This window comes from Cibotium barometz, chromosome 23, assembly GCF_041138505.1.
Source record: "Cibotium barometz isolate CiBa-2024 chromosome 23, ASM4113850v1, whole genome shotgun sequence".
Classification (NCBI taxonomy): Eukaryota; Viridiplantae; Streptophyta; class Polypodiopsida; order Cyatheales; family Cibotiaceae; genus Cibotium; species Cibotium barometz.
In genome coordinates, this window is record NC_141068.1 from 49,201,003 (window position 1) to 49,345,181 (window position 144,179).

The 144,179-nt window shown below is 41.9% G+C and overlaps 1 protein-coding gene across 1 annotated transcript; it reads right to left on the minus strand.

Annotated features, from left to right (window-relative positions):
* Positions 1-66,136: 66,136 nt before the first annotated feature.
* On the minus strand, positions 66,137-104,461 carry LOC147626043 (uncharacterized). Its single transcript, XM_086817607.1, has 2 exons — positions 103,773-104,461; positions 66,137-66,715 (listed from the first exon to the last, which is right to left on the minus strand). The coding sequence occupies exons 1-2, from the start codon at positions 104,380-104,382 to the stop codon at positions 66,525-66,527; spliced, it is 801 nt and encodes a 266-aa protein (XP_086673733.1). The 5' UTR covers positions 104,383-104,461; the 3' UTR covers positions 66,137-66,524.
* Between the last annotated feature and the right edge of the window lie 39,718 nt (positions 104,462-144,179).

Consider the following 144,179-nt stretch of genomic DNA (forward strand, 5'->3'; position numbering starts at 1 on the left):
GGTCCTCCAAAAGCTCACTTGTATCTGCTACGAAAAGCTTTGTGCTCTACTCCAATGGCACTGAAATAGGCTTACAGCCTATCATACCATACTTGGACAACATGTCCAAGCCATACTACCTCTGCAATAGCAAAATGCCATGAGATGATCTCACCACCTCTATGCCCAAGAAATACCGCAGCTCACCCAAATCCTTCATCTCAAACTTCTACTTCAAAAGAATCCTGACATCATATATATCTGCATCACTATCACCAGTGATAATCAAGTCATCCATATAGATAAGTAATAGCATGATCTCTCTATCTGTCTCTTTCACAGATAGTGAAAAATCCGCATTGGATATCTAAAATCCAATGGTAACAAGATACTTCCCGAGCTTGTTTGACCTACTTCAAGCCATAAAAGGCTTTGCATAACCTGCACACAAAATATGGATGTGTATCACTCTCATAACCTGGTGGCTACATCATGTACACTTTACTTCTTTGATAAAAGACTGATAAAGAGAGAGCACACACACTAGAGAGCAAACCTTAATCCATTTAGTGTAACTCTAACCAAAGAGGGAAGCCATATCCACTCTCACACAATGCATAATAGAAGAAAACTACACACCACACACTAAATGTGTTGTGTTCACACACCAAATAACCCTATCTAATGTCCACACATTGTGGCCAGCTAGACGCAGCCATTTATTGTCACACACATGCTACTATCTACCATGCTAGCACATATCATGCCTAGCTTGCTGTCATCGAGCTTGTAATCTCAACAGCCCCTCTCAAGCTCATGATGTATAGCCATAGATGAAGAAGATGAGCTTGGGCTATCAACACTGCCCCTCAAGCTCATCATATCCATCTCTCGTAATCTAAGCCTGTCTCGAAAAGTACTCAAACTTGTCATTCCCAAGTGACTTAGTGAATATGTCAGCCACTTGCTCATCTGTCTTCACATAAGACAAATCAATCTGTCCATCCCACACTTTCTCCATGATGAAATGATAATGGACCTCTATGTGTTTGGTCCTCACATGATAGATAGGGTTACTAGCCAGCTGTATAGCCAGCTGTATACTACTCATGTTGTCTCACAGTGTATGACAACTCCATCATCACAATGCTAACCCAAATCACCAAGTAGCTTTTCAGCCACATCACCTCACATACAACCATAGACGTACCTCTATACTCTGCCTCTGTACTAGACAAGGCAACTGTGGGTTGATTCTTGCTACTCCAACTCACTGCAACACTCCCAATGCTAAACACATACCCACTAGTAGATCTCGTGTCATATGAACTTCTTGCCCAATCTGCATCTATGTAACCATGCACATTCAACTCTTTCCCTGACTCATAAAATAGACCATAAGGGGAAGTGGTCTTCACATATCTCACAATCCTCCTGACAACATCCAAATGAGGCTTCCTGGGACTCTACATAAATTGACTCACTAGTCCCATAGCATAACATGGTGACATCTTCCAATTCATCACCCAAACCAGCCATATTCTGCTCCAAAGGTGTCATCATAGGCTTACAACCTGTCATTCCATAATTTGCTAGCATGTCTAAGGCATACTACCTTTGCACCAGCCATATACCATGAGATGTCATGATCACCGCAATACCAAGAAAGAATCTGAGTTCACCCAAAGCCTTCATATCAAACTATGTGCTTAAAGATGTCTTCACATCCTCAATGTCTTTCCCATGATCACCTGTCTTACAATCAAGTCATCCACATAAATGACTATCATAGCCAATCCATTATGTGTCTTCTTCACATAAAGTGAAGAATCTGAGTTTCCCACATGAAAACCAATTCTCACAACATTAGGACCTCAATGGAAGGCTTCTTGGGCCCTTTTATTTGGCAGTTTAAGGAGTCAAACCTTTTCTCTTAAGAAGAAACATTTTCTAATTAGAAGCTTCAAAACGGCTACTTTATTCGAATTTGAATTTTGGGGGAAAAATGAAATTTAAAATCTAGCGGACAAAACCATATCATGTAACATATCTATGGAAAGCTCTTGATGCGTAGATCATGGATCTATAATCTCTGCTCAAATCGGAGCTTGTATGTAGAAGTTATGGAGGTCCGAAAATTGTAAAATTGCCTCCCTCCCTTTTTGGGGGAAAAAGTGCACCCTTTGACCACTCTTACACCTCTCTTACAAACCCAACATTTCAGTCCACATGGCAACCCCCCATTTGGCTATTCCTTAATCACCTTGATTAGGCTTGGGCAAATTAAAGGGCCCAAGAAGACCCCATTCACTTCCTAATGGATACTTACTTATTTTGTCACTCCAAGCTCTTGGTGCCTGCTTTAAACCATGCAATGCTTTCTTCAATCTGCATACACGTGTGGGATACTCATGGTGTACATACGCCTCTAGTTGTTCCATAAATACTTCCTCTTGTAGCTCTTGGTGCCTGATTTAAACCATATAATGCTTTCTTCAATCTGCATACACGTGTGGGATACTCATGGTGTACATACCCCTCTAAATGTTCCATAAATACTTCCTCTTGTAGCTCACCATTGAGATAGGCATTCTTCACATCCATTTAAAATAGATTCCATCCACGAGAAGCCGCCATAGATATCATAGACCTAATTGTAGCCATCTTAGCCACCACTGGGCTAAATGTTTCATCATAATCCAAACCATGTGTCTGTGCATATCCTTTTACAACTAACCTTGCTTTATGCCTCTCTATTGAACCATCTAATTTACACTTCACTTTGTAAACCCATTTACAACCAATCACATTCTTGCCATCTGGCAAATCTACCAAATCCCACATGTCATTATGCACCAAGGCATCCATCTCCTCATCCATGGCTCTATCCCATGTCTCCTTGCCAATAGCCTTTTCAAAATATGAAGGCTCTACATGCTTTACCACCCACTGATGTCATATATGCATAATGCATAGCATAACCCCTCTTGTATGTCAACCTCTGTACTGGGTATCTCACTCTCTGTGATCTCCTCATTGGTTGTGGCTCGAGCTTCATGTGCTCTAGCATGTGGTGGCACATACGCTCTGTGATCTCCTCACTGGTTGTGGCTCACTACGAGCTTCATGTGCTCTAGCATGTGGTGGCACATACCTCTCATTTCTAACACACCTGGAGTTCTTATTTTTGGAATCCCCAATTCTTCATCAAGGCTTTCTGAGCTTGATGAGTCATAACCTGTAGTACCAATGCCAATACCTTCTACTTTCTTCTTTCCTTTGTCCACAAACAGCACTACTCTCAGTGCTCACATCATGTCTCAATCTTCATGACCATGGACTCACATTATCACTGGATGACTCAAGTGGTCCACTCATACTCGTAGATTCTTGCATAGGAAGATTCACATCCTCATTTGCATCTATGTCATCAACTATGACATGCTCACTTTCTTTGTACCAAGTTCCCATCTCATCAAAGATCACATCTCTGCTAATGACAACCTATTTTGTCACTGGATTATAGCATTTGTATGCTTTTCTCTCTTGCACATACCCAATGAAAACACATTTTTTAGCCTTTGGATCCAATTTCCTTCTTCTCTTATCTAGTGCATAAACATATGCAACACATCCAAAGACTTTCAAGTGACCAATATCCGGCCTAAATCCTAGGTATCATCCTCAAAATAGGTTTACTCTCATGTATAGCTGCGGTAGGAGTCCTGTTCAACAAGTACACAGCAGTAGCACATGCTTCTGCCCAAAAATAATTTGGCATAGACTTCTAATTAAGCATAGCTCTTGCAATCTCACAAATGATCCTATTTTTCCTCTCAGCAACACCATTCTGTTGAGGTGTGTACTTGCATGTAATTTGTCTTCTTATCCCATGCTCTCTCAAGAAGGCATCAAATGCATGTGATGTGTACTCACCACCACCATCTGTCCTCAAACACTTGATCCATTGACCATACTATTTTCCCACCAATTCTTTGAAGTCAATGAAATTCCCAAGTGTTTCACTCTTCTCTTTCAAGAATTAAATCCAAGTCATCCTGCTATAATCATCAATAAATGTGACATAATACCTGCAACCATTGATAGTTGGAGTTTGTGCTAGACCCCATATGTCATTGTGAATGATCAACCTTGCTTGCTTCCCAAATCTACATGCTTCACATATATGATTACTACCATCATATTTGAACCTGGGCAAACCACCAACTATACCTTTTGCTTGCATAGATTTCAACTTTTGAATATTCACATGCCCAACTCTCTTATACCAAATATCAATGTATAGCACAACCCCTTGACTTTTTGAAAACATAGCAGACTTTAACTCTGGAATTCCTACACTCAATTTGAACAAGCTACCTTCTTTCTCCCCCTTTGCAATTAACTTGCAAACCATTTTTGAAGTTCTCAACAAAATAGCCATGTTGATTGAACCTAACTTGCATTCTTTGATCCACCATTTGACCAACCGATGCAAGACTCTTTGTAATTGTTGGCACATACAACACATCTGACATGGTTTTTACTCTGCCATCATGCATACGGAATGGCACACTACAAACATGTGTAATAGGATGTTGAGTATCATCCCCATTAGCAACATAGCCCTGATGTGTAGGCGTCATCCTGTCAAACCACTCACCATGGCATGTCCTATGGTTTGACACTCCAGAATCCATATACCAAATATCATCACTCTCCCTTTGTGATGTCATAGTACCTATTACATGTTTCATGGCAAACAAGTGCTCCTCATATTCTCCATTACTTAGACGATGCATAATTGCCATGTTCTGCACTCTTCCACCAACGGAAGTCATTATTTTTTATAAGCAGTCTCTAGCCATATGTCCCATTTTACCACAATAGTGACACTCAATGCTACTAGCATTTTGTTGCGGTGTTTACCATCTCGATACAGATCTTCCTATAGCATGAGGGTGAAAACCACGACCACCTCTAGCACCGAATGATGGCTGAAAATTATGTTGAGACTGTGGTGATCAATCTTGCCAACCATGGCCACCTGCACGTCCTCTAAGGCTGAATCTCCCTTGCCTCTAGCACCACAATGAGTGAAAAATGCTTGATCCCTTGAATTTTCATTGTGCTAGATGAAGCACCTATTCCAAGTTTCATCTCATCCATAATAAGCAATGAAATCAGCTCATCAAAATCTGGCGGGTCTCCACCTCTAACCCTGATAGAGGTTTCAAATGCCTTGTACTCTTTACCTAAGCCATTCAATGTAATGGCTACCAAGTCATCATCATCCATAGGAGCACCAATAGATGCTAGTGCATTAGCACATTCTTTGATCTCTTGCACATAATCATTTACACTTCTATTGCTTTGAGTCACACCATGAATCTTCTACTTCAATTGCATCTTCTTTGGTGCTGTAGTCGTATTATACAACTTTACCAAAGTATCCCATGCATCCTTACGATTTTGTGTGTCTTGTATATGGCATAACATGGTGTTTGTAACACATATTGAGAAGTAATGCAACACTTTGAAGGCTCTCTCTATCCAATTTTGATGTGTTGTAAGCTGGGCAAGTGTTACATTCATTTGGGGAACCCTTGGCTCTGCCTCATCGCCTACCACCAAGTTCCATAGGCCTTTGCCTTAGAGAAAATTTGTCATATGACACTTCCAAATGCGAAAGTTGTGCCTGTCAAGCTTCTCACCAACAATTTTATCAGGACTGTCACTCATTTTGTTTACCATGATGTTCATTGAGGATTTCCAATAATCAACTCAGACATTCACATACACACATAAACCTTGGTACCAATGCTATCCAAAAACTGCAAATACTGAAAACAATCTAGCGCTACTCACAAATTCTAAAAAATGTGTCCAAAACAATCCTCCACTTTGCAGAAACCTTTAATTTGCTCGTATTATGCATACAAGATCACCCACATAGCATTTGAGCTCAACTATGTACAAACAATCCACTTTGCCTCATTGTGATGGGTTTTTTGAGCCTTCCAATCTTCTAAAACACTAGGAAATGATCAAATCAAGTGTGGATGATATACATTAACATCCATACATCCTCCATGTAGCATATAAACATCATCCGACCTCAAAAAGTGCCAAATACATGCAAAAAATAGCTCTCTGTTTTGGTCGAAAACCTGTAAACTATTAAATATCGGCACTAATCCACTTCCAATTCACTTGATATGCATCTGAATCTTAGGCCTAGGCATTCATTGGCTTTGTATCAATGTGCTCTAACTCCATATGTGAGGAATTAGTCCAATTTTGAAAGAGGAGAGAGTAATTGCTAATTTAGTGAAGCTTTGTTCATCACTAATCTCAGTTAACAGCTTTGCTAAACCTATTTAATCCAGCTTGTTTTGCATCATTGCACCCAAATTAGTGCTTGTGGGTTCTATCAAAATATACATACATATTTAGGATCCAATTGCTAAGCTCATTATGCAGGATGTGCATCCATTTGGGCTTGCTTCGATTTTTCTCCTCCACAGTGGATTTTGCGCTGATTTTTGGCCCCTTTGTTGATGGTTTAATTAGTCCACAATGGCATGGTTAAGTGTGGCAAGCATGTGGGATGAGATATGTGACCTTGCGCTATACCCTAATCACACAAATGTGCATAGGTTGACCCTCCAATGGCTCCGATTTCTTGCATACATCCTCTATTCTTGTGTAGCTCAAAAACCAAAATTTGACCTCTTTAATATCACATAGATTTGCTCCAAAATCAAGCAAGGGATTGCATATGCATTTCTATTCCATTCATCAATGCTAGATACATGTTCCCTTCAACTAATACATGCATTTACCTCTTCCAATCAAGCTCGCAAGCTTTCCATTAAAGCTTGCAAAAAACTAGAATTTTCACTTGCTTTGGGCAACTCAAATCCTGCTTTGCTTGTGTCAAATCACTTGCAATCCACTCAAGGGTGTTTTGCTTTTTGCTTACCCGTGTGGTGGTCCTTAGCTTTCAGATCTATTGAGTAGGGGTGTGCTCCCAACTTCTCTTTTCTCCAATCTCCAAGCTCCAATGGATAGCTCCAAAACAGATTTTTTTCCTCTTCTTTACTCACTCACAAAACCCTAATGGAGAGCACCGGCTATGATACCATGATAAAAGACTAATAAAGAGAGAGCACACACACTAGAGAGCAAACCCTAATCCATTAGTGTAACTCTAACCAAAGAGGGAAGCCATATCCACTCTCACACAATGCATAATAGAAGAGAACTACACACCACACACTAAATGTGTTGTGTTCACACACCAAATAACCCTGTCTAATGTTCACACATTGTGGCCAGCTCGATGCGACCATTTATTGTCACACATGCTGCTATCTACCATGCCAGCACATATCGTGCCTAGCTCTAGTAGCTGTCATCGAGCTTGTAATCTCAACACACCCTCTCAATCTCATGATGTACAACCATAGATGAAGAAGACGAGCTTGGGCTATCAACATTCTTCTTGTAAATCACCATGCAAGCAAGCATTCTTTACATCCATTTGATGTAAGGACCAACCCTTCGCTGCAGCCATAGCAATGATAGCTCTCATGGTTGCCACTCTTGCAACCGGGCTGAATGTCTCCTCATAGTCTATGCCATAAGTTTGCGCATAGCCCTTGGCAACTAATCTTGTCTTGTACCTACTCACTGAACCATCAGCATTATGCTTGACTTTATACACCCACTTACATCCACCAATTGCCTTATTTTACTTAGGCAAAGGCACTAACTCCCATGTTGCATTTGCATCTAATGCTGCCATCTCTTCATCCATGACATCTTCCCATTTCTTATTTCCAATTGCCTGCTCAAAGTAAGTGGGCTCAACCTCTTGTATTGCTTTTACCATGTAAGCATAATGATGGGCTATATATCCATCATATCTCAACCTGTCAACAAGGTATCTAACCCTCGTAGGCCTGCGTAAACTTGGATCGCTGCTAGATGTCCTTAAAACAGCCCTGGTTCTCCTTACACCAAGGGTAACCATAGACAGAATGCCAGGCTCCTCATTAAGACTCTGCTCAGAGCCATTAGAGTCTGTAAGATTCCTCCCCAGCCTCTCAGGATATCCAGTATCTTCCCCTATAGTCAAATCCCTCTTCAGAAATATAAAAGATCTTGTTTCTATCAGTTTTGGCCTAGAGAGAGAAAATCTTCTAGAAAGTGGTAATTAAGTTTTTAAATATTTTTAGATGGAAAAATATATCTTCTTATTAAAATAAGTTCCCCTGAAATAGAAGTTCAAAAGATTTCCAGAAGGTGCATTAGAAATTAAGTATAATATGTTCAAGAGGCATTATCCTGAGGGGGAAGATTTTTTCAAAATTTTAAATTAAGGTTCCTATAAACCAATAAGATTCATCCAAATGTAGGGAGGAGATAAATGAAGAAATAAAAGGAAAATCCCCCAAAAATGAGTAAATACTCACATAAGATGAAGAGTTGACTAAGGACAAGGTTAATAGTTAAAAAAGAGAGATATTTAGAAGTATAATGATGCATTTTTGACACCTCAATATGGGGGAATTCAGGAGGTGCCTATTTCACATGCTTGAATGAGTTTTAAACTCCCAAATAATGAGATATTTTTATCTCTCCTCTCTCCTGTTTCAACTAGATCCAAAAAGTGAGCAAAACTGACCTAAAAATGGTCAAAAATTGACCAAACTGATCCGGAAAATTCTAAAATCAGTTTGCTTGGTTAGAAGCTCACTTTTTCCTATAAATAGAAGCCTTCCCCTTTGTTAAAACTCAATAGTGTTTTTGCACTGTTACCCTGCCTCTCCCAAGTGCCAAAAACAATGAATTTTACTCATAATTCATTAGTTTTTGACCTCCCTCTTCTAAAAGATTGGTGGCCACTCTTGTTTTCAAACAAGAGTAGAACCCTCAAACCATCAAGCCAAAGGAAAGCTCTCAAATTATCTATGTAAGTTGGAGACTCTTCTCTTTTCTATTTCCTTTATGGTTTTTTATGATTTTTGTCTTCTCTAAAATCAAATGATGTTATGCCTCATTGAAAAAAGGCATTCCCCTCTCTTCTTTAGTAAATCCAACCACTCTTTATCCTAGATGATTGATTATTATATAAAATCAAGTTTTTCATAATGTTTCTCTTAAATAAGTAGAAAATGTTTACACTAGAATGATTTAAATACTCTTGGTGAATTTCTAATTAATTTTAGTAAGTTAAAAATTAAAAAATGGTCAGCCATACAAAGGAGGTTATGGCAAAAGTTTTTAAAAATTTATGAAATAAATTTCATCTTTTATTAATCAAAAAGAGTAATCCCCATCATTAGAGTATTCTAAAAGTGTCATTTTCATTCATACATAGAAAGATGCATATTGATTAAATTTTATAAAAGAATGATTTTCAATAGAATTAAATTCTATGAAAGATCTTATTGATAAATTTTTTTAATGAAAGTGTTACTTTCTTCATTATGGATTTTTATGCATACAATAATGCATAAAAGTATAATTATTATTACAAAAAGAGTTACTTTCATCATATTGATTTTTATGCATAAAAGTATGCATAAAAGAATATTTTTTATTATAAAAGTGTTACTTTTATAATTATTGATTTCTATGCATAAAAGAATATTTTTTATTATAAAAGTATTACTTTTATCATAAATTATTTTTATGTATAAATGGATGCATAAAAGAAATTCTTTTATATTAAAAGAGTGATTTTCATCATAAATGATTTGTATGTATAAACATATGCATAAAAGATAAATGTTTTTATTTTTAATTCAAAAGAGTTATTGTTATCAATATTGATTTTATGCATAGAAAGATGCATAAAAGATTTATTTTTATTTCGAAAGTATTATTTTCATTGAAATTAAATTTATGCATAGTTAGATGCATAAAAGATTTATTTTTATTTTAAAAGTGTTATTCTCATTAAAATGGAATTTATGCATAGTAAAATGCATAAAAGGTTTATTTTTAATTTGAAAGTGTTATTTTCCTTAAAATTGAACTTATGCCTAAATACATGTATAAAAGGATTTTTATAAAAGTGTTATTCCTACTAAAGTTATTTTTATGTCTAATTAGATGCGTAAAGAATCTTTATATCAAAAATTTAGAATTCTCCTACATTCTATAAATAGATGTGATAAGATGTGATAGGAATCAGATAGATGTAAATGGATGTGGATGTATGGATGTGGTTATATGGATGTGAATGTATGAATGAGGATGTGAAAATGAATGTATGAATGTGAATGTGGATATGGATGTATGAATGTGGAATGTGGATATGGATATATGAATGTGGAATGTGGATATGGATGTATGGGATGTGAATGTGAATGTGGAAATGGATGTATGCATGTGGATGTGGATGTGGAAATGGATGTATGGATGTGGGTGTGGATATGGATGTATGAATGTGGATGTGGATGTATGGATGTGTATGTATGAATGCGAATGTGGAATTGGATGTATGATGTGGATGTACGAATGTGGATGTGTATGTAGAATAATGAATGCAAATGTGTATGTGAAATGATGTGCCGTCGATATGAGTGAATGGATGAGATTTGATGACATGTGAATGTGGATGTGTATGTAGAATAATGAATGTGAATGTGTATGTGAAGTGATGTGTCGTCGATATGAGTGAATGGATGAGATGTGATGACATGTGAATATATGATATGTGATGTGAATGAATCTGTGGTGATGAGATGGAAAATGATGTGATTAGATGAGAATGAGTACACATATGAATGGAATGTGGAATAAGTAGTGTGAACTGATGAGGGATAATGTGAAAAGACGAGAGTTCAATATAGAAACTGTATTTGTGACCTGTTTGTAAATGACTGTTTTATGTCAAGAAAGCATTTTAACCGTCTTGTGAGATTAAGGTCGTGGAGACCTTCAAAGCGAATTGACTAATGAGAGGATCAACCAAAAAGCCAAAAATGTCAAAAATTTATGAAGTAGCAGTATAAGATCAGAATTGTGTGATGAAATTCATACAAATTGTTAATTGAACTGAAATTCATAAATTAGTAATTGGGTCTTCAGATGGAAGTACCACAATTTTATGAAATCACTGACTTGCTTGAGGCCTAGACATGATGGTCTTTACCTTATAATTCCAAGGACCATGACTACCATATATACCGAGGGTATAACTGCAGCTCTTTACTGACAGTATATATGAGTAAATCTAAGACTTGAAATTATAAGCATTAATGCTATCCAGATGATGAATTCAAATGTGGTTGATATGATTTTTAAATTTTGGTTGTGAACTGATGAATTGATTTGGATTTTGATTGAAAAATGATGATTCCTGAAATTTGGTTGAAATGTAATAAGCCAAGCAAAACCACAATGAGGATGAATGGGACGAGTCCCTATGATAATGTTCGTAGCTAGAATGGCGTTAATGACTTCAACAAATCACTATGAGATTAGTGGATTGTGCTGCTAAATCACTACTGTTAACTTTTGATCAGTGGATCAAGTTATAAATTAAAAATCTGAAAAATTAAAATCCCCATGGAGGATTGTTTAGATAGAAAAATTCGGTCTGATAGACCATTCTTGTGTTAAAGATATGAATGAGATAATTTTAAATGAATTGTTAACTAATAATACGTTCTATATAAGTATCTTTATCCCTTGACTCTGTGGGGAGGCAAGAACCCCGAAATCAGTTGAATCAAAAATCGGATTGAATCTTAAATAAAGAGACTTAACAAAAATTTTCGTATTGATAGGAACATGGATCGAGGTCGTCGTGGTAGAACTGTTAACCCCCAACTCGATGAGGAAGATCTCGACCTGGATGTTCGTAAAACTCTTCATAGTTCGCAGCCTGGACCTTTCAAGGGTAAAGGGAAAAACTTGGGCGAGGCTGTGGAGAAGTGGATCGAATCAATGGAAGAATACTTCGATGTCACTGGGTACAATGAGAAGAGCAAAATGGCTCTTGCAAGGCTGAAGATAGTGGAGACAGCTAGAGTGGCGTGGAGAAACCACTGCGAGACAAACCGTCTCGACCGAAATACCCAAACCTGGACCGATCTCAAGGCTTACCTCAGAAAGAGGTTTTGTCCCCAAGGCTTTCTTGAAATTAAGATGAATGAGTTCTTGGAACTAAAGTAGGAAAACCGGACAATTGAAGAGTACCGTCAGGCTTTTGCCCTTCTCCTTAAATATTCCCCAATTGGATGAAGACCAGAATGGCAAAGGATTTTGCCAAAGCCTTTGATGTCAAAGTCCCGCCAAAGCCAGCACCATCACCTTTCAAAAGGTTTTTATTCCCAGAAGGTGATTCTAGCCTTCCTCCGCCTAAGAGATATCAGGGTCAAACCCAAGATATGGGAAGTTCCAGAATGGAAGAAATGTCCTTTTCCCGAAACTCAATTCCCTGGATTTCAACTTCAAAAGTTCCACCCTTGAACAAGAGAGTGAAATGCTATAACTGTCAAGGATTTGGACATCGCAGCATGGATTGCCCAACTCCTTTTGGATCACGGTTTTCAGTGCAGGGAAATCAGGGATCAAGATTCCAGACTCCATCCCCTTCCTTCGAGAGTAATCACGGTTCTATCCACCAAAATCAAGGAAATCCCAGAGGTAGACCCTCTATCCAACCTGCAGCTTCAATCCAAAGTAATGCAAGACCTCCACCTCAGAATAGGGGAAGCCAAAGAGAGTTGTTCCCAAATCGACGCAAGGCAGCAACGCTGAAAGTGATTGAAGAAGAAAAAAAAGATGAAAGAGATCATACTCCACCTGCGAGATGAGGACATCTCGCATTTTTTAAGTGGGGTAGAATGTTAGATTCCTCCCCAGCCTCTCAGGATGTCCAGTATCTTCCCCTGTAGTCAAATCCCTCTTCAAAAATATAAAAGACCTTGTTTCTATCAGTTTTGGCCTAGAGAGAGAAAATCTTCTAGAAAGTGGTAATTCAGTTTTTAAATATTTTTGGATGGAAAAATATCTCTTCTTATTAAAATAAGTTCCCCTGAAACAGAAGTTCAAAAAGATTTCCAGAAGGTGCATTAGAAATTAAGTATAATCTGTTCAAGAGGCATTATCCTGAGGGTCAAGATTTTTTCAAAATTTTAAATTAAGGTTCCTATGGACCAATAAGATTCATCCAAATGTAGGGAGAAGATAAATGAAGAAATAAAAGGAAAATCCCCAAAAATGAGTAAATACTCACATAAGATGAAGAGTTGACTAAGGACAAGGTTAATAGTTAAAAAAGAGAGATATTTAGAAGTAATGATGCATTTTTGACACCTCAACATGCTTGAATGAGTTTTAAACTCCCAAATAATGAGATATTTTTATCTCTCCTCTCTCCTGTTTCAACTAGATCCAAAAAGTGAGCAAAACTGACCTAAAAATGATCAAAAATTGACCAAACTGATCCGGAAAATTCTAGAATCATTTTGCTTGGTTAGAAGCTCACTTTTTCCTATAAATAGAAGCCTTCCCCTTTGTTGAAACTCAATAGTGTTTTTGCACTGTTACCCTACCTCTCCCAAGTGCCAAAAACAATGAATTTTACTCATAATTCATTAGTTTTTGACCTTCTCTCTTCTAAAAGATTGGTGGCCACTCTTGTTTTCAAACAAGAGTAGAACCCTCAAACCATCAAGCCAAAGGAAAGCTCTCAATTTATCTATGTACGTTGGACACTCCTCTTTTCTATTTCTTTATGGTTTTTTATGATTTTTGTCTTCTCTAAAATCAAATGATGTTATGCCTCATTGAAAAAAGGCATTCCCCTCTCTTCTTTAGTAAATCCAACCATTCTTTATCCTAGATGATTGATTATTGTATAAAATCAAGTTTTTCATAATGTTTCTCTTAAATAAGTAGAAAATGTTTACACTAGAATGATTTAAATACTCTTGGTGAATTTCTAATTAATTTTAGTAAGTTAAAAATTGAAAAATGGTCAGCCATACAAAGGAGGTTATGGCAAAATTTTTTAAAAATTTATGAAATAAATTTTATCTTTTATTAATCAAAAAGAGTAATCCCCATCATTAGAGTATTCTAAAAGTGTCATTTTCATTCATGCATAGAAAGATGCATATTGATTAATTTTTATAAAAGAATGATTTTCAAAAGAATTAAATTCTATGAAAGATACTTATTGATAAATTTTCTTAATGAAAGTGTTGCTTTCTTCATTATGGATTTTTATGCATACAATAATGCATAAAAGTATAATTATTATTACAAAAAGAGTTACTTTCATCATATTGATTTTTATGCATAAACGTATGCATAAAAGAATATTTTTTATTATAAAAGTGTTACTTTTATCATTATTGATTTCTATGCATAAAAGTATGCAGAAAAGAATATGTTTTATTATATTAGTGTTACTTTTTTCATAAATGATTTTTATGCATAAATGGATGCATAAAAGAAATTCTTTTATATTAAAAGAGTGATTTTCATCATAAATGATTTGTATGCATAAACATATGCATAAAAGATATATTTTTTATATTAAAAGTGTGATTTTCTTCATAAATGATTTGTATGCATAAAACATATGCACAAAAGATATATTTTTTATATTAAAAGTGTGATTTTTATCATAAATAATTTTTATGCATAAATGGATGTATAAAAGAAATTCTTTTATATTAAAAGAGTGATTTTCATCATAAATGATTTGTATGCATAAACATATGCATAAAGGATTTTTTTTATATTAAAAGTGTGATTTTCATCATAAATGGATTTTATGCATAAATTCGATGCATAATAAGAGAAATTCTTTTATTCTAAAAGTGTAGTTCCTACTAAATTGGATTTATGCATGGATTGATGCATAAAGAAATCTATTTTTTATTTCAAAAGAGTTATTTTCATCAATTTTGATTTTATGCATAAATAGATGCATAAAGATTTTTATTTTTACTTCAAAAGAGTTATTTTCATCAATTTTGATTTTATGCATAAATAGATACATAAAGAATTTTATTTTTATTTCAAAAGAGTTATTTTCATCAATTTTTATTTTATGCATAAATAGATGCATAAAGAATTTAATTTTTAATTCAAAAGACTTATTTTCATCAATTTTGATTTTATGCATAGAAAGATGCATAAAGAATTTTATTTTTAATTCAAAAGAGTTATTTTCATCAATTTTGATTTTTGCATACAAAGATGCATAAAGAATTTTATTTTTAATTCAAAAGAGTTATTTTCATCAATTTTGATTTTTTGCATAGAAAGATGCATAAAGAATTTTATTTTTAATTCAAAAGAGTTATTCTTATCAATATTGATTTTATGCATAGAAAGATGCATAAAAGATTTATTTTTATTTCGAAAGTATTATTTTCATTGAAATTAAATTTATGCATAGTTAGATGCATAAAAGATTTATTTTTATTTTAAAATTGTTATTCTCCTTAAAATGGAATTTATGCATAGTAAAATGCATAAAAGGTTTATTTTTAATTTCAAAGTGTTATTTTTCTTAAAATTGAACTTATGCCTAAATAGATGTATAAAAGGATTTTTATAAAAGTGTTATTCCTACTAAAGTTGTCTTTATGCCTAATTAGATGCGTAAAGAATCTTTATATCAAGAAATTAGAATTCTCCTACATTCTATAAATAGATGTGATAAGATATGATAGGAATCAGATAGATGTAAATGGATGTGGATGTATGGATGTGGTTGTATGGATGTATGTATGTGGATATGGATGTATGAATGAGGATGTGAAAATGAATGTATGAATGTGAATGTGGATGTGGATGTATGAATGTGGAATGTGGATATGGATATATGAATGTGGAATGTGGATATGGATGTATGGGATGTGAATGTGAATGTGGATGTATGGATGTGGGCATGGATGTGGATGTATAGATGTAGATATGGAATGTGGATATGGATGTATGAATGTGGATGTGGAAATGGATGTATGCATGTGGATGTGGATGTGGAAATGGATGTGGGTGTGGGTGTGGGTGTGGATATGGATGTATGAATGTGGCTGTGCATGTATGGACGTGATAATAGATGTGTATGTATGAATGCACATGTGGAATTGGATGTATGATGTGGATGTACGAATATGGATGTGTATGTAGAATAATGAATGCGAATGTGTATGTGAAATGATGTGTCGTCGATATGAGTGAATGGATGAGATTTGATGACATGTGAATGTGGATGTGTATGTAGAATAACGAATGCGAATGTGTATGTGAAATGATGTGTCGTCGATATGAGTGAATGGATGAGATGTGATGACATGTGAATATATGATATGTGATGTGAATGAATCTGTGGTGATGAGATGGAAAATGATGTGATTGGATGAGAATGAGTACACATATGAATGGAATGTGGAATAAGTAGTGTGGACTGATGAGGGATAATGTGGAAAGACGAGAGTTCAATATAGAAACTGTATTTGTGACCTGTTTGTAAATGACTGTTTTATGTCAAGAATGCTGGGGAAGCATTTTGACCGTCTTGTGATTAAGGTTGTGGAGACCTAACTGATAAAGTTGCAACAACTGCTGAACGGAGAGTCAATGGAGAACATCGCGTAGCAAGGTCGGCTGAGGCCTTGACCAGCCTCAGTTCGATTTAAATGGTGAGCTTCCGCCGGTACGGTGGATGAGGGACCAAGGAAGCGGCCTATGAGTGAAGCACTAGGTGACCTGCGAAGGATCCTAGAGGGTGCTGACCATACGGTGCTCGGGCTCTGGGTCGCCGAAGATACCCACACGTGTGTCGTGGAAGATATTGGAACAAGGAGTAAGAGTTGCTTTCCAAAACCGGGCATGGATCTGGTTAATTGGCCTTGCTGGTCCTCAACGGATGAGTCCATGGCTCTTTTATATGGATCTGTTGGTTGATCTTGCTGATCTTCAATGGAGATTCCATCTTGATTTTTATAAGTGATTATATTGCCGGGTACTATGAGCTAGAAACTATTGAAAAGGCCCCTGAGTGAACAAGTGGTGAGCGTTCTGGTTGCCAATGATGCCATAAGTACACCGATGAAGGAATGAATGGAAATAGGGATTCAACCAGAGATTTTGAGGATAGTGATCAGTGACACAATGGTTTCATTAAAGGATTGTTTTAAAGATAGCTGATGCTGAGAAAAAGGCAATTTCATATTGGGTGTGTAAGTGGTGTGACTAGTTTTATGTTTGCATGAATATCGGGTTAGGGGGCCTAGGAACTCTTTTCCCTGGTACCCAGGACAAAACCTAACCATATTCCTAATTGGATCCCATCACTACAGCTGTTCGGCGGTTGGCTAACCCATGGGACTGTAGGCTAGACTAATGGATCCGTAATTCGAGACTCAATTTCTGTTTAATTCGATAGATGAAGTAAATCCCGGATAAAAATTGTTCTATGGAAAATGAATCAACAGCTGTGCCTCTCGATGAGGAAAAAAGCGTTGGTCTCTATGATCCAAGTGCAATCGATCCCTTGATCTGACTATGGAACTTAGGAGTTCGGTCAGATCAGTTCAGTTAGTTAAGGCTTTTGACTACGTTAGGAAAAAGTTATCCTGGTGAAATCGCCCGTGTTTTCCCGGCAAAGGAAGTTTTTTTCGGGTTCGGTTTTAGAAAAACCGATGGATTAGTCTCTTGTCCGGATATCCGTTTGGGCGAGGCCCCGAGTGTGGGACCCTGCCCCGCGCAAGAAGTGCTACTTCCGCTGCTGCTAGCACCCCAGAATTTGTTGCGCAGTGGGGTCAGGGATCTTACAGTTGGTATCAGAGAATTGACTAATGAGGATCAACCAAAAAGCCAAAAATGTCAAAAATTTATGAAGTAGCAGTATAAGATCAGAATTGTGTGATAAAATTCATACAAATTGTTAATTGAACTAAAATTCAAAACCACAATGAGGATGAATGGGACGAGTCCTTGTGATAATGTTCGTAGCTAGAATGATGTTAATGACTTCAGCAAATCACTATGAGATTAGTGGATTGTGCTGCCAGATCACTACTGTCAACTTTTGATCAGTGGATCAAGTTATAAATTAAAAATCTGAAAAATTGAAATCCCCATGGAGGATTGTTTAGATAGAAAAATTCAGTCTGATGGACCATTATTGTGTTAAAGATATGAATGAGATATTCTGAATGAATTCTGAATGAATTGTTAACTGATAATGCATTCTATATGAGTATCTTTGTCCCTTGATTCTGTGGGGAGCCTACCTATTTAGAGAACCCCATAATCAGTTAAATAAAAAATTGGATTGAATCATAAATAAAGAGACTTAACAAGAATTTTCGTATTGAGAGGAACATGGATCGAGGTTGTCGTGGTAGAAATGTTAACCCCCAACTCGATGAAGAAGAGCTCGACTTGGATGTTCGTAAAACTCTTCATAGTTCACAGCCTGGTCCCTTCAAGGGTGAAGGGGAACAGTTAGGTGAAGTTGTAGAAAAGTGGATTGAGGCCATGGAGGAATATTTTGATGTAACTGGCTACAATGAGAGAAGCAAGATGGCTCTCGCCAAGTTAAAGATTGTGGAAACGGCCAAGGTTGCGTGGAGGAACCACTGCAAGACAAACCATCTCGACCGAAATACCCAAACCTAGACCTATCTCAAGGCTTACCTCAGAAAGAGGTTTTGTCCCCCAAGCTTTCTTGAAATTAAGATGAATGAGTTCTTGGAACTAAAGTAGGAAAACCGGATAATTGAAGAGTACCATTAGGCTTTTGCCCTTCTCCTTAAATATTCCCCTCAATTGGATGAAGAGCAGCTGAAGGCCAGGTTCATTCGGGGAATGAACGAGCCATTGGATACTTTAGTCAAGAATGCAAAACCTATCTCAATGGCCGAAGCAGTAAGAATGGCAAAGGATTTCGCCAAAGCCCTTTATGTCAAAGTCCCGCCAAAGCTAGCACCATCACCTTTCAAAAGGTTTTTATTCCCAGAAGGTGATTCCAACCTTCCTCCACCTAAGAGATATCAGGGTCAAACCCAAGATATGGGAAGTTCGAGAATGGAAGAAATGTCCTTTTCCCGAAACTCAATTCCCTAGATTTCAACTTCAGAAGTTCCACCCTTGAACAAGAGAGTGAAATGCTATAACTATTAACAAGGATTTGAACATCGCAGCATGGATTGCCCAACTCCTTTTGGATCAAGGTTTTCAGTGCAGGAAAATCAGGGATCAAGATTCCAGACTCCAGCCCCTTCCTTCAAGAGTAATCACGGTTCTATTCGCCAAAATCAAGGAAATCCCATAGGTAGAGCCTCTATCCAACCTGCAGTTTCAATCAAAAGTAATGCAAGACCTCCACCTCAGAATAGGGGAAGTCAAAGAGAGTTGTTCCCAAATCGGCCGTCCAATTCCAAGGCAGCAACGCTGGAAGTGATTGAAGAAGAAGAAGATGATGAAAGAGATCATACTCCACCTGCGAGATGAGGACATCTCGCGTTTTTTAAGTGGGGTAGAATGTAAGATTCCTCCCTAGCCTCTCAGGATGTCCAGTATCTTCCCCTGTAGTCAAATCCCTCTTCAAAAATATAAAAGATCTTGTTTCTATCAATTTTGACCTAGAGAGAGAAAATCTTCTACAAAGTGGTAATTCAATTTTTAAATATATTTGGATGGAAAAATATCTCTTCTTATTCAAATAAGTTCCCCTGAAGAAGAAGAAGTTCAAAAAGATTTCCAGAAGGTGCATTAGAAATTAAGTATAATTTGTTCAAGAGGCATTATCCTGAGGGTCAAGATTTTTTCAAAATTTTAATTTAAGGTTCCTATGGACCAATAAGATTCATCGAAATGTAGGGAGGATATAAATGAAGAAATAAAAGGAAAATCCCCCAAAAATGAGTAAATACTCACATAAGATAAAGAGTTGACTAAGGACAAGGTTAATAGTTAAAAAAGAGAGATATTTAGAAGTAATGATGCATTTTTGACACCTCAATATGGGAAAATTCCCCTCATGAAGGAGGAACCTATTTCACATGCTTGAATGAGTTTTAAACTCCCAAATAATGAGATATTTTTATCTCTCCTCTCTCCTGTTTCAACTAGATCCAAGTGAGCAAAACTGACCTAAAAATGGTCAAAAATTGACCAAACTGATCCAAAAAATTCTAGAATCAGTTTGCTTGGTTAGAAACTCAATTTTTCCTATAAATAGAAGCCTTCCCCTTTGTTGAAACTCAATAGTGTTTTTGCATTGTTACCCTGCCTCTCCCAAGTGCCAAAAACAATGAATTTTACTCATAATTCATTAGTTTTTGACCTTCCCTCTTCTAAAAGATTGGTGGCCACTCTTGTTTTCAAACAAGAGTAGAACCCTCAAACCATCAAGCCAAAGGAAAGCTCTCAAATTATCTATGTAAGTTGGAGACTCTTCTCTTTTCTATTTCTTTTATGGTTTTTTATGATTTTTATCTTCTCTAAAATCATATGATGTTATGCCTCATTGAAAAAAGGCATTCCCCTCTCTTCTTTAGTAAATCCAACCATTCTTTATCCTAAATGATTGATTATTGTATAAAATCAAGTTTTTCATAATGTTTCTCTTAAATAAGTAGAAAATGTTTACACTAGAATGATTTAAATACTCTTGGTGAATTTCTAATTAATTTTAGTAAGTTAAAAATTAAAAAATGGTCAGCCATACAAAGGAGGTTATGGCAAAATTTTTTCAAAATTTATGAAATAAATTTCATCTTTTATTAATCAAAAAGAGTAATCCCCATCATTAGAGTATTCTAAAAGTGTCATTTTCATTCATACATAGAAAGATGCATATTGATTAATTTTTATAAAAGAATGATTTTCAATAGAATTAAATTCTATGAAAGATACTTATTGATAATTTTTTTTAATGAAAGTGTTACTTTCTTCATTATGGATTTTTATGCATAAAAGTATAATTATTATTACAAAAAGAGTTACTTTCATCATATTGATTTTTATGCATAAAAGTATGCATAAGAGAATATTTTTTATTATAAAAGTGTTACTTTTATCATTATTGATTTCTATGCATAAAAGAATATTTTTTTATTATAAAAGTGTTACTTTTATCATAAATGATTTTTATGCATAAACATATGCATAACAGATATTTTTCTTTTTTATATTAAAAGTGTGATTTTCATCATAAATGATTTATATGCATAAACATATGCATAAAAGATATATTTTTTATATTAAAAGTGTGATTTTCATCATAAATGATTTGTATGTATAAACATATGCATAAAAAATATATTTTTTATATTAAAAGTGTGATTTTCATCATAAATGATTTGTATGCATAAAAGATATATTTTTTATATCAAAAGTGTGATTCATCATAAATGATTTTTTTGCATAAATGGATGCATAGAAGAAATTCTTTTATATTAAAAGAGTGATTTTCATCATAAATGATTTGTATGCATAAACATATGCATAAAAGATATATTTTTTATATTAAAAAAGTATGATTTTCTTCATAAATGATTTGTATGCATAAAAGATATGCATAAAAGATATATTTTTTATATTAAAAGTGTGATTTTTATCATAAATGATTTTTATGCATAAATGGATGCATAAAAGAAATTCTTTATATTAAAAGAGTGATTTTCATCATAAATGATTTGTATGCATAAACATATGCATAACGGATATTTTTTTATATTAAAAGTGTGATTTTCATCATAAATAGATTTTATGCATAAATTAGATGCATAAGAGAAATTCTTTTATTCTAAAAGTGTAGTTCCTACTAAATTAGATTTATGCATGGATTGATGCATAAAGAAATATATTTTTTATTTCAAAGAGTTAATTTCATCAGTTTTGATTTTATGCATAAATAGATGCATAAAGAATTTTATTTTTATTTCAAAAGAGTTATTTTTATCAATTTTGATTTTATGCATAAATAGATGCATAAAGAGTTTTATTTTTAATTCAAAAGAGTTATTTTCATCAATTTTGATTTTATGCATAGAAAGATGCATAAAGAATTTTATTTTTAATTCAAAAGAGTTATTTTCATCAATTTTGATTTTTGCATAGAAAGATGCATAAAGAATTTTATTTTTAATTCAAAAGAGTTATTTTCATCAATTTTGATTTTTTGCATAGAAAGATGAATAAAGAATTTTATTTTTAATTCAAAAGAGTTATTCTTATCAATATTGATTTTATGCATAGAAAGATGCATAAAAGATTTATTTTTATTTCAAAAGTATTATTTTCATTGAAATTAAATTTATGCATAGTTAGATGCATAAAAGATTTATTTTTATTTTAAAAGTGTTATTCTCATTAAAATAGAATTTATGCATAGTAAAATGCATAAAAGGTTTATTTTTAATTCGAAAGTGTTATTTTTCTTAAAATTGAACTTATGCCTAAATAGATGTATAAAAGGATTTTTATAAAAGTGTTATTCCTACTAAAGTTATCTTTATGCCTAATTAGATGCGTAAAGAATCTTTATATCAAAAAATTAGAATTCTCCTACATTCTATAAATAGATGTGATAAGATGTGATAGGAATCATATAGATGTAAATGGATGTGGATGTATGGATGTGGTTGTATGGATGTATGTATGTGGATGTGGATGTATGAATGAGGATGTGAAAATAAATGTATAAATGTGAATGTGGATGTGGATGTATGAATGTGGAATGTGGATATGGATATATGAATGTGGAATGTGGATATGGATATATGAATGTGGAATGTGGATATGGATGTATGGGATGTGAATGTGAATGTGAATGTGGATGTATGGATGTGGGCATGGATGTGGATGTATAGATGTAGATATGGAATGTGGATGTGGATGTATGAATGTGGATGTGAAAATGGATGTATGGATGTGGAAATGGATGTATGCATGTGGATGTGGATGTGGAAATGGATGTATGGATGTGGGTGTGGATATGGATGTATGAATGTGGATGTGGATGTATGGATGTGGATATGGATGTGTATGTATGAATGCGGATGTGGAATTGGATGTATGATGTGGATGTACGAATGTGGATGTGTATGTAGAATAATGAATGCGAATGTGTATGTGAAATGATGTGTCATCGATATGAGTGAATGGATGAGATTTGATGACATGTGAATGTGGATGTGTATGTAGAATAATGAATGCGAATGTGTATGTGAAATGATGTGTCGTCGATATGAGTGAATGGATGAGATGTGATGACATGTGAATATATGATATGTGATGTGAATGAATCTGTGGTGATGAGATGGAAAATGATGTGATTGGATGAGAATGTGTACACATATGAATGGAATGTGGAATAAGTAGTGTGGACTAATGAGGGATAATGTGGAAAGACGAGAGTTCAATATAGAAACTGTATTTGTGACCTATTTGTAAATGACTGTTTTATGTCAAGAATGCTGGGGAAGCATTTTGACCGTCTTGTGATTAAGGTCGTGGAGACCTAACTGATAAAGTTGCAACTGCTGAACAGAGAGTCAATCGAGGACGTCTCGCGTAGCAAGGTCGGCCGAGGTCTTGACGAGCCTCGGTTCGATTTAAATGGTGAGCCTCCGGTAGTACGGTGGATGAGAGACTAAGGAAGCGGCCTATATGTGAAGCGCTAGGTGACCTGCGAAGGATCCTAAAGGGTGTTGACCATAGGGTGCTCGGGCTCTGGGTCGCCGAAGATACCCACACGTGCATCGTGGAAGATATTGGAACAAGGAGTAAGAGTTGTTTTCTAAAATCGGGCATAGATCTGGTTGATTGACCTTGCTGGTCCTCAACGGATGAGTCCATGGCTCTTTTATATGGATCTGTTGGTTGATCTTGCTGATCTTCAACAGAGATTCCATCTTGATTTTTATAAGTGATTATATTACTGGGTACTATGAGCTAGAAACTATTGAAAAGGCCCCTAAGTGAACAAGTGGTGAGCGTTCTGGTTGCCAATGATGCCATAAGTATACCGATGAAGGAATGAATGGAAGTAAGGATTCAACCAGAGATTTTGAGGATAGTGATCAGTGACACAATGGTTTCATTAAAAGATTGTTTTAAAGATAGCTGATGCTGAGAAAAAGGCAATTTCATATTGGGTGTGTAAGTGGTGTGACTAGTTTTATGTTTGCATGAATATCCGGCTATGGGGCCTGGTTACTCTGATCCCTGCCTGGTACCCAAGACAAAACCTAACCAAATTCCTAATTGGATCCCATCACTATGGTGGTTGGGTGGTTGGCTAACCCATGGGACTGGATGGGGTTAGGCTGGACTGATGGATCCGTAAATCGAGACTCAATTTCTGTTTAGTTTGATAGATGATATAAATCTCGGATAAAAATTGTTCTATGGAAAATGAATCAACGGCTGTGCCTCTCGATGAGGAAAAAAGCGTTGGTCTCTATGATCCAAGTGCAATCTATCCCTTGATCTAACTATGGAACTTACGAGTTCCGTCAGATCAGTTCAGTTAGTTAAGGCTTTTGACTGCGTTAGGGAAAAGTTATCCTGGTGGAATCGCCCGTGTTTTTCGGGCAAAGGAAGTTTTTTTCGGGTTCGGTTTTGGAGAAACCAATGGATTAGTCTCTTGTCTGGATATCCGTGGTGGGCAAGGCCCCGGGTGTGGGACCCTGCCTCGCGCAAGAAGTGCTACTTCCACTGCTAGCACCCCAGAATTCGTTGCGTAGTGGGGTCAAGGATCTTACAGAGTCACCATCCACATATGAGTGACTTGCTGATAGATCAGGCACAAAAGGTTGATCTACCTTTTCCTTCCCTTTCCGTGATACATGTGTACCTACATCATTCCTCAATCTACCTGACCATGGGCTAACATTGGATCCACTGCTCGAGGACTCCCCAGGTCCACTTAGCACCTCTACATATGGTGCAACATCAGCACTTCTTACATCTGCATCTTATGTTACCATCACTCTGGTGCATACCAGCTACTCATCTCATCGAAGACATCTCTGCTTACTCGCATCACGACGAGTGGTAGGGTTATAGCATCTATAACCTTTTTTTTCCACAGCATAACCAACGCAGATGCATTTCTTTGCCTTTGGATCCAACTTTGTTCTCACTTCATCAGGAAAAAAAAACATATGCAATACACCCAAACACTTTCAAGAGTGAGACTCATCCAATCTTATGCATGTAAACTTATGTTCAGGAGTCATACCATGAAAAGCTGCAGTGGGTGTCCTGTTCATAATGTACATAGCAATTGATACTGCTTCTACCCAAAAGTAATGTGGCATATTCTTTTTAGCCATCAAGGCACGTGCCACTTCTGCAATGTGCCTGTTTTTCCTTTCTGCAACACCATTTTGTTATGGAGTGTACCTGCACGTAAACTGCCTCTTGATTCCCTGCTTTCTCAAGAAATCGTTGAACTCATTGGAGAAATATTCTCCCCCACCATCTGATCTTAGGCATTTTATTTGCATGCCTTTTTCCTTCTCGACCAAGGCTTTAAATCTCTAGAAAGTGAGCAAACACCTCACTTTTCTCCTTCATGAAATAAACCCACACTTTCCTAGTGTGATCATTAATGAATGTAACATAGTACGTGCAACCTGCAATTGTTGCAGTCTTGGTTGGTCCACATGCATCTGAATGTATGACATCCAATGGCCTTGCACTGACATGCTTTTCATGTGGGAAAGCGTGTTTGGCTTGCTTACCAAGTTGGCATGCTTCACATACCTTATGCATACCATCAATCTTAAACTTTGGCAAACCTGCAACAATATTTTGGGCCTGCATAGACTTCAGTTCCCTGTACATTCACATGACCAATGCGCTTGTGCCATATGTCAATATCTACAATGACACCTATTCCATGCGTAAACATGGCTGCCTTTATCTCAGGCATGTTCACATCCAAAGTAAACATCTTGCTATTTCTGTTACCCTTTGCAACCAAGCGACACTTATTTTTGAAGTCTTCCACAAAACATCCTTGAGGATTAAACCTCACTTGCAGACCCCGCTCAACCATCTATCCAACAGAAACCAAGTTCTTTGTAATATTCAAAACATGAAGTACATCAGCCAAGTACTTCATTTTACCATCCTACATAGACAATGACACTTTACCAACATGCGCAATGGGGGATGCGGACTATCATCACCTGTTTCTACATAACCTGGTTTTTCCATTTTCATGCATATCTCTAAACCACTCAGCATGACTGGTCATGTGGTTTGAGGCACCAGAATCCACATACCATATATCTTGAGATCCTAACACATCCCTTGTTATGGAACTAAGCATATGCTATATCACAAACAGCTGCTCACTTCTGTCATCACCTCCATGTTTGCTAGATGATGCATAGTTTCCTTGCTAAAACTTCCCACTTTTAATGTCATTCTGCTTTTTGTAGCAGTCCTTTGCCATGTGTCCTGGTTTGCCATAGTAATAGCACTCTATGCTATTTTCATTTTGATTTCTTTGCCAACCACCTTGGCCTCTTTGGCTCCCCCTTCCTCTAGACTGGCCTCTTCCACCTGTGCTGTTGTGAATCATTGGACTGTTGTTTTTTCGGCCACCACCTTGGCCTCGACCATGGCCTCTACCTCTTCCTCTACTTGAATTAGAGTAGAAGGCCTATTCCAATGTGTTCTTGCTTTGTGAAGAAGAATCCTCACCTAAAGCCTTTTCTTCTATGATCAACATAGATATCAAGTCCCAAAAGTTGGGAATATTCTCCCTAACTACAATGGAGGTCTTGAATGGCTTGTACTCTTTGCCAAGCCCATTCAGACAAACACTCACCAAATCATCATCCTCTACTGATACATTGATAGACCCAAGGGATTCAACAATGCCCTTGATCTTTAAGTCATATACATTGATGGACATGCTTTTCTTTTCCACAGTATGCAACTCTTGCTTTAACTGCAACTTCCTTGCCTTTGTGTTAGTCTGGAACAGCTGAACCAGATTCTGCCATGCAAGTGTTGGAGTGTTTACATCCTGTATGTGTCCTATCATAGTGTCTTGACACTAATTGAGAGCCAGTACATGACTTTTCTTGCACCCTGATTCCAATCCTTAAATGCCTTTATATATGCAGCAGAAGTGGCATTCTCCTTAGATAACTCTGGAGGCTCCTCATTGTCTCCTACATAATCCCAAAATCCTTTACCTATTAGAAAATTGATCATTCTGAACTTCCACGCATGGAAGTTATTCTTATCCAACTTCTCACTAACAATCTAATTAATTCAGTCAGACATGTTTTCCTGCAACAATCAAATAACCTGCAAATAGACAACTTCTGTATGCAACCTATAATACAACAGTATCTCTTGCAGCAATGGTACTTCAGTAGCAGCACCACAGCTTGTCACCAAATGTGACCAAAGTACATGTACATACACCCAATATCAACAATACATGTGCAACTCCTGTCTACACTTCCAAAATTCACTGCTGTACTATAACAACCAGATTTTGAGCAGAAACAGTTCTCTACCAGAACTTCCAAAAAACTGCTGAAAATACCCTGCAGTGATAGAAAATGAGGCTCGTAATAACGTGCCCGAAACGCGAATCCAACAAAAAAAATGAAGTCCGATAGGATAATATACTAGCTCCTCTCCCACACGAAGACAGCTCCTCAATCAGAGATGTGTAGCTCCCAGAGCTACTGAGGGGGTGTTATACCTAAACCAAGAAGGGGAAAGAGACGATGGTGCTCTTACCCGTGTAGTACCGCTTCCTTCCTTGCTTGTTCTTGCCTCTTGTTTGTCTCCTTAGCTCTCACACAAACCCCACTCTAATACCATAAAGAGAATGTGGGGGAGAGGGAGAGCTTCAAACCCTAGCAAGCAAACACACACACACACACAAGAGAGAGAGAGATGGATAGCTGAATTTTCTTCTATCTTCTTCTTCTCTACTCAACCAACATAAAATAAGGATAAGAGTACACACTTTATGGGTTAATACTCAACTACTACAACATACAAGGGTCGGTCCATAAGAGAAACTGTATTTAAATGACTGTTTTATGTCAAGAATGCTGGAGAAGCATTTTGATTGTCTTGTGAATGAGGTCGTGGAGACCTAATCTGAGAAAGTTGCAACAGCTGACGGAGAGTCAATGGAGGACGTCTCGTGTAGCAAGGTCGGCCGTGGTCTTGACCAGCCTCGGTTTGATTAAAATGGTGAGCTTCCGGTACGGTGGATGAGGGACCAAGGAAGCGGCCTATGAGTGAAGCGCTAGGTCACCTGCAAAGGATCCTAGAGGGTGCTAACCATATGGTTCTTCGGCTCTGGGTCGCCGACGATGATACCCATACGTGCATCGTGGAAGATATTGGAACAAGGAGTAAGAGTTGTTTTCTGAATTCGGGCATGGATCTGATTGATTGACATTGCTGGTCCTTAATGGATGAGTCCATGGCTCTTTTATATCAATCCATTGGTTGATCTTGCTGATCTTCAATGGAGATTCTATTTTTGATATGAGAATATATTGTCGGTTACTACTATGAGCTAGGAACTATCGAAAAGGCCCTTGACAGGTGGTGAGCGTTCTGGCCAATGATGCCATAGGTACACCGATGAAGGAATGATTGGAATTAAGGATTCAACTGGAGATTTTGAGGATTATGATCAGTGACACAATGGTTTCATTAAAAGATTATTTTTAAAGATAGGTGATTCTGTGAAAAAGGTAATTTCATATCGGGTATGTAAGTGGTACACTAGTTTTAAGTTTGTATGAATATCCGACTAGGGGGCCTGGGAACTCTTTTCCTTGGTACCCCGGGACAAAACCTAACCAAATTCTTAATTGGATCCCATCACTACAGTGGTTGGTGGGCGGTTGGCTAACCCACGGGACTGGATGGGGTTAGGCTGGACTGATGGATCCCTAAATTGAGACTCAATTCTGTTATGGTACGATAGATGAAGTAAATCCTAGACAAAAACTATTCTATGGAAAAGAATCAATGGCTGTGCCTCTCAATGAGGAAAAAAGCGTTGGTCTCTATGATCCAAGTGTAATCTTTTCCCTGATCTGACTATGGGACTTACGCGTTTGGTCAGATCAGTTTAGTTAGTTAAGGCTTTTGACTACGTTAGAGAAAACTTATCCTGGAGGAATCGCATGTGCTTTCCGGGCAAGGGAAGTTTTTTCGGGTTTGATTTTGGAAGAACCAATGGATTAGTCTCTTGTCGGGATATCCGTGGGCGAGGCCCCGAGTGTGGGACCATGCCCCGCGCAAGAAGTGCTACTTCCGCTTCTGCTAGCACTCCTAAATTCGTTACGCGGTGGGGACAAGAATCTCACATTATCTGATCAGAGTTTGCTACGCCTCCTATGATGGTAGAGGCCATATTCTAGACTATATGCTTGCTAGAAAGATTCAGAGAGATGCCACAAGACAGATTGTCATACAGAGCTTTTGAGGCATCTAAACAGCTGGCTGAGGCAGGAGACAGAGGATCATGGTATGCACAGGTCACACATTGGTTCTCAGAGCATGGCCTAGACGTGGATCATCTACCACCATTCCAGTATGACAAGGATGCACCACATATCCTTCTCTCTCATAGTGAGAGGAACAGAGTATTGAGACAGGACCTATGGTAGCTCTATACACGAGAGACATGGATATCGCCTACACAGCCTCTTCCACCGAAGATGCTATACTATAGAGATCACTTCATGAGTATCACTAATGATGGATTTATAAAGAGGCCTAGATACATGGAGGGATTTTTACCACACGGCTCCCAAGTAGCTATTGGTCAGCTTAGAGTCTCATCACATCAATTGGAGATCGAGACTGGCAGAGCAACATGGATCCCCCGCGAGAGGAGAGGGTATGCAGATTGTGCAGAGAGGAGGTGGAGAGTGAGGAGCATTATGTATGCAGATGCAGAGCATATATAGCCATCAGAGAGAGATATCCCATTTTATTTAGAGAGCCACATTCCCTACACCAAATCTTTGAGGCAGCAGACCAGCGCATACTGGGGAGATTCATTCTAGACATACAGTGTCACAGAGAGACATCGTTACAGGCTCAGACAGCTCTAGAGGGGTGACGACAGACACAGATCACTACACTTTTTCAGAGATCCATCCCACTCCCAGCCCCTACACAGCAGGTAATTACTCTCCAAAGAGCAGAGACACTCAAATCCCACAGGAGACAGAGGACACCTGGCTTTCGGGCACCACGCCTATACGAGAGAGAGATGACAGAGATAGAGCTCAATTTCACAGAGAGGGTGCGGAGCGACTAGCTCGCGTCAGAGCACAGACGTAGGCATGTTCTTCAGGGAGCTGTGGACACCCCCTTCATTGATGTATACCATTTTATACCCCCAATATGGTACAGGATGGAGCTAGCTAGGTTGCATATCATGATTGTATACTCCATGCATATAGCTTTGCATTCTCCTAGTAGTAGAGCTCCATCCCCTCCCCCACTCATTGTACTTATTGCACACCCAGATTCAGCATTTTAGTTTAGTACTTTTTCATTTTGTTGGGATGACAGAGGATACCCCACATAGGTACACTGATTTGTCTCATAGGTCGAGTTCAGTCTTTTGGAAGACGTTAATAAAATCTTTCTTTCTCTCTCTCTCTCTTTAAATCTCTGAATTAGTTGTGCGGCCTCTCTCTCCTACCCGATGGTTTTTCCTAAGGGTTGTGATAGTTTGCATAATCTGTGCAGCTATGGAATGCACTTTACTGAGACAGATAGGTCTTGTTGAGGAAGATATAGAGGAAGACTCAGATGAGAAGACTGAGGAAGAGGAAAAAGAAGAGCACGAGAATTTAGAAGAAGAAGAGCATGATCCTACTGAAGAGGAACCATATGGCTACCAGTTTTCAGATGAGGATGCATATGATGAGGAGAATGAGGATGCAGATAATGAGGAGGATGAGGATGCAGATGAAGAGGAGGATGAGGATGTAGATGAAGAAGCAGCCAAAGGAAGGAAGGAGTCCAAGAAGTCTAAGAAGTAGGCTAGAAGAAAATTAGATTAGAAGAAAAATAAAACCAAAATTATACTCTTGCCTATGGCTGGCTATAATGTAAAAGTCCTATTGGGACTCTTGGCTATGCCTGGCTATAATGTAACAGTCCTGTTGGGACTCTTGGCTATCAGTCAATTAGTGCAAGACGACTTTTTTCATTAGCAAACTGTATCCAAATTTGTCTTGATGCAAACTGTCTTGATGCAAATTTGTCTTGATGCAAACTGTCTTGTATGAAAATTTGTCTTGTGACTCTACAACCATTTTTGAAATCCTCAACGAATCAACCATGCTCGTTGAAATGGACCTGTAAACCTTGTTCCACCATTTGACCAACTGAGGCCAAACTTTTTGTAATAGAAGGCACATACAAGACATCTGCCATAGACTTTGTTTCACCATTGTGTATAACCAATGGTACACTTCCAACATGTGTGATAGCATGTTGGGTATCATCTCCTGTCTCCACATAGCCTTTCACATCCATAGGCTTCATATGTTCAAACCATTCGCCATGACAAGTCATATGGTTTGATGCTTCAGAGTCCATATACCAAGTGTCATCACTTTCACCATTTGTCATCATAGATCCCACGACATGTTTCATGGCAAACAAGTGATTTGCGCTGCCATCATTACTGCTTGATGCATAATTTCCACCATGTTGTGCATAATGTCCACCATGTTGTGCTCTACCCCCTCTCAAATCATTTTGTTTGCAGAAAAAATCATGTGCCGCCATATGACCAAATGTTCCACAGTAATGGCATTCCACATTTTGCATAGATGTTTATTGGCCTTGCCAACGTCGTCTACCACGAGGATTACCTCTGCCTCTCTGAGGTGTATATCCACAACCACCTCTAGCACCATATGTAGGCTGAAAATTCTATTGTGATGACCTATCCTGCCATCCACGACCATTACCACGATGAGGTGATACAAATCTCCCCCTGTCTCTAAATCCCCTTTGTGAATAGAAAGCCTGATTCCTGCCATTATCATCATGGCTAGTAGATGCATCATGAAAAGAGTCACTGAGTTTGATTTCCTCAACAAGCAAGAGTGAAACCAACTCATCAAAATCTGGTAATTCTGTACGTCGAACAGAAATAGATGTATCAAAAGACTTGTACTCCTTTTGCCAAGACCACGCAAGGTAATGTCTACCAAATCATCATCAGGCATGGGGGCATTGATAGTTGCCAATGCATATGTATACTTCTTTATCTCTTGAACATAATCATGGATACTCCTTCCTTTCTACTTCACATATTGAATTTGATGTCTCAACAAAACTGAGACTTACGAGCACTAGTATCTATATCAAACAGCTTTACCAATGTATCCCATGCACATCCTTGGGATTCTCAGCATCATGTATATGTATGAGTATAGCATCCGAGATGCATGTAGACAAGTAATGCAAAACTTTGTATGCTCTCTCTGACCATTGCTTATGAGCTACAACGTGTTGTTGTGTAGGTTGTCAGGGTAGTTCCGGCTCTGGCTCCGCACCTGTAACAAGGTTCCAAAACCCTTTTCCTTTCATAAATCTTTTAATCGTGTACTTCCATGCCTGGAAGTTCTTTCTATCCAACTTCTCACACCCACAATCTGTACTGGGTTGTCTAACATATTTGCTCAATGCAACTGCATCTTTTGCACACGTCCAATTCTGTAAACGAGCCTTCCTCAGCTCAACCACACTCTAATAAGTGTTCCAGATACTCCAAAGTACTTCCCTCTTGATGTAGAAAATCAAACTGATTGCATTCAAATTGAACTGGCATACACAGTCCAAAGTACCCTATTTTTGCACGCTTTCCAAGGCTTCAAATTACAATTTAGTGGTTCAATCAAGTGTGGATAACTTGCATTGACACCTAAACAAGCTCAATGTTGCATATCAACACCATCCAAGGTGCGTACATACCAAATTTATCAAATCCCCTTCTCTGTTTTGAGAAAAACCAGTAAAACTAGAAAAGACTAGTCATAAAAGTGCTCTAATTCCTTTGATTCTTGTCCAAATTGAGAGACCAGGAATTCATTAGCTTAGCATTGATGTCGACTAACTCCATTTAAAAGGAATTAGTCCAATTGTTTAAGTTGAGAGAGTAATTCCCTCTATTTCACTAATCACAGTAGATAGCATATTTAATGAGCTCATAATCAGCTCCATAATGCATAATTGCTTCAACCAATCATATAGCAACCTCCTCAAGTGTGTGTACCACACAATTGCTAAGGAGATTTTGGAATTAATCACCCACAAGACTTGAATTTTGAAAAGATGCAGGGGAGAAGAGAGCTTGAGCTCTTGCAAACACACACACACTCACAAAACCCTAATAGAGAACACACAAGGTGAGAGGCTGAAAATCTTCTTCTTCTTCACTCAACACTCAACATGCCATATACAAAGATAAGAGTACTCACCATATGAAAGGTACTCAACCAAATACATACTAGGGTTCTCTATATAGTGTGAACCCAACTAAATGAGCTGGCGCTATAACTATGCCAGTCTAGAATGGTTGTCACACAGCTTGTCATCCCACTGGCCGCATATCACCCATGATCTCACCAACCATGCTAGTGGTGTAAGTGTGGGGCCTATCCCCCAGGCGGGTCATCAGTGTCCACCGCCTCACTAGATGAGCTCGATATCTCAACACTCCCCCTCGAGCTCAACTCCATCTCATGTACACCAAGGGAAGCCCTGAATCTACGGAGCTTCTCTGTACACCAAGGGAAGCCCTGAATCTACGGAGCTTCTCTGTACCCAATGCTTTGGTGAAGATGTCAAATAAATAATCCTGCATGCTAACATAACAAAGCTCAACGTCTCCTGCCAAGACCTTCTCTCTGATGAAATGGTAGTGGACCTCTATATGCTTTGTGCGGGCATGAAAAACTGGGTTCCTGGCCAATTGTATACTACTTATGTTGTCACAGAAAATGACAACTTGTCTATCCAGTGATAGACCCAAATCTGCAAGTAGCTTTCTCAACCAAGCTACCTCACATGCTGCCATAGCAGCACCTCTGTACTCGGCCTCTGTAAGTACTAGATAGAGCAACCGTAGGCTGCTTCTTGCTGCTCCACATCACAGCAGCACTCCCCAAAGAAAACATGAAGCTACTAGTAGATCTTCTATCTGAGATACTACCAGCCCAATCAGCATCTGTGTATCCATGTACACATATCTCTGTCCCAATTTCATAAAATAGTCCACAATGCAAAGTAGACCTCACATACCTCAGTATGCGTCTCAATGCATCCAAATACGGCTTGCGAAACCTACATAAACTGGCTCACCAACCCAACAGCATAGCTCAAATCTGGTCTAGTGATCGTCATGTAGATCAAGCTTCCTACTATTATGCGCCTATACATAGTAGGATCCTCCAAAATCTCTCCTGAATCTGCACTCAACTTGCCATTCTAATCCAATGGCACTGAGATAGGCTTACAGCTTGTCATACCATACTTGGACAACATGTCCAAGCCATATTGTCTCTGCAGTAATCCAATACCATGTGGTGACCTAATCACCTCAATGCCCAAGAAATATCTGAGCTCCCCCAAATCCTTCATCTCAAACTTCTGTCTGAGCAAGATCTTTACATCAAAGATCTCTACATTATGGTCCCCCGTAATGATCAAGTCATCTACATAGATGACAACAAGAATAACCTCTCTATCACTGTTGTCATCTATATAGATGACAACAAAGCACAACCCCTCTATCACTGTGTCTCACATACAGCGAGAAATCTGCCTTGGCTACATGAAAGCCAATAGTGACAAGATATTCAGAAATCTTGTCAGACCATGCTCTTGGTCTTGTTTTAAGCCATACAAGGCTTTCTTCAACCTGCAAACATGCTCGGGGGTGACTCACATCCTCATAACCAGGTGTGGCTGCAACATATACACCTCTTCCTGCAAAATCCCCATGCAAGAATGCATTCTTTACATCCATCTGATGTAAAGACCATCTGATGTAAAGACCATTGCTTTGACGTAGCCACTACTACTATCACAACTCTCACTGTTGCCATCTTGGCAACTGGGCTAAGTTTCCTCATAATCAATGCCATATGTCTGCACATATCCTTTGGCTACCAATCTAGCCTTATACCTGCTTATGCTTCTATCACTGTTATGTTTTACTTTATACACCCACTTGCATCCAATGGCTTTCTTGCCTTCAGGCAATTGCACTAAATCCCAAGTCTCATTTCCATATAGTGCATCCATCTCCTCATCCATAGCTTTCTCCCAACACACATTTCCAATAGCCTCATCAATGCATGTGGGCTCTACAACCTGCACAACTTTTGCCATGTATGCATAGTGATGTGCCACATAACCATCATAGGTAAACCTCTAGCACAAGATTCTTCACTCTCCCAGATCTTTGCAGCTTTGCATTCATGGCTTCCATAGCCTTCTTTACACCAGGTGTTCTCATAGCTGGTATCCCAAGATCCTCATCAAGGCTCATCTCTGAGCCACTAGACTCTCCATCAACATGAGAATGCCCTACAGAAATATCAGGCATACTAAGGGGCTCAACCACTTTCTCTTTGCCTTTATGTGATGTACTAATCACATTTGCAAGACTAGTATTATGACACAGCCTGCCACTCCATGGTCTATCAATTGAACCACTAGATGAGGACTCTCCTGGTCCACTCAAAGACTATGATTGTTGACTTGCATTCTTTGCAACCACATTTCCACTCACATCAGCCCCAACAGCTTCTTTTTCAGCAGTATACCAGCTGCTCATCTCATCAAAAACAACATCCCTGCTTACCCTCAACTCACGTGTGGCAGGGTTATAACACCTGTATCCCTTTTGCTCAAGGGAGTACCCAATAAACACACATTTTTCAGCTTTTGGATCCAGCTTAGTTCTTAGATCATCTAGCACATGCACATATGTAATGCATCCAAAGACTTTCAAATGAGACAAATCAGGTTTTCTGCCAGTAAACCTCTCCTCTGGAGTTACATCATGTATGGCTGCAGTTGGAGTCCTGTTCATGATGTAAACTGCTGTAGAAATAGCCTCAGCCCAATAGCTATGCGGCATATTCTTCTCTCCCATCAATGCTCGTGCAATCTAAGCAATGTGCCTGTTTTTTCGCTCAGCAACTCCATTTTTCTTGCAGAGTGTATCTGCATGTAAATTGTCTTTGAATACCATTCTTCTGTGAAAAATTAGAGAACTCATTAGAGAAGTACTCTCCCCCTCCATCTGACCTTAGGCACTTTACATGTTTCCTTGTTTGCTTTTCAACCATAACTCTGAAATTCTGAAAATGAGTGAACACCTCACTCTTCTCCTTCATGAAGTATACCCACACTTTCCTTGTGTGGTCATCAATAAATATCACATAATACCTGCAGCCTCCCATACACATGGTCTTCGTAGGACCCCATACATCTAAATGCACAACATCTAGTGCATTTCTGCTCACGTTTCTGTCACGTGGAAATACATGCTTTGTTTGCATTCCAAATTGGCACGCTTCATATATTTTCTGCATACCTTCAACTTTAAACTTTGGCAGCCTTGTCACAATTCCTTTAGTGTGCATAGACTTCATTCTCTGCACATTCACATGTCCAATTCTTTTATGCCAAATGTCTGGGTCTGCAACAATTCTTGAACGGTTTGCAAACATCGCAGCACTCACTTCAGGCATGTTTACATTCAATGTAAACATTCTGCCCACTCTGTTGCCTTTTGAAACCAACCTGCACTTGTCTTTAAAGTCTTCAACATAATAACCATCAGGGTTAAACCGAACTTGCAAACCTTGCTCAATCATTTGGCCAACTGAAACTAGATTCTTTGTTATGTTCGGAACATGAAGTGCATCTGCAAGGTACTTCACTTTGCCATCTTGCATAGACAATGGCACATCTCCAACATGGGCAATTGGATGAGCAGTGTCATCCCCTATTTCCACAAAACCTGGTCTTTCAAGGTTCTTCATCTCCTTGAACCACTCCCCATGACTTGTCATGTGGTTTGAGGCATCTAAATCAACGTACCATACATCATCTTTATGTGTTGCTTCAACATTTTCAGACATGGCATTAACGACATGCTGCATAACAAACAACCTTTGATTATCCTCATTGTTTCTGCTCGAGGATGCATAGTTGTTTTGCTGCAATTTTCCATTTTGCATGTCAGCATGCTTCTTATAACAATCTGCCTGCACATGTCCAGGCTTACCACAATAAAAGCATCCACGTGTATCATTATACTGCCTTTGCCAAATTATACGACCCCCCTGCCTCTGAATTGGCCTCTTCCACCTGCATGTTGTTGTTCTTGTGAATTCTGGGATTGTTGTTGCTGCTGCTGTCTGCTGGTGGCCATAATTCTGATTACCTGTTCGGCCACCTCCTTGGCCGCGTCCACGGCCTCCTCTACCTTGTCCTCTTCCTAAACTTGTGTAGAAGGCTGTTGCTCTGAACTGCTTTTGTTTTGTGAAGATTGTTGGTCTTCACCCAAGCTCTTCTCTTCTATAATCAACATAGACACCAAATCTGTGAAATTGGGAATGTTTTCCCGAGTCTAAATAGACATCTTGAATGCCTTGTATTGTGGCCCAAGACCACATAGATAGACTTCCACCTTATACATTTCTGCCCACGTTTCTGTCACGTGGAAATACATGCTTTGTTTGCTTTCCAAATTGGCACGCTTCACATATTTTTTGCATACCTTCAACTTTAAACTTTGGCAGCCCTGTCACAATTCCTTTTTAGTGTGCATAGACTTCATTCTCTGCACATTCACATGTCCAATTCTTTTATGCCAAATGTCTGGGTCTGCAACAATTCCTGAACCGTTTGCAAACATTGCAGCACTCACTTCAGGCATGTTTACATTCAATGTAAACATTCTACCCACTCTGTTGCCTTTTGCAACCAACCTGCACTTGTCTTTAAAGTCTTCAACATAACAACCATCAGGGTTAAACCGAACCTGCAAACCCTGCTCAATCATCTGGCCAACTGAAACTAGATTCTTTGTTATGTTCGGAACATGAAGTACATCTGCAAGGTACTTCACTTTGCCATCCTGCATAGACAATGGCACATCTCCAACATGGGCAATTGGATGAGCAGTGTCATCCCCAGTTTCCACAAAACCTGGTCTTTCAAGGTTCTTCATCTCCTTGAACCACTCCCCATGACTTGTCATGTGGTTCGAAACACCTGAATCAACGTACCATACATCATCTTTATGTACTACTTTAACATTTTCAGACATGGCATTAACGACATGTTGCGTAACAAACAACCTTTCATTATCCTCATTGTTTCTGCTCGAGGATGCATAGTTGTCTTGCTGTAATTTCCCATTTTGCATGTCAGCCTGCTTCTTATAGCAATCTACCTGCACATGTCTAGGCTTACCACAATCTGCACATGTCCAGGCTTACCACAATAAAAGCATCCACGTGTATCATTATACTGCCTTTACCAATTTCCACGACCTCTTTGACTCCCCCTGCCTTTGAATTGGCCTCTTCCACCTACGTGTTGTTGTTGTTGTTGTTGTGAATTCTAGGACTGTTGTTGTTGCTGCTGCTGGGAAAAAGCCATAATTCTAATTACCTGTTCAGCCACCTCCTTGACCGCGTCCACGGCCTGCTCTACCTTGTCCTCTCTTGAACTTGTGTAGAAGGCCTGTTGCTCTGAACTGTTTTTGTTTTGTGAAGACTGTTGGTCTTCACCCAAGCTCTTCTCTTCTATAATCAACATAGACGCCAAATCTGTAAAATTGGAAATGTTTTCCCGAGTCTGAAGAGACATCTTGAATGCCTTGTATTGTGGCCTGAGACCACGTAGACAGACTTCCACCTTGTCATCATCATCTACTAAAACACCAATAGATGCAAGGGATTCCACAATACCCTTGATCTTCAATGCATAGTCATTCAGACATACTCTTTTTCTCCACAGTATGAAGTTCATTCTTCAACTGTATCTTTCGCGCCTTGGTATTCGTTTTATAGAGTTTTACCAAGGTGCCCCATGCCTCCTTGGGGGACTTGGCATCCTGTATGTGCCCAATCATGGTGTCTTGTATACTGATAGAGAGCCAATACATAACTTTTCTGGCTCCTTGGTTTGAATCCTTAAACTCTTTCACATCTGCACAGCAGTCGGATTGATCTCTGGTATCTCCGATGCCTCTTCATGCTCACCTTCTATATGTAGTCCCAATAACCCTTTCCCATCAGGAAATTGGTCAACCTAAACCTCCAAGCATGGAAGTTGTTCTTATCAAGCTTCTCAGCAACAATCTGGTTTATGCCATCATTTGACATCTTGCCATACACACAAATTTACCAGAAACGGCACTCTGGTTTGTCCTGCACAAACTGCTGTATTTTCTGTAGCGATACTATAGTACACTCAAATGTCACAAACCAGTGATCTCAATGTGCATACATACACCCAATGGCAACTGTTGACCTCCTTACAGCACACACAGTGTCTGCCCAGCCAATCTGTCTTCCTGCAGTTCTTAAAACAGAGTTCTGCAGAGAATCGATGACTTACCCCCGTAGTGCTCAAAATCGCCTACTTTCTGAAAAACGGAGGTTGCTCGTAACGCACCTGAAACGCGTTTTCGGCCCGAAAAATGTTGTCCGATAGTTTGATAGGACAGTATAGTTGCCCTATAGCTTTACTCCCGCGAAGAAAGCTCCTCAATTAGAGATCGTTGCCGGTGCCTCCCGTAGAGCTCCCGACAAGGGTGTAGTGGCCAACACAAATAGGGAAGAGTAGTTGAAGCTCTTACCCTCGTACTGCTTCCTGTACTTCTCTTGCTTGCATCTCAGCCCTTAGCATGAACCAGGCTCTGATACCATGAAAAGATGCAGGGGAGAAGAGAGCTTGAGCTCTTGCAAGCACACACACACTCACAAAACCCTAATAAAGAACACACAAGGTGAGAGGCTGAAAATCTTCTTCTTCTTCACTCAACACTCAACACACCATATACAAAGATAAGAGTACTCACCATATGAAAGGTACTCAACCAAATACATACTAGGGTTCTCTATAGTGTGAACCCAACTAAATGAGATGGTGCTATAACTATGCCAGTCTAGAATGGCTATCACATAGCCTGTCATCCCACTGGCCGCATATCATGATCTCACCAACCATGCCAGTGGTGTAAGTGTGGGGCCTATCCCCCAGGCGGGTCATCAGTGTCCACCACCTTACTAGATGAGCTCGATATCTCAACAAATTTGGCCTCCACCTAGCAAAATATTAAAAAACTTGCTCTGTTTCTGAACATCTGTCTGCGCCGCCTGCTGTAGGGGTGATTTGAGAGGTTTATGATGATAGTTGAAGGTACAATTAGATGCCCAACACACCTAGGCATGTGCCCAATCCATCAATGTAGTGATTTTTGCAAAAAAACTAGCTTTAATTACATCAACAATGGACCTCACTTCTCTGTTTTTATGAGGGCTTCAAAATAGTGAATTTCCAATCATTTAAATGCATCAAACTTGCTCCAAATTCAATGTAGGGCTTGCACATGAGTTGCCAATACATTCCCATTTGCCAGACACATGATTCTTTATCAGATTTGCAACTATTTGCCTCATACATTCACCACACTCAAGCTTCAATGGAGAGCTTGCAAAATAGAAATTTCTCTTTGGTCAAATCTAGTGTTGTTTGTGTTTTTGCACCTGCAATCCACTCAAGGATGTTTAGTAGTCCTTACCTGGTAGGCCAAGCTCTCAGATTTGATGGAAATCGGTGTGCTCCAAGCTTCACAGCTCCAATGGCAAGCTTCACAGCTTCTTCTCCCTCTTCTCTCACTCACTCATAAACCCTAATAGAGAGCACCAGGCTCTAATACCATGATGAAAAATAGTTAGAGGGAGAGGAGACACAACACAAGAGAAAACCCTAATGTATTATGCAAACCCTAACCATAGAGAGAAGCCATCTCCCTTCTCACACAATGCATAAAGCCATAATCCATAATCTACAACACACTACTTGTGTTGTGTCCACACACTACTTGTGTTGTGTCCACACACTACTAACCCTAGCTAATGTCCACACGCTATGACCATCTGACGTGGTCATTTATGTCTCACACATGTTACTACCTAACATGCCAGCACATAGTGCAACTAGCACAAGCTGACATCGAGCTTGAATCTCAACACCGCACACGTCCAATTCTATAAATGAGCCTTTCTCAGCTGAACCACACTCTAATAAATGTTCTAGATACTTCAAAGTACTCAACGAACTTCACTGTTGATTGCATTGGCATACACAGTCCAAAGTACCCTATTTTGTCACACTTTCCAAGGCTTTAAATTACAATGTAGTGGTTCAATCAAGTGAGGATAACTTGCATTGACACCTAAATAAGCTCAATGTTTCATATCAACACCAACCAAGGTGTGTACATACCAAAAATATCAAATCCCCTTCTCTGTTTTGAGAAAACCCAATAAAACTAGTAAAAACCAATAGTAAAAGTGCTCTAATTCCTTTGATTCTTGTCCAAATTGAGAGACTAGGCATTCATTAGCTTAGCAATGATGTCTACTAACTCCATGTAAAAAGAATTAGACCAATTGTTTAAGTTGAGAAAGTAATTAGCCGATTAATGACCCTCTATTTCACTAATCACTGTAGACAGCCTGTTTAATCAGCTCATAATTAGCTCCATAATGCATAATTGTTCCAACCAACCATATAGCAACCTTCTCAAGTGTGTGTACCACAAAGTTGCTAAGCAAATTTTGGGTTTAATCAATCACAAAACTAGAATTCGGCCTCCACTTTGCAAGAGGATGAGTTTTTAGCTTTGTTTCTTCCCTTCAGTCTGCGCCTCCTGTTGTAGGGGAGGATTGAGTGGTTTGTTGTGATAATTAATGATAGATGAGAATCCCCAACACTCCTAGGTATGTACCCAATCCATCAATGTAGTGATTTTGGCAAAAAACCAGTTCCAATTTCATCCACAATGAACATCTCTTCTTCTCTGTTTTTGTGAGGGCTTCAAAACAGTGAATTTCCACGCATCAACTTTGCTCCAAATTCAATGTAGGGCTTGCACATGAGTTGCCAATACATTCTCATTTGCCAGATACATGATTCTTTGTCAGATTTGCAACCATTTGCCTCATACATTCACCATACTCGAGCTTCAATGGAGAGCTTGCAAAACAAAAAAATTTCTTTACTTTGGGCAACTCAAATCTGGTGTTGTTTGTGTTTTTGCATTTGCAATCCGCTCAAGGATGTTTAGTAGTCCTTACTCGATAGTCCAAGCTCTCAGATTTGATGAAAATCGGTGTGCTCCAAGCGTCACAACTCCAATGGCAAGCTTCACAACTTTTCTTCACAGCTTCTTCTCCCTCTTCTCTCACTCACTCATAAACCCTAATAGAGAGCACCAGGCTCTGATACCATGATGAAAAACAGTTAGAGGGAGAGGAGACACACACACAGGAGCAAACCCTAATGTATTAAGCAAACCCTAACCATAGAGGGAAGCCATCTCCCTTCTCACACAATGCATAAAGCCATAATCAATAATCTACAACACACTACATGTGTTGTGTCCACACACTGCTAACCCTAGCTAATGTCCACACACTATGACCAGTTGGACGTGGTCATTTATGTCTCACACATGTTACTACCTAACATGCCAGCATATAGTGTAACTGGCACAAGCTGACATCGAGCATGAATCTCAACACTTGTCTCCCTACTCTTCCACTTACCCCCCCCCCCCCCCCCGACTCCAACACTTTACCCCGCCTATTTGGGACCCTTCACACCCCCTATTTGGGACTCCCATTCCCCCCCCCTCTCCTATTTGGGACCCTTCACCCCTCCCCCAAAAAAGAGAGTAGACGGGCCCACATTTGGACTCACACAAAAATGGACCCCCCCAAAATTTTAAATTTTTTTCCCCAACTAAAAACTGACCCCCTTCCTCTCCAACGTCCCTCTTACACCAATATATGGTTAAAAAAGTATTTCCAATCCTCTTTACCCATAGAAATATTTCAATTTTTCCATTTTATTATTCTCTCAGCAATTTTCTTCATTATTCTCCAACTTCTCATCTCCAACCTCTAGTATTGTGTGACATGAATAGAAGATTCAAATTTTTAGAATCTTCTTTGGTTTATTTTTATACAGTCTAATTGTAGATCCAACGTGAGGTGTTTTCTATCTTTTGATCTCCAATGGCTTCCATAGGTTCCCAAAGTTGCCCTAGAGACTCTTCAATTCTTCTTCACAATGTCAAAGATGATAGTGGTCACTAGCAGGCATCAACATTCAAGAAGGGCTCTTGGGTATACGTGTAGCCTTGGGATATAGGTTCACATCGAGTTTGCCATTGTGGTGTAGTAGACTTTATCACTTAAAAGAGATGCACTAGATTTCCCAACAAACATAAGCTTGCCCACAATCACGTGAAAAACCTCAAAATATATGTTTATAAAATGCCTCAAGCTCTTCACGGGTTGGTCTTCTACCAAGTTTGATGGAAAAATATATGTTTATAAAAAATCATCGACAAAATTATCAAATAATAGTAGATTTAGCAACAATAATATTAGCATGAAAAAACATTGAAGCTATACAATTAAAAGGGAACATATGATTCCTAATGTTGGGGCCAAGTTTGAAGTCACATGAGCAATGAAGACATGTTGCTGCATAGTAGAATTAGCTCTTAGTCCTTCTTTGTTTCTTTAGAATGGCCTATCCATGATAAGTGTTCTATAAAACTCTTGAAATCCAAGATGATGTCTGATATCTATGACGCCCTTAAATTCTAAAAAGCCTTGAGGTCTGTTGGTTTATCTTAGATTGTGCAAATTCATGTTTTTGTTCATATATTTCAACTTCTGAACCCATGTCAAAGCCCTTCATGTTCATTTGTAAAGAGGTTAATGAGCACTTCTCCAAATCTATCTTTGAAGAAGGCTGGGAAAAAGCCCTTCATGTTCATTTGTAAAGAGGTTAATGAGCACTTCTTGAAACCTATCTTTGAAGAAGGCTGGGAAAAAGCTGATGGTATACATAAGGGTGATGTGTACTCTTATATGGTGGTTGCATCAAGTATCACATTTCAATATTTGATAATGCTCTCTACATTGTAAATGCGCTTATACTATCGACATATTGGATGAAGAAAGACAACACTTGGATACCATTGGAGTCTTGGAGTCTTAGGTAGACCTTGGGACACATATAGATTTCTACGTGAACATGCTAGATGGGAATGTGGAGCTAGTTTTAGTGAATACTTGTTGGAGTTTATTAAATGTTCAAGACCATTTGTTTTTTATGGGTGTGCCTAAGTTAAAGAATGTAAGTTTTTGAGTAGCAAGTAGAAAGGTTGGTGATTCTTTTAATTATTTTAGTGGGCTTTATTTTCTTTATCATTATAATTGTAGTCTTATTCACACATATTCTTTGCTTGATAAATAGGCAAGAAAACATTTGGATAAGACTTTCATGGTTACAAAATGATTTGAATGTTGTTTTTTGTTGTTTCATAAATAAGAAATCCTTGACTATAAACTGTTTTTCTTTAAAATCATGTAAAAGGCTTACATTAATATCTTTCCTTTGTCTCATATTTTTTACCATCAAATAACTTTGAGATCTTGATTATATTTCTATTAAATTATATTTTTTATAATTTTTAATTGTAGTTGTGTTCACATCTACTACATTGGGCACCCAGTATAAACATGCACATGCCCTAAAAGGTCTATAAAAGGGAGAGTGCCCTAGTTCATTTTCACTTGTTCTTGTTGACACTTTGTAGAATTCTATAACCACTCCTCACTTTCTATTACTTTTCAATTACTCTTATCCATGGATATCTCCTCCCTATGACAATTCACTTAGTTTCTATTGCAAACTAAGTGGAAAGGAAGAGAAGAGCTTTATTGCATCTTCATGGCATGCATGCAACTTAGACCCATAGATGAGCTACATGAACGAGCACATTAAACCTGTTGTTGTGTAATGTGCAATTTGAAGGGACACATGAAGATTGGGTCCCTTGTAACCTCCTCATCCACATAAACCTAGAGCCTTCTTCTCTATACAGTCTTGCATGCCTAATGAAAATCTGACAGCAAAACATATTAGAAAGTTCTCGACAAAGAAGACTGAAGACTTGGGCTACTTCAACATTGGTAAGAAATGTATTAGTTGGACAACTACCTTAATTTTGATGCTAAATGAGGCAAAAGATCCCCCAAAGTAACCCCACTTACAAAATGGGGGTATCTAGCAAATTTATCAGGATCCTAACACACAACCAATAGATCTAGTGTCTCAGAAGGTGGACACACAGAGAGTGAGAGAGCAAGATGGGAGTCATTGATGGAAGCACAGAGAAAGAGAGAGAGGGATGAGAGTTGGCATTGGTGCATGTAGGTCAGCCTTCTGAAGTCCCCCTCAAGAACCCTAACGAGGTAGACTCAGTGATCTGATTGGGGTGAGTCCCTACCAGACGTTTAAATTAGCATATTGAGCAAAGTATTTATTTGCGAGAGGAGGTGTTTATATACCCCCATGATGTGGAAAAATTGTTTAATGTTAGAGAAGATGAGGCACTCTTAGTTATTATAGTTACTCACATGAGTTCCTAATTGATGATGATCAAGATGAGTTGCGAGTGCATACTATTATAGTTACTCACATGAGTTCCTAATTGATGATCAAGATGATGAGTTGCGAGTGCATATTATTACTCCTCTTGTCACATTAGTAGAAGTTACAGTGTAAACCCTTCAAGAAATGAAGGACCACTTCTAGTAAGAAATCATAGCACACAGAGAGAGTTCCAAGAAGTGCAATAGTTTGTCTAAGTGGCATATAATAGAAGAGCCTACCCCATATGTTCCCTTTCAGAGTTTTGTGGAGGCTAGTTTGAGCATAGACTTAACAAAGCCCTTTGAAATTGAGATAGATAAGGTACATGATGTAAGTATATTTGAAGCAAACAAGTCTTCACTTATAATAAATACTTTCACATGTGTGTAATTGGTGTGTTATTTTGTAGGACATTTTGGATATTGATACCTGACAAGAGGGGGATGAGGAAGCTTCGGGGTGGATGCATCCATAGCATATTATATGGGACATATTCCAATGGGAGACATTGTTATCATCCATTCTGAGTTTACCCTTGAGGCCTAAATGCAACTAACATTTCTTAAGGCTTTGTGCACAATTCGTGCTAAAGATCACAAAGTGATCTTGGTGAAAAAAAATATATTATAAGGCATGCATTTGGTGGTAGATTCCATGGCAAGGTCTTTTCCACTACAATTTCCCATAATGGCATAAGAACCTTGTATAGCTTCCAAAAATTTTGCATCCAAAACCTAAGGGTATGTAGCCTTGATGGCTCCAAAACCAACAATTGAGCCTATAAAATCTAGAGCACGAGGTCATGTTCCTAATGAAACAAGAAGAGTGCTAAATGTTGATCCTATGGTGATGATCAGACCACCTGAGAGATGAATATGGTCAGGCCATCCGAGGATTAAAGCCTCACACATATCATTATCGACAGCTCCTTAGCCATCTAGCCCCACCTATAGTAGCTGGCCCAAATGTTACTCATGCAGCAAATGAACCCTAAGTTGGGCAAGGAACCCATACAAAACATTGAATGTTCCACCTCCAGTGTTACCACCAAAGCCAATGCTACCAAGAACCACATTAATGAGGCTAGTAGATATGAAACACATTTCAAATGAACCCCCTAGAACGTCAAATTTTACGTTAACTATCCAGAATTGATCTCGAAAAGCCCACCTAAAAGTGAATATCATTTGGGATAATCATGGCCAATGATGTGGGGGATACACAATATTTGAATCCTTAATGCAAATAGCATGGGAGCTTACAAATTGTGAGGCATTCACGGCCCAAGGAGAGCCCCTCTTACTTGTTTTAGATGGCAAGGCCCCCACGGAGAGTGGCTAAATGTCCCAAGTGGTAATAATAAATCCACCACCCTTGGTAGATGGTGCATCAAGTGTAGCATAGATCACTTGATCAGTGTACTGCCCACATAAGCCCACCACTCCAAATCCATCTACCATCACACCGCGACCACTACCAGCAAGTTTTGGGATAGCCATTGTCATAAGCTAACCTTCTTCAAAGGAAGATTAAGAAGTACCACCAAGGATTGTGACTAAGGCACACACCCAAAAAAAAGTAGATTGAATTATGCTAGTCCGCAGTCTATGACCCAAGCACTGTGAAAACTTCCAAAAGTGTTAAAAACAAGAAAAAAGGCAAGGATCATAAAGCAAGGGAAAAGTAGATTGAATTATGCTAGTCCGCAGTCTATGAGACCCAAGCACTGTGAAAACTTCCAAAAGTGTTAAAAACAAGAAAAAAGGCAAGGATCATAAAGCAAGGGAAAAGTTACATTGCCAACCTCAGGGCCAACAACAGACCCAATCAAACAGGGACCTCAAAAACTCCTATAGTGGTAATGAGACAAGGGAAAGGGACCTAAAAGATCATCTAGGTTATACTAAGATTGAGGATGTTTTGGATTCAGTAAGACAAATAACTTTGCATGAAAAGAAGATCCCGATGGACCAATCTTGATAGAGAGAACCCAAGAAGTCTGGGAGAAAGCTGGAAGATACTCACAAGCTCATTGAGAGGAACAAATAACTTTGGGATTAAAAACACATTTGAAAAGAGTTAGAAGTTTGACCCCCTTTGTGGGGGGGTGGGGGCTGATAAAGAACCCCTATGGGAATCCTAAAGAATGTAGAGGTTCCATGGTGTGGCATGACCTACGAGCATACATTTATTGTTTTTTACTTTGGAAGGCCCACCAACTAAGAATGTAGAGGTACCATGGTGTGGCTTGACCTACGAGCATACATTTACTATTGCTGACTTTGGAAGGCCCACCAACTATGATGTGATTCTTGGAAGATCATTTATGTGCCGATTGTCAATGATTCAAGATTGGGGTTATGATGTCACCCACCTCGATACCTATCCACATGGCTAAAATGCATAAATGATCATGAGGAGGAAGAGGTCAAACCTATAAGGCTTTGCCTAGACTTCCCCCATAAACAAACAGAACATGGCCAAGCTTTCTTTATTGTGGATGTAGGAGTAGGAAGAAACTTAATATCTTATGAGACTTGGGTCTCATTATTTAGGAAAACCTACCCTTGATCCAACTTAAGCTCTGGTAAAATAAATGCAAAGGGATGATATAGCTCAAGTTCCACATCAATTCTTATCCCATGGGAGGTAGTTTTATGTTATAAATGCATGTACAATGTCAGAAGAGATCATCCTTGGAAGGGGATGGATTGCCAAACATGACCGCGGCATAGATTAGACCATGAGGATAGCCACAATCAGGCTAGCACAAGAGATGGTTAGCATTCTCCTCGCATACTAAAGGAGAATCCAGACATATCTCTATCGACATCTAGAAGTTATTGACATTACTACAAGCAAGTCCCATCAAGCTAGTAAGTGCAATCATCCATAAACTCAAAACCATATCTACCAATCAACCCACACCACATCCCATAAAATAGAAGGTCAAGGAGTCCAAAGCCCAACCAAAGAAGGAAAAGCTTTGTCAAAAAGTGAGGAAGAGAAACCAAAGGCTAACAACCAATAGAGTGTAGCAGCGGGCGGAGCCCAAGAATGTGTTGTTTTAGTACTTTAGACTTCCAATCTCCTACTTCTCAACACTAATCCATCTTTAATTGCTATGTTCAATGATTATCTCCTCTCATAAAACTCATTATCTTTTATTAAAAATGTGATTAATGCTGCCAGTAACTTTTTCTACAAGCCTGAAAACATAGAATAGACACTTCATAATTCGTAATTTCTCCACCTCTTCATTCCCTTGAAGTTGAAGGACACTTCATACTAAAAAACTAAAAATGCACCCTTTCATGTCTCAAATGTCCGGCCACCCCAAAATGGTCATTTCTTATTCATTTATGGCCCCAACAACAAGTGGTTTTGGAAACCTTTCCTTCTAAATTCAGTGAAAAAAGCTTATGATAGCCATGCATGTGACCTCAAATCGTTATTTGTGAGCATCAGGATCTCCATCCCAAAGTCCCCCAAACTGGGTAATGTCCGTCAACAAACGAACTATATATTTAAGTGCTGGGACAACCATTGTTTCAAAGAAAAGTACACTTAGGCCAACGTCTTCTTCAAAGAAATTTAATGCCTTCCTTTTAGGTATATAAAATATCGTTCAAAGAGGTCTAAATCCTCGTAGTTTTCAAAATCACCCGCCGATGCTTGATTTGGATCACTACTTTTCCTTTCCTCACTTTTCTTCGCACTACTTTCTACTTCCTCTTTGATTGGTCGTATGTCGGGTTGATAGGCCGACATCATTTTACTATCAGGACTTGAAACTATTCGATCGGAATAATGTGGATTGTTCTCACTTATGCTGGAGGGAGTACTCCTTGTAATACATCCTTCATTTAAGTTTACACTAGCCAAGGGATCTCCTCTAAGTCCTTCCTCTAGTAATTTTATCAACCTTTCTAACCGCTCTACTACACGCTACACCTCTTGTCTCTCTACATCTTTGTCCCTTTTCTCTCTCTCTCTCTTCTCCTAACTCTCCTACTACTTTCTCCACTCATCCATCAAACTTAATTAATTCCCCTCTCAACTTCATTCTTATTTTCATCTAAATAACCAATTACTTATTTTATGGTTGGTAAAGATGGACTTTCCTTGCTAGTAGTTATTGTAAAGGTCTCACTATACTAGAGAAATTCTTTCTAAAAGATTTAAAGTAATATGGTCTTCCTATAATGCTTCTAAGTTCATATTTAGTAATAGACCCAATCATCTATCCCACGTGTGACCCTTCCTAAATGCTATATATCTAAATAAGATTGCTATATGTTTAAACCATTTCTCTTAATCGAAATAAGATTGCTATATGTTCAAACAATTTCTCTTAATCTAATAAGATTTCTCTTCCCAAACGTGCTCTAAATCTTCTAATAATTCCTTTTTAGTTCTTAGGCAAAATCCTACTTCCATACCACTACACAAAGTGATACTTTCTAAAATCTTCAAATCGCACATAATAGGGAATTTGCATAGTAGGTCTAGGTCCCCTCCAATAGCCTGAGAAACTCCAAAAATTAATATTCTTGAACTCGATTTTAATAGGGAATTTGTATAGTAGGTCTAGGTCCCTCCACTAGCCTAAGCAACTCAAAAACTTAATAACCTTAAACTCGATAATATCCACGATTCCCCAATAAGTGGCTAATTGGATAGCTACATAACTTAAATCCATCTTTTCTATTTATTCTAAATCATAAACATCTACACACAAGACTAAGCCTTCTTCTTTTATTTCTTCCTCCTAGTTCCCTCGTCGTGACTCTAATTCTTGTGCATGTCCCTCTTGCATATCTTGGTTGAGATCTATCTCTTCCTTAAAAGACTTAATATGTAAACACTTTAAGTTTCTTTAAGTAAGCACTCTATAATTACCAGCTTTACATTACTTGAGAGTTCATCTACACATTGTAAATCAATGTCACTCATGCTAATCTACCCTTTTTATAGCATATGCTAGTACTCCCGGCGGCGGCGGCGAACGCACCAAAAATGACCCCCAGATAATCCGCTCTTAATTATCTCTTTTAAAGGATTCCTAGCCAGCTAAGTATAGGTTGTTATGCTATGTAAGGGTTAATTAGGTGATAATTATCATTTATTCATGCATTAATATAGCACTTCTTTGTAGTCCATAAATACGATTTTATCTTCCAAAATACTCTATAATGCTAATATTATCATTTGAGCACTGAGGATAACCCCATACTACTAAAATAATACACACAACCTACTCGTATACAATGAACAATCTTCTTGTTAATAAGAGTTAACCCAGATAAACCAATTTCCTTTAGAAAAACCATTTAATTTACAAAGTAGACACTAACAAATAAAAATATAAAAATTTTGATTGAAAATATATCGAAATTGGCCATAAATGACCCATACACCTTAAAAACAAGTGTAAAACCTAAAATAAATCTAGATTCGGGAAAATCCCAAAGTGGCTTAAAAACTACTAAAATAAGCTAACTTTCTAGCTTTAGCATAAAAAACTCCTAAAAATAAGAAAAAACTACCAAACATTGCTTTAAAATATGACAAAATAAAGCCCAAATTCGACAATCATCAGTTGTGGGAAGAGATTGTCTAGACAATCTCTAGAGCCACGAGTGAGGAGGAACATTTGTGGGGCATGCATTTATAGGATCATCAAACATGAAAGGATCCAAAGACCTATGGAGCAAGTCAAGACATCCAAGGCTAGAGCCCCCACAATGAGCGAAATTGTAACACCTCCAGTAAGCCCACAAGATGCTACTATTATAGTTTCACCCGACTATACCCTGGACCAAACTACACCCTAGGCCATATAGGAATCCAAGAACCAACTATAGCACGAGCTTCACCTTCCTAGATCCTAGAATTCCCTCCACACAAGATGATGCTAGCACACTTCCTGACCCAGTGGTGGTTGGAGCCACACCACTAACTAAGACACCTATAACTAATGCAACATCATCATTGCCTCTAAGATGCATGCCCATAGTTAACCCCACGATAGCCACCACCATAGTTTCTTCCACCCCTATGTATATAATTCATGCTTACATATAGTTGTCATTGCCAACCAAGCCATGGGAGGAGCGTCCACTTCACAACCTCCATTTTCCATGTTCCACTCTAATACACAAATGCCACACTCACATCCTAGGGTGAGAATGATACTGCTAGCAACAACCAAACCAATGCCACCACATGCTCACTTTGCATTACCACCAATGGGACCCATGCCACCTCCATATGTTGCTCGCCCAGCCCTAATAAGATACAGGCCACTACGTCCTATACTATACCATATGATGCTCCACCTACACCTGTACTAGCACCCTTTGTTGCACCCATCGTACTAGCAATTGCTCTACCAATATATCCAATTTTCGTTGCACAAGCCTCAAGGAGAGCGGTAGTAACTGAAAGCATGACACTTGTTATAAGAGATGATGGAGCCAAACTTACTTACAAATTCATCAGCGGTAGTAACTGAAAGCATGACACTTGTTATAAGAGATGATGGAGCCAAACTTACTTACAAATTCATCAGGGATGGCGACCCTAGGGGACATCTTGAAGTGTTCGATCTAGTTTGTGCGACCGTAAGAGAACAAAATGAGATCGCCTCCTAGACCCCAATGCCTTGAGCCTTACGTTAGATGGTAAAGCTGGGGATTGGTATAGAACTCTCGAGATTGAGGAATGCATGAACTTCACAGTTCTTAGAAGATTGTTCCTTAAGAAATTTGTGTATGAAGGGGCATTATGGAGCGTAGCTTCACAACTGCACAAAAGCAGAGAAAGGGAAAGAAGAGTCGGTTAAAGATTTCATTAGCCGGCTTAAATATTTGAACTCTCATTGTACCCCCCATGAATGCTTTTCGAATAATCAATTGCTTTTGAGACAAATTTATCCATGGACTAAAAGATGAGGAGATCTATAATGGCTTGGTCATTAGAGAGGAATCACCACAAGGGATAAAGTTATAGCTAATGCCATCCAATTGGAAGATATTATCAAGATGAAAGGGGTCAGAGCCTTGATTCCAAACATGTTTCTTCTGAAGATCCTGGGCATAGCACCACAAAACCATAGCTAAAGGTAGCACTTTAGGGCAGATGAACTTCACAGATTATGTGAAAGCACTCCAAGAGGAAATGAAAGCCAAAAAACCTCCTAAGAACGTACATATGTACCCAAAGAGGGAGCTACAATGGAGTTCAAATAACTTGACTCCTATGAGATGGTCTTAGGATGACCTTTTATGCATGAAGCTAAGATGGTCCATGACTGGGCAAGAAACCATGTCTACTTGTAGCTTGATGAGTCAATCCTTAGAGTAGAGCTTGTGACTCATTGCATGCATCCTATGGGTAGTGGTGGAATTTTTGGAAATCAATTTGATACCACAATCCATTCTATTCCATTACAATACTACTTCACTTGCAAAAAGGATACTGACACAAGCCTAGGGAAGGATTCAACCTACAAGCCACATTCCATAGACAAGGGATATGATTTGAATTGGATTCAAATGATGGCCACATTAGAAACGTGGGGTAAGTAATGGTGGTAAAGGAACTTCCTAAGGTTGTACCATTGTGCGAATGATGAGTGCCATACACCCAAACACTGAGGAAATTAGGAAGTACAGTGACACTCTAATTCAACCACCTCTGATAAAGAGTCTGAAACTCAGACCAAAATGAGACCACAACAAACATTGGAGATTGAAACTAGCACAAATGACATTGAAACTGAAACTAAAACAGAAATCGAAACTGAACCAACAAAGGAATCTTCTCAATGAAGCACGAGATCACTGAGAAAAAGGAGGAAAAGAAAACTTTATAAGGGGCAAACAAACACTTGAGACTGAATAAAAGAACGACCACGGTCCAATGGCTACAATAGACCTTCATCGAAAGTTTATGGACAATTGGGGTAGTAGACCTTCACCAAAAGTTCAAAGACAATTGGGGAGAAGAAGAGTTACATGAAAGTCATTTATTGTAGACCACTCCCATTTAATATACCCCGTGGAAAAGTGAGACTCTTATTCACCCACCTCTAATTCATACACCTCTGATGAAGAGTCTAAATCTCAGACCAAAATGAGACCATAACAAACATTGGTGATTAAAACTGGCGACATCAAAACTGAATTGAACTGAACCAATAGAGGAAGCTTCTCAATGAAGCAGGAGATCATTGAGAAAAAGGAGGAAAAGAAAACTTTATAAGAAGCAAACATGCACTTGAGACTTCGGAGCTCTTGTACAAACCACTTTCGATGGTCATGATGTCATTTTTCCGTGACAACAATTGATCATGGATTGTGTTTCCACATGCTCTTCAAGGTCTTCTTCTAGACCTCTCTTTCCATTTCAAACGTCATCCTAAGCTTCAACTTATTCAAGTCTCATTTAGGTAGTAGTGGAATGTAAGGGAGTGGTTGTAATAACCCTCTATTTTAGGGTTTGGGATTCCTTTCCCTATGGGGTTGGGCTACACACTTTCCAATGGCACTTATCCTCCGTTAGCCTAGCCTTAAGGCTATATGCTCATCGTGGTTGAGGATGCATTATGTTAATGCTCATGTGGATCCCTTTGTGATAAGATAGTCCCAAACATTGGTTCTTTACCCTTTCCATGGGTTTCATGTTCCTTGTCCAAATGAAGCTTCATTCTATTGGTGAAGGCACTTCTGTAATGGGCTCCTATGGAAAGAAGAACTCTTGCTTGCACCATGTGTGCTTGTTGTTGGGTGTATTGTGGAACACTTGTCCCTGATGGTATAGCAACAGTGATATGTCCTATTTTCCATAACTGTGGTTGTTGGGCTACTTCTCAGTCATGGTCAACTTGGGATAAACCCAGCTCAAGATTGACACCAAATGTTTGAAACATTGTGACGTCTGACATGGTTTGATTGCTTCATGTGGGAGAAAACCTTAAGGTTCCAGCTCCCGCTCCTTCACTGAAGCTTTGCCCAAAAATAGGGTGGTTGAATGCCTTCTTCATAAAATTTAAGGTGTTGGTTACAAAGCCAGTTGGCGAATCTCGATTTTGGAAGACCCTAGTGGCTCATGTTTCCAAGTGTTCCGCTCTTCCTCCACTCACGTATGTGTTTTGTTAGTTCATTTCTTCCCAAAGCTCCTCGCTTGAGGTGGATCTGAAAGAGTATAGCCTTCTTAATTGGAGAGCACTCTGTTGAGTGCTGGTCATTTGTTGGGATCGAAGGATTGGCGGATTTAAGGATGTGAGGTTTGATGCACTGCAATTGACTGTATTGTTATTTCCAACAATTAGTTCATATCAGTTTTGCATCAAAGGTGTTGAGATATCAAGCTCAACTAGTGTTGCGAACATTGATGACCCACCTGGGTGATAGCTTCCGCACTTATACCACTGGCATGGTTGGTGAGATTATGGTTGATGTGCTGCTAATGAGATGACAGGATGTGAGACAGCCACTTTGGAGTACTAGAGTTATGACATAGTTATAGCGCCAGCTCATATAATCCAATTCACACTATGGACCAACCATTGTATGTTATTGTAGAAGAGTACTTTCCCTTTATGTATGTACTCTTATCTTTTAGTTATATGGTTGTAGAGAAGAGTAGAAGATAGAAAAAAATTCAGCCATCCATCTCTCTCTTGTGTCTTGCACTCTCTTGTGTATGTGTGTTTGTTTGTAAGGAACTCAAGCTCTCCCTCTCCCCCACATTCTATTTATGGTATCAAAGCTCCGATTTGTGTGAGAGATAAGGAGGCAAGAACAATCAAGCAAGGAAGTAGTACACAGGTAAGAGCATCAACATCCCTTCCCCTTCTTCTTTAGGTACAACACCCCCGCGATAGCTCCAGGAGCTACACTTTTTCGATTGAGGAGCTGTCTTTGCAGGCTTAGAGGTGCCTATGTGGTACAAAGTACTTTGTACTGGGCTAGATTCATGTTTCAGGTGCATTCTGGTCTCCGTTCTGTTATTGCAAGATATTTTCAACAGTTTTTGGAAGTTATGGTGGAGAACTGTCTCTGGTCAAAATCTGGTGATTGTAGTGCAGCAGTGCATTTTGGGAGTGCAAATAGTGTTTGCACATGTATTATTGATATTGGGTGTATGTACATGTACTCTAGTCAGATCTAGTGACATACAAATTGTACTGAAGTACTACAACAGTCATCACAAAAGATATTGATGTGTTAAAGGTTGCATACAAAAATTGTCTGTTTGACAGGTTTCTGATTGTTGTAATCTAATATATGTGATGGACTCAATCAGATTGTTAGTAAGAAGCTGGACAAGAACAACTTCCATGCTTGGAAGTTCAAAATAACCAATTTCTTGATGGATAAAGGATTTTGGGACTATGTTGAAGGAGACAATAAGGAGCCTCCAGAGTTGTCTGAAGAGAATGTCACTCCAAGAGATATTTAGGCATTCAAGGATTAGAATCAGGGTGCGAGAAAATTCATGTATTGGTTTTCGATCAATGTCACAAACACATTGATAGGACACATACAAGATGCCAACACTCCAGCAGTTGCATGGCAGAACGTGGTGCAAATGTTCCAAACCAATACAAAGGCAAGGAAACTATAGCTAAAACAAGAGCTACATGCTATGGAAAAGAAAAACATGTCTATCAATGAGTATGCTTTAAAGATCAAGGGAATTGTTGAATCCCTTGGATCTATCAATGTACCGGTGTGTGGAAGACAATGATTTAGTGAGTGTGTGTTTGAATGGGCTTGGCAAAGAGTACAAGCCATTCAAGACCTCCATTGCAATCAAAGAGAATGTTGATTTCTTGCAAAAGTAGGGAATCAAGAGAGTTTATATGCAAGTATACTCCGCAATAGAATAGTGTTGCAAAAAGAAAAAATAGGCACATTGTAGAAGTGCCATGTGCCTTGATGGCTAAAAAGAATATGCCACATTATTTTTGGGTACTAGTAGTAGTAGCGACTGTTGTGTATATATCATGAAAGAACAGGTTGATATGACACTTCAACAGAAGTTTACACACATAAAATCCGATGTGTCCCACTTGAAAGTGTTTGGATGTATTGCATATGTGCATGATCCTGATGAAGTAAGAACAAAGTTGGATCCAAAGGCAGAGAAATGCATCTTTATTGGTTATGCTTTGGAAGCAGAAAGGTTATAGATGTTATAACTCTACCACTCGTGAGTTGCGAGTTAGGAGAGATGTTGTCTTTGATGAGATGAGTAGCTGGTATATGCACCGGCAGCAGTGAAGGCAATAGAAGATGCAAATATAAGAAGTGCTAACGCTGCAACAATCACACAAGTGCTTAGTGGACCTAGAGAATCCTCTAGCATTGGATCCAATGTTAGTCCAAATGGTCAGGTAGGTTGAGGAGAGATGTAGGTACACATGTATCACGCATAGGGAAGGAAAAGGTAGAACAATCTTTTGTGCCTGATCTATCAACACATCACTCATATGTGGATGGTGACTCTAGTAACTCTAAGCAGAGCCTTGATGAGGAGCTTGGCATTCCATCTGTGATTACTCCTAGTGTAAGGAAAAGCAGGGTTGTTTGAAGGACATCTCGTAGTGATCCAGGTGTACATAAGTCTACAAGGGTTAGATACACTGTTGACAAGTTGAGATAAGATGGATATATAGCACATCATTATGTTTACATGGTTAAAGAAATACAAGAGTTGGAGCCCACTTGTTTTGAGGAGGCACTTGGAAATAAGAAATGGGAGAATGCCATGAATGAGGAGATGGCAAAAAAAAGAAGCAAATGCAACATGGGAGTTAGTACCTTTGCCTAAGAAAAAGAAGGCAATTGGATTTAAGTGGGTGTATAAGGTCAAGCATAACGTTAATAGTTCAATGAGCAGGTATAAGACAAGACTGGTGCCAAGGGCTATGCACAGACTTATGGCATTGACTATGAGAAGATATTCAGCCCGATTACAAGAATGGCAACACTGAGAGCTATCATTTGCTATGGATGCAGCAAAGGGTTGGTCTTTACATCAGATGGATGTAAAGAATGCCTTTTTGCATGGTGATTTGCGAGAAGAAGTATACATGATGCAGCCACCACGTTATGAGTGTGATGCACACCCAGATTTTGTGTGCAGGTTACGCAAAGCCTTGTATGGCTTGAGCAGACACCCATAGCATGGTCAGACAAGATCGGGGAGTATCTTTCTTCCATTGGATTTTAGATATCCAATGCAAATTTTTCACTTTTATGTGAAAAAGACAGATAGAGAGATCATGCTATTAGTCATCTATGTGGATGACTTGATTATTCACTAGTGATAGTGATGCTAACATACATTATGTTAGAAGGCTTTTGAAGCAAAATTTTGAGATGAAGGATTTGGGTGAGCTGCGGTATTTCTTGGACATAGAGATGGTGAGATCATCTCATGGCATTTTGTTATTACAGAGGCAGTATGGCTTGGACATGTTATCCAAGTATGGTATGACATGTTGTAAGCCTATTTGAGTGCCATTGGAACAGAACACAAATCTTTCTGCAGATACAAGTGAGCTTTTGGAGGACCCCACTACGTAAAGAGCATAGTGGGTAGCTTGATCATGACCATTACTAGGCTAGATTTGAGCTATGTTGTTGGACTTGTGAGTCAGTTCATGCAAGCCCCTAGGAAGCCACACTTGGATGCGGCTAGATGGATTCTTGGGTACATAAAAGTCCACAGTTAATTATGGACTTTTCTATAAGGTTGGTACAGAGATACAGCTACGTGGGTACACATATGCTAATTAGGCTAGTAGTGTTGCAACAGACAAGAGATCTACCAGTGATTTTATGTTTTCATTTGAGAGTGTTGTTGTGAGTTGGAGCAGTAAGAAGCAGCCAATAGAGTACAAGGGTACCGCTTTGACAGCTTGTGAAGTAACTTGGTTTGAGAAGCTACTTGGTGATATGGGTGAGCCTATGGATAGGGCCGTTGTTATTTATTGTGGCAACATGAGTAGCATATAGTTGGCTAGTAACCCAATACACCATGCTAGAACGAAGCACATTAGGTGCATTATCACTTTGTGAGGGAGAAGGTTCTAGCAGGTGATGTAGATCTGGTATATGTCAGCACAAAGGATGAAGTAGCTGACATCTTCACGAAGGCATTGGACATAGAGAAGCTCCACAAGTTTAGGAGCTTACTTGCAGTGTTTTTTATGGCGTTAAGTTAGACGAGAAGTGTTGAGATATCGAGCTCAACTAGTGCTACGGACATTGATGACCCACCTGGGTGATAGCCTCTGCACTTATACCACTAGCATGGTTGGTGAGATTATGATTGATATGCCGCCAGTGGATGACAGGATGTGTGACAGCCACTTTGGAGTACTAGAGTTATGGCGTAGTTATAGCACCAGCTCATATAGTCGGATTCACACTATGGACCGACCATTGTATGTTATTGTAGGAAAGTATTTTTTCTTTATGTATGTACTCTTCTCTTTTAGTTTTATGATTGTAGAGAAGAGAAGAAGATAGAAGAAAATTCAACGATCCATCTCTCTCTTGTGTCTTGCACTCTCTTGTGTGTGTGTGTGTGTGTGTGTGTGTGTGTTTGCTTGCAAGGAATTCAAGCTCTCTCTCCCCCGCATTCTCTTTAAAAGATCCCTAGCGTTTCTAGATCAAGTCAGAGAATGGTTTCAAACTTTTTTTTTTGGTTGATGTTAAGCTCACGCCTAACAGCAAGTTTCTAGATCAGGTCGTCAGAGAATGGTTTCAGACAAGGTTTTTTTTTGTTGCTGCTGTTAGGCTCACGCCTCTAGACTCATGTCTCTAAGCTCACATATCCAAGATCATGCGTCCAGGCTAACACCTCTTGGTACGGGACTGTGGGTTCACGTCCCCTACCTGAGAGCTAATTTGGCTTGGTTTTTAATGGTTTTTGTAATTTCTTAAACTAGATGAGATGTGATTAATGATCTTAATTATTGTTATGCAACCAATAAAGTATTCTTTGATTGGTTTTAGATGGTTTTGCATGCTTCTACTCTACTAATTTAATAATGTATGAATAAATTATTCAAAAATATATGAAATACATTAACAAAAATTAATAGTCCCACTCTAATTCGACCTCATGGAGTCAATGATCATGTTTTCGGAGTGGACTCCACTTCTAATCACAATTGCTAGGCTAATCCTTGATCAAAGCAATGAAATCTGAGCCTTTTGGGCTCTAATTTCATGCAAATCACCAAAGAACCAGAGTTTTGTCCTATACCAATAGATAAAAATACAATGTTAACTTCAAATCAAAATCAAAAGCAACAAACAAACATATTCAATGTTCCAAACCTGAGCCGCGTATGTTTTTTTAAGTGTGACCTCTTAATCAACACCGAGCAATATTGAGTGATTCCAATAGCCCTAGGTTAGTCCTCCTTGGCAAACAACAGTGCCAAATATGTTCAAGTCAAAAGGTTACCTTAGCCTTGCCAAAACATGAGTCGTTCAATCTTGCCTTCGAGCCGCAAATGCAACTTCCCATTTGGGTACACTAGCTCATCAATTGCGCCCTCACTTCATTGTCACACCAAAATGCTCCTTGCCAAAGGGATAAAGAAAGAGCTCTCAATGCTTACATGGAGGCAAGAAGAGATGGTCCTTCACGAGGTTCTCTCTCACAAAAGGAGGAAAAGGAAGAAGCTATTGGAAGAGAAAAACCTACAATCACACCTATTCAAAGAATAAAATAGCATGCAAGCAAGCAAAAAGAGGGAAGAATGAGAGCTCACAATAAAACTATTGCAAGGAAATGATTGTGTATTGCTTATTATCCAAAATGACTTCTATACCACAAACGACTAATTTTCACACTAGGCCATCAACCTTAAAAATGGCCGGTCTCTATTACTTGTTTTAAGCAACTATGTACACTAAGTCTGTAGACTTTCCCTATTTAACAGTATTCTCATGGTAACCTTAAAAATGGCCGGTCTCTATTACTTGTTTTAAGCAACTATGTACACTAAGTCTGTAGACTTTCCCTATTTAACAGTAGTCTCATGGTAACGCTGCTTTATATGTTTCGGCCTTGTCTTACAAAAGATAAGTACTCGTTTGTGCGAGTAAGAACGGCAAAGCACCTACGATAGGTTGGGCGGGTAAAACCATGTTAATAAATGGAGTGGTTAACACCAAGATCACAGCTCACGTATGTTGATTCAAGTGTTTGACTCACGTCTCCAAGCTCACGTATGTTGATTCACGTGTTTGACTCATGTCTTTTTTCGTTGAACTGTGGGCTCACGTCTCCCAACCCGCAAGCTTATTCAACCTAATTTTTAGAGTTTCTTGAGGTTTTCGAACTTGATAGAAGGTGATTAAGAATCATAATCTTAGTTAATAATGGGAGATAATTAATGATTGCTACATAAGTAATTATGTATTTTTTATCGAATTTGCAAGCTTTTAAGCTTTTAAGCTATCAATTTAAACAATGCATAAATATTTAAAAAATATGAAATGCATGACCAAAATTTAACTATTCGACTCTAATCCACACCTAATCGAGCTTACTAATGTTTTCAGAGTGGATTTCACTCTATTCACAATTGCTAAGCTATTTCTTGCCTTAATACAATGAAATCTACCAGGGTTTTTCCTTCCAAGATATGACAATAAAATACCCTAATGTAAATAAACTTCAGATTAAAATCAAAAACAACAAATCCAAGGCACCAAAACTATCTGTGTTATCTCCTAATGATGAACATTGGATGATATTGTGTAATGCCAATATCTTGGAATGGATGGATGGACGAAGCTAAGTCCTACGCTAGTCTCCTAAATATATTCAAGTCAATAGCTTATCTTAGCCTTGCCGAAGCATGTGTCGTTGGGTCTTGCTTAGAGCCGCAAAAACTTCTTATGTGGATACACTAGCTCGTCTTTCATGTCTTTAGTCCGTTAATGTTCCTTTACCAAAGGGGTGAAGGGAGAGGTCTCTATGCCTAATGGAGGAAACAAGAGATAGTCCTTCACGATGGTTCTCTGTCACAAAAGGCAGAGAAAGAAGCAAGCATCCATCTAGCATGCATGAATCCAGTAGTATGCAAGCAAGCAAGAAGAGGAAAGAGGACAGCCGACAAGTAAACTATAGCAAGGGCATAGCAAGGGAATGATTATGTATTACTTATTATCAAAAATGACTTACATACAAGTGTGTAGTGCCTTCTCTCTCTCTCTCTCTCTCATATGGCTGAGCACCTCTCTTATGCAGGCGACACCCTGGCACCCCTCCTAGCCCATATGTTTAATAGGGCCCTCTCAGAGGGCTTTCCCCCCACCTGGCCATCACACATTATTGCGCCTGTCCATAAGGCAGGAGACCCCATGGATCCTAACATAGTCACAGGGGACGGAAGGGACAGATGCTTGGAACGCCGGGACGCCGAGTCGGGACGGATCAGAAACTGGGACGAGGGGACGGCATTGTGGAGGGATGGCAGGGAGCCGTTGCATGCTGTCCCTCCCGAATGTTTTTTTGCCCTTTTTTGGCCGTTTCTAGCCATTTATGGCTGTTTGGGGACGCCTTGGCCGTTTCTAGCCGTTTATGGCTGTTTGGGTGGCCGTTTGGGGTTGCCTTGAAGCTTGGCCTTTGAGGCTTGGGCCTTGGACCTTGGGCCTTGCCTCTCTCTCTCTCTTGAGTCTTGCCCTTGCCTATCTAATATCTATATAAGAACAAGGCTACAAGGCTACAAGCACACACACACCCCTTCAACTTTCAAGGCTTCAAGCAACTCTCTCTCTCAACTTTCAAGCCTCAAGCCACACTCTATGAGTGTATCTACTCTCTCTATCTCTCCCTCAACCTTCTTCTAACTTCCAACTTCCAAGTTCCAAGCCTCTCACACAAGGCCCTATTCTCTCTCTCTCTCTCTCTCTCTCTCTCTCTCAAGCCTCTTGAGTCTTCCAACTTCCAAGCCTCTAGGCCTCTCTCTCTCTCTCTCTCTCTCTCTCTCTCTCTCTCTCTCTCTCTCATTGCTCAAGGCTCAAGCCATCTTCAACCATGGCATCCTCCTCACGTGCCGGGGCTTCCCGTAGAAGGACAACGGGATGGACATGATGGGAGGAGGTTAACTACACCCCATCCGCTCATGGAGGCGGTTCTCAGCCATGGGCATGCAAGCTTTGCCCGTATTGGCGAACTGCACAAGCTACCCATGACCATGAGGCGAGCACTTCACGTGGATGATCATTCATAGATCATGATTCATGGGTCTTACTACTTAGCTCTAAACTCTAGCCTCTAGGCTTTGGCACTTTTTGTCATTGACTCATTTGAGTCCGTCCGTGTATTCTGCCTCCTTAAGGCTTAGTCCTGACTCTTGAGTCATGACTCATTATGTATCTACTTAATTATTAATACAATCAACCGTCAACGCCTTCACTCTTTGCTTGGCGTATTTTGTTAATATGACTCAAAAGCTTACCATTTTAGTGTAAATTTGTGCTCATTTTGATGTACTTCCAAAGTAGAATAAGTGTAGAGTAGAAAAACTTTAAAAAAAGTATTTTTTAAGTGCCATTCCCTCCCCCGTCCCCGTTCCCTACTTATGGCCGTCCCCTGTCCTGTCCCTGTCCCCCGTTCCTTGTGACTATGGATCCTAATAACTACATAACCATCATAATCGGCATATCTTGGCAGAACTCTATGGATCTATACTTGAGTCTCAGCTCAACACATTGGCACACAGAGAGGGATACAGGGCACCAGGGCTAGTAGAGTTTGGGAGAACCTTCTCCACACTGGATCACATATTCACGCTTCAGGCTATCATCAAGCAAGCCAAGGCAAATGGCCGCCGACTATACTGCTACTTTGTGGACTCCCGCAAAGATTTTGATACAGTGCCTCGGGCCTGTCTCCTACAACACATACAGCATCTCGGGGTCTCGTCTGACATGATCTCGGCCATCATTGCCTTATGAGTCAGTTACTAGTAAGGTGAGATGCCCAGAAGGACTATATGAGGAGGTCTCTGGCACCATCAGAGTGAAACAAGGACACCCACTATCTCCGACCCTCTTTGGACTTTACACAGATGAGATCTCAGACTTCATTAGCAGAAGCGGAGGCAGAGGAGCTTTTCTAGGAGGTATTCTTGTTTCCATCCTTTTATATGCTGATGATATTGTGCTCATTGCAGATTCTGAGGAGGGGCTACAGAAGCACATGGATAATTTACAGGATTTTTGCAAACAGAGGGGGCTGTTAGTCAACCTTGGGAAAACCAAGATTATAGTATAGGCCGTACAAAGATCACTTACATGGGCAGCAAGGTTGAGGTGGTGCACTCATATGTCTATCTGGGAACTACCTTCACTAGTCCATGCTTCTCTATGAGACAAGCAATAGAGAATAGGCTCACTAGAGGATATGCAGCTCTAGCCTTATTAGAGAGGCAGTGTTTCCAGGCACATTTTCAAGGCGCATTTTCAAGAGCCGAGGACCAAGGGTTGGCTTTTTGACAACCTTCTGGGCACCAGATTTATCCTTGGCAGATTGGAAGCGCATAGAGCATCCTCACATCATGATGCTATCATGGATGATATGCAGCAAGCCATATGTTCCCCACCAGATCATCCAGGCAAAGTTTTTGCCCCTCCTATGTTGATGGAGGCCCTGTTCCAAATAGCCACTTATATACGAAAGGTGGGGGAGATGGATCCACTTCGACTCCCCCGACTTGCACTACAGTCATCGCAACAGATTGCAGCTGGAGGAGAGCATTCATCTTGGTATGGCACAATACTCACTTGGTTTCAAGCACATGGATTACACATGAACCGGCTCCCTCCATTTCATATGATCCAAATTCCCCATACATTAGGCTTACACATGAGGACAGGAACATGGATCACACCGGTAGGCCCATTGCCTACCAAGATGCCGTACTACAGAGATCTTTTCCTGAGACTTACAGTATCTGGTTCCATACAATGACCAAGCTATCTCGATGCCTTCATGTCCCATGCTATGAGGATAGCCATTGACCATCTTGGTGTATCATCCCATAGACTGAGGATAGATACTGGCAAGGCTACAGCCCTCCTCTCAGCTTACCATCACCAGCTTTTTCCAGCCTAGAGGGGTAGATAGGGAGGCACCAAAGCCCACCACAGTGGGTACGGGAGCCTATACCACAGTGCCCCCTCGCAGTAGGCCCATGGGAGTCACATTAGATCAAGCATGCACACTCCAAGGAGCTAGACGCCCTCGTCGCGTCGGACCTTAACCACCCCCAGAGATCTTGGCCCACCATCGAGCAGCCTCATGCTCACAGCAGACCGTCGACATCTCTAGCCTTCTTGTATCACCCATGATGGACATCCTAGATGGGCCCTTGCCTGACATACAAGGTTAATCGACTATTTTTTTTTTTCAGCTCTCCCATATCCCATCACTTAATGTACCCTATACCTGGCATAGTAAGATCTAGATTTTTCATCTTGTATAATCTCAAAGTCTGAGCTCTTAGCTTTCAGTTTTCGATTTTAGTTTACTGTTGCTTTATCTTATTTCATCCATGACAAGATTTCATGGACACTATGTACAAATCATTTTGGTCTCATAGACCATTTGGGTCTTTTGAAGACGTTAATAACTCTCTCCCCCTCTCCACGTGATGTAGCAGCTGAGGAGACCTCTCGGCCTTACTCATTAGCCCCTTGCTTGATATTTTGGAGAGTGGTATCTATTGGGGCTGATGCTCCTCTCATGTTCCATGTTCCTAGTATTCCATGATTCCATGGACAGTTTTGCATCACCCGAGCGAGATAGCTTTGTTTTTTGTTTCTATTTTACTTCCTGTTCCCTGATGAGAGATGCCATGGACAGTATTGTATCACTTTGGTCTCATAGGCCCATTGGGTCTTTAGTAGATGCTTAATATATCTTTCTTTTATTTCTCTTGCATTGAAGTGAAGAAGTGTTCTATCTGCCAACTAACAAGTAAGATCCCTAAGCTTCCACATGTTACATCTACATGTGCACTGGAGTGGATGGGAGAAAGTCAGAGAGAATACCACCCAAACTTGACCTTCATTTTGTACCCATATGTATCTCATATACAAATACCAGATGAGTACTGTATAAAAGGAGCCATTGTACCAAACGAAGCACACACACACACACACACACACAAAGTAGTGACGACTCTGCCAATATCCTCAACGGATAGGTGTATGATGCCTGAACTTGCATGTGTTTTAACAGGTCTCCTAGCCTTGGAAATCGAAAAGAATAGATTCAACCACAGGACCACAAGAAACATTTTTTCATCTTTATCAAGTGCTCATTGCTTGTTTTTCACCAGTGTACAGTAAAGAACAATTTACATAACACTTACAAAAGCAATTCCAGATCAGCATAAAATAGCTTGCTATGCATTGGCTAAACAAGAAGGCCCCATATGGCTTACAAGTAGAGTATTTTAAGCAGATCAACACCCGTACCTGCAGTTTGGTACGCATCCCTGCACACTATGTGCACACTCTCAACACACAAGACTCCTCATTCTGCATATATTTCAATTTGTTCCAAAACCTTGGCTTTCAAGTGTATGTACAAAGTAAAGACTCTCTTGCTGGAGGCCATTTCAGTTTGTTCCAGAACCTTGGCCTTCGAGTATATGTACTCAGTAAAGACTACCTTGCATTGCCAAAGCTGGAATTGTAGTATGGGCGCCGTCCACTGTTTCTTGCCCCTACATTTTTAGATTGACCATTTGATTGGGTTGCCAAGATTCTCCGAGCTCTTTCCCGCTCCTGCTGCTCTCTCATCAGCCTCTCCTCTCTCAACTCAGCAATCGTCTTTCTCCGCTTCTTTTCACAGCTCACTAATCAAACAGATACAGAAGTCAAGTGCATATCACCGATAATATTTGCCAATGGCAACTTCTAAGCTTTAAGAAAGTAAAGATAGCCCCTTAAGCACTAAAGTGTGTAACCACTGAAGTGGAAAACCTTGTTAAGCATTGTAGTAACTCTTTCACTTGGAAAAATTCTAAACCATATGCATTCATGAAAGAAATGAATAAAATTATATATTCTGTCTTCTCACGAGGTCATTACGGTATATGTTCAGGATGATTCAGTAGTATTTTCTGGATTTGGAGGCCTATGACAGAATGAACTGTGCCTCTTTAAGGGCACTGTGCTTTGGAAGGGCTTCTCAAGACTCGGAGTCCTCGGTACAAGAAGTCTCCGAACTCTACTCCACTTCTAAAAGCCACATACCTACCCAAGGGGTGTGAGGGGATAATTTCTCAATTCATCAGGGCTTCCCCCTCGCTCCATATCTTTTCCTACTCATGGCGTAGGCCATAAGCAACTTCATCTCAGGGTATACAGGGACTGCACACACACACACACACACCCGCACACCCCCCCCCCCCCCGTCAGAATATGCAGCGGAGATGATGACCAAATCTGGGAACACGAGCAAAAAACGCAGGCAGAAAAACAGCACAAGAGAGAGAGAGAGATGTAGGCGTGTAACTCTGCTCTGATATACACAAGAAGATCCCGAATATGATACAAATAGTGGTATGGGGCTGGGGGCCTATATATATGCCCCTGGGAGAGCAGTCGGCCAGCATAGGAAGTGCCCACGACTGCTGAAAAATGTCCACGACTGCATAAATGCAGTCGGCCAGCAGAAAAGTGCCCACGACTGAGAAACTGCAGTCGGCCAGCAGTCCCGTAGCCCACGACTCATGTGTATGCAGTCGGCCAGCACTGGAGTGCTCCTGGCATCCTCTGGCAAACCTCCCAACCACTGGAAAAATGGGAAAAAATAGGGGAAAAATACGGGGAGTGAGGAAAAATGATAAAACACCTGATAAGGGCGGGCACACCCACAACAAAGGCCCTGGTGTATAAATCTAGACAGGAGATGACTTCTAACACCCCCTCTCAGTTCCTCGCTGTGTAACCAACCACTGGGAGCTGGGGTGCCGCCTGAGCAAATCCTGAGAGAGCGACTTCGTGAAGAGGTCCACCGTACTGTCCTCCGTCGAACAGAACTCTAGCAAGATGTCATCAGCAACGATCTGTTCACGAACAAAGTGCCTCTGGATGACCATGGGTTCCTCCAGTGGAAGCCCAAACCTGCAATGTAACCTCCTGCTGCTCCGTAAAACTGCTCCTGGGCCTGAAGTAGATCCCCTCATGTCCGGATCTCCTCCCCAAACCGAGTCACTCCAACCGCGGAGTCGGACTCCATCCAACAATCCCCCTCCTGTGTACACGAGTCCATGATCCTTCGCATGCCGCAGAAACCACAGGAAACGCAATCCTGCCTCCCAAAGAGACATCTGCAACCATGAGCTCAACTGCCTCATCAGGAAGCTCCCGTCCAATCTGGTGTTCATCAACCAGATCAATGAACCATACAGCTTCTGAGTCACAGAGACATCACACTGCTCACAAGGATCAACACCTATTACGGTGCAAAAACAAGTCCTGGAAACCTCATGAAACCTGTCAACCACCCCCTCTGAATCCGGAACCACAAAGCCTGGAGAAACCACCTCCTTCTGCAAGTAAGCACCTACCACCTGCCTGGCTTTCCGAAAGGTCCCCGTGGAAAGAACATCCTCAACTACTGGAAGTTCTATGTCCCGAACACTACGAAACATCAGAGCATAAGTGACCTGTTGAGCTTCCTCTGACTCACTAACACAAGAACTACCAACATCAGTACTGGAAAGTTCCTGCCAACTGCTGCCATCTACTGGCAAGCTATCCACCATCTGGTCCCGGAAAGCCCGCACCTGCAGCGTATCCACACTTGAGTGGCCATTACCAGACCGCCACTCATCACAATCCTGAGGACCTGGGAGAGAGAGTGCTGAAAGCCTGTAAACTCCATTCTCCACTCCGCCTTCCCAAACCACTTGGCCTGTTGCTTTGTCCCGGAGAGCAACAAAATGCTCATCAAACTCCACCCGTACGCCAGTCTTGCAAACCTGATGCACTGACAACAGATGAAAACCAAGTGCTGGAACATACAACACCTGGGAGGAATGCTTCTCCCCTCTGCCATCGGGAACTATCTCCATCCTGCCCTCACTGTGAACTCGGATAGTGGATGTATCACCAGTAAGAATATGACCAGAAAGCCTATAGAGATCCTGTAAACCGGAACGGGAAGGAGTCATGTGCCTAGAAGCACCACTATCGAGAATCCACTCCCGAGTATCCGTTGCGGAGAGTCCTCCAATCTCCTCCCTGCCTGAAGAAAATGAAACATCGGTGTCCACCACCTCCAGGTGCACAAAAGCCGGAGTCTTCATGATTGTTGCTGAGGAATCTTCACCCTTCTCGGTCTTCCGCTTGGGACACTGCCTCCAATAGTGGCCTTTCTCGCCACAATCATTACAGGTCCTCTCTGCCTTCAGCTTCTCGCGGTCAACGTCGGACTTCTTCTCAGAAGACTTCTCCGACGAAGCCTTCCCTTTGCCCGAGTTACGGCCTTTCGACCGTTGGCCAGTTAAGGCCTCCGAACCTCCACCTTGAGGAGGGTTCGTGAATCGTTCCTCCTGGTCCAGGACCATGGGCACAAGCTCCTCCCACGTGATGGTACTGAGCCTGCCACTGGTAATCAAAGACGAGTAAAATGCTGAGTACGAAGAGGGCAACAACGTGATGGCCATGTCCTCTGAAGATATCTCCTTCCCAGCCTGAAGAACTTCCTGCTGAAGAGCCTGCAGCTTGTTAATATGCTCCCGCATCGTCGACGACTTTGCAGGGCTCATAACCCGCATCTGTACTTCCAAGGAAATCCTCTTCATGGGCGATACCCTGTTATAAAGTGAGGCCAATTGTTGGTTTGGGTTTTGTCCACCAGAGGGGCTGTTTGGCGAGGGGTTGGTACCGTCAGAAGATAGCCATCTCGGTGGTGGTAGTCTCCTTTCAGTGGTGTTTGGTTGGTGATACAGGCAGTGGCTGGAGATGTGAAGCGGTCTAGCGAAGGGAGCTGCAGTGTGAAGAGCGAGAGGAGCTGACGAACTGCAGAGGCTCTGTGGTTGGCGAAGCTGCTGGTCACGACACAAAGAGAGAGCTGCTGGAGTTGAGGGTTAGCTGGTGGGGGCACCCTCTGAAGAGAGAAGTGGCTGGTTTTTGTGTGGGCGACGACTGCAGGCAGAGAGTGGATGCTGACCAGAGAGAGCCTTGGGTTTTGTGTGGGCTGGAGACAGGTGGGACTCGCCTACGACACTTGCCATATACCTCTGGCCAGCGTCATATGCTTTACATGATTGATTACCTGCGGTGTGCAGTTGAGGAAAATAAACGAACGGACCCTGGCGTTGACACGATCCCACATCTGTGTCTGGGCCTCCCGGTCCTTTCGGATCGACGGTAACTCCCCTTCCTCTACTTCCGGCCGTGGAACACCAACAACGACGAAATCGGCGAGGTCGTAAGACTCCAGAACGGATTCCATCATCACCTTCCATATGCCGTAGTTGCTCCCGTCCAACTGACGGTCCACCGGGAATGTGGGGAGTGTCGGGATCTTCACATGTCTCTCGGCCATCTCAAACAGATCTGCCATAGCGGGGATGTACTTTGAAAAGGGTGGGTGGGTGGGTGGGAACAAAGAAGAACTAAAACCTGCAAGTGGCTGTCCAGCAAATCAGCCCGCCTTCCTCTTCCTTCTCCTCTTCCCGATCAGCCCAAAACAGTCCACCAATCAGCCACAAAACAGTCCCCCTCTTGCTCACACAAATCCCAAGACCTATGTACAGAGCCTAGGGCTTTGATACCATGTCAGAATATGCAGCGGAGATGATGACCAAATTTGGGAACACGAGAGCAAAAAACGCAGGCAGAAAAACAGCACAAGAGAGAGAGAGATGTAGGCGTGTAACTCTGCTCTGATATACGCAAGAAGATTCCGAATATGATACAAATAGTGGTATGGGGCTGGGGGCCTATATATATGCCCCTGGGAGAGCAGTCGGCCAGCATAGGAAGTGCCCACGACTGCTGAAAAATGTCCACGACTGCATAAATGCAGTCAGCCAGCAGAAAAGTGCCCACGACTGAGAAACTGCAATCGGCCAGCAGTCCAGTAGCCCACGACTCATGTGTATGCAGTCGGCCAGCACTGGAGTGCTCCTGGCATCCTCTGGCAACCCTCCCAACCATTGGAAAAATGGGAAAAAATAGGGGAAAAATACAGGGAGTGAGGAAAAATGATAAAACACCTGATAAGGGCGGGCACACCCACAACAAAGGCCCTGGTGTATAAATCTAGACAGAAGATGACTTCTAACACCCCCCCACCCTTTTTCTTCCCACTGTTTGGGAGAGGTATTCAACTCTGATTCTGTGGACCGTACTGCAACCTGGTTAGATGGCACTGCAGGCCAGTGAGCTATGCTTGGCCTGTGGTGCAAGGATGACTATACCAAGTCATATGGCTTTTGGATGCGTAGCACTCCCACTCCAACATTGGAGCATCAAGTGGATACAAGGGGCACTCTAGTCAGATACCTAGGGTACCATGTGGACATTGATGTTTCAACAGCAGATGGCACTGTTACAGGCCCGATGGGTCATAGCGGCTGATGTGCATTTTGAGGCTAGGTTTTTACCTAGGACAACCCGAGAAGGGACACACATGGAATATGTGACAAATGGCCGCTTTTAGGCGTGGGTTCCCCATAGGACCACCTGATACACAAGCTCAACACACAAGGTTAGTACATATAGAAGAGTGCAGGCAAACTCACCTCCCAACCCTAGATTCCATCAGGAATCTCCCCCGAGCCAAGGGCTAGGGTTCCACTCCCCACAGGCCAAGCTAGTCAGCCCTAGCATCCCATTGATAGAATGCATAGCGGAAGAAGGGAAAGTGGAAACACAGGAGAGAGAGTGAAAGAGAGATGGAGAAAAAACACACGTGAGAACCTGCTCTCAATATCATCATCCAAAGGAATACACGTCCCAAGCAAGAGGGGAGAAAACCTCGTATGTGAGGGACTGCAGCAAACAATGCTAAGCAAGCAATGAAGAATGAGGGAGGGAAGCCAACTATATATATGCCCATATGAAGGCAGCCGACTAGGGAAAAAGGTCCTCCACAACTAGGGGAAAAAGCCCAAGACTCCATAAAATGGGGAATAATATGGGAAAACATATGTGAGGGGTGACCAGCCCCTGTAGCTAACATGGTCAGCCCTAGACGCTAAAATAGGACACCAAACAAGAAGCCAGCAAGAAGGAGATGATGTCTAACACCCCCTCCCAGCACCGGATGCTAAGTGAACTCCAAGAAGCCAGAGATGCCGTCCTCGATCATAGATGAAAGACTGCAGAAACAGGTACCAGGAAAGCTCCACAAGCAATCTCCTCGACAACTCAGCTACAAAAGCAACAGAACAAGCTGTTAGGTACACTACTCCTCTAGAAGAAAACAACCATGTAGGCTACGACGTGCTGCTCCAAATAATGGTTCCAAACCCAAGTGTAAGAACACTCCCCGAAGTCGAATGTCGTGTTTCCAGCCAGAAGAAGGTATGAAAAACCTCATAACCAACCAAGATCAGGTCCTGTAGATCATCAATCCTGGGAGAAGCAAACTGCTCCTCACTGGAACCCTCAAAAGAAATAGAGTCAATCTGCTCCAACTCTCTACCAAGAGTAGCCAAATACTGTGCAAAATCATCCTCTGAAAAGATCGGCATCGCAAGATAAAAAGACTCTATAGAAAAGATGGGGTCCATCTACTCAAACTCCATACCATGAGTTGCCCAATGCTGTACATAAGTACACGCCACTGAGGTGGGCATCGCAAGATGAAAGGACTCGACATCTCTCTCTGAAAACTGATGTCATCGGACTAGTATAAGCCCAACCTGATTTTGATCCAAATCCAAAAAACTGTGGAAGTACCACTGTGCCCTAGGCACGGTTCCCAACCACAAATCCAAAGCATCCCATTGGGTCCCAAAGTCCATCCTCCAAAACAACAAAGCTGCACACCACATCAAACTGGGAGGGGGAGGGACATCCTCAGAAGCATCACAAAGAGAGGCAGAGGTAGACTCCTCACAATGAGGAAGGGAAGCAGAAAAATAAACTACAGTGGTAACAAAGTCCTCAAGAGCATCACTGAGAGCAGAAGACTGTTCCAAAAGTAGAATCAAATCAAAAGAATCAGCAACAAATAAGTGATCCATGTGAAAGGATCACAGCTCATAGGCAAAACACCCTCCTTGTTCTGCAAACACTGCAAAGAACATAGGCTCAAACAAAATAAACTCTGCTCAGGGTCTCTGAAAAGATCACTGCTCTCCTCCAAAATCTGTAAACTCCTATCATAGAGGAACGTCTCCACAAAAACAAAACAGCTCCCGAAACTAATCCTCAAGTGAAGTAGCTGGAGATGGGCCCCCTCGGAGTGTAGAAAACTCCTATGGGAAGCAAAACGCAGCCAAAAACACTGCTGTCCAACAAAAAAACAGCACTCCGCCACCAACAAAAGGTAAGAAACATGAAGAAACCATGTAACTGTGTAGGCCAGGAACAAAACACAGCTATAGATGCTCCAAAATCAGCAAAACACTGACCGAAATCAGAAATTCAGTATCCTCCTCAAGTACCAAACTACCTCCAAAGCCACAAACAAAACACCCCCTCTACAAGTGATCTGTGTCCACTGGAGAAGAAAACGCAGTAAAACAAGGGCTACAAACCTGAAAATTCAGACCAGCCAGTGTCCACGCCTCCTATGAGGAAAAACAATGAAGAGAAGGTACCATGGGATCCAACGGATGAAGCCCAAGTGAAGGTAGAGCTACCAGCAGAAATCATTCCAGAAAAACGCAACAACCATGGCTGCAAATCTGAAAACGCAACAACCATGGCTGCAAATCTGAAAACCCAGAGGTATTCAAGGCAGCAGAAAGAGCAAATTCTGGAAACGCATAAGAAATAGGTACACCCAAGCCTCAGATCAACAAATCAACATCAGAAAACCTGTAGGAGAAAAAATGCAGCATGTAGGCTGCTGCTGTCCTGCACAGAGAATAGGCGGCCAGCACTAGTGGGGGGGGGGGGGGGTGTGGATGCTGCTGAAAAGTGAAGACTTGCTGCAAAACTGCTGTAGACAACACCAGTAGAAAAACGCAGCACTCCAAGGTGTTGCTGCCCTGAAAACAAAGTAGCCAACAAGTGAAGAAGGGATCTCAGGGGTCAAACCTGTAAAGGATGACCTCAGGTTGCAATGGAGAAGCACCTTGAAGAGGCAGGCAACCAGCAGCAAACCTGAGAAGAAAAAACGCAGATCTGTCCATCTACAGAAAACGCAGCCAGGAGGGAGAGGAGGGAGCATCCAACACTGTAGATCACCGGCGCTCTGATACCACGATAGAATGCATAGCGGAAGAAGGGAAAGTGGAAACACAAGAGAGAGAGTAAGAGAGAGAGAGAGAGAGATGGAGAGGAAACACAGGTGAGAACCTGCTCTCAATATCATCATCCAAAGGAATACATCTCCCGAGCAAGAGGGGAGAAAACCTCGTATGTGAGGGGCTGCAACAAACAATGCTAAGCAAGCAATGAAGAATGAGGAAGGCAAGCCAACTATATATATGCCCAGCCGACTAGGGAAAAAGGTCCTCCACGACTAGGGAAAAAAGCCCAAGACTCCATAAAATGGGGAATAATATGGGAAAACATATGTGAGGGGTGACCAGCCCCTGTAGCTAACATGGTCAGCCCTAGAGGCTAAAATAGGACACCAAATAAGAAGCCAGCAAGAAGCAGATGATGTATAACACCCATACCACCAGAGCCTATCCTAAGAGACCTTCAGCCATAATCATCAAAACCGGGAACCTGGAACGAAACCGGCACCTCCCGGAATCGAAAACGGCACATAGACTCGGTTAATTAAATTAGTAATGAATTATGAGTACGTGTGCCGATTAGCCCAAGCACCGTCCACGGAACAAGACGTACGCGCACACTCTCACACACAAGTAGCCTTGTGCACACACACTATTGCAGAAACTCCAAGAGAACTGGAGGAGGCTTGAATACTTGATGCCTGAATGAGAAGGGGAGGTGTCTACTTATAGGGCCCCTAGCTAGCTCATCAGTCACTAGATCGGCCACAGGTCAGTTGGCCAACCTGACACTTCCGCCTCAGCCACTTCACAAGCTCCTCCTCTCACCTTGTGTGCATCTCTATGTGTGCGCATCTGACTGTTTTTAAAACTTTGGGGGGGGGGGTGTACTCATTGAATTTTGATTGAGATATTTTTTCTAAACATTGTTATTTTTATTCATTGGGCAACGATATGCTAAAACGTGAGTAACGTTTAATAAATAAACACGTTAGATAACGTTTATAAAAAAAAACGTTTAGGCCTTTTTTTAGATTTTTCTCGCGAACGTTTTTTGCAGCCATTTCTCCACATTTCCCACGGTTCCACATGCATTTCTTGCCATTTCCGAACCCATTTCCTGTAACAAGATAGGGCATGGCTATTTCTAGGTGTGAAGGGGCTGGCAAAAAGCAAGGCTTTCCCCAAGTATAAAAGAAGCATGAGCCTCTCTTGAGCATCAAGTTGAAGAAGAACCTCTTCATCGCGTTGCCATCTTCGTTGAAGCGTGCAAATCATCTTCTTCATCACCATCTATGAACCAAATCATGGAGTTTTTCATCACTACCAGCTGATTTTAGAGCGCCTCCATCAACTGCAGTGCCATGTCATCATCTTTCCATACGATTGTATGGATCTGTATCGCTGTACGGAACTATACGAACATGTACATACATAAAATTTCTGAAACCCTAAAGACTGCTTTTTGGAGGTTTTTATCACCCGAAAACCATTAAAACAGGTTTTATATCAATTTTCTTACGAGAAAGGGCTTTTCCATGGTTTTCTTCTTGGACAAGGCTATAGGAGTTGTGGAGATTACTCATGGGATGAGCGAGTGTTTCTTGGACTTGGACTTGGATTTGGACTTGGACATAGAGCTTGGACATGGAACATGAAGCTTGGACATAAACATAGAACTTGGACACATAGCTTGGACATAAACATGGAGAACTTGGACGTATAGCTTGGGCATGAAGTTTACATGGAACCTGGACATATAGCTTGGGCATGAAGCTTGGACATAAACATGGAACTAGGACATATGGCTTAGGCATGAAGCTTTAACATAAACATGGAGAACTTGGACATATAGCTTGGGCATGAACCTTGGACATAAACATGGAGAACTTGGACATATAGCTTGGGCATGAACATGGAACTTGGCTTTCTTCGTCAACCAGTGACCAGGATGTGTTGCTGGTCCCTTTGCCTTCTATGGAGGAGCCTGCTTCTACGCTGTGTGATGCTATTGAGGAGGCTACTACTACTTCAGTTACCACTACTGTGAATGTTCCTATTTCCCTTACTCTGTGTGAGGATTTTGGATTGTGGTCCGGTGTGTCCGTGACCGTGCCTGGGGCACAGTGGTACTTCCAGGGATTGAAGGATTGGGATTTGGATTTGGTTGGGCTTATGGAGTCCCGACATCAGTTTTCAGAGGGGGCAGTTGAGTTCTTACATCTAGCGATGCCGACCTTCGAGGAGGATGCTATTGTACAGCATTTGGCTACTCTTGGTACAGAGTTGGAGCAGATGGGCTCTATTTCTTTTGAGGGTATTATCTTCTTCTAGGGATTCTTGTGACACTTTGTTTATATTTGGATTTAGCACCGATATTTGGAGCAGCACGACGCAACCTACATGGTTGTTCTCTTCTAGAGAAGCAGTGTACCTGGCAACTTGTTCTGTTGCTTTTGTAGCTGAGTTGTTGTGGAGATTGCTTGTGAAGCTTTCCTGGTACCTGTTGTTGCTGCATTCTTTTGTCTTTGATAGAGGACGACTTCTTCGGCTTCTGAGAGTATGTTCAACATTTGGTGCTGAGAGGGGGTGTTAGCACATTCATCCCCAGTTTCTGCCCATTTCTGGTGTCCTTTTGGTCCCTTTTGCATGGCCCTTGATTGTGGGCTGGCCACCCCTTTTTTCATATTTTTCCGGGATTTTTCCCAGCCCATTTGGTATTTTACCAGTCGGCCAGCTCATATGCTCCAATCAGCCAGTCCTCCTCACCTGTAAATAGGTGGGACTGGCCTCTCACTTTTCATTCAGTCTTGTACATATTTGCTCCCTCACTTATGAGACTTCTAGTGTCTCTTGCTTGGGACTGTTTTGCTTCAGTATATTCAACATAGTTTGCTCCATATCTCTCTCTCTCTTGCACTCTCTATTCAGCACACTCTAGTGCTCCTTTGCTTCCGCTCTGTGCACTCTTTCAGCCTACACTCCACCGGCCAATAAAGACCGAAGGGATATGAAGTTTTCGGAAGGAGATTGGGTGTATCTTCGGATTATGAAGCAAAGGTTGACACAAGTGGGCAAACGATGCCCAAAGTTATCATTCAAGAGCTTTGGACCTTTTCCCATCCAGAGAAAGACTAACGAGGTTTCAACGAAGTTGAAGCTACCTCCGCGTTGGACTATGCACGATGTGTTCCACATCGGTTGGTTAAAGCCATATGCAGGTCCAATCCCTTCAACAGACGAGACGGAACCAGATATCATTGATGAAGCTGAAGTTATGGTTCCCGAACAGATCCTTTTGCACCGCTTCAAACATGGCTCAAGCCAAAGGCAAAGACAGTTCCTCACAAAGTTTCAAGACCGAGGGACCCACGAAGCGGTATGGCTTGACAAAGAGTTTTTCGACGACTATCCGACGTTATTGACGGATTATTTGGAGGCTATGCAGCTTCCGTCAAGTTAAGCAAAAGGGGATGTCACGTGCATCTCGCACTTGGATGCCACGTAGACTCTCTCTACAGAAGGTGCAGGACCTAGGGTGGAAAACTGGTCCCATGTGAGCCCAGTCCAGGACGAGTCAACCAAGGCTCCACTCCAATCGTCCGAGGTCAGGTGTGCATTGTCCTGCACATGCGTCCAAGGTCAAGTGTGCATTGTCCTACACATGAAACAGTGCCAGTCCGCGCTGTGAGTCTCCCTCTAGAATGATGTGTAATATGCGGAAGCTTCGGAGAAGGATCGGTACTTCAAAACTCAGAAAATCAGCACTCTTTTCGCGACGGAATTAACGCACAAACTGAAAGGGGATGTGCAAAAAATAGAGAGAGAAGGAGGAGATGGAGAGGACACAATATTGGGTCCCAATTACCCTCTGTAGGGCCCCCACCACGGATGGTGTATTTGCTTTATTAGAATGATGTAAATCTGAAAACAAATACAGAAACTTGACCTTTTCTTGGCTGGAGAATCCTGCCCTTGACCTTCAGTCCTTCACCCCTTTGCGTTAGCAACTTCTTGGCTGTCCTGGCCCTTTTTTGTTTGAGCACTTCGTGAATTATGAGATGATCTCATTGATTCTTGGCTGGAGTATTTATACTCCCTTTATCATCCAGTCGGCCAGCTTCATAAGCCCCCACGACTAGGTCTTTTTCAATAAAATGCTTTCACACTATATTATATGCTGGCCATTCTGCGCATGCCTTCTCGGACAGCACCAGGCTGCTGGGCACTCTGCGCATAGGTGTGGGACTGCCCCCTACACCTGGCCAACCTGCTGGGTAGGGTTTCTAACCCTGTCGGCTGCCTATCCAGCAGCATTAAAGCTGGCCGACAGCCCTTCCAGCCCATGCCATGGCTAGTGGGCACAGCTTGGGCCCTCCTGGCCCCTTGGGGGTGGTTCTACACCTCCCCCATGCCCACACTAAGGGTCCCACGTCCTGCACCTTCTGTACAGAAATGTCTACGTGGCATCCAACTGCGGGGTGCACGTGACATCCCCTTCTGCTTAACTTGACGGAAGCTGAAACCGATCCCGTCAAGTGGGAAAGACTCAGTTGGACACCTACACGTTTAATAGCACAACTTTAAAACCACAAATATGAAATGGACAACTTAAAACAACTTGAAATTTAAATGAACAGAAATGGAAAGATGGACACCAGCACTGGGGCCGGAACGGGCCGACCCCCCCCTCAATATATGATATATTTATTGGGAGTATTTAAAGAATACAATGCTCCATGGGTTCTGAGAACCAGATAATGTCCATGCACATATGAAAACAGTACTAAACAAATAGCTCGAATTTCGATGTAGAAGCTCGAAGCAGATTGACCACTAGTGTGGTCCAATCGCTACGGTCCTGTGCTTTCACTGGACTCCGCGGAGAGCACCACACTGGTGTTCCGAGACCACGCACAGACAGGCGCTCTCGTACTAACGCCTGGCTCTCCCGATCTCAGCACCTTTGGACCGAGGTTCGCCCATATAGCTTGGACAACCCGGCACCGAACGGGTGTAGGCCGAGCGGGACGAATCTTTTACCAGATTTAAACATTAAATGATTTATTCAAATCTGAAAATCACTTACTTGTAGTTGGTTGATAGAAGACCAAGACTTGTGGTGTTTAAAGCCACCCAGGAGATGCAAAGTCCTCTTGTAGAACGCAAATGGAGATGATGTACCACCACCCCAAGAGTCCACAGCCGCCTGCTGTGAAAGGAGGAGTACCCACTTGCAAGGAGGGAGAGGCCTGGCTACAGCATGAAGGAACCGGTTGATTTGAAGAGGTAGCCGCCTGTTGAGAGTGGGCAGTCCACTTATAGATGGTGCGAAGCCGTACCACGGCATGGAGCACACAGGCGCCTACAAGGGCAGCACCATATGGAGGCAGCCTCCTGGGGATGTAACGCAGCCTGTGTGGAAGGGAAGCGATCAGCTGTACAGCCACCTGTGAGAAAAGGAACGCCTGTAGCAGCACATACGTAGCAGTGCCCTGTGAAGATGGCTGGCCCACGTCTGAAAGCAAAAGCAGCCGCCTGAAGGAATGGTAAGCGCAGCCTGTTCTGCAGATTTCAACAGTCGCCTGGGGAAAAGGCGCAGCAGCAACAGGGTCAGCCGCCTGTAGATAGTCCACGCCTCAGAGCAGCCAGCAATGATATTCAGCCGGCTGTAGAGAGGCAGGCAGCGTAGCCTGAGAGGAGCCGGAGTGCTGGTCGCCGGTAGTCTACGTGAGAATGAGGCGAAGGGTGATGGACCAACCAAGAAGCGATGCCTCCCACGCTTGAAGAGAGACCTTCTTTTTTAATAAAATCATGTGGAGATAACCTTAGCTTGCATGTGGGGAATTAGTGGGGGTTGGTGACGCCCACCCCCACACTCACTTAAAAGTGAGGCTCCCCACCTTGGCCCCAAAGTGGGTGCCCAAAGGGGGTGCCCACTTTTAAGTAAGTGTGAACCCCTAACCTTATAAATCAAAGGGTTAGAATTTAAATCATTAAAACAACATGTACCATATACTTACCACCTGTTCACATGCACTGAAACTCGTCAGAATACAGAGCAGACTTCACGACTCACTGGCAGGCGTCCCCGCTCAGTAAGTAACACGTCAGGCAGGCAAACACACGAATACATGTCATGCGAAAACAGTTTCAAACATGCAAAATATGTGTGCATGTGCAAATAGTAACATGGACATATCTCCCGTTCATGGAACATGTACAAAATATCTGTCGGCACAAAACTGGCACGACATTTATTACATAAAAACCTGGTCTTCCTATGGAGTGACAGTCCCATAGGTAAGACACAGTTCCAGGCACGAGTTTCCCTAGGTGTGACAGTCCCATAGGTAAAACACGGCACGAATACTGGCTCTTCCATGGCGTGACAGTCCCATGGATCGAACACAGTCCAGGTCATACACGGGTGGCACTGGTCTGGCTCCCGTCCATACGACACCATCCTGCTAACACACGGGTGGCACCAGTCTGGCTCCCGTCCATGTCAGCAAAATACTGGCCTCTTCACATGAGACACCGGCCTGGCCTCAAGTGAACGAGACGCAAAAAGTAGGAATGGACCAAATGGTCGGCCAATTGGTGACATCCCCCCGGGCTTCTAAAGAGTTGACCTCAACTTAAAAGCCTCAAGATATGCCTGCAACAATTGCGGATAATCTGCAAAATAATCCTCATTTACCCATTTGGCATCAATAGGCAAATAATTTTTAAACTTCACAAGGTATCTCCTGGAAAGCTTTCCTGCAGGTAGCTTTCTCTCCTTGTGAAATACAATCTGTTCTGGCTGGAGGATCTCCTCAAGCTCTTCAATTTCTGGCGGATCTTCTGTGACGGGCTCATCAGGATCTGGCCCCACATATTTCCGAAATAGACTCACATGAAAAGCATTGTGAATCTTCCAATGACTAGGTAGAGCAAGCCTGTAGGACACTTCATTGATTTTGTGAATCACCTTGAAGGGTCCATAATAGCGAGGAGAAAGCTTAGGATATGATCCTTCTCGTCCTGGCCTCTTCCGAAGCCTAGCCTTCTCAAATTTCAGCAATACCCAATCACCTTCTTTGACTTCCATGTCCCTTCTATGCTTGTCAGCAGCCTTTTTATGCTTATCCTGAGATCTTGCAATGGCTGTCCGCACCTGACCAAAGGCAACATCCAAGTCACGAACATATTCATCAGCTACAAAAATCTCATCCTTTGTACGAAGGATGGGTGGCAAGACCACTCTGCCATAAATAATCTCAAACGGAGCCTTTCCTGTGGAAGCATGGATCGTATTGTTGTAGGCAAACTCAACAAGTGGAAGATACTTCTCCCATGCACTCTTTTGATCTGCTACATAACACTTCAACAAATCCAACACAGCTGAATTTGCAGCTTCACTTTGGCCATCCGTTTGGGGATGATAAGCTGATGAAAACTCAAGCTTAGTACCCATATTATCAAACAAAGCCCTCCAAAATAGGCTTGTAGTCCTGGGATCTCTATCCCCAACAATGGATTTAGGCATACCATGATGCTTGAAAATATTAGCAAGAAAAAGCTTTACCATATGATCAGCTTTGATGGTTTTCTTGACGGGCAAGAAGTGAGCTTGCTTGCTAAACCTGTCCACAATAGTCCAAATAGCATCATTCCCATGCTGGGATCTTGGCAAATCCATAATAAAATCCATCGTGATACTTTCCCAAGGTTGCGAGGGAATAGGCAATGGCTGAAGCAAACCTGGAGGCTTTTGTCTGTCAAATTTCACCTTTTGGCAAGTAATACATGCACGCACATAAGCCTCAATGTCTTTACGCATGCTTGGCCAAAAGAAATACCTCTGAATCATGCGAGTAGTAGGCATGATACCTCTATGACCAGCATAAGGTGGAGCATGACATTCGTCCATAACCTTTGGACGCAAATCCTTCACCACACATAGGCAATTATCCTTCATGAGATAACCCTCGTTGATAACATAAGAGGCATGTGAATGACCATCCATCAAATCAATCCATATATGGCAAAAATCAGCATCCAAATGATACAAATCTCTCATAGCAGATAGATCTCCATGAGAGGCCACTGAGACTGCAGCAATATAAGGCCTCCTAGATAGTGCATCGGCCACGACATTTTTCTTTCCTGGAGTATGCACAATCTGAAAATGAAACATGGAAAGAAAATTCGCCATTCTCATTTGCTTCTCTGAAAGCTTGGTTTGAGATAGAAAGTATCTCAAGCTTTGATGATCTGTCTTGACCACAAATTCAGCCCCAAGAAGGTAGTGTTTCCAAATCTTTAAGGCGTGAATTACAGCCAAGAGCTCTTTCTCATAGATATCCATATGAAGCTCAGCATCATGCAAACGACGGCTCTCGTATGCAACTGCATGCCCTTCTTGATTTAGGACAGCTCCTATGCAATCACCACAAGCATCACATTCAACCACGAATGACTTGTGCAAGTCAGGAACAATCAATACTGGTCCACATATGATCGCATGCTTGAGCTGCAAGAAAGCATCCTGTTCCTTTGAAGTCCATTTGAAAACAGTTTTCTTCTTCGTGAGATCATGTAGAGGAGTGGCAATCATAGCAAAATGCCTTATGAAACGTCTGTAGTACGAACATAATCCCAGAAAACTACGTACTTGATGTACGTTTTGCAATTCGGGCCAATTCCGAATAGTCTCTATCTTTGCAGGATCCATTGTAACTCCATCCTTGGATACAATATGTCCCAGATAATGAATCTCTGAAAGGAAAAACTCACTTTTCTTGGCATTGACGAAAAGTTTATGCTTCCGCAACTCTTCGAACACTGTGACCAAATGAGTTCTGTGTTCCTGCTCATTCTTGGAGAAAACCAAGATATCATCAAAGAAGACTCCTGTAAACTTGCGATGGGGTCGGAATATCCTATCCATCATACGATTAAAAGTAGCAGGAGCATTGGTGAGACCAAAAGGCATTACCAAGAATTCATATAATCCGAAGGCTGTCCTGAATGCAGTCTTATGGACATCTTGTGGCACCACGCGTATCTGGTGATAACCACTCTTCAAATCAAGTCTGCTAAAGCAAGCTGAGCCATCAAGCTTATCCAAGATATCATCAATACGTGGAATAGGAAATCTGTTCTTGATGGTAAGCTTGTTCAAAGCTCTATAGTCCACACACATACGGAATGATCCGTCCTTCTTTTGAACTAGAAGCACAGGAGAGCAGTAAGGTGAGGAACTGGGCTGAACCAAACCTTTCTCTAAAAGCTCGTTAACCTGCTTCATAATTTCTTCTTGTTGTGCAGCACTCACTCGGTATGCGGGTTTGTTAGGTGGAGAACTACCTGGGACAAGATCTATGCAATGATCTTCGGGCCTCTGGGGAGGTAATTCACCTGGCAACGAGTCAGCAAAACAGTCTTTGAATGCATTAAGAAAATTCAGCCTATCATTAGTCATGGCATCCACATTTTGATGATTTGGCACAAGACTATCACGCACAAAAACCAAGTACGTTGAAAGACTCTTTTTCATTGCTTTATTAATTTGGATGTGTGATACAACTGGGATAGAATCCCCTTCTTTGCCAGCATCAATAAAGTGCATGCGGCCTTTATGCATAAAAGAAATCATATTGGACTTGTAGTCTTTGCGGGGCTCAAGCCTATGGTGCCACGGCTTGCCCAACAATACATCACATCCATTCAAAGGAGCAACTAAGAAATGCTCATTATCAAGATAGCCCTGTATATGAATACGCAACTTCCCAATCAAAGGGGTAACCTGCACCTCTTTGCCAATAAATGCAGCTTCGGCTTCAATCTGAGGTCCCATGTTTTCAACCTCAATTCCCAATGCAGCTGCCATTTGCATAGAGATGAAATTGTCAGTTGCACAGTCATCAAACATGAATAATGCGGGCTGATCCTTGATTTGCCCCCAAGCCTTGCAATCCATTCTCTCTTTAGCATCATGACCTGTATTACCTTGCACATCAAGAACTGCATGAACATTTGCTTTGGTGTGCTTGTCCTCGTGCTTTGGTTTGCGATCTGGGCATTGCCGAAACATGTGGTCTTTGCTACCACAAGAAAAGCATTTTCCATCCTTAGCATATTGCTCTCTTTGCTCCGGGGTTAATCCAAATTTGTTCTTTCTTGGGCCCTGTTCTTTATTTTCAGCTTTACCACCCTTGTAGGACTCCCGGAAGTTCTTTTTAGATGGCTGTCCGCCCTTTTGCTGATTTGGGGCAGCCTTGTCCTTCGCCTTGGAACCTCCTTGATCCTGCTTGATCTTGAGCACCAATTGCTCTGTAGCAAGGGCAGAAGCTGTGAGTTGCTGCAACGTATGTTTTGGGTGCAATTCAATACCCGATCTATATGCAGGTTGCAATCCAGAACGAAACTTCCTCTTTCTTTCCTCCTCAGAGATTAGCATGAAGGGAGTCACTTCCAGCAACACTTTCCAAAATTTGTTCACATACTGTTGCACACTCTCATTATCTTTTTGTTCCAGCCTGTCCCACTTTTGAGTGAGAGTTTGCTCTGCATTGGGTGGCAGGAACTGAGCATAAAATCTATCTTTGAATTCCTTCCAAGTAGAGATGGGATCCTTGGTGATCTTTTCGGTGATCCACCAATGGGCAGCAGTGCCTTTCAGAAACATGCTAGCATGGCGCACCTTCGACTTTTCTGTAAAGTCCTCATCGCTAAAAGCAATGTCGAACTGTGCCACAAACGCTAACACCTTAGAAGCATCATGTTCACCATGAAAGACATCAAATTTGACAGATTTATCACCTGCTTTGAACTCCTTAAGCTTCCTGGCATGAGGCTCATGGTCCTCTCTTTTTCTTTTCCCCTTATCCAACAGGGTAGCCCTGTCTGCATGGGCTCCATGGGCCGTCAAAGAAGCTTCATGGGGCACGGTGGCATGTGCTCCACGAACTCGAAGCTCAGATGCATGTGACTTACCTGCATATGGCATAGTCTCTCCATGAGACAACTCAGAAGGCAAAGCAAAGTCCTCTTGTAGAACGCAAATGGAGATGATGTACCACCACCCCAAGAGTCCACAGCCGCCTGCTGTGAAAGGAGGAGTACCCACTTGCAAGGAGGGAGAGGCCTGGCTACAGCATGAAGGAACCGGTTGATTTGAAGAGGTAGCCGCCTGTTGAGAGTGGGCAGTCCACTTATAGATGGTGCGAAGCCTTACCACAGCATGGAGCACACAGGCGCCTACAAGGGCAGCACCATATGGAGGCAGCCTCCTGGGGATGTAACGCAGCCTGTGTGGAAGGGAAGCGATCAGCTGTACAGCCACCTGTGAGAAAAGGAACGCCTGTAGCAGCACATACGTAGCAGTGCCCTGTGAAGATGGCTGGCCCACGTCTGAAAGCAAAAGCAGCCGCCTGAAGGAATGGTAAGCGCAGCCTGTTCTGCAGATTTCAACAGTCGCCTGGGGAAAAGGCGCAGCAGCAACAGGGTCAGCCGCCTGTAGATAGTCCACGCCTCAGAGCAGCCAGCAATGATATTCAGCCGGCTGTAGAGAGGCAGGCAGCGTAGCCTGAGAGGAGCCGGAGTGCTGGTCGCCGGTAGTCTACGTGAGAATGAGGCGAAGGGTGATGGACCAACCAAGAAGCGATGCCTCCCACGCTTGAAGAGAGACCTTCTTTTTTAATAAAATCATGTGGAGATAACCTTAGCTTGCATGTGGGGAATTAGTGGGGGTTGGTGACGCCCACCCCCACACTCACTTAAAAGTGAGGCTCCCCACCTTGGCCCCAAAGTGGGTGCCCAAAGGGGGTGCCCACTTTTAAGTAAGTGTGAACCCCTAACCTTATAAATCAAAGGGTTAGAATTTAAATCATTAAAACAACATGTACCATATACTTACCACCTGTTCACATGCACTGAAACTCGTCAGAATACAGAGCAGACTTCACGACTCACTGGCAGGCGTCCCCGCTCAGTAAGTAACACGTCAGGCAGGCAAACACACGAATACATGTCATGCGAAAACAGTTTCAAACATGCAAAATATGTGTGCATGTGCAAATAGTAACATGGACATATCTCCCGTTCATGGAACATGTACAAAATATCTGTCGGCACAAAACTGGCACGACATTTATTACATAAAAACCTGGTCTTCCTATGGAGTGACAGTCCCATAGGTAAGACACAGTTCCAGGCACGAGTTTCCCTAGGTGTGACAGTCCCATAGGTAAAACACGGCACGAATACTGGCTCTTCCATGGCGTGACAGTCCCATGGATCGAACACAGTCCAGGTCATACACGGGTGGCACTGGTCTGGCTCCCGTCCATACGACACCATCCTGCTAACACACGGGTGGCACCAGTCTGGCTCCCGTCCATGTCAGCAAAATACTGGCCTCTTCACATGAGACACCGGCCTGGCCTCAAGTGAACGAGACGCAAAAAGTAGGAATGGACCAAATGGTCGGCCAATTGGTGACAGAAGCTGCATAGCCTCCAAATAATCCGTCAATAATGCCGGATAGTCTTCGAAAAATTCTTTGTCGAGCCATACCGCTTCATGAGTTCCTCGGTCCTGAAACTTCGTGAGAAACTGTCGTAGTCTTCGGCCTGAGCCATGCTTGAAACGGTGCAGAAGGATCTGTTCTGGAACCATTACTTCTGCTTCATCAATAATGTCTGGTTCCGCTTCGTCTTTGACCTCTGAAGGGGGTGGACCTGCATATGGCTTTAACCAACTGACATGAAATACATCGTGCATAGTCCAACTCGGAGGTAGCTTTAACTGCATAGACACCTCATTAATCTTTTTTCGGATGGGAAATGGTCCGAAGCTCCTGAAAGACAACTTTGGGCATCGCTTGCCCACCTGCTTCAATCTTTGCTTCATAATCCGAAGATACACCCAATCCCCTTCCGAAAACTTCATGTCCCTTCGGTCTTTATTGGCCTGTCGAGTGTAGGCCTCTTGCGCTTTAGCCAATCTGTCTTTAACAGACTCTAGGATCTCCTGGTAAGACTCCGTCACTCTGTTCGCCTCCGGTACTGAAGACGAAGTCCTGGTTAACGACGACTGGAAAGGCCTTCCAAACGCTGCCTCATATGGAGTCCTGCCAATAGCTGAAGAAAAAGAGTCATTCAAAACAGCTTGAACTAAAGGCAAAAACGATTCCCACTTACCTTGCTGATCGTGGACATAACACTTCAGCACATCAAAGGCCAACTGGTTGTATATCTCTGTCTGGCCATCTGTCTGTGGGTGGAATGCACTGGAAAAATTCAACTTAGTACCAAAATTATTAAACAATGCCCTCCAAAAATGACTGGTAAACTTGGCATCTCGGTCTGACACTATGGTCCTAGGAATCCCGCCAATCGGGTACCAATGCCGAATAAATAACTGGGCAACATCCTCGGCGGTCACATTGGCCCTGCAAGGAATAAGCATAACAAATTTGCTAAACCTATCAACAATAGTTAAGCACTGCGTATTACGCTTACTCGGACTGGGAGGCAGATTTGTGACAAAGTCCATCGAAATGTCCTGGAAAGGACCCTCAGGAATTGGCAAAGGCTGTAACAACCCTATCTTCTTTCCACGAGGAGCTTTCACCTTTTGACAAATGTCACAGCGTTGTACATATGTAAACACATCACGCCTCATCTTTGGCCAATAGTATTGCCGTTCTAATTTCTCCAGAGTCGAATTCATGCCCCTATGACCACCTGTAATGGCGTCATGGGCATCATGGAGAAGAGCTGCCCGGAATGATTTCATGACACATAGTCGGCCTTTGTAGAAAAGCCAACCATCGCGTATCAGAAAATGGCATGGTCCTGGTGTACCGAATTCCTCGGAATCCGCGTACGTGTGCTTCATGTCTTCTAGTCCTGTACCAACAAGGTCAAGTCTAGTGGTCTGAATCGCAGATACTTGTCCCTTCCTGCTCAAAGCATCGGCCACTGGATTGGCCTTTCCTGGAAGGTACTCAATCATACCACCGAACTGCTGGAATATCTGACTCCAGCGGTATTGTCGATCACTCCACTGTGCACTTGGCATCGTCTGAATCCAGCGCAATGCCTGATGGTCAGTGCGAACCTCGAAGTCACGGCCATACAGGAAATGTTTCCAATGTTTCAAGGCCTGTATAACTGCTAGGAGTTCACGATCATAGACTGAGTAGTTCTTTTCGGCGGGCAGTAACTTACGAGACATGTAAGCTACCGGATGACCATTCTGTTGCAATACACCTCCAATTGCGATGTTACTCGCATCGGTGATCACTTGAAATGGTTCGTCCCACGAGGCAAGGGCTAAACAAGGCGCTTCTGACAAAGCCACCTTGAGGTTCTGGAATGCCTCCAACGCTCGTGGAGTCATTCGAATCTTTTGCCTTCTTGTTTTCACTCCCTTTAGCAGATCGGTGAGGTCTGCCGAGAGATCAGAAAACTTGTCAATGTGGGTGGAATATGCCTGGCATATACCCACAAATGATCTAATGTCATAAGCGGTCTGAGGTACTTCCCAGTTAACAATCTCGACCACTTTAGCCGGATCAAGTCGAATGCCTTCAGCACTAATTATATATCCCAAGTAATGTACCTGGAACAGATAAAATTCTGACTTCTTTTCATTGACATAGAGCTCGTTGCTTTCCAGCAACCTAAGGACTTTCTCCACATCAATGTCATGTTGCTCAACTGTAGCTGAAAATATGAGTATGTCGTCCAGAAATATGAACACACACTCTCCAATCAACTCCCGGAAAATACGCATCATCATGCAGTTAAATGTAGCTGGGGCGTTCGTCAATCCAAATGGCATGACCACAAATTCAGTGTGGGCCCGTTCTGTACGGAAGGCTGTCTTGGGGATGTCCCCCTCTACAATCCGTACCTGGTGGTACCCACTCTTTAAATCCAATTTAGAGAACACCTTAGCTCCATTCAGCCTCTCGAGAATATAGTCAATTCGAGGCATCGGGAATCTGCTCTTGATAGTCAGCTTGTTGAGTGCACGATAATCGACACACAACCGAGAAGACCCATCTTTCTTCTTGACAAACAAGATCGGTGCTGCAAATGGTGACACGCTGGGGCGGACGAAGCCAGCTTGCAACAATTCTTGGAGTTGGCGGTCCAACTCCGATTCCATTGCCTTAGAAAGGCGATGTGGAAACTTGCTCGGGGGTTCCGAGCCTAGGAGGAGGTCTATCTTGTGATCCTCCGGTCTGGACGAGGGGAGCTGGGGAGGGAGACTGTCCCGAAGAAAAATCTTCTGGAACTTTTCATGGAGAACCGAGTACTTCTCGGAAGCACTGGCCACCGTCTGGGCTGTCTGGATGTAAATCATCGCACATTGTGCGCCTTTCCTGACTGCTCGCTTAGCCTACAAGTGGCTTATGAGCGGAAAGTTTGGAATACCTGGCTCACACTTAATGGTCACCGGGGTGTTTGTCACATTCCGATCTATCTGGAACGTGTGCTTGTCCCACTTGACATCAGGAAGAAACTTGTGAAACCACTGGATACCCAAAATTATGTCTGCTCCTACAAGAGGGGCAACCATAAAGTCACGCACAAACTCTATGCCCTGAATCACTAGCTTAGCACCTAGAGCTTCATACTTGACGCTCGTTGTCATACCTGTGCTAAAACCCTCAACTTGTTTGTCCACCGGAGTCAACTCGAAACGGGCACGCCTAGCGGCCTGTTCCGTGATCACATCCTCCGTGCTGCCCGCTGTCAAACAAGACAACGACTCTCTGGCCACCTATGTAGCCAAAGGACTTGAGCAATTCGTTGCGCTCATACTCCTGGTCATGGGCGCCCTTCTGCTTATCTTCGAGCTCCCGGCTAATAATTGCTCCAACTGAAGCACCGGGGGTTGAAGAACTAGGGGTAGCCGTTGGGGTCTGTGTGGGAGCTGTGCTCACCACGGAAGCTGTGGAGGCGGCGGCGGCCTTTGGAGGCTTCTTCGGACAATCCCGAGAAGTATGTCCTTTTGTGTGACAAAAGAAGCATCTACCCTCCTTCCTGTACTGAGAAAGCTCCTCAGCACTCAACTTGCCACCTGTCTTGCCTGCCTCCGCTTTCTGGTCTGGAGTAAGCTTAGACGCATTGTTCGAGTTCTTGGAGCCAGAGGCTCCCGGGCTCTGTCCTGGGGAAGACCCCGTCTGGTTCTGGCTTTTGCCCCCCGAGGCGTTAGCCTTGGGAGAAGCCGGCTGGGAAGTCTTGGGCTTGCCAGCATTGTGTTTCATTTTTGCACTCTGTGCAAGCGAGAGTGCGTCCTCAAAGGTGGCTGGCCTAAACATACGCACCTCCCATTGGATTTGCGTGTCCAGGCCATACAAAAATTGCCCTTTCTTGTCCGTATCAGATAAGCCTAATTGCAGACACAAGGTCGAAATTTTATTGGCAAACTGAAGGACTGGTTGCGCGTTCTGACACGCACCCCTGAACTCGTCTTCGAGTCGCTCAAGGTAGTGGGGCGGTAGAAACCGCTGCTTAAGGTCACGGACGAACTCGTCCCACACATAAGCTACCATACCTGCTCTGGTGTGGGCATGAGCCCACTGAGTCCACCAAGGAATGGCCTCACCTTCCAAGTACCAACTGGCTAAGATTACTTTGTCAATATCTGTTTTCCTAACTGCGGCAAAGTAAGCTTCAAATTAATGTAACCATGAATAAAGAGTAGTGGGATCGAGTTTACCATTATACTTACTGAAATTCATTTTCTCGGGAAAATGATTCGAGGGCGCCGCCGGTGTCAATCTGGCGTCCAAAGCTCTGAGGTAACGCTCGTGTTCCACTCGTCTCATGGCGTCGTCTTCTCGTTGTCGAATCTCCAATGCACGCATCTGCATCTCAAGCAAGGAGCTTGGCTGCGGCTGTGGCCCCGCGAGAGGGTCCCTGTGAACGAGGATCTGGTATCTGGGATACGGAAGGAGAGGGAGGAGGAGATGGAGAACGCGACGCTGGAGAGCGAGAACGCTCCTCCAGAGCCAAAATCCGCGCCTTCTGCTCATCCAACTTGGTTGTCTGGTCTGCGATTGCTCGCATCATCTGCTAGAACATGTCTGTGACACTCAAGCCGGGTGCCCTAGCTGGGCTGCCTGGTGCACTATGGTCCCATGGTTCTGGTTCTCTCTCGTCGCCGAAACTCGCCATAGCGGGAAAATGCAATTCCTTTCCGGAACGCAATCTGACCATCCACTATCTGTGTGGGAGACTTCCGGAGGCTTCCGGAGGCTAAAAACCAACCGTCCTTCGAGGGACAGGAGTCACTCCGAAAGGGGTAGTCCACCGGCGTCTAAAAACCAACCACACGGGCGAAAAAATTTTCTGGTTTTCTTTGCTGAATCTTTGTCCTTGAAGTAAGCTCTGATACCACTGTAATATGCGGAAGCTTCGGAGAAGGATCGGTACTTCAAAACTCAGAAAATCAGCACTCTTTTCACGATGGAATTAACGCACAAACTGAACCCTTTATGGAAGCAGTTGCTAGGAGCAAAGGATCAAATTTGATGCACTCCCTGTCCTAGAGGATCATTGTGTTACCTTCCCTTGGGGAAGCTTGAGGATAGCTGTGTTGTCAATTGGGTTGACTGTACTTGTAGCGTTCTGGACCCAGCTTCCTCCAAGGATGACTGCCTCTTTTGTCTCATCTGTTGGGACCACATACAACTTACAAGAGCCAATGGGTTAGATGCACTATGTATAGTTTTTGTAAAGGACCCAAGGCTTTGTATGCGGTTTCCACTAGGCAACTGAATTTTGGCATGGTTAAGATGGTTTGCCTAGAGAGACCCATGTTTCCCATGGCAAAAGATTGTGACTAGGTCAGCACGTGGAGCTACACTTACACTCAGGGTGTTAAGCAAGGCAATGGCTTTGTAGGGTTCATGGAGGGTATGGCCATTTGGGAGCATGAATTGCGTGCCGAGTTTGTGATCAGGGAGGGTGTCTACTGTAGCAAAGATTTCCAGCCAATCATGGTTGACTTCATCACTATTGATAGAAGCGGCCGTGCCCCACCACGGATGGTGTATTTGCTTTATTAGAATGATGTAAATCTGAAAACAAATACAGAAACTTGACCTTTTCTTGGCTGGAGAATCCTGCCCTTGACCTTCAGTCCTTCACCCCTTTGCGTTAGCAACTTCTTGGCTGTCCTGGCCCTTTTTTGCTTGAGCACTTGGTGAATTATGAGATGATCTCATTGATTCTTGGCTGGAGTATTTATACTCCCTTTATCATCCAGTCGGCCAGCTTCATAAGCCCCCACGACTAGGTCTTTTTCAATAAAATGCTTTCACACTATATTATATGCTGGCCATTCTGCGCATGCCTTCTGGGACAGCACCAGGCTGCTGGGCACTCTGCGCATAGGTGTGGGACTGCCCCCTACACCTGGCCAACCTGCTGGGCAGCCCTTCCAGCCCATGCCATGGCTGGTGGGCACAGCTTGGGCCCTCCTGGCCCCTTGGGGGTGGTTCTACACCTCCCCCATGCCCACACTAAGGGTGCAACTCTTCGCACTGGGGTAGCCCTATGGGCTGGCCCCATCTCTACATGCAAACCTATATGCCCACAGAGGTCTGGCATCCAGTTGCAAACTAGATACACAGAACATCTGACATCATTCCAGAGGGAGACTCACAGCACGGACTGGCACTGCTTCATGTGCAGGACAGTGCACACCTGACCTTGGACTCATGTGCAGGACAATGCACACCTGACCTCGAACGACTGAGATGGATCCTTGGCTGACTGGTCCCGGACTGGGCTCACATGGGACCAGTTCACCATCCCAGGTCCTGCACCTTCTGTACAGAAATGTCTACGTGGCATCCAAGTGCGGGATGCACGTGACATGATGTCAATGGTTCTATGTATCTAGTATGACACTGGATGCCAAACTGCTGTTTAGGTAGGATTTGCAAGTAGAAGGAAGCATCCATTAGTGCTACCCCAGAAAGGGGATTATACCCCATGGTTGGGCAGGGAGGGGGGTAGGCCTTAGGCCAGCCACCCCAAGGGGCCCATGGCCCTTGCCCACCAGCCCAGGAGGGGCTGGGCAGGCTGTCGGCCAGCCCAAGAGGGCTTGGCCAGGCAGCCAGCTTGCCTTGGGCCAGCCCAAAGTGTTGGCTAGCCCATTGGGCAGCCTGGAATGCAAGCGGCCAGAGCCCAGCAGGCTGCCCAAAAAAACAGATTAGATATCATTAGAACCAGGAATTTTGGAGCATGAGGTGCAGATTGGCAAGTGTTGGACTTGGAGAAGGACTAGGATGCTCTGTCGACTGCACAAAAGGACTGTCGGCTGCATGGAAGAGGGGCGGAGCTGCGTTTATGGAGAATATGCCCAGTCGGCCAGCACTCCTATTGTCCAAGAGCCTATATAAAGGCACAGATGCTCATAGTTAACGTCATTCACTCCCCCTTTGGGTGTGGGTCTAGACTAGGATTAGAATAGGGTATTTCACTACCTTTTCAAGGCAGCCTATGGCCGTAGAACCTATGTACCTTTTTGTACCATATGAATATACTGAATTTCCAGCCATCTCTCTCTCTCTTCTCTCTCTTCTGTATGCGTTTTTGCATCAGCATGTTCTAAGTGGGGTTTAGGGCTGAAAGAAGACTCTTAGAGCTTCCGCGTGTTACATTGGTATCAGAGCATCAAGCTCAGCAAGGCTAAACGCTGTTTCAGTCCCATATGAAGGTGTACAAGTCCAAGGTACAGGAAAGTGCACAGATACGAAGCCCAAGGCAACGAACACGAGACCGGGAAGAGCTCCCAGGAGGTTTGTTGGTGGTGTTCCACAAAGCCCAAAGGGGATGGCAATCCTGTGAGCCAGATAGGTTTTCAAGACAGTGTTCAAAGTCAGGGCAGGAACAGATTGGGGACTGGATGGAACAGATGCATAGATCTTATTTAGAGTTTGAGTGGTTTTGGAGACCAGGCCGGGTTTTCAATGAAAAGGGTTGCCAAAATTGGATGGATGACAGAGGGACTTCGGGAATAGAATGGGATGATGACAGTCATCCAAGAACAGGTTGGAATCCCGTCATCAAGTTTAGCAGAGGGGTGTCATGTGCATGAAAAATGCCATGGACATTCTCAGGGCTAATCCAGAAGGGACATGTCATGTGCATGAAAAATGCCATGGACATTCTCAGGGCTAATCCAGAAGGGACAGCCAAGAAAAAGAGCATTAGAACTAGGACATGGAGCACAAAGTGCTGTTTGGCAGTGTAAGGATTGGAGCAAAAGCATGAAGAAGGACTATCGGCTGCATTGGCGGCTGTCGGGAGCAGAGGATTGCTGTCAACTGCATGAGGACCAGACGGCGTTCATTATGGACAAAAATAGGCCAGTCGGCTGGCCGACCAAAAGTCAGCCAGCAGCCCAATATTCCAAAGTCCCTATAAATCATAGTTACCGCGGAACGGCGTTCCGCCTTCCTGGAACGCCAGAACGCCGCTCCGAAGCGCAAGGTGTGCCCGGAACATGGAAACGGGAGCCGGAACGGAGCACTTGCCGGGGAACGTGGCGAAACGCGTGTCGGAACGCCGGAACGCTAGGGCGGAACGCACGTTCCGGGCGTTCCGGAAAAAGTGCACTTCGCTAAGTCGTCGACGGCCGTTTTTATCCAGCGTACGGCTCTTTTTCGCTTCTGCGCCTGCTTCGTTGGCTGCGCCTGCGCTGCTTGAGTGCTCTCCCTACCACTCCACCCTTCCTCTTGGCTGCCCCCTTGGCTGCCCCACACTCTCCATTCCACCTACTACCCCACCCTTCCTCTTGGCTGCCCCACACTCTCCCTACCTTGAGCCTTGGCTGCCCCACAGTGCACACTCTCCCTACCTCCTCTTGGCCCCTCCTCTAGGCTCTTGGGCCTTGGCAAGTTGGCCCCTTCTTTTGCTCGGGTGGCACTCGACTCTCGAGTCTTGAGCACTCAGCAGGTAAGATTTAAAATTTACGCAATGAACATTGGATTTTGGAGATTCTAGTTTGCTGCGTTTTTTTCCACTTTGTGGACACTTTACTTATGTCTCATGCAAGGGCATTTTGCATGTTTTTTTAATTTTCAGCCATTTATCAATTTCAATGGCATCTCCTCGTGGCATAGATGCAGAAAACAAATCCCCTTGGTGGAATGAGGTGGATCTTGTGTCCAGATATGATAGTGCAAGAGGAGGAGGGTCACGCAAGTGGAAGTGCCACTTTTGTGGATCCATTAAGACTGGAGGCACGGATCGTGTGCGAGCCCATTTGTTGGGGGTTAGAGGCAAAGGCATTTCTGTTTGCCCTACAGTGTCAGGAGCAGATATCATACGATTGCAGGCACTTGCAGATAGACTTGATGCAACAGGGAGTCGGCCCTCTGTTCTTGATCCTCGAGGTACATCATCATCAGCTACACCTGCAGGCGTGGCATCTTTAGCGAGTGCATCTAACCCATTATTTGGGGCTGCTCCACAGCCATCCGCACATGGAACAAATGCTTCCTAGACCCAGGCTTCACGAGGTCCAGTGCAGGCTAGTCTTGTGGCATCATGGCACCCTGGGAGGAGGGCACAAGTAGATGCATCAGTGGCACGGTTTTTTTATGCTGCAAATGTTCCTTTGGTAAAGGCCCGCAACCCATACTTTGCAGATATGGTGAAGGAGATTGCTTCTTTCGGACCTGGCTATGCTCCACCTTCATCCGAGGCATTGCGCACTACACTTCTAGCCACAGAGAGGACGGCCATAGAGGATGCCTTGGGACCCATTCAGGATGTATGGCGTAGATGTGGCGTCACTATCATGGGTGATGGTTGGAGTGACACCAGGAGCCGCTCCATTCAGGGTATCCTTGCGTACTCCAGAGGATGTAGCTTTTTTTTAAAGCTATTGACAATTCAGAGGCGGGCAAAACTACAGAGAGATTGGCAAATATTTGGAGTGAAGCCATTGAGTACGTGGGTCCCAATAATGTCATCCAGTTTGTTTTTGATGGAGAGAACTCAAACAGGGCAGCAGGGAGGATCATTGAGGATAGGTACCCACATATTTGCTTCACTCCTTGCATGTCACATGGGCTCAACAATCTCCTCAAAGATATTGGTAAGATGCAGTGGGTGGAGCCTTCTATTGAAATGGGCAATCACATTGTTTCATTTATCACTCGCCACCACTACATTTTGGCTGTATTTCGACAGAGATCCCCAAAGGATCTCTTAAAGTATTCAGATACACGCTTTGCATATAATTTCCTTATGCTAAAGCGTCTTTTTGAAGTGAAGAATCATTTGAGACAGCTTGTAGTTTGTGAGGAGTGGGATGCATGGCGAGAGCGTACCTCAGTGGCAGGTATTCGATGCAGGTCCATTGTTCTTGATGACACTGTTGAGGTATTGTTGCAGGTTGTGCGGCCAATCATTCTTATGTTGAAGCTTCTTGATGCAGATGAGCCTTGCATTGGCAAGGTGTATGAGGGGATGGACAGGATGATTGAGAGAATCCTATCTCTACAGACTTTGGATGGGGGTAGGAGACAGGAGCTATCTCGTCTTGCGACAGGCAGGTGGACAGAGTATCACTCTGCATTAGAGGCTGCTGCATTTGTCGTGGATCCAGAATTTCAAGGCAAAGGACAAGAGACAGATGCAGAGGTTGTGTAGGGTTGGAAGGATATCTTGAGGAAAGGGTCCGTTCGTTTATTTTCCTCAACTGCACACCACAGGTAATCAATTGTGACATGTAGAGGCTTCGACCGTAGTAATCACAACCTTAGTCTGACTAAATTGCACTTAATGATGTTTAAGAGACAAACAGATATGTGTCAATGCAATGCAGCTATATTAGATGAATGAATGATGTTACAATGAGATCCAAATGGATCTGTACTGCTGAATATGCTGCCTATATGCTGTAAATGCGGGCTGAACTGCTGTCCACTCTTTCCCTTGTCTCCTGGGAAGGAAACACTGAAGGGAGGCTTGGGAACAGATGCTGAATGCTGATGGAATGATGAAACGCAGACCTGTAGGGCTGAATCTGGACTGAATCTTGCTGCATTTGCTGAGGATGAGTGCTGTTGATGATGCGTTACACTTCTCAGCCTTCCTGGAGCAGAAATGCTGAGGGACTGAGTGCTGAATGGTTCTATGATGCGCTTGGAATGCTGAATGCTGAGATGACAGGCTGAAAACGCATGATCAACAGATGAGGATGCGTTTCCCTTTATAGGCGGGTACTGATGCTGGTCGGCCAGTATTGCTAGAGTCGGCCAGCTGCTATATGTCCACGACTGTATAATTCATACCATAAAATAGTGTAAATACTAGTCGGCTGATGTAAAATGCCCATAAAATGCCTGATAAATGCTGGTAAAATGCCTGATGATATCTGTGATGCTAATATGATGCCATGTCACTGTACACCTGACTGGTGTGCACGTGACATTCCCCGCCAATGTGACATGTAGAGGCTTCGACCGTAGTAATCACAACCTTAGTCTGACTAAACTGCACTTAATGATGTTTAAGAGACAAACAGATATGTGTCAATGCAATGCAACTATATTAGATGAATGAATGATGTTACAATGAGATCCAAATGGATCTGTACTGCTGAATATGCTGCCTATATGCTGTAAATGCGGGCTGAACTGCTGTCCACTCTTTCCCTTGTCTCCTGGGAAGGAAACACTGAAGGGAGGCTTGGGAACAGATGCTGAATGCTGATGGAATGATGAAACGCAGACCTGTAGGGCTGAATCTGGACTGAATCTTGCTGCATTTGCTGAGGATGAGTGCTGTTGATGATGCGTTACACTTCTCAGCCTTCCTGGAGCAGAAACGCTGAGGGACTGAGTGCTGAATGGTTCTATGATGCGCTTGGAATGCTGAATGCTGAGATGACAGGCTGAAAACGCATGATCAACAGATGAGGATGCGTTTCCCTTTATAGGCGGGTACTGATGCTGGTCGGCCAGTATTGCTACAGTCGGCCAGCTACTATATGTCCACGACTGTATAATTCATACCATAAAATAGTGTAAATACTAGTCGGCTGATGTAAAATGCCCATAAAATGCCTGATAAATGCTGGTAAAATGCCTGATGATATCTGTGATGCTAATATGATGCCATGTCACTGTACACCTGACTGGTGTGCACGTGACATCAATCATGTAAAGCATATGACGCTGGCCAGAGGTATATGGCAACATTTGGCTTCTCTTTACAACAGGGTATCGCCCATGAAGAGGATTTCCTTGGAAGTACAGATGCGGGTTATGAGCCCTGCAAAGTCGTCGACGATGCGGGAGCATCAAGCTGCAGGCTCTTCAGCAGGAGGTTCTTCAGGCTGGGAAGGAGATATCGTCAGAGGACATGGCCATAACGTTGCTGTCGCACTTGCCCTCTTCGTACTCAGCATTTTACTCGTCTTTGATTACCAGTGTGGCAGGCTCAGCACCATCACGTGGGAGGAGCTTGTGCCCATGGTCCTGGACCAGGAGGAACGATTCACGAACCCTCCTCAGGGTGGAGGTTCGGAGGCCTTAACTGGCCAACGATCGAAAGGCCGTAACTCGGGCAAAGGGAAGGCTTCATCGGAGAAGTCTTCTGAGAAGAAGTCCGACACTGACCGCGAGAAACTGAAGGCAGAGAGGACCTGTAATGATTGTGGCGAGAAAGGCCACTATTGGAGGCAGTGTCCCAAGCGGAAGACCGAGAAGGGTGAAGATTCCTCAACAGCAATCATGAAGACTCCAGCTTTTGTGCCTCTCCGGGACAAAGCAATAGGCCAAGTGGTTTGGGAAGGCGGAGTGGAGAATGGAGTTTACAAGCTTTCAGCACTCTCTCACAGCCACACAACTAAAAAACAGGAAACAAGAACTCAATAAAGTATACAAAGCAAGGAAACAAGGAAAATGGACAGTCTACCGTAGAGGTAGGGCTGTTATTGCAGATTTCAGGACAACCAAACATGGTAGTAATGAAGAGTAGCTGCTAGAGAAATCCTTCATGTTATCTAGGATTCTCCTACGGTCATGTAGGGAATTTGAACTATTTTTAGTTTTATCTCTATTTTCATTTTGTTGCCCCCGAAGTGGAATGTAATCACATGGATGTATCTGATTAGTCCTATAGGTCAGATGTGGCCTCTAAAGGACGTTAATATAGTTTTCTTTCTTTCTTTCTTTCTCTCCCAGGTCCTCAGGTTTGTGATGAGTGGCAGTCTGGTAATGGCCACTTAAGTGTGGATACGCTGCAGGTACAGGCTTTCTGGGACCAGATGGTGGATAGCTTACCAGTAGATGGCAGCAGTTGGTAGGAACTGTCCGGTACTGATATTGGTAGTTCTTGTGTTCGTCAATCAGAGGAAACTGAACAGGTAACTTATGCTCTGATGTCTCGTCGTGTTCGGAACAAAGAACCTCCAGTAGATGAGGATGTTCTTTCCACGGGGACCTTTCGGAAAGGCAGGCAGGTGGCAGTTGATTACTTGCAGAAGGAGGTGGTTTCTCCAGGCTTTGTGGTTCCGGATTCAGAGGGGGTGGTTGACAGGTTTCAGAAGGCCTTGCGTGGTCTTCATAAGGTTTCCAGGACTTGTATTTGCACTGTAACAGGTGTTGATCCTTGTGAGCGGTGTGATGCCTCTTTGACTCAGAAGCAGAATGGTTCATTGATCTGGTTGATGGACACCAGATTGGATGGAAGCTTCCTGATGAGGCAGTTGGTTGCGGATGACTCTTTGGGAGGCAGGATTGCGTTTCCTGTGGTTTCTGCGGCATGCGAAGGATCATGGACTCTTGTACACAGGAGGGGGTTTGTTGGATGGAGTCCGACTCCACGGTTGGAGTGACTCGGTTTGGGGAGGAGATCCGGACACGAGGAGAGATCTACTTCAAGCCCACGAGCAGTTTTATGGAGCAGTAAGAAGCAGTCATCTTTTGCCTTGTCGAGCACAGAGGCAGAGTACCGGGCTGTTTGTGATGCTGCTTATGAGGTGGTGAGGATGCAGAGGTTGCATTGCAGGTTTGGGCTTCCACTGGAGGAACCCATGGTCATCCAGAGGCACTTTGTTCGTGAACAGATCGTTGCTGATGACATCTTGCTAGAGTTCTGTTCAGCGGAGGACAGTACGGTGGACCTCTTCACGAAGTCGCTCTCTCAGGATTCGCTCAGGCGGCACCCCAGCTCCCTGTGGTTGGTTTCACAGCCAGGAGCTGAGAGGGGGTGTTAGAAGCCATCTCCTGTCCAGTTTTATACACCAGGGCCTTTGTTGTGGGTGTGCCCGCCCTTATGAGGTGTTTTATCATTTTCCCCCACTCTCCGCATTTTTCCCCTATTTTTCCCATTTTTTCTGTGGCTTGGGAGGCAGCCCTGAGTTGGCAGGAGGATCCATTTGCTGGCCGACTACATCAGGATGTGTGTACAGGTGCTGGCCGACTATACTTGACCAGTCGTGGACCCTCGGTGCTGGCCGACTGGATGCATGCTGCTGGCCGACTCATGCTGCAGTCGTGGAGCCTTTTTTCAGCAAGCCAACTGCTCATGTGGGGGCATATAAATAGGCCCCCAGCCCCCGTACCACTTGTGTATCATACCCGGGATTTTCTTGTGTATATAGAGCAGAGTTACACGCCTACATCTCTCTCTCTCTCTTGTGCTGTTTTTTTCTGCATGCGTTTTGCTCTAGTGTTCCCAGATCTGGTCATCATCTCCGCTGCGTATTCTGACAGATACCAAGGTACAGGAAAGTACACGGATACGAAGCCCAAGGCAAGGAACACAGAATCAGGAAGAGCTCCCAGGAGGTTTGTTGGTGGTGTTCCACAAAGCCAGAGGGGATGGCAGTCCTGTGAGCCAGATAGGTTCTCGGGCAATGGTCCCAAGGAAGGATTATCCTCAAAGGGGTGATGTGAGAGTGCCAGACTCATTTCTCAGGAATGAAGACCAAGACAGTGGTTTTGGAGACCGGGCCGGGCTTTCAGAGAAAAGGGTTGCCAGAGATGGATGGATGACGGAGGGACTTCGGGAAAAGATTGGGATGATGACAGTCATTCAAGGAACAAGTTGGAATCCCGTCAGAAAGTTTAGCAAAGGGGGATGTCATGTGCATGAAAAATGCCATGGACATTCTCAGGGCTAATCCAGAAGGGACAGCCAAGAAAAAGAGCATTAGAACTAGGACATGGAGCACAGAGTGCTGTTTGGCACTGTAAGGATTGGAGCAAAAGCATGAAGAAGGACTGCTGGTTGCGTTGGAGGTTGTCGGGAGCAGAGGATTACTGTCGGCTGCATGAGGACCAGACGGCGTTGATTATGGACAAAAAGAGGCCAGTCAACTGGCCGGCCAACAATCGGCCAGCAGCCCAATATTCCAAAGTGCCTATAAATAGCATAGATGCTCATCATTGTATTCATTCAACTCTTTATGAGTTGGGTCCTTAGGGCCCAGCATTAGGACTAGATTTTGGTGATGTTCACCTTTTCAAGAAGACAGCCTAGGGCTGTAGAAAAGTACCTTTTTGTACTATATGATATATACTGAATTTCCAGCCATATCTCTCTCTCTCTCCTCTCTCTCTTCATGTCTGCGTTTTGCATCAGCATGTTCTCAGTAGTGTTTAGGGCTGAAAGAAGACCCCCAGAGCTTCCGCATGTTACAAGGGGGATGTCATGTGCAAGTATTGCCATGGACATTCTCTGGAGCTAATCCTGAAGGGGCAACCAGGAAAACAGATTAGAACCAGGAATTTTGGAGCATGAGGTGCAGATTGGCAAGTGTTGGACTTGGAGAAGGAATGGGATGCTCTATCGGCTGCACAAAAGGACTGTCGGCTACATGGAATAGGGGCGGAGCTGCGTTTATGGAGAATATGCCCAGTCGGCTGGCTGACCAGCAATCGGCCAGCACTCCTATTGTCCAAGAGCCTATATAAAGGCACAGATGCTCATAGTTAAGGTCATTCACTCCCCCTTTGGGTGTGGGTCTGGACTAGGATTAGAATAGGGTATTTCACTACCTTTTCAAGTATGGCTGTAGAACCTATGTACCTTTTTGTACCATATGAATATACTGAATTTCCAGCCTTCTCTCTCTCTCTTCTCTCTCTTCTGTATGCGTTTTTGCATCAGCATGTTCTAAGTGGTGTTTAGGGCTGAAAGAAGACTCTCACAACTTCCGCGTGTTACAGTATAAATACCCAAGACATAAATCATTCCATTCATCTCATATTTCACCAAGTGTTGAAGCCAATCAAAGGGCCAAGACAACCAAGGAGAAGCTAACACAAAGGGGTGAAGGATTGAAGGTCAAGGGCAGAGGATTCTCCTCGGCCAAGAAGGTTCAGGTTCAGTCTTTTATTTTCAGTTTTGCATCATTCTAATAAAAGCAAATACACCATTCGTGGTGGGTGCCCTACTGAGGGTATTCGGGACCCAATACTGTGTCCTCTTCTCCCTCTCTCTCTCTCTCTCTCTCTCTCTCTCTCTCTTTGGCATCGATACCCAGAGTGGAATGTAAATGGATGTATCTGATTTGTCCCATAGGTCGGATTCGGCCTCCTGTGGACGTTAATATAACTTTCTTTCTTTCTTTCTTTCTCTCTCTCTCTCTCTTTTTCTGCACATCTACATTCAGTTTTGTGCATTAATTTCGTCGCGACAAGTGTGCTGATTTCTGAGCATTGAAGTTCCCGATCTCCCCCCAAGCTTCCGCATGTTACGGAGAGTAAGGCCCTCAAAGCTTGTACATGTTATGTTTCTCCTTGGATAATGAAATACTCCAAGGGGGGGTCGGCCCATGTCGTGTCCGTTGTGCAACTTTTATTTTCAGCTTTGTGGATTGCTTAATGGCTGTGATTAAATGCCGATATGTTTAATTGTGCTCATGGTCAAAGCGATGCACACCCACTCACGCGCTTCTCGCGCGAGTTACAACAATAAAAAAGAAACTCATTGTGGACCGTGCCTTCATACATCAGCTCAAAGGAGGAGTCAATGACCATAGCCAACATGCCTTCGATAAGGCCAAAGAAATGGGAGCCTTGAGAGCTATTCTCTCTTCCCCTTTTCGATTCCAAAGCTGCCATCTTTGACAAAGCACTCACATTAGCACAAGAGTACAAGCCCGTTGCAAGGCAGACCCTCCAACATCCCCAGACTTAAAAGACTCCTCAAAGCAAGCACATACTGAACCTTTATCTCCAGATAAAGCTGAAACCCACTAGAGGAAAACAGATGTTTCAGTGGTCATGAAGTGGGGCATATATAGAGGCATTGCCGTTGCCCCAAGCTTCAGGCTACCAATCAGGTCACACAGCAAAGGGCTAGCATATAGAGCACAGAAGGAAGTGTCAGAAATATTGTTGCAAGTTTATTCACAAGGTGTTTGCTTCACAAAAGGTGGATTCCCTATAAATGAAACTCGGAGAGCTTTACCAATCACACACATCTTACGAAACCGACCTCATTTAGGAAATCAGGGCTATGGGACAACAATATGCACTTACCTGAACCTTCGAGTTGATTTCCATCACATGCAGCAGACTCAGGTTCATCTGTTAAGGAACTCTTCGTGAGGTACCAGGGTCTCTTCTTATCCCTACCCAAGCAACCATACCCTAGTTTGTAATGTTCATCGTCAGCTTCAACGCCATCTTTGCCCACTCTGGTGGCTTCTTTGGTGGCCCTTTTGTAGAGCCGTTCAAGCTCTTTATCTCCTCTAAAGATCTTCTTGTCCACTTCATTGGACCCCTTAAACTCTTTGCTTTCTGAGACTCCGGGCTGGACTCTTTGGAAAGAGACCAGGCCCTCGAAAAGCTTCATGTGTTGGATGTCATCTGCATGATCGGAACGCTTGATTAGGGTCTCATCTGCGTGATCGGACTGCTTGCTGTTGGGGTCTGTTGGGGACGGGTCACCCCCTCTTCGTTTGGCGTGGGCGGCTTCTCTGAGCTTTGTCAGGCGGGCGTCCGCGTCTTTGTGCCTCTGCTCCTGCTGGCGAATATGGTCCTCCCTCGCTGCAGCCTCCTCGTCTTTGCGTACCTTTTCCCTGTTGTCGAAGTTGTACACGTTCCATCGCTTCTGCGGCAAAATGTTCAGACCGCCATGGCCACCCATCCCTCTCGCTCGCGCTCACACGAGGGCAAGGACAGCGGATAAGCGGACGCTTCTAAGAAACAATTAGAGAAGCGATTACTGTAACTGTCATAACCAGGCTACCAAGACGCTTAATTACAATGAAAAGCGACTAGACGCTTTTAATTACGATGCGACCAATTAAGATTATTGCATGCATCGTGGAGGCTTTTTAAAAACTTTTTTAACTCCAAGAATCCTAAGCTCATGGGGGTGCATGCAGTGTGTACGCCGTCGGGTGGTTGGCATATCGCGTCTTGCATGGCAGTCGCCTCTAGTAGTTGGCTCGTGGGAGTGCATGCAGTGTGTACGCCGTCGGGTGGTTGGCATATCGCGTCTTGCATGGCAGTCGCCTCTAGTAATCGGCTCGTGGGAGTGCATGCAGGGTGTACGCCGTCGGGTGGTTGGCATATCGCGTCTTGCATGGCAGTCGCCTCTAGTAGTTGGCTCCTTCATGAAGATCAAGGGGTGACGGGATGGGGAGACTGGGACCCTGAGGCTAAGGAGGAAATGAAGCAAGAGGTAAGGAGGCTAAGGCGGTCTGCGTCAAAAGAAAGTGTGTCCCTAATTGGCTTAACAAACGTCTGTGTAATCAAGTCAAAGAGAAGGTATGCCTGAAGCTAAGCCAGGAATTCATCAGAAGCCAAGTAGGCTTATTCTCTATGTGTAGTGTGTTCTTGTTTTGTCCTGGAAAACCTCTGTCTCGAAGGGAGGACTAGGTAGATGGTTGCAGGAATCCATCTTGCATGATTGTGCTGTTTCTAAGATTTTCTATCTTGTTTTGTTTATCAAAGGGCAATTTGTGACTGAACTATTTGCCAAGGGCCCTTTGTTCTTTGGTCAAAGGCTAATTCATGTCTTTCCCTTCGACCCTCTTTTTGATGTTAATAAAAGTCTGCAAAACGCCTGCCCTGTTTGGGTCGAGGTGATAGGGTTACCCGCTTGGCTAAGACCTGCTTTGCGTGATATTACTCAATCTCTGGGTCCGGTGCTATTTGTCCCTGGTGATGAGGTAGGAGGAAAACAAGGGAATAGTGTATGTATTACATGGAATCCTTCTATTAAAACTCCGGAATCTGTTGAAGTTGACTTAGGGCAATTAGGGAAACCAAAACTGAGTCTCAATTTTGGTGCATTCCCTGGAGCTTGCTTCAAGTGTGGGGCTTCAGGTGTGGGGCTTTTGGGCATATTGCCAAAGACTATCCGACTATGGTGATCATTAGAGAGGATCTTAAAGAGGAGTATAGGGGAGGAATTGACAAGGAGAAGGATCTGTTGGAGTCTCAAAAAGATGGTCCTAAGGGGAAGGAAGTGATGTTAGATTCCGGGGAGAAAGAGAAGGAAAGAGGATGGGATAAAGTCAAGTCTAGAGCCAATGTGAGGCAGAGTAAAGCTGAAGCTAGGAAAGCTATGAATAGTAGATAGAAGCTATGAGAATAGGAGGCATGGGAAGGGGGAGAATCAGAATTCCATAATTTTTTCTATCCCCTTTAGTCCACTTCTTGAGATAGATACTTCCTTGTTGATTGATCAATGCCCTGATAAAGCTAATAGTGAAGCTACAAAGGAGCTTAATCTGGCTCAGATTAGTCAGAGGGACTGTGTGGAAGTGGAAATGGTATTGGAAACTCCATTATCATGATGAACCATAAAGAGCTAAAAGGAGGCACCTAGAACGTGAAAGGGATTAAAGACAGAAAGAAGTATAGCATTTTTTGGGATCTAGTGAAGTCCTGGGACTTATCTGTTCTAGTTGTCCACGAACATAATATTTCTAGCAACATTTCAAGGATGAACTGTTTTGGGGAATGGGATATATTTTATGGTGGCGTCAAGTCAGGTTTTAGTGGGGTTATGATGACCATAGTTAAGAGGGATCTCAGCCCTAGTATTATAGCTAACCATCTTGAGGGAAGGATTTTGATAGTAGAGATCACTTTTGATGGTCAGAGAATATGGATCATTAATATTTATGGGGCTCATAATCACAAGGTTAGGAGTTGCATGTGGGATTGGATTACTGGTGTAAATGTCCAAGTACCTTGTGTTCTGTTAGGAGACTTCAACATGGTAGAAAGAGTGGTGGTAGCACTATTTTAATAGGGAAGGAAAAAGGGAAGTGAGAAGATCTTAGAAGGGGCTTGGGACTTAAAGATAGTAGCTGGTATCTTGGGGACTGGAGAGATAAGCTAAGGTACACATATTTTAGTTTGCAATGTCTTTCTTCCTCATCAAGAATTGATAGAGTTTTCTTTAGTCAACAAGCTGCCTGGGTGCTTCACACTTTCAGGGTGACTGTGGATTACAGCTCTACTTTATCTGACCATCTCCCTTTAATGTGGGATTGGTCTCACTGTGATGGGTCTGGTTTGGACTTATCTCATTACCCTACTAGGAAATCGAGAGTTAATAATTTACTGTTGAAAGACCCTCTCTTTGTGGAATATATTGAAGCAGCTATTAATAACTTGAAAAGGAGAAATGGAGCTAAGGGCTCTTGGAAACAGTTTGCCAATGAGATTCAAGGTATCATTAGGGCTGTGGGAAAACTGAGAGCTGAGGAAAGGAGAGTTGAGAAAAAAAAATGGTCTGCTCTTCTAGAAGAGTTGCTATTGAAAAGACAAACTGTTGGGCTCTAGTGACACTGAGCTATATTTTAAGTGTCAAGCTAATATCCAAATGGTGGAAGATAAATGCTTTACAGAACATGAATATTGGACCAGAAAGAGCCTCTTCAGTAATAAAAAGAAACCTGACAATAAGTTTTTTAAACTTTCCAAGAATAAAAGTGACATAGTGATGGGGGGTGCATTTTAGATGAGGATGGCACTCCTTTAAATGACCCCAAACTGCTTGCTTTGAAATGGGTCAAATATTTGGGGTCTACTTTGAGCTTAAAAGAAGATTCCTCTTTGAGGAGGTTTCAAGCTAAAAACAGGCTGCTTGGTCTTCTTAACCAGAAAATGGACTCTGATAAAGCTAAATGGTTAGAAAGGGATATTGAGATGGATGAGTGTTGGTGTGCTCTACTGAAGTTGGGTAGGGAAAAGGCACCTGGGTGGGATGGTCTCTCAACTGAATTCTTTATTACCTTTTGGCCCTCTTTAAAAGAGATGGTGATTGACATTTGTAAGAAAGCCTTCAAATTTGGTTATTGGGACAAAGCCTTTAAAGAAGGATTAGTGAAACTTATCCCCAAACAGACTACTTGAGTTGCAAACAGCTTTGGGCGTTGGAGGCCTATCACCTTACTGACTGTGATGTATAAAATCTTAGCTAAGGTGCTTGCTATCAGAGTTACCCCTGTCTTGCAAGAAATCATCTCAAAAAAAAACATGGCTTTATTAAAGGTAGATCCATATATGACAACATTTTTGCTGCTTATTGGGAAGAGATGTGGCCATTAAAACCCAGCAGAAATGTATCATGATGCAACTAGATCTTGAGAAAGCATATGATAGGATACAATGGTCTTTCATTGCAAGAGTGATGGAAAGAATGGGGTTTGGTATCAGAATGGCAACTTGCATCTATTCTCTTTCCCAGGGTGGTTTTTCTAATGTACTTCTTAATGGAAGAATAGTAGGAGGCTTTGAAATCAATAGGTCAGTCAGACAGGGATGCCCTCTAGCCCCTCTACTATTTGCTATTGCTTCTCATCCTCTGATCCTATCACTTGAGCTGCCCTGTAGGGAAGGCAAGATTACTGGCTTAAAACTCAAACATAGTGAGCAGCTAGTCATTCAATGCTTTGTTGATGGTTCTCTTTTATTTTTAAAAGCTGAGAACAGCAATGTGAGAATGGCCTTGAATATTGTTGTCATCAGGAGTTTGCTGATGCCTCAGGGTCTAAATGCAATATCCTAAAATCTAGGATCATAAGCTTGACAGAGGATAATGATTTTGATCCCTAGAGGTGGGGATGTGGTAGTACAAAAGGGCCAAATAGTGAGGCTACTTGGATTCCCCTTTGGGGTGGGTCCTACCATTAAACAACTGGTCATGTGGGCCATAAACAGGTTTGCTGAGAAATAAAAGAAGTGGGAAGGTCTGAGAGTACCCTTTCATATCATAATTGATTTATGCAACTCAGTGTAGAATGCCTATGTTATGTTTCTAAGCCCAATGCTTAAATTTGGGAAATGCCACTGGAAGGAGAGATTATTGGTTCTATCAAGGATTTTCTATGGAGAAATGATGTAGGCAAGAAAAGAGTTCCTGCATGGTTGGCTTGGGAGAAATTGGGAGTGCCCAAAAATGAAGAAGGCATTGGTATCATACATCTGCCCACCCATTGTGTAGCTTGATGCTACCTAGGATGCTTTCTCAATCATCCACTTGGTCCTTGATGATAAGAGAGTTAGTGGAACTGACTAAGGTCTTAGCCAGAGGGAAATGGGGGAACTTAACTTGGATAGACAAAGTGTTTTCAACTGCTCCTTTGAAAATTACATGCTCTGATTTCTGTAAAATGCTTTGCAACAATTGGAAAGAGAATCTGTGACTTTTGGTCTGGTATGGTGGAGGGAGAGCATCTGGGAGCTCTATGTTGTCACTTGGGTTATGGTGGACTCAAAAGTTCGACCCTCCTCTTGCATCATTGGATATATTGAGGTGGCTAAGTGCCTTAAAAACAAAGGTATTAGATACCTAGCTGATTGTTGGGACACGAATACTATTGGATGGAAAGAGTTAAATGCATTATCCCTGGAATTTCAGTTAACCAGAAAAGAGAGAGTCTTGATGATGCAGGTGCTAGAGCTGCTGTGCAGAGTGAGCTATGTTCCACAGCCACATATACTTCAGTCTGGATCAAGAATTGGGCATGGTCTAATGGTGTTAAACTGAAGGATGGAAAAACTGAAGACATTTATGCTCTCATGAGGAAGGGAGATGCTAATGCTATGTATTGTAACAAAATATGGAATGTAAAGTGGAGTGTGGCAAGTTGGAAAAAGAGATGGCATGTGCTATGGAATTCTTAGATGCCTATAAAATTTTAGGTTTTGTTGTGGAAGGTCTGTATGTGGGCACTTCCTATGGGGTATAAGATGCAAAGAAGAAACATGGCCAGTGGTGTATGCAGGTCTTCTCTGGAGAGTGGTAAGCATCTATTTTGGGACTGCCTTGCCCTAAGAAGCACTTGAGGGCAAGATGACAAGGTGGATACAAAAGGGTTTAAACATACAAATTTTTTGGGAGGATTGGCTTCTTGGGAAATGGCCAATTAATGATAAATGCAGTGGAGTGGTTTTTAAAATTATTAGAGCTTACGTCTTATGGGAAGTTTGGACCAGCAGAAATGACATTGTTTTTTTGAAGTCTACTTACACAGGACTGCAAGATTCTGAGTTGATGTATAAACGTGTTTCCATGTGTTGGTCCTTCTGTAATGTAAATAAAATCTGGTCTGTGGAATTGGATGTGCTGATTCAGAACTTACAAAGGAATATCTCATAATGATGCCCCCTTTATATTGGCTGAGCTTCTTGCATACTTGGGGTTACTCCCTAATGTGGACTAGCTGCAGTTTAGATGTTAGATGAGAAGAAAAGGCCCCCCAGATTTGGGCCCAAAACACAGAGATGGTACTGTAAGGAAAAGCAAGTGGATCACACATTTGTGGCTTTTATTAATAAGAACATGGTTGGCACAAGACCTACTATTAAGGTGTGGTCAAAACACAGAGGACTGCTGGAGAAACAGTCTCCCCGGGGCTGCACTACTGCGGCTATGATGGAGGCTTGTTTACTGCTAGGATAGCAGATTTCTTGGGATCAATCCAATTTTTTATGTGAATGATAGATGGGATTTCCTTTGTAAAATTCTGAACGAGATCAAAAAGGAGTAGAGTAGTGTGGATGTGCGATAGTAGTTGTGAGAAAGTCGGGTATGGGTGTGATATATGTTGTTGGTCTAACTTTCAATAGTTAATATATATACTTTATTGTTCCCAAAAAAAAAGATTATTGCATCGTCAACAAGTTGTGATAGAGTTTTTGAACTTGGTAAGGTCCATCAATTCTCACAAATTCTCCCATATGTATTTTTCCCATGAATTATAGAAGACTAGTACTCAATCCGCGTGTTATTGCGGTATGTAAAAGCGAAACGCAGGAATGGAAGCCAAAATACAAAGGGTCAATCGGAATCCAAATGGGTTAATCGAAGGAATTCTCTTATTTTTTAGAAATCCGGGATTTGTTTTTTCTCTCCTCTCCTTGTGCCTTGGTTGTCCATGGGGTTAATATGTAACTAGTACTCAACCGGCGCGTTGCTACGGTATGTAAAAGACATGAAGAAGCGAAACACAGGAATGGAAGCCGGAATACAAAGGGTCAATCGAAGGGATTTTTTCCTCTTATTTTTTAGAAATCTAGGATTTCTTTTTTGAATACAAAGGGTCAATCGGAATACAAAGGATCAATCGAAATACAAAGGGTCAATGGAAGGGATTTTTTCCTCTTATTTTTTAGAAATCCAGGATTTCTTTTTTGTCTCCTCTCCTTGTGCCTTGGTTGTCCATGGTTAATAGATAGATAGATAGATATGTATGGTTATGCTTTTCTCTTCAGTGCAGTAAATTGGAAGATTTTTTTGATTAGAATGTAGAGCCAATATATAATATATTAGGCTCTATAGGCAACTAAAATGTTGAAATCAGTTTCTTGAATTAATTACATGAGAATATTTTGATTTTGTAAGATTTTTTATTTTAGTTTTTAAAGGAAAAAACCTATATGTATCTTCCTTTTTTGAAGTTTTGGACATTCGTTCATGTGACCATACCTCGTCTCTCTCTCTTTCTCATTACAAAGGAGCTCCGATTTGTGTATGGTGGCACTCTCTCTCTCTCTCTCTCTCTCTCTCTCTCTCTCTCTCTCTCTCACACACACACACACACACACACACACACACACATTAGACCCATGTTTGATATATTGGAGAGTGGTATACCATCTATTAGGGGCTGATACTCCTCTCATGTTTCATGTTTCATGTTCCTTGTATTCCATGATGAGATTTGCATGGACATTTTTTTATCACTCCAGTGAGAGTTTTTTTGTATTATTTTATTTTGTGTTCCATGATGAGAGATGCCATGGACATTATTGTATCACTTTGGTCTCATAGGCCCATTGGGTCTTTAGTAGATGCTCTCTCTCTCTCTCTCTCTCTCTCTCTCTCTCTCTCTCTCTCTCTCTCTCTCTCTGCGGGGAGCAAGCTCATGGGCATTGGGGTTTATTGACTCTTTATCCATGTAGAGGAAAGTCCTTTAAGTGTCGTGTTTGGCCATAATGGAGGCTTTAGAGGAGGAGGTGGAGGAGAAGGGTGGGTATGCAAGGTGTTGAGGGTGGAAGTAAGGGAAGAGGATTGAGGGTGATGGCATGCATAGGAGGAGCTGAAATGTTTCTCTCTATAACATGTGGAAGAGGTATTTAAGGTACCTTGGGGGTACACTCACCTGAAAGGTTAGCCTTAAGAATTAATTAAATGCATGCATTAAACGAGCATTAATTAATTCCCAAGGTAGCATTTGAGTCAATAGGGCATCGAAATACTAGTAATAACACTCCTTGTAGCATTTTTTTTAATGAAAAGCATCTTTTTTATTTCCAAGGTTTGAATGCTAGAAAGAAATCTTACAAAAATGTTTTTTTATGAGACATGTGCGTAGCATTCATGAGCATGCCTCCCTTAAAGTCTACATTCATTGCAGATCTACAAGGGAAACTCCTCTCTTCTTTGACAAGTTAACAACATGAACGCCAAGGAAGCCAATTCAAATCTACATATTGATTTCCATGCCACACATCTCCTCTCTTCTTTAACTAGGTAAGGATGTCGTGAATCGCACATGAATGATAATTCAACTTTACATAATGATTTCCATGCCATGCACATCCTCTCGAGATTCTTCGACTAAGTCAAAATGCCATGGATTTCTTTTAAAATTTCGGTTCATCTCCTCCACACCTATGCCGTTTGTGGATCTTTTTATGGTAATATAAAGATATCTTATTGGTCTCTATTTTATGTCAAGCATCTACAAGGCTAGGCATCATGGTTGAGATTTCTAACTACTTGGCTTCTTCTTTCTATGGTCCTAAGCCTATTAATGCTACTTGCAACTTGGTGGTGTGTCAAGGCAATCCAAGATAATGAATCTTTATCCCTGTGGCACACGTACAAAACTTGCCTTCAACCCCTCTCACCTTCTTCTTTCTACCCTCACTTAGTTGAGTCAATATGGCCAAATTTCCCACATGACCCTTCTTGTTATCTTCCAAGTAAGGACAATGGAAACTATGGAAAATAGAATACATCCCAGGATCATTACATTACCTAAAGGGGGATATGGACATGACTCCAAAATCATGGAACAAAGCTCGATCGCGTGAGTCCACATCTTGCAAATAATCCCCCCTTTCCATTGTTTCCATTTTACTTACCTATATTTCATGTTTTATGTAGGTGACATTGTAGAGAGCAATTTGCAGCAAGCTACATGGAAGGCATGTCATAAGGGGAATTTCATTGACATAGAGGCTTCCACTCAAAGAATCACTCGGAGAACCATTACATCATACAGGGAACAAGAGCAAAAGATGTTTGAGATTTTCACCCACAGCAAGTATGGGATCTAATGACATTGATCCCTCCCTCTTACATAGTCTATGAAATTTACGGTGAATTGGCTCAATCGAAAGAGGTGAGAGTTTGCTTCACTTACAGAACCAAGATGTGATTCAAGTTATTGCCACATCTCTTGTTGTTGTGACCTGACAACTGGTGAAGTAATCTATAAAGTGCAATGTAGATAAACTAGATGAGGCTTTGGTCAAGTGTGTCATACACTTCACAACATCCGCAAACACACCAAGGATGTTGGGAAGGATCACTTTCAATTCTTTTCCTATAACATCAACATAGAACGTACGGGGCTAAATGTTTCATCATAATCCAAACCATGTGTCTGTGCATATCCCTTTGTGACCAGCCTTGCTTTGTACCTTTCTATTGATCCATCCGACTTACATTTCACTTTATACACCCATTTGTAACCAATGACATTCTTTCCACTTGGTAATGCAACCAAGTTCCATGTGTCATTGTGTACCAAGGCATCCATTTCTTTGTCCATTGATTTCTCCCAGACATGGTTTCCAATAGCTTCTCCAAAACATGATGGTTCCACATGCTTTATCATTGATGTCATGTATGCATAATGCATTGCATACCCATCATTTGTCAATCTCTCCACTGGATACCTAATCCTTTGTGACCTTCTCAAAACCTGTGAATCACTTTGTACACCCTGTGCTCTAACATGTGGAGAATCATATCTCTCTTGCCTTACACCTAGAGTACGTAAGACTGGGATGCCAAGTTCTTTATCTAAGCTTTCCGAGCTAAATGACTCATAACCTGTTATGCCAATTCCTTAAACCTTCTTTTTGCCTTTATCAATAGCACTTTCACTTGTGTTCACACTATCATGTCTCAACTTTCCTGACCATGGACTTCCATTATCACTTCCACATGATGTTTCACTAGGCCCAGATAATGTAGTACTCTCTTTTGGCAAGTTCACATACACATCTACATCTATGTCATCCACCATAACATCATCTTTGTTTTTGTACCAACTTGCCAACTCATCAAACACCACATCTCTAGAAATGTGCACCTATTTAGTTTCTGGATTATAACATTTGTAAGCCTTTCTATCTTGTGCATAACAATGAATATGCACTTCTTAGCCTTTGGGTCTAATTTCCTTATCTTCTTATCTGGCACATGTACATAGGCAATACATCCAAAAACTTTAAGATGTCCAATGTCTGGCCTAAAACCTGTCTTTCTCATCTCAGGAGTACTCTTATGTATGGTAGCTGTAGGTGTCTTATTCAAAATGTACACCGCTGTGGCACATGCTTCTGCCCAAAAATACAAAGGAATACTCTTCTCATTCATGAGTGCTCTTGCCACTTCACCTATCACACAATTCTTTCTCTTAGCAACTCCATTTTGCTGAGGAATATACTTGCATGTAAGTTGCCTTCTAATACCATGGTCTCTCAAGAATGCATCAAATACATGTGAGATGTATTCTCCACCACCATCTGTCTCCTCAAACATTTAATCCAATGTCCATATTGCTTTTCCACAAGTGCTTTGAATTCTTTGAACTTGCCCAAGGCTTCACTCTTCTCTTTCAAAAAATAAATCCATGTCATCCTGTTGAAATCATCAATAAATGTGATGTAATACCTTCTCCCATTTATTGATTGGATTTGTGTGGGACCCCATATATCACTGTGTGTAACCTCAAGTGGTCTTCTAGTCATTTGACTATCCCTAGGAAATGGCAACCTTCCTTGTTTCCCAAATTGGCATGCATCACAAACATGTGTACTTCCATCATATTTGAATCTAGGTAGACCACCAACAATGTGTACTTCCATCATATTTGAATCTAGGTAGACCACCAACAATGCCTTTTGTTTACATAGATTTCAGCTTTTGAATGTTTACATGACCAATCCATTGTGCCAAATGTCAATGTCTGGCGCTATCCCACGACTATGAGAAAACATGGCTGACTTCAATTTTGGAATGCTTGCATCATCTAGCTTGAACAATCTTCCTTCTTTTTGACCTTTAGCAATCAATTTGCAACCATGTTTAAATTTCTCCACAAAACAACCATGTTCATTAAATCTCACTTGCAATTCTTGTTCAACCATTTGTCCCACTAATGCCAAACTCTTTGTAATCAATGTCACATACAATACTTTAGACATAGTTTTCACCCTGCCATCATGCATCCTCAATGGCACACTACCAACATGTGTAATGGTATGCCGAGTATCATCACCTATAGCAACATAACCCTAATTTTGTGTTGGCGTCATATCATCAAACCACTCTCCATGGCATGTCATGTGGTTTGATGCTCCTGAATCCATGTATCATATGTCATCACTCTCTTTGCGAGATGTCATAGTACTCATCACATGCTTCATGGTGGCAAACAAATGATCTATGTGTCCTTCATTGCTAGATGATGCATAATTTCCATGCTATGCTCTACCACCATGAGCATCATTTTGCTTTTTGCAGTAATATCTAGCCATGTGTCCAAGTTTACCACAATAATGGCACTCAATGCCATGTATATTTTGCTATTGTGGTTGCCATTGACCTCATTGACCTCTACCACAAGATCCAAACTTCCCATCTAGCATGAGGGTAAAAGTCTCTACCACCACGTGCACCAAATGGTGGTTGTGAATCTTGTTGTTATTATGGTGGCCTATCATGCCAACCACGTCCACCTATACGACCTCGCGTACTAGATCTCCCCCTACCTCTAGCATCTCTATGAGTGTAGAATGCTTGGTCTCTTCATGTCCATGTACTAGATGAAGCACCTAAACCAAGTTTCATCTCCTCCACAATAAGCAATGAGATCAACTCATCAAAATATGGGGAGTCTCCACCTGTAACCCTGATAGAGGTTTCAAATGCTTTATAATCCTTGCCCAAACCATTCAACGTAATGGCAACCAAGTCATCATCTTCCATGGGGGAATTAATTAATCTTCTGCACATAATCATTCATGATCCTATTGTTTCGAACCACACCATGTATCTTCTGCTTCAATTGCATCTTCTTTGGTTGTGTAGTTGTATCATACAGCTTCACCAATGTATCCCATGCATCCTTGGGATTATGTGTGTCCTGAATATGGCATAAAATGGTATTTGTCACACAAATTGAGAAATAATGCAGCACTTTGAAAGCCCTCTTTGACCTATTCCTATGTGCTATAAGTTGGGCGGGTGCTGCATTCATTGGGGGAACCCTTGGCTCCGTCTCCTCACCTGTCCATCACTAGATTCCAAAGTCCTTTGCCTTTAAGAAAGTTTTTCATGCGGTACTTCCAAATCAGAAAGTTTGTTATGTGGTACTTTCAAATCCGGAAGTTGTGTCTATCAAGCTTTTCCCCAACAATATTGTCTGGACTGTCACTCATTTTTCTATGCACAATATTCACTAAGTATTGCAAACAATCAACTCAAACACACATACATATATGTACTTCGTCACCAATGTTGTCCGCACATTCCACAATTTTTATGGCGATAAAATCCAGGATTCAAAGCCACTATTTGTATAAGCTGAAAATAACTTGGCGCCACTCACAAAATATGAGAAAAATATCCAAAACAGTCCTCCACTTTCTGAAACACTCCAATGAACTCACACTTTGCATACAAGTTCACCAAAGTAGCATTTGAGCTTGACTGTGTATGTGTTAACCCATGACGGACATTGAGATGTACTATGTTTTACGTCATTAATTTAAATATTCTGAGTCATGGGCCGGGCTTGTCGGCACCATATGTTAAGGATAAAGGGATTGGGTGATCGCCGATGAGAGGCGCACCTTAAATATCAGTAGGATAAGGGTTAGGGTCGGCTGGCCATGTATGGGCGCCCAAGTGTGAACGGCCAAGTCACCTATAAGAGTCAAATGTAACCCTAAAATCCTCATTCTCATGTGTTGTGAATACAAGAGTGCTCTTGCCTTATCTCTTTGGTTGCCTTCTCCTGCGTGTGAGAGAGAGAGAGAGAGAGAGAGTGAGAGAGCGATCGAGCACTGTGTAGCGGCACGGCGGCGGAGAGGCGGTAGAGCGGCGACGGCGGCTCCTTCTTCACGGCTGCAACGCGGGAATCCTTCAAGGCGGCGGTTGAGCGGTGAGTGACACACCCTTTGGCATTCTGTTTGAGCTTCCTTCCCTGGTTGTATGCTTGCAGCCATTCGTGGCTCGCATACGGTGTCCGGTAAGTCCCCAGCTACGACCTGTGCGGCAAAAGCGCACATTTTTGGCGCCGCTGCCGGGGAGTTGCCCTGCACCAAGCTCCAGTTTGCAGCTCGACTGCTGCGTGAAGTTTAATCTACACTGTAGGAAAGCGACTGTGTGCTTGTTGTTGAGGTGTTTCTGTGTTTTGCAATCTGTCTTCTGCAATTTGTCTTTTGCATTTCTGTTTCTTTTGTTATTTTTCCGCTCCGCGTGTGGGCGTGCATTCTGTTATCTGGTTATCTGAGTGCGAGGGAGATTTCTGAATCCCCAGATGTGTGCTGTGTGCGAACTGTGCCGCGGCCAAGGTTGAACCCTAAAGAAACCCTAGAAAACCTATCTTAAAAAAATAGAAAAGAAAAATTTAAAAAAATAAAAAAATAAAAAATAAAAAATTAAATTTTATTCTTAAAGAAAGAACCAAATGTGTGGAGAGGAAAGCTTTTCTAATTGGAGAAAAAAATTTTGAAAAGAAAGAACCCGCACGACCCACGGCCCCGGCCCCGGTCGCGGTCTCGGTCTTTTGATATATATATATAGGAGAGTGAGCCTCCATAGCTTTCTTTCAAGTGAGAGCTTATGGGAAGTTGTGCCCTATATGTAGCCCACTCCCCAAGGAGTAAAGTGAGTATGTGGGATAAAGCCCTCACCCTTTCCTCCACAAGCAAATAGGCTTTTGCCCCTTCCCCCCAAGGGAAACGGACTGTTTTGAGGACTACAGGAGCTCTAGATAGGCGAACACGGTGCTGTAAAGCACGCTAGGACCCTTTGAACGATACGCTCGTTTCGAGCTATCACACGCCCTAGCCCAAGTTCGACCGTAAGTAAGGGGGTCAAAAACGAGTTCAAAACGATCTAAAAACAATCTAAAAACAAGTAAAAACGGGGTGCGAAACACCTAAGAAACCACTTGTGTGAGTTTCAAGGGTAGTTACCAACGCACGTAGGGTAACCACGTCACATGCATCTACGTTCTGGTCGGGTGCTAGAGCCTGAGCCACTAGAAAGCGTTTCAGTTTACGCAGGCTCACACCATCCCTCCACGTTGGCATCTTGGCCTTCGGTTGGAACCCAAGGGAGTGCAACCCAAGATCCACGAATAGTGGATAGTGACTCGTCCTCCGACTCAGAAGCCATGGAAGGGCACCCTACCAAGAACCCTGAGGAGACAAGCCAAAACATGCCAGGTTGGGCCCCACAACCCGGATCTAGCATGTTTAGTCGTCTAATAGAGACCTTTAGTAGAGCTACACGCTCTGAGCATGCGACAAGCGAAGTAAATGAAGAAGGAGGGGTAGTAGATTCACCATTCACATCTTATGTAGACCCTACCCTCCCAAAGAGTGTCCATGTGGATATTCTACCCACTTCGTTTAATGAGGGCCCTACTGAGCTACCACATTCCGATGCTCTTCCTAAAGTAGAGGTCCCTAGAAGCCAACCCTTAAGAAGTGACATTGCGTCCACTTCAAGAGAACCGTTTGGCACACCAAGTCTGGATGGGATATTTCTCAATGAAAATTGGGAATATGATCTACACACAGAGACTCTAACGGACCTATACACGGGTTACACATACCATGTGGGTTGGTTAGAAGTCCTACGATCTACATCTAGCGCCACTAATCTAGAGGAGCAACAACAAATGATATGTGAGGTTATTCATAGAATTATCCAAATTGAGAGGCAAAATAGGGGAGTGAACTTAGTTTCCACTGGCCCTATGAGATTTTTGGATACGGGCAAGGCCAAACAACCAACCCTATCACAATTGGAGACTCCCTCGATGAGTCCCATAGACCCTTCGTATGTTGTTTCGCCTGGAGTCTCAATGCAAGTTGAGCCCATGAGTAGTAACTTTAGCTTTCCAACCTTGGCTCAACTTTCCATTAGGGAATCCGCAATGCCTAAATGATGAGCATAGCTGAAAGTGCAGCACCTGTTACCGCTGTAGTTAGTACGACACCGCTACCTAGTGGAACAGTACCTACAACAGTGCGTGCCAGTGCCTATCGACCCTATGTACCTATCGCTACTCATGCTCATGTAGCTCCTATGCCTCTTAGTATGCCAATGGCGTATGCTCCACGACCACCTTATCATAACCATTATCCAAGGGGAGCTAGGCCTAGTCACATATCATATCCTACGTCATTTGCCAACATACTCAGACCAATGCCAACTCCTATCAGGCAGGCTATCCCAGAAGTGCCTCCACCAACTATGCCTGCTCACTTAGGTGATCTCGCAGCGTTTGCTCAGACGATCGGACGATCCATTGCGGAAAACATGCGGGGCATGCCTGAGAGAGAACCTAGAAGCAAGGCAGTACAAGTGGCTAAGCTCACTCAAAACTTCAGTGGTAACGAGGACGTTAGGAAGCACATTGAAGTCTTTGAACACGTGTGTGATTCCTTGGAAGAGCACAATGAGCTGCATAAGTGTAAAGCCCTAGGCTTAACCTTGAGTGGGAAGGCCGGAGATTGGTATCGAACCTTAAGGGTTGAAGAGCGCACTCACTACCCCACTCTCAAGAGATTGTTCTTGAAAGAATACATACGTGAGGGTGTGCTTTGGGGAGTAGCATCTCAACTCCAAAAAGCTGAACACGAGGAAGGGGAGTCAGTGAGAGACTTTATAAGTCGATTGAAGCATCTAAATTCTCGCTGCACTCCCGATGAACGCTTCAATAACAACCAACTCCTCGATAGATTCATCCGAGGATTGCGCCACGAGGACATTTACAATGGCCTAGTCATTTGAGGTCTTACAACGTGGGAAGTAGTCACTGCCAATGCAATCCAGTTAGAAGACAACTTGATGATTGCAGGTAAAAAGGTGTCTTCAGAAACAAAATCCGTTAGTTCGCAAGTATCTGGGCACGAGCCAATGACGGCGAAACCTATTGCCAAGGAGCCCAAGATATCTGAAATGTCTGTGAGACCGACCATTACCCCGCAAGGTACCATCAGAGTGGAGACTCTCGACGGAGTTGAAACCATTGGATTCCTTAATGGGAGTAAATTCAAACGATATTATGACCCCTGAGGCAGGAGGAGTTACATGCAATCCATCAAAAGAAGGCAACTAAAGAACAAGCTGAGCTTAAAAAGATACAAGCGAGAGTCGAAGCCAAAGAACGTCAACAGCGTGCTAGGAGACAACGAGAAGCCAACTTGGGAATTACGCAAGTATTTTTCGAGGAAGCAAAAGAGGATGCACTGGAATCTGACCCACCTCTAAGATACCCAATTGAGTTACAGAGTCCTTACGGGGAGGTGCTGTATAATGCATTATTGGATACAGGAGCTCAACACAATTTGCTATCGTATGGCGTGTGGTGTCAAGTGGGAAAACCACCTTTATCCAAGAGTTCTATCCAAGTTTAAGGAATCAACAAGAAGAAAACCCCTGTCTCAGGAATTCTGCACACTCCGGTTGCTTATGACAAGGGAACCATAATTCAAAGCTTTTTGGTTATGCCTACTGGTACAATGGAAGGGACTGTAAACTTAGGGCGCAAATGGATGATGGCCACCAAATGCAATATCGATTGGGCAACCAGGCAAGTCACAACGCAAGAACCAACACTAGGTCTGACCGCTCAAAATCTCGCACCTAAGTCATCCACTCAAATATTAGATAATGAAAAATCACAAAGTCCAGTGGCAAAACCATCTTCGATTGTTGGCCACCCCTCTAACGCTTCAATGCCAAGAGTGGAAACAGGCAAGGTGGTCCCTAAATCTTCGCTTACTATGCCAAAGAGTACATACAAATGGGTCCCCAAAGCTTCGTTAACAGCTACTTCCCCTACTCAATCTCGTTCAGCCACTAAGAAGCCTCGTAAAAGGAAAGCAGCTACCCACCCGAGAAAGGGCAATGTAACATCGCGATGGATCCCTAAAAAATTATTAGTAGCCCAAGGGTACTACGGGGGGAATGACCAGATTTGGGTCCCTAAACATAAGTTGAATCCCTCTACATCACCTGTAAAACCTTGCAAACCAATTGTTGCCACCCCAATGACAATTCAAGACCGTGGTAAGGGAAAGGTAATAGAGTGCTCCGCACCACTTCTTCTAGAGTTAGTTTGGATTCCCAAACGATATCGATCATTACCACCTAGCTCAAGAAGGGGGGAGCCACATGAAGCTTCTAGCTCCTCATGCCAGGCACACACTCATATAGAAGTTTCTACATGCTCTACACCTACTCTTGTCAACACCCAACAAAAAACCGATGAGTCTACGTCTCCCCTTGTAATAGTATCGTCGGAAACCATTTCCTCCATTCGTCAATGGGAGCGTACACTACCATCTCTGTAATTGGATGTGGCCACAAGGGTCATAAAAAGCTGTCTGCCCACATCACAACCTATGACCCGCTAGACAAATTGGTTCCAAGAGGCTGCAACATCATTGCAAATAATATGATCTACCCAAGGAAAGGGGGAGCATGTACTCACGCTAGACATTCTAATGCTTCCTCCTTAGCCTTCTCCCCTGACCATGTAATTGCCAAATTCAAGGGGGTGTATATATATAGCTTCATACACAGAAAAGAAAAGAAAAGCAAAAAATAGTAAAAAGAGCAAGAGCACGTTAAGAGCAGAAATATCCGTATAAACAATCAAGAACTAGATTGACCTGTCATAAACCTACTGATGCTATATCTGTGTTTGCAGATATGGCAGATGCCCGATCATCATACACTTCATCCACTCCTACCTTTGGTGAGAGGTATCATTTGTACCTTTCTCAGATATTCCACATGTGCTATCCTGTAATTGAAACTGAATGGGATCATATAGATGTACTAGCCAGAGAAGAAAATGTTGAGGAATTAGAATGGCTAATTCGCCTATTGACCATGACTGACCCCTACTCCGTAGAGGACATATCCCCGATAGCCCAATGCTTTCCTTTTCCACAAGATGACTATCCTCGCATGGTTACATTTTTGATGAGTTTATGTGGATGGGAAAATGAAAAGGAAATATCTGACAATGATGAATGGACGGATGAAACTCATGGCACTACTGAGGTTGACTTTATTTGTTTGGATGATGCGGATAGAGGCTTAGCCTTAGGGCTAGAGCCAGGACTCTACAACATCCTCTTACCGTATCCTCAGTAGTAGTGTGGTGACTGGTAGGTAGGTTAGTGTTTTCAAGTTTTTTCTAGTTTAGATTCCTTAAACAAGTCTTGAAATTTTCACACTGATGTGCCTCTCGAGGTATAGTGCCTGTTAGTTGATTGTACAGGTTGAAAAGTTTGAGGTGGGTTCGCTTCCAAGTCCAGAGACTGCCGCAACGTTCATCAAAATATATCTACATCAAATTGCAAGCTGTCTCGTCAAATCAAGGAGATCTCCAATTACAGGTGTAATTCTCCCATACCCACTCTCTTTCGTTTTTACTGTTCAATTAATTGCATAAACTATAATACATGACCACATGGAAATTGTCAATGTACTACTTAGTTTTTGAAGTTGCTTGCATGCTAGTGTAAATCATTAATGAGCTTAACTTTATTGGAAATATTCCTAGGCAGCATGACGTCTTTAGTTAACCTTGGAATACGATTGTCTTAGGTCTAGGGTCAAACCATCTTAATGTTTGACACCTGGCCATGTGTGTGTTGACCTCTAGGACATAGCTATTACCCCTTTGTCGAAAGGATGCAAGACAAATTATAGTTCAGGAGCGAAGATCAAAAGAAAAAGATTTTAAAAAAAAAGCCTACAATATATGGCAATACAAGTCTATGATGTGCTTTAATGTTGGCCTATCACCTTATTGATACTTGGTAGGCGAGGAGTATTCTACTCCAAACCGATGCCTTGGTTGGTAGGGGGTAGCCTTGCCTAAAGTGAGCTAATAGATTCCTGGATAATGCCTTGTGTTAAACATGGTACCAGGATCGATGTTAGTTTTGCCTTGTGTTAAACATGGTACCAGGATCGATGTTAGTTTTGCCTTAGGAAGGTCGCCATTGTGTGTAAAAATTGTCACATGCATTAAAAAAAAAAAAGGCAAAAAGCTCCTGTAACTCTGATGTTTCTTGTGTCCCTAGGCTTGTGGTATTAACTTGTTCTTAGAGTAGACACAGTGTGGTCATCTGTTTATTTATTAAGCTTGGTTATTTTCCTTGACTTAGGCCAGTTATAAACCTTGATTAACCTTTGACACCTTGGTTACTCTTGATTTACTTTCAATAATTTTAATCTCCTGTTAATTTGCTACACTAGTTCATTCATGTGACCCTTAAACTAAGTTCTCATAACAACATCCATTGTGGTCTAACATGGTTGAATTTATACACTTTATATCTTTTGAATTCCAGCATACTTTCACTCTACTTCCCTGTTTTGTAGGCGGTCAACAACAACCCTCTCGAGCTTACCATACCATAGCTTCCGAGGACGGAATCTACATCAGGAAGGGGGGCATGTTAACCCATGACGGACATTGAGATGTACTATGTTTTACGTCATTAATTTAAATATTCTGAGTCATGGGCCGGGCTTGTCGGCACCATATGTTAAGGATAAAGGGATTGGGTGATCGCCGATGAGAGGCGCACCTTAAATATCAGTAGGATAAGGGTTAGGGTCGGTCGGCCATGTATGGGCGCCCAAGTGTGAACGGCCAAGTCACCTATAAGAGTCAAATGTAACCCTAAAATCCTCATTCTCATGTGTTGTGAATACAAGAGTGCTCTTGCCTTATCTCTTTGGTTGCCTTCTCCTGCGTGTGAGAGAGAGAGAGAGAGAGAGAGAGTGAGAGAGCAATCGAGCACTGTGTAGCGGCACGGCGGCGGAGAGGCGGTAGAGCGGCGACGGCGGCTCCTTCTTCACGGTTGCAATGCGGGAATCCTTCAAGGCGGCGGTTGAGCGGTGAGTGACACACCCTTTGGCATTCTGTTTGAGCTTCCTTCCCTGGTTGTATGCTTGCAGCCATTCGTGGCTCGCATACGGTGTCCGGCAAGTCCCCAGCTACGACCTGTGTGGCAAAAGCGCACAGTATGAATAGTCCACTACGTCCTGTTATGACGGTTTTTGCCAAGCTTTCCAATCCTTCAAATCATTGAGAAATGATCAAACCAAGTGTAAAACATATAAATTTACATCCATACATCCTCCACGTTGTATATGGGCATCATCCAAACTCATTATATGCCAAACACTTGCCCAAAGTTGTTCTCTGTTTTGATGTAAACCTATAAACAATGATTAACAATCACTAATCTGCTCTAACGGCTTCAAATGTGATCCAAATTCAAGTCCTAGGCATTCATTATCTCTATATGATGTTGCTCCACCTCCGTGTAAAAGGAATTTGACCAATTTTAAGTAATGTGAGAATAATTGCTCAATTAGTGATGCCATGTTTCACTAATTTCTATATATTAATCTTGCTTAATCCTTCTTGCTCAATGTGCTAAACCAAGTATTGAAAAAGCTTCCCCACAAAAATATGCACATATTTTCTAAGCTTCGTGTGCATTCAAACCACTCATATGACCTCGGAGGGCATCAAACATGTGCAAAATCTCAAAAAACTGTTCTTCCAAAAGCCTGTAGAATTAGCATGCTTATTAATCACCGATGATTGCATATATAGCTTAGCTTTGATCCTAGCTATGCTCCCAACACTTCAATTCTTCCAATATTTACAAGAATCACATCTAGTGGCATCAATTTTGGGTATATGTTCTCTGTTTTTGTGAAGCTTCCAAAACGGTAATTTCCCTCTTGTACAATGCATAGATTTGCTTCAAAATCAAGCTAGGGTTTGCATACAAGTTGCTATTGCATTCACCAATTCCACATACATGTGTCCTTCACCCATGACATACATTTGCCTCTTTGCCTTTAAGCTCTCAAGCTTTCCATTAAAGCTTGCAAAATAGAATTTCCACTTGCTTTGGGCAACTCAAATCTTGCTTTGCTTGTGTCAAATCACCTGCAATCCACTTAAGGGTGTTTAGCTTTGCTTACCCGTGGTCGTTAGCTTTCAGATCTGTTGAGTAGATGTGTGCTCCAAGCTTCTCTTTGCTCCAAGCTCCAAGCTCCAATGGATAGCTCCAAAATCTAGAATTTCCCTCTTCTTTACTCACTTACAAAACCCTAATAGAGAGGACCAGGATCTAATACCATGAAAAGAGAGAAGAGGTAAACACAAGGGTAGAGAGGCAAACTCTAATTAGCTCTCATTATCTCAAACCATAAACACATACATGATAGAGAAGCTCCATAGTGTTCCTTCATTACACACCACAAAACACTGCACATTTTCCTAGTGATGATAAGTTCACACTGAAATAACCTAAGTCTAATATCGACACACTTGGCTAGCTAGACATGGCCATTATTGTCCACACACACACTGCTAGACTGGTGTCCACATGCTACCTCTATCCACCAAATCCTGATAAGCTTGCATTCTCAACACATAGTCTCAGTCCAGGGCATTCAAGTGGATTGTCTATTATCACTTGGGTAGGCCTTATGATATACATGATTTATGATCATTCTTAGGATTATGCAACTACTATAGGAATTTTGTTAAGAACTTTGCATACATTACACAACCATATGACCACATATGGAAAAGACATGATAGAAAAGGATCTATTCGATGGTGTCCTCATATGACCACATACATCATTATGTATAAGCAGTAATTTGTAGATGCCCCTCATTGAACCATCTATTGGGAATGATGCCCATTACATCCTACCTAAAATGCATCCCTCACATAAATGTTTGATAGTTGTAGATGGCAAGCCATGTCCTCCACACTCCCTCCTCCTTATCTGCTATCTCTCCATATCTCTTTGAGCTCCTCGACCTCATTGGCATGCCACCCCATCACTGATGCTCTTCTAGCTGCTATTAATAGACCTCCATAACCATAGCTTCAAGCTTTGTAAATAAAAAAAATGAGCGTACTATAAATACCATATAAAATATTAAATAATTCCACAATTCACATTTCCATAACATATCGTGGGGTTAAAAAGCAATCGTCCTCAGTTGTGTGAAATAAACAAAAGCAAGGGTGGCCAACCTCATGCTAACGTGTTGCCTCAGTCGGTGAATTGGCACTAAATCAACGTGCTGTCTCAGTCGAATCAGCACTAAACTAACGTGCTGCCTCAGTTGGTGAATCGGCACTAAATGAATGTGCTACCTCAGTCAGCGAATCAGCACTAAATGAATGTGCTACCTCAAGCATATCAGCACCAAAACATGTGGAAGAACTATCACACTACCTCAATTGGTGAATCGATGTCCATAAAAGAATCAATGTGAATGTGTGGTATGCCAAAATCAAGTGTCGGTAGTACGGGGTAAGCGATGTTTCAAGAATCCACTGTGATTTCTCAATAGAATGATTCTTATATTTCACCAAGTAACGATGATACCTAGTGCCAATACGGGTGGTTGTTTGGTCATGGTGGTCAATAATACTTTTAGGTACTAGAACTTCAGAATCATCCTCAAGGAGAGGAGGGCCATCAATAACAAGGTTAACAGGAGTGGGGCCTTTAAAGGGTCTCAATAAACTAATGTGGAATGAGTTATGTATCTTCCAATGAGTGGGAATGCCCAAGTGGAATGCATTTTCATTAATTTGTTGGGATAATTTGAATAGTCCATAAAATCTAGGAGCCAACTTGATCTTAGGATGCTTGGCAATATTCTTTAAGCGTCTTTTCTCTATGCGTAGCCAAACTAGATCATTTTCTTTATATTTCATTTGGTTGTCGTTTCTTGTTGGCTTGAGCGATGTATTTCAATTGTGCTCGCTTAATAGATTCAATGACTTCAGCTAGAATAGTAGCATGGTCATGAGCTAAAGTGTTAACAGTTGGAACATCACTAGTTATGGTAGAGACAAGAATGGGAAGTTTCCTGCCATAGACAATTTCAAAGGGAGCTCAACCAGTATTAGCCGAATGGGGGGGTATTTTTGTATGCAAATTGAAGTAGAGGTAAATGTCGATCCTAATTAGAGGGTTGGTCAATGGTGTAGGATCTAAGAAGATCCATAATAGTGCTGTTTGTTGTTTGGTAGCTTCAGTCTGGCCATTGCTTTCTGGATGGAAATCGGATGTAAAGTCCATTTTAGAACCTAAGTTCTTGAATAAAGCAACCTAAAAATGATTACAAAAGCGGCCATCTTGGTTAGAAAGAATGACTTTGGGAAATCCATGGTGAAGAAATATAGTCTTAATGAATAGCTTAATAGCTTGAGGGGCAGACAGGGTCTTCTTGCAAGGTACAAAGTATGCTTGCTTGCTAAATCTATTAATGATGGTCCATATCATATCATTATGAGATGAGGTAGTCGACAAGCCAGTAATAAAATCTATTGAAATCTCTTTCCATGGACCTTTGGGAATAGGTAGGGGCATTAAAAGACCAAATGATTTACCATGATGGCATTTGATTCGTTGACAAATAATACATTCAAGCACAAATTTTACAATGTCATGTTTCATATCAGGCCAAAAGAAATATTCTTTACATGCAACTAATGTGGATTGAATTTCTTTATGTCCCATATATGCAGGAGCATGCATCTCAATTATTTCTAATTCTCTAAACGGTACAGTGATGCAAAGTCACTTTTGAAAGAATAAAAATCCATTTGCATAAGAGTAATCATTTAGTTGCAAAGAATTGTTAGCATATATGGCATTCCATGTAGGTGAAAAATCAGGATCATCAGCATATGAGTCAATTATGGCATCAAAAGATTGCACTTGAATAGCAGACACATTATTTAAATAAGCATGTGTAAGTTCATCAAATGAATTAGAATTGCAAACAAAACTTTGGTTATCATCAAGAGGTCTGCGACTAAGAGCATTTGCAACTACATTAATGCAGCCTGGTTGATATTGGATCATAGGGTGAAAATTTTGGATAAAAGAAGCCCATTGGCTGTGGCAATCCGATATTAAAGATTGGGTCAATAAGTGCTTGATAGCCTGTTGATCTATCTTTATTAGTACCTCAAATCCCATGAGATAATGCTTCCATATTTTGAGGGCATGGACAACAGCCAAAAGTTCCTTGTCATAGGTACTATACTTGGCTTCATTGGGTTGAGCTTGCGGCTCTCATAAGCTATGGGATGGTCATCTTGCATGAGGACTGCGCGTATGCCAAATCCACTAGCATTTGTGACAACTAAAAAGAAAGGACGATCAAAGTCTGGTAGTTGTAGAACAGGTGCATGGGTCAATAAGTACTTCAAAGTTTTGAAGGACTTCCGCTCATTGTCACCCCATTGAAAAATTGTCTTCTTGTGAAGCAAGATAGTCAATGGGAGAGCAATGAGCGAGAAATTCTTTACGAACTTGCAGTAAAAACCTGTTAAACTGAGAAAAGATCTAGCTTCATGGACGTTTTTAGGAGTAGGCCAGTCTCGAATGGTCTAGAGTTTCTTAGGGTTTACTCGAATACCATCGGTCGAATACAATATGGCCTAGATAAATCCATCTTAGTTTGAAAGAAAGAACATTTGTCAGGGTTAGCATATAATTGATTTTTCCTTAACGAATCAAAGACAATGCTTAAGTGATCCTTGTGTTCTTCTTTAGAGTGACTGTAAACAAGAATATCATCAAAGAAAACAATCACAAAGTTTTGATAATCTATAAAAAATTTGTTTATCATGCGTGCAAATGTGGTAGGAGCATTAGTGAGACTGAAGGGCATGATAATGAACTCATAACGTCCTGATTGTGTACGGAAAGTAGTCTTGAAGATATCAGTAGGATCCCTACGGAGTTGATGATACCTAGACTTTAAGTCAGTTTTACTAAATACACTTGCACCTTTCAATTTAGCTAATAGGATATCAGTTCTAGGAATTGGGTAGCGGTTCTAATAGTCACTTTATTTAGTGCTCTATAGTCTATGCACATCCTAAAGGTTTTATTCTTTTTCTACACAAGCAAGACAGGCACACCAAATGGGGAAATACTAGGGTGAATGAGACCTTTGTCAAGCAATTTAACTACTTGACGTTTCACTTCTTGTTGGTTCAAAGGGCCGTGTCTATATGGTGCTTTGTGAGGTGGTTGAATATCTGGAAGAAGAAGTTCTACCTTATGGTCTCAGTCACCACCTGAAGGAGCTAGATGGGGAGGATAGTCATCCGCAAAACAATCGTTAAATGAAGCCAGAAATTTTTGTTGTTATGGTGAAAGAGAAGATTCTTTCGTTTCCACTTCATTAACATAAATCATGTACGCTTTCTCATGTTTCCTTAATGCACGACGTGCTTATGTGTGAGAGATGAGTGGAAACATTTCAAGAGAAGAGTAACTAGATAAAGTGTTGATTTTTGCTTGTATACCACGTTGAAGACCATCTTCTTATTTGTATTGAAGTGAATCTTCAGGCACATCTTTGAGCATGCAAAGGAGTAAGAGGCGTTGCCAAAAACACTATGTATATTGACTCATGTTTTCACCTTCAATCCATGAGAAATTTGACCATGCGTGACATGCATGAAGATAAAATTGAGGTGGTACGAATGATTCTTTGACTTTCTCTTGGAACGAGGCCCAAGTGGTAGGGCGATCAATGCTATTACACGGAGCACGTTCCACCATAAAGCAGCTTTATCATTCATGTGGTTGGTGGCATACTTGATTTTGTGGTTGGTGGCATACTTGCTATTACACGGAGCACGTTCCACCATAAAGCAGCTTTATCATTCATGTGGTTGGTGGCATACTTGATTTTGTCACGCTCAGAAAAATTTTCTTTGGCAAAGTAGTCATCAAATTGACTCAACCATGATAAAACAAATTTTTCATCTTTGCGACTATCGAAGGCGAGAAAAAGTAAAGGAGCGATGACTTATCTTTTGTTCGGGTTTGTTAAGCATTGAACACGGCTCGTAAAATTTTAGCAATTCGGTCATCCTCAGCGTCCAAGTCCTGCAGTTGTTTGTCACAGTTTTTGTAATTGGCGTTCATCATCTTGAAGTTGTTGTTGCAACAAATAAATTTGTTGTTTCGGGCAAAGGGGTATCCATGTCAGAGTTGTGTTGCAACGAGGTGTCGCTTGGTGATAGCATGATGAAGTAAAGAAAATTAAAGTTGAGAGTGCAAGTTACCTGAGCACCGATGAATTAAACTTGTGATTTACTCTCTTCAAAATTGATAACTTGATTGGTGTTGCCGAGATCATGATCGAGAAGATATAAGGATGTCTACGAGGTATATTAGGTGTGTGAAAAAAAAGCCGTGTATCAAGCTTTGATAATTTGAAGAAGGGTCCACTTGCTTTGATGAAAACAAAGTTTACTGGTGTTATAAGGGTTTGAGTATTCAAAGGCTTATTAAGGGTTTAAGTATTCAAAGGCTTAATAATAGGATCTTGGACTATAAGCCTTCAGAATAAAGAAAACGAAACGTTGAAGGGAGCCGCCCATTTGATGAGGGAGAGCAAACCGAAACAGTTTGACGATTGAAGGGTGGTTTTAGATGCTCCAAAGCTGGTACATTGCATCCATGGAAGCTGATTGTGAAGAGGTGGAGAGATCAGCAAAACTGCTTTTACGCAAAAGGCGATTTAGAAGGTGGTTTATAGAGAGAGAGAGAGAGAGAGAGAGAGAAAGTGTTTCTCTCAGAGGCGAGAGCGGCTCGTTGGTTCTCATCCGCAAGATGTCCGTCCAAGCGTCGTATAACAGTAGTAACCCTTGGGAGAGTGAGAGGCTCCTCGCGGCCATCCTCTGTCGGTCTCCTGCGGCCTGTAATTGCCTGGCCGTTTAGTGAGCTAAGAGTGTGGTAATGACGCACCTACTCAGTACATGGAGTTGTCCCATGAGAGTTTGAATCTCTTAATCAACTAAACTATTCGGGCTTTGGGTGTGGTCTCGCCAATGTGGGTGGTTGAACTTGGCGTTAACTGGCACTATTGCACAGTGCAGTGGGCTGTACACAAGCTACTTTGATTACCCCAACATTTTTCAAGACCATAAGCCGCTCGAAACGAAATATATATATTTATATATATTTGAGCCTTTTCGAAATATATACATTTTTCAAGACCATAAGCCGCTCGAAACGAAATATATATATTTATATATATATATATATTCTTGAGCCCTGAAGCTCTTAACACGATGCGGTACCCTGTCCTCCCTTCTCTCCTGCTTTGGGCTCTAATACCAATGCTGTTAATAGACCTCCATAACCATAGCTTCAAGCTTTGTAAATAAACAAGAAGGAGATAAATATAGCAACTATGCACCACAAAGAGAGTGGGTTCAATCTCCCCCCATGCATGAGTGAGCATGTTTCCTCATGCATGTATTTATTTATTTACAAAAAGCAAGTTCTCAAAAATAGTTTGATACATTTCACTTTGGGCCATTAATACCAAAAAGTAACTTGGTCTCCAAGATTGGCTATTTACATTCAAATTGTAGCAAATTAATTAAATAAAACTATGGGCGAGCGACTATCAGTGCACACCAAAATATGACGACCATGCACTGGCTAAAATCCATCGCACCCACACTACTCTGTGCACTAATCGACTTACCAAAAACACGACACATTAAATCTCGTTTATCTGCCCATCACGATACAACCACTGCTCCACGCTCTCGCACGTAGCCAGTCATCACGGCCGTGTAGCAAATGAGTGTACCATAAATACCACATAAAATATCAAATAATTCCACAATTCACATTTCCATAACACTAGCTCCTCGACCTCACCCATGCTCTCCTAGCTCCCTGACCTCATTGGTTGTCTTATCATTATTGCTCCGGTGCTATCCAAGCTTCTCGACCTTATCGGCCGCCGCTGTTGTTTGGTTCCCTTTGAGATCACTGGTCACCATTATCGCTACCACCGGTGCTCTCCAAGCTCTCCAACCTCACCACGTGGCTGTTGTTTGGTTCCCTTCGAGATCACCGTCACCATCATCACTACCCCAATGGTGCTCTCCAACCTCACTGCAGGGCTGTTGTCACTCTTTGAGCCTCTGACCTTACTGGGCCAGTGCTCTCTCATTGTCCCTATGTCCAAGCTCTTTGACCTCATCGGTTGTTGTCACTCTCTGAGCCTTCGTCCTTACCAGCCGATGCTCTTTCGCCAGCCCTAGCCTCCACTCGCTATCACAAATAGTACCCTCAATGTTTAGGAAAGTTAACAAGTATTATCTTCACCAAGGAGTAAAACCCGTCTAGAGCATGAAAGTGCATTGGGCAATGGAAATCTCAAGGGTGGTCAAGCCCTCAAGCTTTACCAATCTAATGCTTGGACCTTTGTAATTTAATCACTCTCAAGAGCAAGAAGCTAGCAAGCTTCCTCCCTTCTCACTCCATCTCTCTCTCTCTCTCTCTCTCTCTCTCTCTCTCAATCACAATCATATCTAGTTAATCACAAGAAAGAATCAAGCAAGCTTACTTCAAGCGCGTGCACACACACAAAGCTTGAGCTCAATAGTAGATTGTATTATGAAAAGTGGCCTTACACACCCTCATAAGTCAGTTATATACAAGTAGGCTTTGCTTGACTATTGCCCACACTTATAAGGTTCCCCAAAACATGTTCTCATTACATATTTAAGTCTTAACTGGCTAGCTTTTATTACAACAATGGACCTTTGGCCATATCCAATGTGAAATATCTAAGCTAGGTTGGGGATTACAAAGAGTGTACCTAAAAGGAGTAATAATCCCCTGCCTAGCATAGATTCCATCCTAGGAAGTGGTTACCTGAAGATCGTTGGGTTGGTGGAAAAATTATGAAGAGCTTTAAAGTGGAGGAGTGGATTAACAAAAGAGGGTTGGAAGATATTTGACATCCTTACTTGGAAAAATTCTATTAAGAAGCACTCTTCAAAGGTCCGCATATGGTGTGCCGAAAGGCATCAGACCCATTCATAGTAGCCATAAATTTATCGATTTGTTGGACTGAAGTCAGGACTGAAGTCAAACAATATCAGCTATTGGCAAGGGTGCTCATGATAAATGTGCCAACCTCTATTATGATTTACATCTTCGAAAATTTCCAAGATAATCAGAAGAGTTATAATTTTTTTTTGGATCATCTACACATGGAAGTCTTCTAAATTTTGATGAAGAGCCGCATGATTGTCCTCATCTAATCTTCATCAAGTTGTTTCCCTTGTGGTGGAAATGCTGGAACCTTTGGAAAATTCACTAGATATTCATTGTACTGTTGCTTTTCTGAGTACATATTCTAACTGTAGGAATTGGCATATATTGAGGGATCTATCCTTTGGAAAATTCACTGATATTCATTGTACTATTGTATTCCAACTGTAGGAATTAACATATACTGAGTGACCTATCCTTTGTGTAACTGAGGCATGCATATGTATTCCTGATAAAGTTTGACGTTGCAAAACCATGGGAGAGTTGCCATCTTGATTGATTATTATAAGGTAGAAATTATATTTTAAGGGCCATGTGTGAATCTAGCTCTCATGTGTTATGGATTATTCTCCTGCCATTCTTTCCATTTGGCTTTCATATAAGCTTTCAATATGGGCATGTCCATGTGGTACATATGCGGGGTATGTAGGGTCGCCTCTCCTGACTTGTGGTGGTGGGGACAATAATTATCAGTGGATGACAGGTTGTGTGACAACCACTTTGGAGTACTGGAGTTAAGGCATAGTTATAGCACCAGCTCATATAGTCAGGCTCATACTATAGATTGACCATTGTATGTTGTTGTAGGAGAATACTTTCCCTTTATGTATGTACTCTTATCTTTTAGTTATATGGTTGTAGAGAAGAGAAGAAGATATAAGAAAATTCAGCCATCCATCTCTCTCTTGTGTCTTGCTCTGCTCAAGCTCTCCCTCTCCCCCGCATTCTCTTTAGGGTCCTCATTGGGTTTAGTTATCTGTAGTTGGGACCCACTGGTGCTTAATGATTTTCGCAGTGGGAGAGGTATTAGCATGCATAGCTCTAGGAAGGTATCACCTCCTTCATCCACTTTTCCTTTTCCTTTATCTTTTCTTGGTCTTATCCCTTGTTTCCTAGCCTTGCTACTTATCGCCCTTATCTTTCTTTGAGTTGTCATCTTTGTCATTCTTGCTTGGCTTTTTTGGGCTTCCATCTAGAGTGTGAAAATGCATTGATTGTTGTGCAAGAATGGAAACCTCAAGGGTGGTCCAAGTCCTCAAGCTCTACCAATCCAATGGTCGGACCATAATCTAATCACTCATGAGGGAGAAGCTAGCAAGCTTCCTCTCTTCTCTCTCTCTCTCTCTCTCAAAAATTTCACTCTACATCTAGTTAATCTCACAAAAGCAAGAATCAAGCACTCAAGCATACACACACATGCAAGCAAGCACCTTAACAAGATTCCATAGCTAGTGACAAACATAGACATGGAAGCATACATAAGAATTAGGAAAGAAGCAAGACATGCAAGAAGGAAGGAGCTCCCAAGCTCAATAGCAGATTGTATAATAAAAAGTGCCCTTACACACCCTCATAAGCCACTTATATATAAGTGGTCTTTGCTCAACCGCCCACATTTATGGGGTGTCCAAAACATGTTTCTCAACATTATATATTTAAGCTTTATATGGTTAAAAAATGTTCTCATTACATATCTAAGCCTTATATGGCTAACTTTTATTATAATAGTGGGCCTTTAGACATATGCAATGTCAAATATCTAGAGCCGATAGTAGCATATGGTATAGGATACCCTAGAGCCGGTGGTAGCATATGGTCCTTTGTAAACTAAGAGGAATATAGTCTATGTATTAGATAAGCTTATGAAGAATGCATATGTTGTTGGCCCATATCTTGTATGTATTACTATGAGTTGTTAGAGTAGTGTAGTGTGAGTGAGAGAGTGTGGCTAACTTGAAGGGTTATGCAGCACAAAATAGTCTAGCACAGTGGATGGTAATAAGTACAAGTCTTGCACGTCTATTTGGTGAATGAGACTAGTCATGGTGAGTATACAAAAGCACTTTGGTATTTTTGGTGCTGATACCTTCTACTCTTGAGTTTCTTTTTTCAAGTTGAGGTTTACCTAACTGATTCCATGTAGCAAAAGAGAGTAAATTTGCTAATACCTATGTGTCAAGTAGTGCATTGGAGAAGACCTTACCATAAGGGCTAGGTAATTCAATCGATGTCTTGAGAGGTGGAATATGATCTACTACCTCTCTAATATATGCTTGTGCAACAGGTTTGATAATTACTTCCTGATGTTGTTGAAGTTTGATTTGCCTCTCTCGTGCTTCCTTTTGTGCCTAGATCATTTTAAGTGTGTAGCGTGTTCCTTGGTAGCTAGTTTGTCATATAAGAAGCATGGAGGAAGCATGCAAGGCATCTTCATGATACGACCATAGTATTTCTTAAATTTACTACCATTAAGGAAATCAACGGTTTCAACTCTATCAAGAGTCTCAATGCATATAGTACCTTGTGGCATAATTTTAGAAACTTTAAATGGTCCTTTTCCCATGTACTTGAGCTTCTTCTTCTCATTATGGACCCCATACATAAGTATAAGATCTCCTACCTTGATCTCTGTGTCTTTGAGGTTTTGGTCAAACCACCATTTTCTCTGATTTTTCTCAGTTAGCGTATTCTACATGGCAAGTTGTCTTTCCTCCTCGACTTGATCCAAAACCAACAACCATTCAGCCTATTCATTACCATCAAGCCTCTCAGCCCATCCACTCTCAAGCTGGGAATCATGAACTCCCAAGGCATTACTGCCTCTAGTCCATACACCATCTTAAAGGGTGTACATCCAATTGCAACCTTATATGAGGTGCGATAGGCCCATAAAGTTGTGATCTTAGGCTCCCAATTCGTGCATTGAGCCTCCATAGTCTTAGTCAAGATTGAAATAAGGACTTTGTTGGTGTTCTCCGCTTGGCCATTGGCTTGTAGATAATATGGTGTTGATTTGTGGTGTGCAATCATGAATGCAGTAGTGCGAGATGTTTAATGGCATCATTAATGAAATGTTTACCTGGATTACCCACTAACTCAAATGGACATCTAAAGCGTGTAATGATTTTTTCATAAAAAATTTAGCCGTTACCGTGGCATACACTTTCTTTGAAGCTTATACTTTGGCCCATTTGGTAACATAATCAGTGGTGGTGATTATGATGAAGCGTGCGTGTGTGCCATGTGCAACATGATTTATTAGCCCAATGAAATCTAAGCCACATTTCTCAAAAGGTTGCTTAACTCTAACAAGATGCAATGGCATCATGTCCTTCTTTTGTGGTTTGGCGCAACGTTGGCACTCTTATAAACAACCCTTGATAAATAATGCACAGTCTTTGAAAAGTATTGGCGCCAATCTCCCAAATGGAGTATTTTCTTTGCAGTGATCTTTGCCAAAATGTCCACTTGCTACCCCTTGGTGTGGTTGTTTCATGATTATAAGATATTCATCCTCTTGAGGGCAGCGTCTAATGTTATCCTTAACTCTTTTATAAAGAGTTTGTGTTTTGAGGCTTGTAGGAAAAGTTATTAGTAGTATAAATCACATTTCTAATCAAAGATAATAAGTTTTATGAGAGGAGATAATCATTGACTAGAGAAATTAAAGGTGGATTAATGTTGAGAAGTAGGAGATTGGGAGTCTAAAGTACTGAAACAACACATTATTGGGCTCTACCCCACTACATTTGAATTACTTGTTTATTGATTATGCAAAATGAAGTAGTAATTATTGAGATATTCCTCTTTTGATTATGCAAAATGAAGTAGCAATTAGCAAGAATTAAGAGTTTAATTTAAGAGAATACTTAATATCAAAGACGGATTTCAATAATAATGAATGAATTAATATATTATATCATAATTTAATTAAGATTAAGGATTATTTTAATTATTTTTTTATAATTATGTATTAAGTTTTTTAATTATGATAGATTAGTGATTAATGAAAGAACCATATGATTAATTAATGTTACATAATTATTGACTTAAAATAGAGTTAATTTAAGCTAATAAAAGCTTAAATTGAATTATTAAAATTATTGGATGACTATTCTTGATTTTAAATTAATTTCTAAAATATATGGTAATTTAGAAAGTAATTAAAGAAACTATGTTAATCATGGAATTAAGCTGAATGGGATTAGTTATAAATGTATTTTATGTTGTTCTACTAATATAAAAATTATGAGTGAAAATAATTTTTTATTTACTAGGACTTATTATTGAAATACTTGCTCTTTCAATGGGTTGCAAAATCTATAATTGATTATTAATATTTAGCAAACAATTTTTCCTAGTAACCAAAAATTAAGGAAAGGTGTTTCTGATATAGGGAATGTTTTATGAAGAGGTGAATAGCCTATTTCTCATTTTCTAGAAAATAATATCTAATTTTCTTAACAGTTAGACTGAATTGTATAAAATTAATATCTCATGATACTTAAAGAATTAGGAGTGACGTTGAACTAGAGCTCATATTATTTTTCCATGGTCTTTTTTTTGTGGAAAAGGGTTTTTACCAAAAATAAATCTAATTTTTATTGTTAGTGTAAAATAGGATTAATTAGCAATTTGTTAGAGGGTTAATAAACAAAGTTTGAGAAAGAATTTATGAGTACTTTAAGAAGATGAAATGCTATTTCTAAGTTTTATTTGAGCTTTTAAAAAATAATTATGAATGCTTTTGATAAGGGAGTAGTTTCTTTGTTAAATGGCTTAAATGATAAATTATTAAAGAGTTAATAAATCACTAATAAAAAAGATTTAGGCCATGGTAATAAATGAGAAAGTTAAGATTTTGAAGGAGCATATGAAGTATGAAGTGTGGTGGAATTTATTTGTAAATAAATCTGTATGTTCCATATGTATATATCATTTAAATGTCTTTTGTACAATGTGTAAGATCTCGTCGGCCTCGATTTGCGTACCGGACCGCCCCGAGGGGCGATTTTTTTTTTGTGCGGGAGGTTCTCCTGGTCGTTGGGGTGCAGACCATTCGTCAATCGGACGCTCGGTCGTACAGTTATTAAGGTTTAAAGGTCGTCGTTTTTTAACTAAAAATGACTGAAATTTGCGTATAAGCTTGATCCAGTGTCCGTTTTGGATGCTGTAAAATCCTATATTAGGGTAAAATTGCACGCAGATTCTAAATTTGGACTCAAAATTTGAAGATTCTAAGTAGAAATAACTCATTTAATAAAATCATTGATTTTTATATTATAAAAACTCATAAATTTATCTATTACATGGACATTTCTTTATTAGTGAAGATGGGTATATTACATCCTTTCCCCCTTAAAGAAATCGAGATGTCCTCATCTCGTCATGAATTGGGGATAATCCTTTAAGAGTGTAGCTTCATCTTCCCAAGTTGCATCCTCTTCATCAGGGTAATCTTTCCACTGTACTAGATGTTCTACAAGAGTTCTATTTCGGAGTTGCCTTTCCCTAGAATCTATGATGCTACTGGGCTATAATTCAAGGACTCCTTGAGTAGGGATTACAACTTATTCATCATCAAGAATATGATTGAGACTGGGTACATAAGGTTTTAACAAACTTACATGAAATACATTGTGGACTTTGATATGGGCTGGGAGTTGGAGTTTATAAGCACTTTTACCTAGACACTTGATAATTGTATAGGGGCCACAATACCTAGGGCTGAGCTTCTTATATTTCCCAAGTGATAGAGAACTTTGTTTGGATCGCACTCATAGAAGAACTTTGTCTCCTTCCTTGAAGATCCTTTCAGACCTCTTGGTGTCAGCATAATGTTTTTGTCGATCTTGGGCAGCTTTAATATCCTTTTGGATTGCCTTGGTTTGTTCCTCCATCTCTTCGAGCATTTTCCTGGATGCCTCAACTCTTATGGTCGGATCAGAGAAATTTAGAGGAGACAAGCATTGTTGCCCATAGAGTGCTTTGAATGGTGACATTCCTATGCTCTGATGATAAGATGCATTGTAGGCAAATTCTACCAGAGGAAGGTATTGAATCCACCTTCTTGGTTCCCGTCCACAATATGCTCTCAGAATGTCTTCAATTACTTGATTGACTCTCTCAGTCTGGCCATCGGTCTCTGGATGATAAGCTGTGCTAAAGCAAAGTTGAGTTCCCAGGGCTTGAAATAAGGACTGCCGGAATTTTGAAGTGAAGTCAGAATCCCGGTCACTTACTATCCTTTTTGGGAGACCATGAAGTTTGAGGATTTCCTTGATGAATATTCGAGCAACATCAGAAGCTTTGAAGGTCTTCTTTGCTTGTATAAGGTGAGCTACTTTGGTAAGTAAGTCCACTATTGCCAGAATGGAGTCATATCCTCCTTGAACAGTGGGGATACTTGTGACAAAATCCATACTAATGCACTCCCACTTCATTTGGGGAATATCCAAGGGTTGAAGTTTCCCAGGCATCTTGACCCTTTCAGCTTTGATCCTTTGGCATGAGAGACATTGCTTCAAGTACCGAAGGACATCATTTTTCAAGCCTGCCCAATGAAAGCTCCTTCTTACGGCATTTAATGTTTTTGCATAGCCTGGGTGTCCTGCAGAGCAGGACTATCATGAGCTTCATGGAGGATTAGTTTCTTTAAAGCAGGATCCTTAGGGATACATAGCCTGTGATTGAAGTAGAGGCTCCCTTCATGAGTGGAGTATCCCTTGATTAGATTCTTCTCTTTCTCTGAATTTCCCCCTTCTTCTACTAACTTCATCATCCTCTGATAATCTAGATCATGAGATGAGACTTCTTCCACCTTAACCAGTATGGGATTATTTGGCATTGAAATTGCACTCAAGAAAGATTTGCGGCTAAGTGCATCTGCTACCACATTCTCTTTCCCAGGGCTGAATTTGATGTCAAAGTCATATTCTTGTAGAATTTCAATCCATCTCCTTTGTCGCATGTTGAGGTTAGGCTGGGTGAAGATCCACTTTAGACTTTTGTGGTCAGTTACAAGCTGGAATTTACCCCCAAGAGATAATGTCTCCATAATTTGAGGCAATGAACAACTGCTAAGAGCTCCAAATCATGGGTGGCATAATTTGCTTCATATTGCTTAAGCTTGCGGGAAGTATAAGCGACTGGTCTTCCTTCTTGGCCTAAGACACCACCAAGTGCTAGACTACTGGTATCAGTAAACCACTTCAAATTCCTTGGTGAAATCAGGAAGTTTCAGGATTGGGCCAAAAGTAATAATGACCTTGAGTTGATCAAAACTGTTTTGATGGATTGGCAGCCATATACTATTTTGCAATCCTTCTTAAGAAGATCCATCAAAGGTGCAGCTACCAAGGCATAATCTTTGATAAAAATCCTATATCATCCCGTGATTCCCAAAAACCCACGAACTTCACGAACTGATTTAGGGGATGGCCACTCCAGAATATCTTTGACCTTGGTGGGGTCTACTGAAATGCCATCTTTGGAGACGATGAATCCAAGATACTCAATTTGATGAGTAAAGAAGGTACATTTGCTCTTCTTGGCATAGAGTTTGTGTCTGCGCAACAATTGCAGAACTCTGCGCACATGCTCCTCATGCTCTTCCATTGATTTGGAGTAGATTAAGATGTCATCAAAGAAAATAAGCACAAATTCATCCAAGTAAGGACATAATATATCTTGCATTAGGCGGTTGAAGGTTGCAGGAGCATTAGGCGGTTGAAGGTTGCAGGAGCATTGGTTAACCCGAATGACATTATAGTAAACTCAAAGTGGCCATAACGGGTATTGAAGGCTGTCTTGGGTATATCTGCTTCCTTGACTTTGATCTGATAGTAACCAGACCTCAAACCTATTTTGAGAAGACTTTGGCCCCATGAAGCCTATCAAGAAGTTCGTCGATGCGAGGGATAGGATACTTATTCTTGACAGTGACTTGATTCAGCCCTCGATAATCTATGCAGAGGCGGAGAGTTCCATCGTCCTTTTTTTGGAAAAGGACAGGTGCCCCCCAAGGAGAGCTACTGGGGCGTACGAATCCTTGCTCAATGAGTTGGGAAAGTTGCTCTTTAAGTTCAATGGCTTCAGGAAGGGACATTTTATAGGGCGTTTTTGAGATGCGTTGAGCCCCAGGGATCACCTCGATTTCATGATCGACTTCTCGAGGAGACGGTAGCCCTATAAGCTCGTCTCAGGGAAGATGTCAGAGAATTCTTGGAGAGCCAAGAGGGTTTTATCTCCTCACTAGGTTTAATGGCTTTGTTGAGCTTGACTAAGAAAACTTGCTGACCCTTACGTGTTCCCTTGAAAAGATGTTTTGCCTTGACTACCCTAGATTTAGGTTTTCCTGTTATCCCCTGAACGGATATTACTTGGCCATGCTCATTTTCAAAAGTGATACTCCCCTGGTTACAATGAATGCTAGCTTTGTTTGCAATTAACCAATCCATCCCAAGGATTCCATCATAAATTCCTAATGGCAAGACTCTAAAGTGGCCATGAGTTTTGCTCATTACCCAGCTCAAAATCAAGGTTTCCTATAGAGTGGCGAGATACTACTTCTTTCCCACTGGCTAACTCTACAGTCATTCTTCTAGCTGTTTTTTGACCCAAGTGTAATTTTTGCAAACACCTAGGAGAAGGAAATGAATGGGTACTGCCACAATCAATTAAAAGTTGAAATGGCTTACAGTGATGAGTGGTTGGGGTTTGGATTACACCAAATTGTTTATTCAGACCTTGGCGTTCTACTGCCGCATGGACGGTGGCACACTCTTCTTCAGCCACTTCCAAGGTCGGTTCTTCACTTATAATACAGCCACTTCCAAGGTCGGTTCTTCTTCAGCCACTTCCAAGGTCGGTTCTTCACTTATAATACAGGCGATCCTAGCAACTGCTCCTCCGCGGCCTCTGCCATGCCCATCGCCTCTTGCACCTTGGTGGATAGGGGTTCCACGGCCTTGATTTCCTCTGCCACCTTGGGGAAATGATGTTGCCATCTTGGGACAATTGGCCCTAAAGTGTCCCGGCTCATTGCACTTAAGACACAGAGGGCCTTCTCTGGAAGAAGCAGCATACGAGCGGGGGACAAAAGAGTTGCCTTGTCGCCCTCTATTGTAGTAGGGGAAATTATGTTGGGGTTTCTTGTAGGGTTGATCTTTAGGATTTGCCTCAGGGTAAGATCTCTTTTGATGCTTAGGTTTGTCAGTCCTCATTTCTTTCACAAGGGGCTTTGCTCGTATGAGAGTATCCTGTAATGTGCTTGGCCTCATTACTTCAAGGCAGGAATCTAAGGGTTCATTTAACCCTTGGTAGAAATGAGCCACACTTGCTGGGAAGTAGTCATAGCTGGGGCATACTTTCGAAGAGTGATAAATTTGGAATAGTAGTCCTCAAGAGTTAAGCTGCACTGCCTAAGACTAAAAAACTCATTCATCTTTATGGATTCATTGGATGGGGGAAGATATCTTTCCTTCACGGCCTGCTTGATGTCTTCCCACGTTTGAGAATGCTCGGTGACTCCCTTGTCACGGCACCACTGTTTCCACCAGAGCTTAGGATCTCCGATGAGGCGAAACCATGCAAGCATAGACTGATTTGCAACTCCAGTACGACAGCAGAGAAATAATCGTCCATCGCTTCAATCCAGACTTCAGCATCCTTCTCAATCTTTGAACCTTCTCCTTTAAAGGAGGGAGGTTGCATTTGCTTGAGCAAGAGCTTCTTCTCCTGGATATCAGTGTAAAGCGCATTGGGAAGTGGAGGGTGATCATCTTGGCCATCATTGTAAAAAAAATTTTAAGATTACAAGATTCATATTTGCACAACGCTTATTTTGGAGAGTAAAACATTGATATCATTTTATTTCCAAATATTTACAAGGACGAGTTTTATTACAAAGATCTGAGACTAATATAATTAGTCTTATTTGCCATCAAGGGAAATTCCTAGGCTTGACTATGACATAAGGGTAGAGCGGTCCACATAGGTGAAATATGGGGGTTCCGCTGTAGTTTCTAAGACTCTAAAAACTGATGGTAAGGGTGGTAGACTCTGGATTGGGGTAGGTCCCAACACAGGTCTTACATGCTGTGATAGCTACTTTGTCAGCAGGTAAGACCTGCATCACTTGGTCATACACCCAGCGATCCTGAGGTATGCGAATCCCATCTATAGTCACAGAGGTGTTGGCCCTAGGGGTACCGACGAACCAAAATAAACGGATCATCTTTAACTTTTCAACCCAACGAATCCGTCTTTAGGTCGGTGGTAAGGTTCCCAATTCGATCTGCTCGGATGAAGAAATATCTCGGCCCACGACTCCACAAATCTCTACCCCATCCTCTTTCAATACGAGAGAAATGAGGGAGGGACATCTTCTCTAGTATTTGCACCATAGTGTTACGGAACTCGAAATTTGAGGAGTGACTAGCAGTCTCGAAGATGCATTGGAAAACTAGAAACTTGGAGTAGGCATCTTCCTCTTCCTACAATCATTCAAACATCAATTCAACTTGTTTTTTTTTTGTAGGATGTTTATATTAATTAGCATTCTGTTAGGTAAAACATTCATTGCAAAACAGTCCTTAAATGGCAATTCCTAGGAGCTAAGATCGGCTCTGATACCAATTGTAAGGTTCCCCCCTTCTAAAATAGGGGAAACACTTAAGATAGTCCACTAAGTCTTAACTTGGAGAAAATTTCCTATTCATCGACATCTTGACCATGTAGAGATTCAAGGATACGATTCATAGGTAAGACCTAGTCCTATCCCACAGGGGGAGCGTGATCTTCTAAAAATCAAATCACCCATAGGGTAGTTGATCATAAATTGGGCAACTACTAGACTTGATTTCTCGAGGAGACGGTAGCCCTGTAAGCTCATCTCAGGGAAGATGTCAGAGAATTCTTGGAGAGCCAAGAGGGTTTTGTCTCCTTACTAGGTTC

Excerpts from the sequence above, each read along its gene's own strand:
- LOC147626043 (XM_086817607.1), bottom strand. The coding sequence starts at position 104,382 with ATGGGTGGCCATGGCGGTCTGAACATTTTGCCGCAGAAGCGATGGAAC. Across the intron at positions 66,716-103,772 it reads AAATCAACTCGAAGGTTCAG|TGAGCTGTGAAAAGAAGCGG; the intron begins GTAAGTGCATAT and ends CTGTTTGATTAG.